At 38.8% G+C, this 144,179-nt stretch overlaps 2 protein-coding genes across 3 annotated transcripts; one reads left to right on the top strand and one right to left on the bottom strand.

Annotated features, from left to right (window-relative positions):
* Positions 1-81,195: 81,195 nt before the first annotated feature.
* Positions 81,196-108,296, top strand: Hsf2 (heat shock transcription factor 2). 2 transcript variants are annotated; one of them, XM_052164016.1, is made up of 13 exons: positions 81,196-81,406; positions 90,917-91,025; positions 91,174-91,301; positions 92,407-92,531; positions 94,317-94,392; positions 96,679-96,740; positions 98,015-98,102; positions 100,021-100,169; positions 100,593-100,826; positions 101,444-101,549; positions 104,468-104,521; positions 106,870-106,954; positions 107,336-108,296. In XM_052164016.1, the coding sequence occupies exons 1-13, from the start codon at positions 81,314-81,316 to the stop codon at positions 107,629-107,631; spliced, it is 1,605 nt and encodes a 534-aa protein (XP_052019976.1). In that variant the 5' UTR covers positions 81,196-81,313; the 3' UTR covers positions 107,632-108,296. The 2 variants fall into 2 exon arrangements, with proteins under 2 accessions (XP_052019976.1, XP_052019977.1); XM_052164017.1 differs by lacking the exon at positions 104,468-104,521.
* A 1,989-nt stretch (positions 108,297-110,285) lies between these two features.
* Serinc1 (serine incorporator 1) lies at positions 110,286-130,158 on the bottom strand. The gene is made up of 9 exons (XM_052163195.1): positions 129,999-130,158; positions 125,143-125,304; positions 122,749-122,918; positions 121,778-121,857; positions 121,409-121,546; positions 120,584-120,844; positions 115,337-115,481; positions 115,008-115,238; positions 110,286-112,897 (listed from the first exon to the last, which is right to left on the bottom strand). The coding sequence occupies exons 1-9, from the start codon at positions 130,035-130,037 to the stop codon at positions 112,762-112,764; spliced, it is 1,362 nt and encodes a 453-aa protein (XP_052019155.1). The 5' UTR covers positions 130,038-130,158; the 3' UTR covers positions 110,286-112,761.
* Between the last annotated feature and the right edge of the window lie 14,021 nt (positions 130,159-144,179).

Genomic DNA, 144,179 nt, shown 5'->3' with positions numbered 1-144,179 from the left:
TAAAATCAACTCAAGCAAATCAGTAGCCTTCCTATACTCAAAGGGTAAGCAGGCTGAGAAAGAAATTAGGGAAATGACACCCTTCATAATAGCCACAAACAATATAAAGTATCTTGGTGTGACTCTAACCAAACAAGTGAAAAATCTGAAAGACAGATCTCTGAAGAAGGAAACTGAAGAAGACCTCAGAAAATGGGAAAATCTTCCATGCTCATGGATTGGCAGGATTAATATAGTTAAAAGGGCCATCTTGCCAAAACCAATATACAGATTCAACAACGCATTCCCCATCAAAATCCCAACTCAGTTCTTCATAGAGTTAGAAAGAGCAATTCTCAAATTCATCTGGAATAACAAAAAAAAAAAAAAAAAAAAAAAAAAAAAAAAAACAGGATAGCTAAAACTCTTCTCAATACTAAAAGAACTTCTGGGGGAATCAGTATCCCAGACTTCAAGCAATACTACAGAGTAATGGTGTTAAAACTGCATGGTATTGGTACAGTGACAGGCAGGTGGATCAATGGAATAGGATTGAAAACCCAAAAATGAACCCACACACCTATGGTCACTTGATCTTCAACAAAGGAGCTGAAAATATCCAGTGGAAAAAAGATAGCCTTTTCAAAAAAATGGTGCTGGTTCAATTGGAGGTCAACATGCAGAAAAATGCAAATTTATCCATTCTTATCTCCTTGAACTAAGCTCAACTCTAAGTGGATCGAGGACCTCCACATAAAACCAGACACACTGAAACTAATAGAAAAGAAACTGGGGAAGACCCTTGAGGACATGGGCACAGGGGGAAAGTTCCTGAACAGAACAACAATAGCTTATGCTCTAAGATCAAGAATTAACAAATGGGACCTCTGTAAGGCAAAGGACAACATCAAAAGGACAAAACAGAAACCAACAAATTGGGAAAAGATCTTCACCAACCCTACATCAGACAGAGGGCTAATATCCAATATATACAAAGAACTCAAGAAGTTAGACCCCAGAAAACCAAATAACCCTATTAAAAATGGGGTACACAGCTAAACAAAGAATTTTCACCTGAAGAACTTCTGTTGACTGAGAAGCACCTTAAGAAATGTTCAGCATCATTAGTCATTAGGGAAATGCAAATCAAAACAACCCTGAGATTTCACCACAAACCAGTCAGAATGGCTAAGATTAAAAACTCAGGAGACAGCAGGTGTTGGCGAGGATGTGGAGAAAGAGGAACACTCCTCCACTGTTGGTGGGATTAAAAGTTGGTACAAGTACTCTGGAAATCAGTCTGGTGGTTCCTCAGAAAACTGAGCATGACACTTTCAGAGGACCCTGCTATACCACTCCTAGGCATATACCCAGAGGATTCCCCAGCATGTAATAAGGATACATGTTCCACTATGTTCATAGCAGCCCTATTTATAATAGCCAGAAGCTGGAAAGAACCCAGATGTCCCTCAATGGAGGAATGGATACAAAAAATGTGGTATATATACACAATGGAGTACTATTCAGCCATTAGAAATAATGAATTCATGAAATTCTTAGACAAATGGATGGAGCTGGAGAGCATCATTCTAAGTAAGGTAACCCAGTCTCAAAAGTACACTCATGCTATGCAATCACTAATAAGCGGATATTAGCCTAGAAGCTTGGAATACTCAATACACAATACACATATCAAATGATGTCCAAGAAGGAATGAGTGACCTCTGGTTCTGGAAAGGCTCAGTGCAGCAGTGTAGGGGAATACCAGAACAGAGAAGTGGGAAGGGGTGGATGGGGGATCAGGGGGAGGGAAGAGGACTTATGGGACTTTCGGGGATGGGGATCCAGGAAAGGGGAAATCATTTGAAATGTAAATAAAGAATATATCAAATAAAAATAAATTAAAAAAATTAAAAAAAAAAAAAAAGAGCACTGACTGCTCTTCCGAAGGTCCTGAGTTAAAACCCCAGCAACCACATGGTGGCTCACAACCATCTGTAATAGAATCTGATGCCCTCTACTGGTATGTCTAAAGACAGCTACAGTGTACTTCGATATAACAATAAATGAATAAATCTTTTAAAAATATAGAGAGATTTGAGCCTACAGAAGGAACAGGTTTGAACTGAGACCTAGCAGAGACAAACAACAACACCCTCCTTGGTCAGTCAATGAGTTTCCGAGCCATGAGCTCCTGACCTTGTGCTGGACCACAATTCCAAGCAGAAAGCTGCTAATACCTCTATGTTGCAATAGTAACCACATCTTCCCCAGTAGATCACTATTACAGCTCAAGGGCTACATTGGAAAAGATCCCAGCAGCCAGTACAACATCTCTGATACTATAGCTTAGCCATTACCGATGTACCTTCCAGCCCAGTTCCTGCTTGAATACCTGTGTCTTAGGGCCAGAGTATATAGTGTCTTCAGTAGTAGGGTCTGGAATTTTAACAGTAAGACCTTATTACTGAATTAAAAGTCTCATAATAGACATGAAATTTTAAAAACAAACTTATTTTCAGATCTAAGCTTATTCTTAAATCAGAGATCAAAACAGCAGAATAAAGACTTTAAAATTATTATTGCATTTATTTTGGTGTGTCTATGTGTATGGTGGGTGGGGGCACACCACTGTGCATACTTAGAGGCCAAAAGACAACTTACAGGATTAGATTCTCTACTTTCTACTAGGCAAGGTCCAGGCATGGAATTCATTTCAGGCTTGTTAACAAGTTCTGCTAAGCCATTTCACCTGCCTCTTCCCTCCAAAAAAGTCTTAAAGCTGGTTATTGTGGCAGACACCTTAGTCCCAGCACATGAGAGGCTAAAGAAGAGAATTGACTCGAGAGTAAGGCAAGATCCTATCTGGAAAAAAAGAATATTGTTCAAAGAATTGAAAACTGTGATTCGAACACTCAAATTGTTAATTATAGAAACTTGGGGGGGAATAGGGTTTTCCATTTCTATTTCAGTTCCCTTTCCAAGTGATGTGGTGCAACAGGGTGGTTTCTATAGTTACATTTGGCTTTGAAGTTGCAACACACCAGCAGATATGATATATACAAGGTCAACATGGATATTTTTCCCTCTCTGAAATCTTTATACTTGCTTTGGCATCCGAGAGGCCAGCATTATGTCAAGTTACCTTTGGTTTAAACCCTCTACATAGCAGTAGGCTCTTCCTCGAGTCATTCCTTACATAAATAAATATGAAATATTTAGGACTTCAACCATGCCTGGGAAAATAAATAAACCACCATCCTCACTGTTGGGAATCTCAATAGGAAACAGTTATGCAAATGATTGACATATGTTCAATAACTGTCTATAGCAACAGATAACAAAACCCTTATCTGGTGGTCATAGATTCTTAAATGAAGTGCTATGTAAATTAAATTTTAAAGATAGATGATATTTTGTGGGTAGATAAAACAAGAGGACATTTCTGTGGCTAATAACACAGAAGGCTATGTGTATGACTGAAAGATTTAGTAGACTCTAAACATTGTCACTAAAAGAAAAAACACTGGCTTTATCTTTTTGTGTTATAAAACAAATAAAAATGATGTATAGTTTCAAAAAAAGAAAATGTAACTATAGGAAAAGATACTTCCTATCAACTGTTTATTAATAGCATTTTCTATAGAACAGTATATTTGATGTCCTAGTGGCTCCATAAGCCAAGAATACATAAGCATATAACTAGATGATGGATAATAAAAGGTCTTCCATATGTATGGCATTGGCACATTTATTAGAAAACAAAATAGTCATTTTCTCAAGAGACCTGACATTCAAATGTACAATCAATAAAAAATGTCAATAATGTTGCTGAATGAATAACAAAAATTAACATGATTTGCATACTCAAACACCTGGGAAATGAAATTTAGTAAAGTTTCCATTTATAATAACAATGTCATCTAAGTACCTCATGCTAACCAACCAAAGAGCATGCAGGGGCTGGACCTAGTTCCTCTATACACATGTAGCAGCTTGGTCTTCCCTAACAATGGAGCAGGGGCTATCTTTGACTCTGGTGCCTCCCATTGGATCCCCTTCCCCTAGCTAGAATGCTTGGTTGGGCCTCAAAGAGAGAAGATGCACTTGGTTGTGCTGTGACTTGATGTCTTTTGGTGGGCTGGTACCTAAGAGGGGCTTTCCCTTCTCTTAGAACAGAGGATGAAGGTAATGGGGGAGGGATTTGTTAGAGTGGGACTAGGAGGATAGGAAGGAGTGGGAACTGAGTCCAGGACGAAATTTAATTAATTAATTAGTTAATTAAAATAACAACAAAATATAAGAAATAAATTTAACAAAAGATGTCAAGAAGAAATGGTAAAATATTATTGGAAAATGCAAGCAAAGACTAACTAGAAATCTAAACCCCCAACTTAATCTATTAAATTATTCAGTTACTCACAGGCTCATAGAAGGTCAGTTTATTGAAGCGAACAAATCCAATTTTCTAATGTATAAGACTGAGAAAAGACCCAACAATATTAAATGTAATAGCAAAGAAAAATAAAAAAGACTGAAGGCAAAACAAATGTAATAGTGAAGACAAGTAATAAGATATGGGGCACCATCCCACTGATCTTGGCTAACTATAAAGTAAAAGCAATTGAAACAAAATGATAGGAGCATGAGGATGGGAACGGGAGGAAGAAATCCCAGAAGCAGAGCTCCAAAGGTGTGAGGACTTGGTGTGTGTGGGAGATGAGATGTCATATTTCTATCTTCAGCATCAGAAGCACACACTATTAAACAAAAAATTATAAACTGACCGTGTAAAAATTTAACATCAAAATATACTATTAAGGAACACTGAAAGAAAGTAGGTAAGGGAAGGAAGGGGGAGGGAGAAGGTGGGACAGGATATTTGACCTGTATATAACCAGAAGAAAATTAATAGCCAAAATACGTAAATAAATATAGTCAAGGAAAACAAATCCAAGGAGAAGAAAATGGTCAAAGGATAAAAATAAGTTCTAGAAAAGGAAAACAAAATGTCAATAACCCTATGAAGACAGGCTAGGCTAGCTAACACAGTAACTGGTGAAACTCAAGGTAAATAAGAGACAATTTCACATCCCTCAAATCGCTGGCTAGAGTTTTCAAATCTGACAACTTGGAGCAAGAGGAGATTGTATATCTTCCTGAAAGAATAGAATTGTGTTGCTGCTTCCCAAAGCAACTCATTCTTATCTACTAAAATGGACCATGTCTTCCTTTTTTACCCAACAATCCCACTCCCAGGGGAGACAGAGAAACATGCAAAGCACATAATCATGAGATGTGCACATGAAAGAGAAGCCATCATGCCATTGTTAAGAACAAAAAATAGCATTCTCATGTATAATGACCAGATAACTTGTTAGAAACTAATGAATTGGACATACACATTTAAAGATCAGTATCTAAAATATACCAGGTATACCAGGTGTAGCAGTGTTAGCAGTTTTAATAAACCATTAAAATAAACCTTTAAGTCTCCATATTGATTCTCTTTAACTACTGTACTAAGTGCAAGGCTTCACAGGTTTTCTAATACCAGCTTTTATTTCTCCATATCTGCTGACCTCATTTAATGACTACTTCTCTCAGTCCACGACAAGTCAGTTTGCCATATAATACACAGACAGCCAGGCTTGCTGGGATCTGGGCGAGACTTGTACATCTTCTGAGGTCATGTTTATGTTAAACCATTTGTCCAAGGGTGATCTGGGCAATTATCCCAGCCTACATTTACCTCAGTGAGGTCTGCCAAAGTTCTTAAATTATTTTGATCTACCAAATCAAAAGATACTAAATAAGGTCAGTTGTCATTTTAATGTTGCCCCTTAACAGGACTTCTAATTGTAAAGTTCTACTGTAAATAAATATAAATGAGAAAGGATAACAAAGAAAGGAAGGGAAGAAGGCAGGGAGGGGAAAAGGAAACAGAAATGGAAAAAAAAAAAGATTCCAGACACTTCTTATGAGAAAAACTTAAGGTAGCTAACATACAGAAATGCTTCTGGCAACCTTATCCATCATTTAGCAGTACAGCTAAAACAAAACAAAACAATACAAAACAACAAGTTTCACTATCTTGCCTTGGCTGGTCTAGAAATCAAGCTAGCCTTGTACCCGCAGAAATCTGCTTGCCTCTGCCTCTCAAATTCTGAGATTAAAGGTATGCACCCCATGCCTACCAAACATGTAGATGTCTGCAAATGTCTTTTACCTTCGTCTATAACTACTTTATAACCTCTTTTTTCTGAGCTACACATATAGCCACAAACTCTTCATCCTGTAAAGAAAGTAATATTGAGGCAGAACAGGCGCTAACATAGAAATGTTACATAATTACCTGAAAACTTAGTCCCATGGTTTATTCACCAATATTTCCAAAGAGTCTGTGTTTTCTGTTGTACATTTGCCACTCTAGACATTCAGTATGGAAAAATACTGAGAGCAAACGTTTAGGTCTCTACCAAACAGCTCACTTGCCAGTACAGGAAAAGGTGGCTCTGCAAGCAATGTCCAACCCACTTTTATCGGTTTAATGTTATAAATCGTAGCGAAAACTAGTTTGATTAATTGAGCAGAAAGCTCTACAATCTTATTAGTAAGATATATTTATTACATAGATATACTTACTTTATATTTATAAAGCTTTACAATACGGCAGGTAAATAGTTACCTACTAAGTATTATTACTTAAACCATTATTTGATTTCTATTTTACTATGAAGTTAGCAATGTAGTCCCCATTCTGAAACACACATTCATGTATACACACTTGCACATGCCCACCAACCCACAGAGGATAAATATATGAATGTAGAATTCAGCTAATTAGGATCAGTATGTTTTCTAGCTTCAACTAAAACATCATCTGATTCTTATACTATGGGATCAAGCTTTAAATAAGCAATTCATAAAAATAAATGATCTTTCCAGTAAATTAATTTTTGAGGATTTTTTCATTTATCTTTATTCATTCATACACCCAATATCACAAAAGCATTCTAATAACAATCAGTTTTTTTAAGTAACTTTAATACTTTATTAGTAATTATTAAGTAAACAAAAATAGCATAATAGACAGCAGTTTGGTTTGATTATATACTTACTTCATGTGTGCACAAAAATGTGATGGAAACACAGTTCATGATTTATGATATAAATGCAAAGCCCTTGAAAGACAGCAGTGACTCCAAGACAAATCTTTATTCTACCTATCTGTGAGTTCTACCAAGTCTTTCATTTTTGTGTCTTCTTTAGAGACAGAGTTCCCTGGAAAGTATTTGCCACTGTTTTTCATATATCAACAAAGAACAGGAACTTGTTTGCTTGTTCGTTTTGTTGTAATGGCATGTCTAATTTTGACTTTTCCTGCTGTGAACAGACACCATGACCAAGGCAACTCTTATAAAGTACAACATTTAATTGGGACTGGCTTATAAATTCAGAATTTCAGTCCATTATCACCATGTCAGGAAGCACATGAGCATCCAAGCGGGCAAGGCATTGGAGTAGTAAAGAGTTCTACAGCTACATGACTGTCCTCAGGCAGCTAGGAGAAGGGTCTTTTAAAGTATCTATATTAGCTGGACGTGGTGGCACACACCTGTAATCCCAGGGAGGCAGAGGCAGGGGGATTTCTGAGTTCGAGGCCAGCCTGGTCTACAGAGTGAGTTCCAGGACAACCAGGGCTACACAGAGAAACCCTGTCTTGAAAAAACCAAATCCAGCCGGGCATGGTGGTGCACGCCTGTAATCCCAGCACTTGGGAGGCAGAGGCAGGTGGATTTCTGAGCTCGAGGCCAGCCTGGTCTACAGAGTGAGTTCCAGGACAGCCAGGTCTACACAGAGAAACCCTGTCTCGTAAAACCAAAAAAAAAAATAATAATAATAATAAAATAAAATAATAAAAGAAAAGAAAGAAAAAAGAAAGAAAAGGAAAAAAGAAAAGATAAAATATCTATATTAAAGATTTATTTATTTATCCTATGTATATAAATACATTTTTGCTATCTTCAAGCATATCAGAAGAGGGCATCAGATCTCATTACAGATGGTTGTAAGCCACCATGTGGTGGCTGGGAATTGATCTCAGGACCTCTGGAAGAGCAGTCAGTGCTCTTAACTGCTGAGCCATCTCTCCAGTCCTAGGAAAAGGGTCTGACAGCACACTCTCATAGTCACACACTTCCTCCAACAAGGCCACACCTACTCCAACAAGGCCTAACTTCCTAGTAGTGCCACTCCCTGGGCCAAGCATATTCAAACCACCACGTGACATTTTAGAAATTTTTTAGTTAATGTTTTTTCCAATATATCAGAATGACCTGCTATTCATGAGGGAAACTATAGGAATTTCCTTTTCCTTTGTGAAATGCATCAAATATTCCAGTTGTTTTATTGCTCTTTGTCAACAGGACTCTTCTATCTTTTAGCTATGTCCCTTTCATCAGCTATAAACCTTTTAACTTTACACAGCTTTTGTTATTGTTTTATTTAGTTTGTTTCTTCTAGACAGGGTTTCTCTGTGTAGCTTTGACTGTTCTAAAACTCACTCTGTAGAGCAGGCTGGCCTTGAACTCAAATATCTGCCAACCTCTGCCTCCTGAGTGCTGGGATTAAAGGCATGTACCACCACTGCCTGGCTATCTTTACACAGTTTTAAATTCTGAATTATTCTTCCCATAGTCAGTCATTTCTTTCTGGATTTTTCAGTTATCTACAGGCTTCCTACTTTGAATCCATCCCCATGGGATTGCAAAAAAACTCTAGGGAGGGGGTCCATATTGGTTTGCTCATACTAATGCAAACACTCATTTAGCTAATTTCTTTTTACTTTAATTTTTATTGAAACCATTTTGCCATTCAAAACAATTTTATCATAATCTTTTCCCCTTCAACTTCTCAGAGATCTTCCTCGCCTCTCTACCCACCCAATGTCATTCTTTTTCCTTCTCTTCTCTCTGTTCTCTTTCTCTCTCTCTCTCATTCTTCCCCTCTCCCCAAAAACAAACACAAACAAACAAGAAGTCAGTATCTTCCAAACACAGTGGGACTAATACAAATGTGAATCTACAGAGACTGAGACAGCATTCACACAACCTATACAAATAAAACCAAACAAAATCCCAGCACTGAGAAGTGCCCACGGTCACACCACTAAGCAAGAAGCTATTTGCAGTTGGTACTTGCGAGGAAAGGCAAAATCCGTTTTCCCCAATGGAATGTCATGAGGTAAATCAGCCATATTCCAGGGCAACTCCATGACCAGAATAGTTGTAGCCAAGACAGTATAGATTCCACAGGTAGTTTGTTTGGTTTTGGTTTTAGTTTGGGGTGGGGAAGTCAGTGTATCTGTGTGCCTGTTGTGCTTTTTGTTGTGTTTTGGTGTTTTTCACTTCACCGATGTCTTAATAAAGTCCTTTACTAAGGAATTTTTTTTAGACATTGTTATCCAGTACTGTGGTGGTTTGAATCGGTATAGGCCCCATAGAGTCATGTGTCTGAATGCTTGTCCACAGGAAGTGACACTATTAGGAAGTATGGCCTTGATGAAATAGATGTGGCCCTCTTAGAGAAAGTGTGTCACTGTGGAGGCAGGCTTTGATGTCTCTTATATGTTCAAGCTATGCTCAGTGTGGAACACACACCCTTTCTGCTGCCTATGGATCAAAATGAAGAACTCTCAGCTCCTTCTCCAGCTGCCTGCATGCTGACATGCTTCCCGCCACGTTGATAATGGATGACAAAACCTCTGAAATTGTAAGCCGTCCCCAACTAAATGTTGTCCTTTATAACAGATGCCTTGGTCATGGTGTCTCTTTACAGCAATAGAACCCCAAACTTCTACAAGGAAGGAAATCCACTAATAAGAAAAATGAAGATTTAGTGACTTAGGAGTTGCAAACTTACACTTGATCACATAGTTGGTAACCCAGATATCAGCACCTAGTCCATCTGATCCCACAGTTGGTCTCCTAGAAATTCTGCTTAGAATTTTCCAAGAATACTTGGTAAAAGATAGACCTGTGGTCCCTTTGAAGTCTGGCTAAATTGGTACCTATGGAAAGAAATAAATTTTCAAACAAGCCCTCAGCATTCTTCTTTGCCACATAAAAGTTCCTGAATCGCTGAATTGTTAGACTCACATTTCACAATTGTTCTGTTTTTCTATCAGCAACCACAGGATATGGCTCACTGATAACAAACATTTAATAAGCTGAAATTTAGGTCCACCGTGAGGAAAATGTATTTTGACTACCAAGAGTCAAAGGGCATTTGACTCTTCAGAGAAAGGGCCTGTACATATTGAAGTGGGATTGGTATTTTCATATAAAAGTTGGGAAGTCATCATTCCACATGATGAGAAACTCACTCATTATTCCCCACTGTAGTGAGGTACAAAAAGGACCTTTCTTACTCAGAGATCTTTTAGGAGAATGATAACAGAATGCCTCAAAACATAAATTTTTTAAATGGTATCACCTGCAGAATGAGATTTTAAGTGAAAAAGGCTCTCTTTCTTGAGACATCCTATTTTAGCCAATGAAAAGTTGACTTAAAACCAACTTCTACCATCTTGTCACAGTGCTGGCCCCTTTATCTGTAATCTCATGAGTTTTTAAAATGCTTACAATGAATCCTTTTCCAAAACAACCATGTCCTACAGGGCCATGAATTATGTGTGCAAACAAATTCATAGCAAACCAAATAGCGGAAATTGCTGGGTGACGGCAGCGCACGCCTTTAATCCCAGCACTCAGGAGGCAGAGGCAGGCTGATCTCTGAGTTTTAGGTCAACCTAGTCTACAGAGTGAGTTTCAGGACAGCCAGGGCTCCACAGAGAAACCCTGTCTTGGAAAAAAATAGTGGAAGTAGTTGCCACGAAAGGTAACATTGGCTGTTTCTTTCTTAGTGTATATGGAAGAAAACAGAAGGCAAAGGATGGTAGTGTTCATGCTAGGAAGGAGGGGCCGTACCACTCTCTTCTTGGACCTTCTTCACAGTGGACAATAGGAAGCACTAAGCCCATTTCAAGGTAATGGTAGATTTTTCTAAATTAACAATTCTAGAAAAATTAAATAAAATAAATTCAAAAAACTTCCAGCTTTATTTCTTTGTTCAGTATCTCTCTGGGTAAGTTTTGAGAAGGGCGAGACTGGGAAATGCATACACTCCATTCCAGCACCATTTTTCTGTCTTCTCCAGGACAAAGCTATAAGAGAGAAAGAAGACATAAAGCATGACTCACTTGCAGGATGATTGCCTTCAAGAATGAAGCAGCTTGTGTTCAAGTTGCCAACTCAGTAATAACATAGGTTTCCCTGGGCCACTCTTTTAGGAAAAATAACAACCTGGTCATTGGGTAGTCAGATAATAAACAAACCTCCATAAGCTCCTGCCTGGAGATGTACTTCCTGTAAGTTTCCACTTCTTGCCTGTGTGCAGGAAAATCACTCTAATAAACTCTAACATTGTCTTTCCAAACCCAATGTGTGATTACACTTGAAAGTGAGATTATTTAATTTTTTTAATTCACACCTAATAGGCTACAAGAATAATACAACTCAGTCAAGTATTCTGAGAGTTTACACCTCATTAAATACTTTGAATGCCCACGTTTATTCAAAGCCCTCCTAACAATGAATTTGAATTTTCACACCACTTTCACAGAACTCTCAAGAATTGTGTGGATACTTCCTGTGATTTTTTTTTAATCCTCCCTGGGTCATAAGCCATGCATGATTCTCTTTTCTTTAACATGTTGTTTTTCTCTTGTGATGAGCTCAGAAGCTGCACACAGGAAACTCTCAACTATTCCTCTGAGCTGGCCATAATTCCCTACTCTTGTGTTATAGTTGCTAGCAATGACTTTGTTGACTCCTAACTAAATAAAAGGCTTTAGTCTGTCATTGCTATTCCTGAAGAACAATGACTTCAGATGCTGACAGAGAAGCAATAGAGCTATCTGAGCCAAAACAATCCCAAAATTGAGGGCAGAGTTCTTTAAAGAACAAGGTTTCTGGGAACATCATGGAGACAAATCTGGATAGCACACAGATGGAATTATTGGAGTGTTGAGACAGCCATGGACCAGAAAACCCCCAAAATACTTCCCACTTACAATATAGAAAGCACCTTAAATCACAGTCTAAGAGGAGACACTTGTATTCTTGGAAATAACTAATTTAAACTCTTGGTATGTTCAAATTGCAAATAGATCAAAGAATTAAATTTAGAATATGAGCATAAATGTACATAAACTGAAAAAATGAAGGGTTTTCTGAATGAAAAACAGTGTAAATAGTGAAAAAACAAGATGGCGTGGCAATTGCACTCACGACCTTAGAATAGCCGTGGTTACCTACCAATGACCAAGCATGAATGGGGGTGGACCTCGTAAGGCCCCACTCCTAGCAGAGAAGTTATCAATAGCAGTTAATGGTGGCTGGCAGAAGGATAGTCAATTTTCTTTGAGAGAGTTTCCCAAGCTCTAGTAGGTGATCACATACCTCCACACATACAGGGAGCACTAATTAGATACAGTGAAATATTTTAAAAAGGAAAAAAGAAAATGCAGTTTGCAAGAGGAAGTTTTGGTGTATGGTTAACAAGAAGCAGCATGGGAGAAATGGTGGGGTGGATATGATAATAATACATGCTATGTGTGTTTAAAAATTCTTAAATCGTAAAATTTTATTTCAAATTTTTAAATATTAATGTTTATGATATTAAAGGTGAAAAATCTGAAGATTCTTTGCTAATTCAAGATGGCATATATATGCATATAATATATATAAAGAGAGATAGAGATAGAGATAGAGAAAGAGATAGAGATAGAGATAGGGATAAAATTTAGGAACTACTAAGGCTTCATTGACAAATGACCAAAGATAAAGAGTAGGTAATTTTTAAAGAATAGAAAATGAATAGTGAAAATTCAGGGAAGATATTTAAGCATATTAAAAAAGAAAAAATAGAAAGTAATTAAAATATAATGTTTATTTTAACTTTCAAAAGAATCAATAAAGATAATACTAATTCTTTTCAAAAGCTCAGAGTCATAGGCACTCTCTTTTAATTGCTAGCAAAAGTGACAATTGAAAAAAAATTAGTATTATATTGTATAAGTGGGAATTTCCACATTTATGAATTTTTTATAAGGAATATATGAAGTACAAGACCAATGTTTGTAAATAAAATGTTTAATACAATGTTATTTAAAATAAAAATGAGGTTATAATTGATAATATTAAGATTATTAAATTCTGATACATTTAAATAATAGAAAATTGTATAACTAATTACAGAGTTAACTCAATGGATTTAGTTCATTGACATTCTAAAGAAGAAAGTACTGATTGGTCATCTGGAAGATTATCATGAAGCCCACCAGCTACAATGCTCTGTGTGCTTGGGCTTTACCCACAACAGATATTCTATGCTGATGCTGTGATTTGGGTGAGAGCCTTTGGGTATGAGTTACTATGGATTCTTTCATGCTGGCATCATACTAGCTATGACATTATGGAATGTCTATGCCTTTGAGTCTGGATCCCAGCAGAATTACTGGTCGTCAATTATACATACACAATAGCTGTGATAATTAAGTACTGTCTACACATCTCCACAGGAAAGAGTATTCTAGAAGCTCACACTTGGCCTCACTTATACTCCAATGTCTGCACTTTCCCCAACTTTGGTGAGTTTAGTCTGTATACTGTTGCATTTTTAAACTATAACCACAACCATAATATATGCCATGTATCTAAAATAAAATGTTTATATATTACTCATAGAAAAAAAGATTACAAACTAATTATTTAATAAACTCTATATTTTATTTTTAAAGGTTTTTTATTTTATTTATTGGGGGGGGGGAGGATATGTTCTTGTGAGTGCAAGTGCCAGAAGAGGGCATCTGATGCCCCGAAGTTGGACTTACAAGCAGTTGTAAGCTGTTTAATATAGGTGCTAGGAGCAGAACTCAGGTCCTCTACAAGAGTGATATGCTCTCTTAATGGTCAAGCCATGTCCCAGACCCCTTTTAAAGACTCTTTTCCAAAATTATCTTCAATCATTTTTTACAGTGCAGTCATTATCCCCCTCCCAGTTTGCCCTCCAACAGTTCCTCATTCCATACCTCCTCGCCCATCTTCAAGATGAAGTTTCTACCCGACACCAGACCACCCCACCAGGCCTCCCCACTCCCTAGGGCCTCTAAACCAGGGTTAGGTGTGTCTTCTCTCACTGAGGCCAGACCAGGCAGTCCTCTGCTGTATATGTGTCAGGAGCCTCAGACCAGCTCATGTATGCTGCCTGGCTGGTGGCTCAGTGTCTAAGAGATATCTGGGTTCCAGGTTAGTTGAGACTGCTGAATTTTCTTTGGGGTCACCCTCCCCCCACAACTTCTTCCAGCCTTTCCCTAATTAAATCACAAGTGGGCCTGACTTCAGTCCATTGCTTGGGTGTAAGTGTCTGCATCTGTCTCCTTCAGCTGCTTCTTGGGCCTCTCAGAGGGTAGCTTAGCCATGCTAGACTCCTGTCTGTAAGCACACCATAACATCAGTAATAGTATGTCAGGCCTTGGAGCCTCCATTTAGTTGAATCCCAAGTTGGGCCAGTCACTGGACCTCCTTTCCCTCGGTCTCTTCTCTATTTTTGTCCCTGCAGTTCTTTTAGACAGGATCAATTCTGGGTCAGAGTTTTTGACCGTGGGATGGCAACCCCATCCCTCCACTTGATGCCCTGTCTCTCTTCTGGCAGTGGGCTCTGCAAGTTCCCTCTCACAGAGGCACTTTATTTAAGGTTCCTCCCTTTGAGTCCTGAAAGTCCTGAGAGAACCCCTAGGTCTCTGATACATTCTATAGCACCCCCCTCCTACATCCTACCTGCTAAGGTTGCCTGTTTCCATTCATTCTGCTGGCCCTCAGGGCTTCGCTCCTGTTCCCCACCACCACCAATACCTGATCAAGTTCCCCCTTTTCTCCTCCCTCTCTCCTTTCCCTCCCAGGCTCCTCCCTCTCTCTGACTCCTATGATTACTTTGTTCTCCCTCCCAAGTAGAATTGAAGCATCCTCATTTGGGCTCTTCAGCTTGCTAACTTTATTTCTGTGGATTACATACTGGGTATCCTGTATATTATGGCTAATATCCACTTATTAGTAAGTACACAACATGCATGTCATTTTGGGTCTGAGATGATAGAATTACATTTCCTTACATTGTCAGCACAAATGTCCCCATTGAAATAAACAAAATGTAAGTCTCTTTCCATTTTAGAATAACAGTTGTTCCTTCCTGTTATTCTTGCTTTAAAGTTTTACTCTTTTCTTACATGTAAACACCACACAAATGGGCCCAACCTACAAAAAAAAAAATTAATGATGTTCAGCTTACCAATCACTAGGCTACTAGAGATGGAAGGAAATCTAGAAAAACTTTTATCTAGTTAGCATCTTTAACATCTCTGTCGATTACCTGTGTAAGTAAAATTAAAATAAGATTGTATGGAAATGTTTAAGAGTTCTAATGTCTTGCTGAGTTCTGTTTCTTCTTGTTCCTTCTGTCCTATCTCCCTTACCTTCACATTCTTTGTCTACTTAAAATGGATATATGTAACCAAATACTAATTCCATAAGAGATGAAAGAGTAAATATTTAAACAATACTCCTATGATAATGACAACAAAAAGTCTTGTGAATGGGCATGTTTGAGAAAAGGAAAATTATACCTGGGAAGTTGCATTCCATCGCAGGTGACCCCCATTGAGAAAGTTTGAATGTTCTTTCAACTGGTCAGGCCTCTTCATTTGCTCAGTCAGCATACCAGGTCAGCAACCCTGTCCTTAGGCCACCCTAAGGATGTAAAAATGAAACCTGTTCATATAGTTACATCCTCTTAGGAGTTGGAGTGCAGATGCAGCTCAGTAGGTGAATCTACTATTCAAAAAACTATACATTCAAGTTCTGCAAAACTTCTGCAAAAATAAAAGTTTTAGAAACCTCCTAATGGGTTCTTTCTTCTTCTTAATTATTTTATTAAGAAAATTTTCCAAGATTTCCACAAAGAGTTTCTTCTTTTAATAACCTTTTGCCAGTATAAAGTATGATAGAAGTTGGCTGACCCTCTAGCCCATGGCCAGACTACTTGTCTACTTTATATAAGACTTTGAAAGACACATACTCCATTATGTTCATAGCAGCCTTATTTATAATAGCCAGAAGCTGGAAAGAACCCAGATGCCCCTCAAAGGAGGAATGGATACAGAAAATGTGGTATATTTACACAATGGAATACTACTCAGCAATTAGAAACAATGAATTCACAAAATTTTTAGGCAAATGGTTTGATCTGGAAAATATCATCCTAAGTGAGGTAACCCAATCACAAAAGAATACACAAGGAATGCAATCTCTGATAAGTGGATATTAATTAGCCCAGAAGCTCTGAATACCGAAGGCACAAATCGCATAACAAATGACTCCCATGAAGAAGTATGGAGAGGGTCCTGATCCTGGAAAGGATTGATCTAGCGTTGGAGGGGAATATAAGTACAGAGAAAAAGGAGAGAGGTGATTGGAGAATGGGTGGAGAGAAGAAGGTTTATGGGACATATGGGGGGGGTCTGGGAAAGGGGAAATCATTTGGAATGTAAACAAAGAATATAGAAAATAAAAATAAAAAAAGAAGTCAAAAAAAGACTTTGAAAATGATCCCCAGTACTACCAAAAGAATACATTAAAATATTTGAATGTGGTACTTAGAACTAGATATATTTTCGATATACATGACTATATACCCTAGACCTTATTTCCATTACTGAAACCAACCATAATTTTGGTGCTAACAAAAATTAAGAATTATTCATTCTTAGGTATGCACTGCTCTCACCCTGTCTTCCTAAAACTACATTATACCATTCATTAGTCCAGGAGAAGACTATAAGTTAAAACTGTGGATTCTGTCCATTTTTACTTCTTCAAGTGGATCACTAATTTGCCTGCTTACAGGTAGAGAAACTTACTTCAAACCCTGGTAAAGCTTAATATGACTTTAAGTCCAATATTAATTATAATTAGACCAATATTAAGTGAAAAATTTAGATGCTGCAGCCTGAAGCCATGTTGATGTCTCTGAGCCTTGGTGACACTGGAGGTTATATTGATATGAGCAACCTATTCTGATACTTGAAGCCATGTTGATGGCCAAGTCTGTGTTGACACTAAGGGCCTTGCATTGGCCTGTGGTCCTACTGTCTTCATTGTCCCTGGGTTGCTGTAGGTCTCCTGGGAAACCTATGGCCCTGGCAACAGCAGATCTGCTGGGAGGCCTTCAGACTGTGGGGTCTTCCAAGGGGCATACACAGTGATGATAAGCCTCTACAGAAGTCAACGGCCAGAAGAAAGGTGGAGATCAAGTGGAAAGGAGAGGCCCCACATCCACTGGGATCCTGCGGGGGGGGGGGGGGGGGGGGGTCCCAGCTGCTGTGGTTATTTGAGAGAGTCCAGTACTTCTTACCCTGGGTGCAGTAGATCTGCTAGGAGGCCTTCAGGCTGTAGTATCTTCAGAGGAGCAGACACGCTGATGGTACGCCCTGGTGGAAAGTTTATGGAAGGTCTTAAGTTAAGAAAGTAAGCAGCAGCTTCAGGAAGTCCCTGAAACTGACCAAATCTGCTAGGTCTTCCCTCACCATAATTGTATAAGCAGTAAGGACTAGGGAGAGACACTCTCAGACTAGCTGCAGGAAACAGATACAAGCTGAGTTTCTTGAAAGAGGCTCAGATTAACTGAGTTACCTGCAAAGGTCACAGTCTAACCTATTGAACTGCCGATACACTGTTCAGTGAGCTCCAGGTTTCCAACTTTCATGAGCTCACATCACCCATGCTGAAGTCGGCTTTTGGTGATCAACCTGACTTTGAGTCATTTCTCCTTCTATAAGTAACTCCTCACCCATATTCCTAAAACTTCCCCCAATAAAACTCATTGGTTTTAACAAGATTTATATATATATATATATAAATTAACTCTTCTTTTTCAATGTGATATATCCTACTTATCTCACTTAATTTAAGTCAAAACATTAATGCAATTTCATCTCTTAAAGCATCCCACAAAAATAAGGGAGATATACTTAGCAACAAATGTCCAAAGGTAACATTTCACATTCGTTTTTTTGTTGTTTTTTGTTTTTGTTTGATATTTCTATTACATTTATTTATTTTATTGGGGGAATACAAATACTACAGCACACATTTAGAGGTTAGAGAAGAAGGTGTGACAGTTGACATTCCCATTCTGCTATGTGGGTCCATGGATCAAACTCAGGTCTTTGGGTGTAATGAGAACTTTTTGCAGATAAGGGCTCATGAACTCATAACAGTTGAAATTGTTTATAAAAACCTGTAGAAGATCAATCTAGTCAGTATTCCACATAGATTTCAGAAGTGCTCAAGGGGCTCCATCCCTAGCTGACCATCTATTGGCAGTTGAAGACCATTAGCTGAGGGAGCATCAGTTCCTTTAGGTATATGACTGCTGATATGTTGCCCATTCTCCCTCTGATGGCCTTGTATGCCAATACAGCCATCATTAACTGGACTCAGAGGGTGATAAGTATATACATAAACAAACAAACGGATAAATAACATGAAGTTAGGAGGGAATTCAATTTCACCATTGTACTCCCAAAATTTCCAGACCAATACTTTGAATACCATGGTCATAACCAGGCGGGATTGTTCACAACTGTCATTCAACTTACATTTTGTGAATTCACTCACAAATTGTACAAAGTGCTTCACTAAGTATACCAAGTGATTTTCTCAAGTACTGTTGTGATTTGAATGTACTTGGCCCTGGGAGTGGCACTATTAGAGGGTGTGGTTTTGATGGAGGAAGAGTGTCATTGTTGGGGTGGGTAAAGAGAGCTTCCTTCCAGCTGCCTAAGGATGCCAGTCTTCTCCTGACAGACTTCAGATCAAGATGCAGAACTCCCAGCACTTTCTCCAGCACAGTGTGTGCCTGGATGCTGCCATGCTTCCTGCCATGAAGATAATGGACTGAACCTCTGAACTGTAATCCAGCCCCAATGAAATACTTTCCTTTATAAGAGTTGCTTTGCTCATTATGCCTTTTCTCAGCAATGGAAACCCTGAGTAAGACACTGTACTGCACTAGCTTTGTTGATTTACAATATTAACAACGCCACTGGGGAAAAAGATATAAAATGCATGAAGTCTAATTCTCAATGGATTTACATTGAAACCTTGTGATATCACAGTTCTTAAAATTTCCTCTCAGGACTCACCACTTATTACCCCATCCACAAGTTTCCTCAAGATTAAGCTAACATTTTTAGATCTTGTGTGTCAATGTTCCTTCTCTCTTTCTTTAAGGAGTATAACAACTGATTCTATAGATCATCACTTTTCATCTACCTTCCTTTCCCTGCTGTCAAACTAGTAAAAATTAACTTTTTCTTTGGAAACATGAACCCATTAATGACAGATGAAAACACAGACTTGTGGTAAGAGCAGAAAGGCTGCACGGAGGATACCCTCGTGGCACACAGTGCTGGGGCTTTCATCTTTCCTTAAGTTCTCAGATGGTTTCTTCAAATTTACATGTAAAACAGGTTCTAGAACTATTGCATACATGATAAACCTTTCCCTGGTTTTGGCCAAAACAGAGCATTTCTCCTTGCTTTGGGGACGCATATGAATCTCATTTTAGTAGCTGGTCAAGCTGCAGGTCCTACATCAGTGTTATTGTGTTAGGGCCCAAAAGGTCATTTCAGGCACGCTACTAGGCAATACTCATGCTCTGACTAATGGACCACGTTTTATGTGGTAGGATTTTGTAATGTCCTCCCAACAGTCACAGGACTTTCCAGAGAATCAGTTATACTCCATAAGGGTTGATTTCCAGTTGTTTTTTTGTTGATGATGATGATGGTGTTGTTTTTTACAATTTTGTCATTATCCCTATATTAATCACAAACTTGCAACTTGCACTTCTACCAAAGATGTCTACATCTTAACTCCTAGAACCTAGAGATAAGTTCTATTACATGGCAAAGGGGATTTAACCTCAAAGATAAAGGAAAAGTTAATAAAATTTGAACTACAAGAATATCCAGCTATAATTTTCCCAGATATATACACTGGCCAAAAAATCTAAGCACATCACAAAGATAAATACCCATCTACATTTCTTGTTCACTAATCATAATAACCAATATATAAAACCAACCTGAATACACCATCAATAGATAAAAGAAAATGCTGTGCTGTACACAGTGGAATTTTCTCCCAGGGAAAGAAGAGATTGCATCACATGCAGCTTGACCTGGAGACGGTCACACACACACAAAAGGCCTGACTCAGAATGACAAATATCACATGTTTTCTCACATGCAAAGAGCACAGACTTTTTGAGAATTACATACATAAGACATGAAATAGAAAGGAAAGCTATGCCAGGCAGTGATAGCGCACACCTTTAATCCCAGCACGTGGGAGGCAGAACAGGCAGATTTCTGAGTTCGAGGCAAGCCTGGTCTACAGAGTGAGTTCCAGGACAGCTACACAGAGAAACCCTGTGTCAAAAGAAAAAAAAGAGAAAGAGAAAAAAAGAGACAGACAGAGAGAGAAAGAAAGAGACAGAGACAGAGAGAGACAGAGAGAGGGGAGAGGAGAGGAGAGGAGAGGAGAGGAGAGGAGAGGAGAGGAGAGGAGAGGAGAGGAGAGGAGAGGAGAGGAGAGGAGAGGAGAGGAGAGGAGAGGAGAGGAGAGGAGAGGGGAGGGGAGGGGAGGGGAGGGGAGGGGAGAGGAGAGGGGAGGGGAGGGGAGAGGAGGGGAGGGAGGGGAGGGGAGGGGAGAGGAGAGGAGAGGGGAGGGGAGAGGAGAGGGGAGGGGAGGAGAGGAGAGGGGAGGGGAGGGGAGGGGAGCGGAGGGGAGGGGAGGGAGGGGAGAGGGGAGGGGAGAGGAGAGGAGAGGAGAGGGGAGGGGAGGAGAGGGGAGGGGAGGAGAGGGGAGCGGAGGGGAGGGGAGGGGAGAGGGGAGGGGAGAGGAGAGGAGAAGAGAGGGGAGGGGAGGAGAGGGGAGGGGAGGAGAGGGGAGCGGAGGGGAGGGGAGGGGAGAGAATAGAAAAAGAAGAGAAAAGAAGACTGGGGGAGAAAAACACTGCGTGTAATGCTCACACCCAAGATTCACAAGACTCAAAAAGAAGTTGATGAGAGGAATTGAGAAGTAAGTGAGGGACGAGGAAGGAAAATATGGAAGGATAAGCAAAGAGCAACAGTATACATATATGAAAATGCTTTAAATAATCATTTTATACACCATAAGTCAAAGAAAATAAAGGTCCTGTTAAAATGGGGAAATTAAGGTCTGAGAGGTAGTTAAGTGATTAAACACACTTGCTATGTGTGGTGGTTTGAATAGGAGTCACCCCATAGACCAATATATTTGAATTCTTGGTCTTTAGGCAATCATGTTACTTGAGAGGGATTAGGAGATGTGTCCTTCTTGATGGATGTGTGGTCTGATTGGAGGAAGTGTGTCACTGGTAGGTGGGCTCTGGGGTTTCAAATGCTCAACCCAAGCCCAGTGTCTTTTTCTCTCTGCTTGCTGCCTATAGATCCAGATGCAGACCTCTGATCTCCTTCTCCAGCGACACGTCTGCCTGCTTGTGCTTCCCACCATGATGACAATGGACTAAACCTTTGAAAATGTAAGGATACTGTACAATCATGAGGGCCTGAGATCCCTGAAACTCTCTGGATGCCATGTTCAGGAAGAGACCTTTTGAATTACAAACATACAAACACACACATACACAGAGAGATGGGGGGAGGGAAGGAGAAGGAGAGGGAGAGTTATGAAAGAACTAAAATATGGCTCAATAGATAAGGAGTTTCTCGGTCAAGAGCAAGAGTGGAGCTCAGATCTCAAACTCTCAAGTAATTTCTGGCCCCCAATGTAGCAGCCTGCCTATTATCTCGGTCTTAAGAGAAAGTCTCTGGAACGCTCTGGCTAACTTGACTAATCTAACTGGCAAATGGGGAATTTAAATGAAAGACTGACTCAACATATAAAGTGGAGAGCAATAGAAGAAACTATGTAACATCAACCTCTGGTCTCAACATGCATACATGTTCATACTCCATACACACATACAAACACACATGCACACCACACACACACACACACACACACACACACATGTAAAAAACAAAACCAAGGATATCATCTTCAAGCACCCATGTAGCTCCAATACAATCATGGGGTTCCTGAAAACTGGAGGGGGGAGTCATTATAGAAAACAGTAGCTCCCGAAGGATAATCAGAGAGGTATACTTCTACTTCCCTGAAGATGGTGAGGAATATGGAAACCCAGTGTGGAAAATGGACAGCTTCCCAAAGCTCAAAATGGCACACAAACTTAATCAGGGTCTTCCAAAAGACATACTGCCTGGCTAACATCTTGTTTTTGAACACGGTGGGGCTTACATCAAACTTCCAACCCAGAGATCTGTAGAATAGTATGTATGCTTCAAATAAATTCATGGGATCTGTCACAGCAGCAATAGAGCTAATTCATTCTCATGTTTTCACAGAATAAGAGCCAACTCCAATGTTTTTTATGATATCATGGATTTCTTTTTAGAATAATATTTGATGAAGAGCTTGCCCGTCTTTGGGTTGTTCCTTATTTTGAAACTATGAAACTCTGCTGGTAATGTAAGAGGTCTTGTTTCATATAGAGGTCAGTGAACCAAGTGTAACACTACAGAGTGTGTTTTATTGTGCTAAATCATCATCTGGATTTTTTTTTAATACTCAAAGTCATTTTGTTAGGTTTCAAACAACATTTACTACTAATTGCCTACAGTCTGATTTTAAGTGTGATGTTTTTGGTTTTAGAATACAATAATGCATTACTGTTACCAACTAGAAAATAATCAAAAATTCATAAAATGATTAGAGATTAGAATTGTTCTCCTTTTTTTACTTTTAGGGACTGTTGCCAAATTTACCACCAAATAATTTTAGATCCCAGAATATTCATAAATTTTAAATTAAATGGAATTTGGGTTGGAAGAAACCTATATACATGCCAGGTTGAAAAACATCTAGCGTACAAGAAGAAAGGAAGAGTGGCCCCTTGTTCTGGAAAGACTCAATGAAGCACTATTCAGCAAAACCAGAACGGGGAAGTGGGAAGGGGTGGGTGGGAGGACAGGGGGAGAGAAGGGGGCTTACGGGACTCTTTGGGAGTGGGGAAATCATTTGAAATGTAAATAAAAAATATATCGAATAAAAAAAAGATTCAAAAAAAAACATCTAGCATTAGGTCTCTTGCATGCACAATTTTTAACCTATTAATAATGGAGAGAGTAAATGTTAATAAAATTAAAACATTCTGGGGTTTTGTTTCTCTAAACAACTGAAGCTTCATTGTAGAAGAGTCCAACAAAGGACATAGGCTTTCCTTACAAGACTTGAGGAGAAAACATTATATCAAGTAGTAAAATTACTAAGGAAGATATTCATCTCTGTGAATGAGCTTTGGTCTATTCAGATGCAGTGGAATTTTGTTTGCTTTATGCATTATTCAACAACCTATTAAAGACGAAGTTGCTTCTAAGTTCCAGCAGGCCTAGTTCTTGATATTGCGTGTGTGAAAACTGGGACCTAAAAGTGGAGGCTTGGAGAAAGAGGACTCAGCATGCGAAAGACATCCAAGGCCTTCAAGAGAAGGAAAAGCAAGGCAAAGATGTGACAAAGAAACACAGACGTTAGAGGAGTGTGGTGACCTTATCAAGCAGGGCTTGGGGCCACAAACAATGAAAGCCGGCAATAGTTCTGTTTGGTAAGATGTTAAAGAGCTGTTCACAATTCTTTGAGCCTTAGCAGTCATGAAAATGAAAACAAGAAACCAAAGCCGTACCCCAAACCAGTTCAGACGAGTCACCAATGTGTCTTCTGCTACAAGCCCAACGTTCAGTCACTGTGCCACTGCTTCAGCAGCTCAAAACAAAAGCCACACTGTGCCATCTCCTCTTGAGAGATTTAACTCCTCCAAAGCATGACCACAATACCTACTGAGAGTAAATATTGCATTAGTAGTTGTCAGTCTGTACTGTTTTTGGAAAAAAAGACAAGGAAATGCACAGTACATGCTGGATACACGCTCAGTGCAGTATGGATACTGGTTTTTTTTTTTTCATTTTCTAGATATTTTGAATTTGCAAATGTGGGCCAGAGAAATATGGAAGTCCAATCATAAATATGCATATAATTTCAGGAATATCCTAAGGGATTTCAGATGTCAGCCATCACTTGAGACACTTATAAAAAAGGCAGCAATCCATTGCAGGCCACCTGAACTTAATAGAAGAAAGTTAGTTAAAGTTCATTTTAACTAACTTCACATCTCTTAGGGTCAGAAAAGAGGATGGATCCTACTTCTCCACTATTTTTTAAGTCACATTGAGTTCAGTGACATGAGCTAAATTGGAAATTCCAGAATCATCAATTCAATTCTGGAATTGTCACCAATGTGCCAACCATAGATTCAATGCTGAACAAAAACCTCAAGGAATCATAATGGCAATTATGAACTTCCTGACAATGAGTATGACTAAGTTTTGTCTTCAGGATACAGAAATTCAAATTTGTTAAGCACCTTTCTGTTATTAAATAACAACAACACTATTGATTAATCTTAAGAATATTTTAAACACTTAACCTTGGCGTAATGACATTCCCTATTCAATAATACCTAAGAATATCAAACCAGAACTGAACTTTTACTATATCTGTAACACTGGTGGTTGCTCCCTAAATTATCTTATTCTATTGTAGGCCGGTATACACTACAAATGGGGGAATTAATAGCACTATAGTAACAGACTTGCTGAGGATCACAGAGTTAGCAGAGTTAAGACTCCACCTCACTTACAGTTGACCTTGCAGTTCTAACCTAGTCCAGTTCCCAAGTCTGATTGAAACGTGCTGAAGAACTTTTGAAACTTCTCAATCTAGAAACTTCTCACGTTTGCTTGGTTAATTTGTTCCCCTAAAATTTAAAATTAGTTCTATCCCCTAGGTCTGGTGTCACTTGAGAGACTGATGCAGAAGGATTATGAGTTCAAGATCTGTGTGAACTACATCAAGGGTTAAAGCCAGTCTGAGTAACTTACAGAGACTTTGTCTCAAAATAAAATAGGGAAAGCATTATAACTCCAGGGTACATTGCTTGTTTACTAGAACATAAGCCTGGAAACATGATAAATAAATAGTGTTTATTTATTATAATCATTATTAATAATAAAATAAATATTAATTGGTCAGTTAATCAATCAAATATAATTATACCCATGCTGACAAAATCTATATTGCAAACTGAAAGTATGTATTTACTTGGAGATTCCTCTGAAGTAGTCAAACCCTGAGCAACAATCTTTGTAAAACCATTTTCCTTATGGCTAGTTTGACTTAAGTAAGTTTTAAAATCCATGGGCCCCTATGAAACTTTTAACAAAGACTTAGCCAAATGAGGAGAAAGGCTACATATTTATTGACTGGTCAGTTGGTCCACAGTGTCTAGATGCCACCTCTGAGTGATCAAGTGGAGGATACATCCATTTTTAATTTTATTGTGAGATGTGCTAATTATATAGCTCCTACTGTAAGGATGGGTTATTCTCACAAAGGCCTGGCTCATTAGCAACTATTTGTATTGAGACGACACGCATCTTCCCTTCTGTTGTTCTCTAATATAACTAACTCACCTAGTTGTTGGATATGTTTACTGATGATGTTGATTTACTACTCCTCATATCGCTCTCGGTTATTAGCTTACTAGCCTCCATGTTGATTAGTATTTGTCAGCATGACACAATCTACATTCACCTGGGAAAAGAAACCTCAGTTAAGGAATTTTGTCTATCATATCGGTCTATAGGCGTATTTGTGAGGCATTTTCTTGAGTGTTAATTTGCCTGTGAGGGTTCAGTCCGCTGTGAGCAATACCACCTTCTGGGAGATGGTTCTGAGCTTTAATAACAAAAGTAGCTGAGGAAGCCACCAGATGGTCTTACTCTGCGGTCTCTGCTTCACTTTCTGTTTCTAGCTTCCTGCCATAACCTCCCATGATAGCAGACTAAAAACTATAGGCTGAAAGAAATCCTTTCCTCCCCAAGTTGGATTTGATGGTGATGTTTATCACAACAGCAGAAGGCGAAGCAGAGCAACTTTTTAATCTCTCAAATTGCCAAATTTCTTTTCAACGACTAAGGATATCCACACATGCTGTTTACCTATGCTGAATGTGGGAACAATAATTAATGGTATTAAATTATTATCCAGAATCTTGTAGTACGGATGGAAATGGTGATGGAAATGTTGGAAATGATCTTGCAGTCATCATATAGCTCTACCAAGGACAAATAAGAGATTCATGAGGCAGTAATCATTATCCCACACAGCTTAAGACTAACCCAAGAGAGAATATGAAGAGCCTGTAGACACTGTACAACAAAGGTCTCAGAAATCCTTAAATACTGTTCAGCATATGAAAAGCTTAAAAAGGGCAGAAGTAGACACTCTGGTACCAGTGGTGGGTATAGAGATTGTCAGATGAGTGGTGCCTGCATGCACATTTTGCATGAACTTCAAGACATGAATATTTTGTTTGCCTTATTAACAACTTTATTATCCCTAGCAGTAAATTCTTTCAAGAAAAATTATGTATGTAAGGAGTCATGGCAGTGATAAATCTTCTGCTACTACATCTACTTTGACCCTAGTGAGTGGAAGGACATAATTTTCTTTTGTTCCCTACTTCTCTTGCTCTTGTTCTTGACATGTTACACTCAAAATTTAGTAACTGGCTACTGTCTTGACAGATGCCTGTATGATGCTATCTCAAGAATGAATTCGTGGTTGGATGGAGCTGGAGAACATCATACTAAGTGAGGTAACCCAGACTCAAAAGATGAATCATGGTATGCACTCACTAATAAGTGGATATTAACCTAGAAAACTGGAATACCCAAAACATAATCCACATATCAAATGAGGTACAAGAAGAACGAAGGAGTGGCCCCTTGTTCTGGAAAGACTCAGTGAAGCAGTATAGGGCAAAACCAGAACGGGGAAGTGGGAAGGGGTGGGTGGGAGGACAGGGGGAGAGAAGGGGGCTTATGGGACTTTCAGGGAGTGGGGGGCTAGAAAAGGGGGAATCATTTGAAATGTAAATAAAAAATATATCGAATAAAAAAAAGAAAAAAACAAATAATTGGACAGATACAGAATCTATTATTTGCTAAGTAATATTGCCTGTAGCTAGATAGATACATATACCAACATACATCTGTTTCAATCTAACATACTAGTTATAATTCAGTAATTTGACCTATTCTTGCATAGATATTAACTGTAATCAAAGCACGCTCTGGCAAATTATACAAGAATCATTGGAGAAAATGTAATATCTACTAGAGGCCTGTTAGATTAAGAGAAGAGGTGCCTATTTCAGGTGCAGAATAAGCAAAGCCAAAGGCTTTTGTTTGTTATCACTATAGAAACAATATTTTTAACATGAAACAATGAATTCTGTTACTATCATTACATGTTGTTTCTTTTCGATGAAACAATATTGTTCTTATTATCAGAAATTTATTGTTAGTCTCTTTCAAAACATGATTTAATATTTAATACTTTCTTTGCTAACAATCTTATCAAGCAAGTACCATCTCTAATTTAATAATGAACATAACAAGTAAAATATGACAGAAGTCACCTAACAAAAGGTTGGAAGAGAAATATTTTGATTCTATGAAAAGAAGGGTTAGTGAAACGCTGGGTATATTTCAATATAATATATTATATTATATATACATATATATCCTAAAGATAGATGGAGCATATCAAGGAAGAAGCAGAAGTAGTTCATGCAGGAATTTCTTTAATCTTTGGTACCCACCAAGTTTTTCATCCCTGAGAGATAGTTTGTACAGAGAAACTGTCCTAAATTCTTCCAGCAGTGCACCTCCTAGTAGTTCCAAGTAATACATCTTGTCCTCATACGTGAGAACGTGTTTAGTAAAACCAGATGGCCAACTATTTTCCTGTCCTGAGGCTCTAGAAACTTGGAAGAATAGATTCTTTGTCAAAAAAAAATTTAGATCTAATAACATGAGCAAACTCTTGAACACTCTGATTCACCTATAATTAGATTATTTCATTTATTCTCCACCCAACTCCTATTAAGACACATTTTTATCTGCAAAATATTATTCTGACACACATCATTCTCAAATATCCTCCATGCTCCCTAACCTTTGTGAAAATCTACTCAAGATCTACACTGTCGCTTGAAAAACTAAGAAACCAAGGGAGAAATAAAAGTGGATTCTCAGGTTCTTATTTAATCAGCTCACATTTATTAGCAGATATTCGAATGTCACTCCTGAATACTTAACTCAGAGAGAAAAAGAAAAGCAGGCCTTCTAGGTCTAGGCTTCACAGACACCGAGAGACCTTGACAGTGCAGAGAGGGATCTGGATCAACATCCTTATGAGTTCCCAGATAATACCAGACCTGCTACACTGTGTGCTGTTTTGAGTAACAACTTTCCAGAGCCCTGAGAAAATTCAGAATTCTATCCTTGTCATTTCGCCTAGCTTCTCTCATGATCTGTCCCAAACATACTGAACCACCTCCCCCATGTCCATGACACCTGATTTAGCCAAGGTTTCTTCTTTGTTCCCCCCCCCCATATATTCTTTATTTACATTTCAAATGATTCCCCCTTTCCTGGCTCCCCCCTCCCTGAAAGTCCCATAAGCCCTCTTCCCTCCCCCTGTTCCCCAATCAACCCCTTCCAGATTCCCTGTCCTGGTATCCCCCCACACTGCTGCACTGAACCTTTCCAGGACCAGGGGCCACTCCTTCCTTCTTCTTCAGCATCATTTGATACGTGAATTGTTTCTTGGGTATTCCAAGCTTCTGGGCTAATATCTGATTATCAGTGAGTGCATATCATATGCATTCTTTTGTGACTGGGTCACCTCACTCATGATGAGACTCTCCAATTCCACCCACTTGCCTAAGAATTTCATGAATTCATTGTTTTTAATAGCTGAGTAGTATTCCAGAGTATAAATATACCACATTTTCTGTATCCATTCCTCCATTGAGGGATATCTGGGTTCTTTCCAGCTTCTGGCAATTATAAATAGGGCTGCTATGAACATAGTGGAGCATGTATCCTTACTACATGCTGGGGAATCCTCTGGGTGTATGCCCAGGAGTGGTATAGCAGGGTCCTCTGGTAGTATCAGGACCAGTTTTCTGGAACCGCCAGACTGATTTCCAGAATGGTTGTACCAGCTTGCAACCCCACCAGCGGTGGAGGAGTGTTCCTCTTTCTCCACATCCTCGCCAACACCTGCTGTCTCCTGAGTTTTAGCCATGGAGTTTGCATTTGGAATCTCTATTCTCCATGCCTCTCCACCACCATGACCACTCCCTCTTGTATTTGCTCTGTGTGTTCCTCGTGTCTAAATAATGAGAGGATAGTGAAGGAAAACTCCACAGTACCAAGAGGAAAATAGTAGAAGATAACAATGATACCTTCAAGGATCTTTTAGAAGAGCAGATAATTAACTGAAAATGTGTGAAGAAAAAAAGATAATGTATGTGATATATGCAATATGTACATACATATAATCATAACATTAATATAAATCAAAGAAGCTTGGTCAAAAATATAAACTATAAATTCTACATTAGAAGTTGTAACAGAACTGGTTATGGTGGCACACACCATAAACCCAGCACTTGAAAGGTAGAAGCAAGCAGATCTCTGTGAGCTGGAGGTCAACCTGGTCTATAGAGTGAGTTTCAGGACTACACAGTAAAAGGAGAAAAGACAAAATGTTGTAAGGGAATTGAATAAGAGAAATATGCAGGATCACTCTGGGGAAAGGAAACAACATAAACAGAGATACAAGAATAAAAATGTCTTATTCAAAAATGTAAAGGGATACTCCTCAAAGAAAGTCCAAACATTAATATGAATTTCCTGCATGGCAAACTAAGAAAAAAAAAAAACAAAATACTACTTCTATTTTTAGATGGTAGAAGGCTCCATGGTGATACCAGGGAGTATGATAAGGAATATGATTCTACTTTCCAGCTTTGCCTGGAGCAGTTCCAATTTATACTATGTTCACCTATTAATTATAATTAATTATTAATATACTGTCACTATTCTAGATGATCTAGTTAGAGCAATAAATTGTATGGTCTCCCTGAACATAATAAAATCATACTTTACTCATATAAATAAGTAGTGGTACACAGCCCATAGTCTCAAAATATCTGGATCACAAAAGGACCAAATTTTATCATAGTTATATGTTATATTCCCTGGAATTAAACAAATAGATAAAGTTCCATTACCAGCTTATAAATGCAGTTCATCACTACAACTGTTCAAAACATTAAGTTCAATGTTAAAGAACTAAAAGAAAAGGATTTATGGAAATACTGAAAATTAATATAGAGAGGTGTTACAAATTAGAGGGAATTTTAATGACTCTAGTGGGTTGAAAATTAGTTAAGGCGGGGCAGAAAGTGTGGGGAAACTTGGGTAGCAACAGGCATGTAAAGAAAGAAGATACTAGATATACTGTCGAGAATCAACCAGGCTTAGAATCTTAATGTTCTCAAAAAGCTAGTAAAAGAAAGGCACCAAGGATGAATTTTGAATCGTAAGCCTGGATGCTTGAAAGAAATAAGAAAGGCACAAGGAATGTCAAACTAAAAGCAAGGGTTCGGCAGGTAGACTGATGGCATTTCTTCCCATGGGCATGCCCAACCTGTACCTCATTAATCATTATGTCCAATGAAAGTCCTTCTTCACTTTCAGGTTTCATTCATAAAAATTACATCCACATATTCTGATATCTCTGACCTACCCCTAGATACAGAATTCTTTCCTCCATGGTTATAGATATGTCCAATTTATAATTTAAATGCCTAGCTTCAGAGTCATGGAGTCTCAAAACACTCATGTTACTTAATACAGAGCTTTAAAATATTAGTGACCATAACCGAGACAAGTTGCCATTTAAGGGATGGTCCACTCTGTGAGACATTTCATATCTATTTCTGTTCCAATTTGGCGGCACACAAAACACGATCATCATTAAAACCCATAAATGAAAGACAATGCTGCTTTGATTTTTATAATAGAAAGATAAGTTTGCCTTCTCAGCCTCGATTCGATATACTTATTATTTCCCCCATCAGCTCCTGGCCAAATGTGACAGGGATTTATGTCTTCAACAGAAGTGTATGAGAGATTGGCAAGACCTTGTTTTCCCCAACCATTGATGATTTTGTGGGGCTCCAGATTCACGTGCTTGTCTCATGCCTTATCATTCTGGGTCTCACCAGTGCGCTAGGCAGAGACAGCACAGACTTCAGACCTTCTGACTTGCCTCATCCTGAGTCTATCCCTGTACCTCATTTCCAATTTGAAGCACACCCTGACATTTGTGTTCATTCTTGTTTCTAACATCATTTTGAACTTAAAGCTTTGTACTCATGATGTTCCTGGACTGCTTACCAGTTTGAAACTTAGTGATCATTTACCCTAAACCCTTACATGAAATACCAAGAAGAAAAAAAAACTATTAAAAATGTTGAAGTACAATAATTTTATTGATAACAAAACTGAGCCCAGATATATTCATGACTCAGAGTCATAAAGCAAATTTATAAGCATATTTAAGACCAAATAGTGTGTCTTTTAGCTCATAACTTTATTTACCATGAAAATTTCATTTTTTCTTTGCTGTGGACCCAAGAATAAATTCAGCAATAATCATAGTCTAATTGCACGTATATAGAGTGCCCCAGGCTCTTGATAGGCTACATTTACAAAATACAGATAATTGATTTTCTCCTAAAAAAAAATTGAGATATTTCTAGGGTGAAATACAATAACTATTGAAGCAAAATACTGAAAACAAATTACTTTCAACTAACAAAGAAGTATCACATCTCCAATTTGAAAGAACATTATGGGAAATCTAAATTATGCTGAGCAGTTACCCACATTCAAAAACAGATACTGCTTACATGCACTGTCACTTCAGCAGCACTCTTCAGAAAGGTTGACTATCAAGAAATTTCATGGATAGTTGTGTGGCCATGCCATAATTCCAGTGCTCGGGAGGCAGAGGCAAGCAGATCTTTATGAGTTGGAGGCCAGTCAGGTCTACATAATGAGTTCCATGACAGCCAGAGCAAATAGTGAGACCCTGTCTCAAAACACAACAACAACAAAGAGAAGTTTCATGGGCTTTCATAAGAAGTTATAGCTTAAAGACTTCCCAAAGCACAGAACTAATTAGTTTGTGTAGTGCCAACACAGTTCTATTTCAAAGGAACAATTTCATATCCTAAATTGCCAATATCTGTGGTCTAATAAACTGAAAACTCATCTGTCTACAGACTCCGCTTCTTTTTAAGATGAATTAAACAATGACACATGCACCATGTGCCAACTCTGACAGTTGCTACAAAAAAAAAAAAAAAAAAAAAAGCAAGAAGGGAAGGGAAAAAAATCACAGAATTCCAAATTCTCAAAAGCACGACTTGTTCCAAAGCAACCCACATGAACTTCACCCTTCTCCAGTGAAAACCAAAACATTAATTTAAGTGCTTGCTTTAAAGCTAGCATAGCTTTGTATGAATCATTTATCTGATGGAATAAAAAAAATGATGAAAAGGGAGAACACAGAAAAATAAAGATGCAGAGTCCAGGTCAATGTATCCCATCCCTCTGTCTCTTCTGTCTTCTGTGACAAGTCCCAAAGCAGGAGAATAGGCATAAATAATAAAGCAGTGAGAATTTAAAAAAAGAAAGAAACAGAGCTTCTGACCTCCCAAACTCTCGATGGATATATATCAATGGAAAGGAAAAATTAAAATTGAGGATGGCTTGGCTCTCAGGTTAAATGATATTTGCTTAGAAGCTTGTGTAAATACATTTTAAAATGAAATTGATAGGGACATTAATAATAGCATTTTCTATAAAATACATTTGGAAAGCTAACAGAATAAATATAGGCAGTAGACTTTAGCTTACCAGAGGCTTAAGGGTGGGGTATTTGTTTGTTTGCTTTGAGAAGAGTCAACAGAGTCCTCCTCTCAATCATTGAGGAGGCAATGTCCATTCTAAGCAACATCTTCACTACCTCTGATATACATGATCTCCATCAGTAATGTTGGAGTGGCTGCTCTTCTGTCATCAAGTTGCAAACACTCAGTATTCAAGACAATGACAACAAAAAGGTTGAACACAGATCAATCCTCTTTACAGCACTTATAAAAACCTCAAGAGGAAAAGCAACCTTATTGATTGAACAAGTCCTACGTCCCTGTTCTGATGCTAAGGCTATAAGTATAACATTGATGGTGTCATTAGAAAGCTAACATTACTGACCTTCTATTACTAAAGAAATGAGCACAGGTCAAGCAATGTAGAATAAAGGAACGAGAATCCAGATCTGAGTTTTCCTCACCAAAACCATTTCTCTCTACAATGCTGCACTGCACTGCCTTTGGAAATAACTACAATGATGCATTTAGAAAAACTACAAATGATGATCTGGGATGATCAGAGACAGCTCAGCAGTTAGAAGCACTGACTGCTCTTCCAGAACAGGATTCAAGTCTAAACACCCAAATGGTGGCTAACAACTGTAATTGCAGCTCCGGGACACCAAATGACTTCCCCTGTCTTCTACAGGTACTACACAAATTCTGTGAGATACCCATACACCAAGATTTTTTTTAATGAATATATTAAGAATGAAAAAGAATTATGTTTACATATAAAATCCATTTTATTTAATATACTATGATCTATAGATATAATACTTGTATATTAAAGGCCTCTCCTGTTGCAGGAATTTTCCTGTCCAGTTGCATCAGTACAGAGAGGGTCTGTGATTGGACGGGGAGGGAGAGAAAAAACCTAGGATGGCTTCAGACATTTTTCTATGTGATTTCATAAGGTTAGTAATATTGGGATAAAGCTTTATCGCGTTTAATAGGCTCTGGAATTACTGTATTGACATCTTGTAATTGTGTCTATAATATACTAATTGGCTAACTATTTAAGATTAAGAGTCATGCTTTGCTGGGTAATAGGGATGTGTGGGCGCTGGATGGAAGCGAGATAAACTCGCGCGACCCTCGCCAGAGAGTTGGCTGAGTGGAGACTGGAAAGTGGGCAGGCTGGCAGATCTCAGGAGTATGGGCCTAACCCATGGAGAGTTCACATGTCCTTTAGTGGGCTAGCATGAGCCCTGTGGCCTAGCAGTGTGAGGGCTACAGATTGTCATTGCCTTGCGGGCACTAGTGCGGAACATGCAGGGTTATTTTTTTAATATTTCCCGCAATGCTCTCCCATGAAGTGGCCATGTTTATTTTTATGATACTGTCATAAGTATACTCACAACTAATAACCTCTTCTAAGCAACAGAGGGGGTAAGCTGAAATTATTCAGTATACCATGCTCCTGAAATACGCATTTGATTTCCATCTCATTTTTCTCTGCATTTTCCTACTAGAGTGGATAATTAGTGGTAAGATAATTTCATAGGTGAGATACCACACAATGGACACAAGATGTAACTTTGAGTTGAGTTCTATTAATAGATGTCTGCCCCAACCTTCAATTTTGAATGAATATGCAGAGAACAGCTAAACAAAGGCTTGAGTGCAACTTGCGGCCAGGAACATTGTGTGCTTCTGCATGACAGCAATCCTAGCTCCTAAGTCACGTTATCCTCCTTGAAACGAATCCATCATCCAAGTTAACCTTTTTACAAACCTAAGTAGAGTCCTATATCTAGTTACCAAAACCCTCAGTAAACAAACACAAAAATGTTGGCAAAGACTTTCAAACGTACCTTCATCGGAATTATATTTCGACCTATAGTAGGAGAATTAAAAAAAAAAAATCATTGGCTCCTTAATCCCTAAAACAGCAGCAACTACAGGACATTAAATGATCAAAAGGCTCTTGAAATGAGGCCTTCATCTTAAGATGCTGAACTTTGCTTCAGTCCAAAAATGAGTGTCTGGAAGTACACATTACTGCTAAGAAGAATAAGAAAAAAGATGAAGTTATTTAGCATGATCACCTTCTAACCATGTTTCTCAGTGGTTATCATAGACCATGCCTTGGGTGGCTGTTGTAAGTTCCTAGGCTAAAAGAAAAATGGATTCATAAGTACAGTATAAATCAACGAGAAACCATTTTGCTTGGCTTTCATACCACTGTTATGAAATAGAAGTACTAGAGACTAATAAAGAACCATCTGCCAAGGCTGACCGCTTCCTGTGCCTTTACCACATATTCGCAGCAGACTTTGGGTTGGAAGGAGTGTGGTGTGTGATAGAAGCCATTTATCCAATTCTCTAGCTTTAAAAGAAAATTCTATACCTTGAACCTAGGTCTCTGTCACTCTATGAAGTAAATTGGCATATGAAAAGCATCAGCTGCAAAGAATTTCTATAGAAGGGGCACTGGCTGGTTTTTTGTCAACTTGACACAAGCTAGAGTCATCTGAGAAAAAGCAGCGGTTGAGGAAATGCCTCCATGAGATCCAGCTGTAAGGCATTTTCTCATTTAAGGATCCATGGGTTGGGAGCAGCCTATTGTGGGTAGTACCACACTTGGGCTGGTGGCCCTGGGTTCTATAAGATCGACTGAGCAATCCATGAGGAGACACCAGGAAGTAGCACTCTCCCACGGCCTCTCCATCAGCTCTTGCCTTTAGGTCCCTGCCACATTTGAGTTCCTGTCCTGACTTCCTTCAGTGATAACCAGCAATGTGGAAGTGTAAGCTGAATAAATCCTTTCCTCCCCAACTTGCATTTTAGTCACAGTGTTTTGACTCAGCAATAAAAACTCTAACTAAGACAGAAAGCTAATTGCCAAGTTTTAAGAGATAATTTGAGTTGCCTGCTTGGGAAGTTCCAAAGGCTATCCAGTGAGTATATCTATTGTCAAGGAGGCTTTTGTCTAACTTACCTATAGTCTAATGTATTTCAAAGAAAAAAGGAGAAGTAAGAGAGAAGAGGAGGAAGATAGGGAGGAAGGGGAGGAGAAGGAAGAAGAAAGAGAAAGAGAAAAGGAAAAATAGAGGGAGAAAGAAATGGAGAGAGAGGGAGAGAGAAAGAAAGAAAGAAAGAAAGAAAGAAAGAAAGAAAGAAAGAAAGAAAGAAAGAAAGAAAGAAAGAAAGAAAGAAAGAAAGAAAGAAAGAAAGAAAGAAAGAAAGAAAGAAAGAAGGAAGGAAGGAAGGAAGGAAGGAAGGAAGGAAGGAAGGAAGGAAGGAAGGAAGGAAGGAAGGAAGGAAGGAAGGAAAGAGAGAGACAGAGAGAACAGGTCAAGCATATGAGGTTGTATCTTGGTAAAATACTAATCCACTATGCACAAAGTCATACTTCTATCCTCAGTACCAGAGTAAACTGGGTGTGGTGGTGTAAGCCATTAATTTCATCACTCAGGAAGCAGAAGCAATGGGATCAGGAGTTTTGGATCATTCTCAGCTTCACAGTGAGTTCAAAGCTAGCTAGGCAACATCTAGGTACACACTGTATTTTAGCAATTTAACATTCATTACCTCATTAGATCTCAGTAACATTATTTTGCATGAGAAAATAGGAGTTTGAAGATCAAATGATATTTTTAATTACTGGAATGGTATCACTATGAATAAAAAATTTCATTTAATGCATTTATTAGCTCCTCAAACAGTACCAGCCACACAGTAGATGTTTAATAAATAATTGATAATGGGCCAGTTTCAAAGCTGATTCACTCTTATCTATGCTAGGATAGTTCTCCAGATTTTTGAGATAAGAGGGGAGGAGAGAGGGAGAGAAGGGGAGTTAGTGAAGGGAGGGGAAAGAAGAGGGGAGAAGATGGTACTATCTCCATAGTAGGCAAAAGAACAAAAATTATCTATGTTTTTGACCACTTGAAACATTTAGACAATTGTTTTTCTGCCCTTCCCCCTCTGGCTAACATAGAACTTAAGTGGCCTACTTCAAAATGCTTAATGATGCATCAAGGCAGAGTTGGATGATCGTCATACAAGCAGCTGGTGGTGACAATGCTGGATCTATCATCTGTACATGGCTGCAATGTGCTATATGATAACACTGTACGTATTGACAATGAAACTACAAATACAATACAATGCCTACTTCAGGTTTGTAAGTTTGTTATATAATAAAGTAAAAACAAGTATATGCATTATAACATAGAAGAACATAGTCTAAAACATAGACTATCATATAATCCTGAAATTGGAGAAAAAAATGAAGGATTTTGTACATATGATCTTGGCCAGAAGGCTGGAAAGCAATGAAATAAACTCATTATTCAAAATACATAATAATTTTTCTGCTGGAAAGAACAAATTTATATCGCTTCCAGGAAAGTGTAAACAATTGGAGATAGTTTAATTAAGTGATTTAAATCAGTATCAGAAAACATCACATGTGTTTCTCATTTATGGATCCTATGTATTATGTAAATATATAAAATCATATATGTACAGATGATGTAAACATAGAAGCAAGTATGTGGAGAGGAACAGACGGGAGAGCAAAAGGGGAAATGAGTAAGGAGGAAAAGAGAGGATTGTTAGTGTGGAGGGAGAATGTACTCAAAGCATATGCTATATGAGCATTTGTAACACAGTAGAATGAAATTGTAAGTTAAATAATAACAGTGGGTGGGGAGGGCAAGACCACCAAGCTTTCTCTCTTCACTCTACACAAGGTCAAAGACTGAAAGACGTTCACAAGTTCATTTGAAAGCCTGCATCAAGAATTCAATTAAAAACAATGAATTCATGAAATTCTTAGGCAAATGGTTGGATCTGGAAAATATCATCCTAAGTGAGGTAACCCAATCACAAAAGAATACACATGGAATGCAATCTCTGATAAGTGGATATTAATTAGCCCAGAAACTCTGAATAACCAAGGCACAATTAGCATAACAAATGACACCCATGAAAAAGTAAGGAGAGGGTCCTGATCCTGGAAAGGATTGATCTAGCATTGGAGGGGAATATAAGGACAGAGAAAAAGGAAAGAGGTGATTGGAGAATGGATGGGGAGAAGAAGGTTTATGGGACATATGGGGAGGGGGGAACTGGGAAAGGGGAAATCATTTGGAATGTAAACAAAGAATATAGAAAATAAAAAAATTGCCCAGGAGTGGTATAGCAGGATCTTCTGGAAGTGAGGTGCCCAGTTTTCGGAGGAACCGCCAGACTGATTTCCAGAGTGGTTGTACCAATTTGCAACCCCACCAGCAGTGGAGGAGTGTTCCTCTTTCTCCACACCCTCTCCAACACCTGCTGTCTCCTGAATTTTTAATCTTAGCCATTCTGACTGGTGTAAGATGAAATCTTAGGGTTGTTTTGATTTGCATTTCCCTAATGACTAATGAAGTTGAGCATTTTTTAAGATGCTTCTCTGCCATCCGAAGTTCTTCAGGTGAGAATTCTTTGTTTAACTCTGTACCCCATTTTGAATAGGGTTGTTCCGTTTTCTGGAGTCTAACTTCTTGAGTTCTTTATATATATTGGATATTAGCCCTCTATCTGATGTAGGATTGGTGAAGATCTTTTCCCAATTTGTTGGTTGCCGATCTGTCCTCTTGATGGTGTCCTTTGCCTTACAGAAACTCTGTAACCTTATGAGGTCCCATTTGTCAATTCTTGCTCTTAGAGCATACGCTATTGGTGTTCTGTTCAGAAACTTTCTCCCTGTACCGATGTCCTCAATGGTCTTCCCCAATTTCTTTTCTATTAGCTTCAGAGTGTCTGGCTTTATGTGGAGGTCCTTGATCCACTTGGATTTGAGCTTAGTACAAGGAGACAAGGATGGATCAATTCCCATTCTTCTGCATGCTGACCTCCAGTTGAACCAGCACCATTTGTTGAAAAGGCTATCTTTTTTCCATTGGATGTTTTCAGCCTCTTTGTCGAGGATCAAGTGGCCATAGGTGTGTGGGTTCATTTCTGGATCTTCAGTCCTGTTCCATTGATCCTCCTGCCTGTCACTGTACCAATACCATGCAGTTTTTAACACTATTGCTCTGTAGTATTGCTTGAGGTCAGGGATACTGATTCCCCCAGATTTTCTTTTGTTGCTGAGAATAGTTTTAGCTATCCTGGGTTTTTTGTTGTTCCAGATGAATTTGATAATTGCTCTTTCTAACTCTGTGAAGAATTGAGTTGGGATTTTGATGGGTATTGCATTGAATCTGTATAGTGCTTTAGGCAAAATGGCCATTTTAACTATATTGATTCTACTGATCCATGAGCATGGGAGGTTTTCCCATTTTTTGAGGTCTTCTTCCATTTCCTTCTTCAGAGTCTTGAAGTTCTTGTCATACAGATCTTTCACATGTTTGGTAAGAGTCACCCCAAGATACTTTATACAGTTTGTGGCTATTGTGAAGGGGGTCATTTCCCTAATTTCTTTCTCAGCCTGCTTATCCTTTGAGTATAGGAAGGCCACTGATTTGCTTGAGTTGATTTTATAACCTGCCACTTTGCTCCCCACCATGTAATAAGGATACATGCTCTACTATGTTCATAGCAGCCCTATTTATAATTGCCAGATGCTGGAAAGAACCCAGGTATCCCTCAACAGAAGAGTGGATGCAAAAAATGTGGTATATCTACACAATGGAGTACTATTCAGCCATTAGAAACAATGAATTCATGAAATTCTTAGGCAAATGGATGGAGCTAGAGAACATCATACTAAGTGAGGTAACCCATACTCAAAAGGTGAATCATGGTATGCACTCACTAATAAGTGGTTATTAACCTAGAAAACTGGAATAGCCAAAACATAATCCACACATCAAATGAGATACAAGAAGAAAGGAGGAGTGGCCCCTGGTTCTGGAAAGACTCAGTGAAACAGTATTCGGCAAAACCAGAACGGGGAAGTGGGAAGGGGTGGGAGGGAGGACAGGGGAAGAGAAGGGGGCTTACTGGACTTTCGGGGAGTGGGGGGGGGCTAGAAAAGGGGAAATCATTTGAAATGTAAATAAATTATATCGAATAAAAAAATTTAAAAAAAAAGAACTATTATCATAAGGAAAAAGATAAAAAAAGTAAATAAAAAAATTAAAAAAGAACTCATTTTAATTCATTCAATCTTGAATATTTTATTAAGTTTTTTTATTATATTGTAGAGGTGTGTGTGTGTGTGTGTGTGTGTGTGTGTGTGTGTGTGTGTGTGTGTGTGTGTGAATGTAGATACCAAGATAAGCCAGAAGTGTCAGAGTCTACGCAAACTAGAGATTCAAGGGACTGTGAAGCATCTGACATAGATACTGAGGGGCAAACTCAGGTTCCCTGTGAGAGCAGCATGTGCTACAACCACTGAGCCATCCCTCCTGCCCCCGCCTCTGAATGTTTTGAAGCTTTGGCTAAAAAAGTTGTATTGTTTTTAAAATCCCCCAAAAAAATATTTTTAAAAAAACTCTGATTTTACAGGGGGAAAAACTCAAACTATTAGTGGTGGTTAATGGACTGTAAAATATTTGTTACTCAACGAATAATAAAGAGCATACCATGGTTTCTTTCACATGTCAATTTCACCACCTAAATTTATCAGGATGTTATACTGTGGGTGAGTCTGTGACTGTGTTTCCAGAAGAGATTAGAATTTTAGAATTTGAATCATATGACTTCATAAAAAGATCCACCCCGCTTGAGTGGGTCCAGCTTTCTTAATGGCTGAATGCAACAAAGAAACAGAAGGGACTGAATCTCTTTTTCTTGAGCTGGGACATTTGCTCATCTTCTCCTGACCCTGGCACTGTTGCTCCTGTTGTCAGACCCTCAAGCTTGACCTAGAAATAACTTCCATAGGTTCCATAGTTCTTTGGTCTTCAAAAACTCAGACTTTGAAATTTTAATTTTCACCATCACTGGTTCTCCAGCTTATCGACAGAAAGTGATGAGACTTCTCCTGTTATTTATATACTTTTGGTTCTATTCTATAAAATGCCCTAATTCAGAGAACAAAAGGGATATACTCAGAGCTATAAAAAAACAGTTACAAAACATAATAAGGGGCAGTGTTCAGAATATATAAAGAGTACACAGAACTCAATAAGAAAATGACAACTGTCTCAATGGAAAATGGGTAAAGACTTTTAAAGTCACCTCACAAAGGAAGATAGCAAAAGATCAGTATACATATGAAAAGGTGCTTACTTCTATTTGTTATTTACAAATGAAACTGAACTACACTGAGCCAGAGCTTGATGAAAACTCCTAGCTTCCAGAGGCAAAGGCAGAGCTGTAAGTTCCACAGTACCCTGATCTGCATAGTGATTTCCAGCCATCAGGGGCAACATAAGGAGACAAAGAATGATTGTTACCTGCTGACTTGATTTAGAACTAGAATCACTTAAAGACAAGCTAAACAGCACATCTGCAGAAGATTATATTGACTGGGTTCATTAAGGTGGAAAGACCCACAGCAAAAATGACCAGTGCAGGGCTGGAGAGATGGCTCAGTGGTTAAGAGCACTGACTGTTCTTCTGAGGTCATGAGTTCAATTCCCAGCAACCACATGGTGCCTCACAACCATCTGTAATGGAATCCAATGCCCTCTTCTGGTGTGCCTGAACATAGCTACAGTATACCCATATACATAAAATAAACAAATATTTTTAAAAAAAAAAATAAAAAGGGCAGTGCCAATCTCTGGGTTTGAGTCCTAAAAAAGGAAAAAGTAAAGGAAAAAGTAAGCTGAGACCATCATTTCCTGATTCATGACTGAAGATGCAGTCTTCGGTGACCAGGTCCCTCGAACTTGTACCCCTGTGACTTCTGTGGCATGATCGACTACAACACGAAACTGTGAGGCACAATAAACCCTTCCTTAAGTTGCATTTGTCCAGCTATTTTATTATAGTAACAGGAAAAATTACAAAAATAAATTGTCTCAAAAAATTTATACAAAACTCAAATAAATCTAACTAAATGAAATGACACATAATAGCATAGTCAAATTTTAACAAAATTAAATATGTAACATTAAATATGTAAATGTCAAAGTAAGTATAACCAATGAAACATTCATAACATCTACTGATAATTGTTTCCTACTTTAGAGATAGTGGGACCTCGGAGAAAGAAGCAGATAAATTAGGCAGACTAACGTCTCATGCACTAGCCAACTTTATTAAATATCAGATAGTTTGTACTCTGATGATTAAGAGGAGGTCACATGAGTAAAATGTACAAACTCAGGGACAAGCTGCATGTGGTAGACAAGCCACACATATGGCAAAAATGTGCTTTCCCATAGAGGTATGTAAACAAATAACAATAGGCAATTGTAATGAATAATCTGAAGGAAACTCTCTCCTATGTGCTACACCCCAGAGGGGCACAAAAGCATCATCCAAGAACAAACCAATATCTTTGAAGAAAATGAGATCACAAGACTCTTGCCTTGGTTTCTTGGAGTTTTCTCACACATGCTCAGAATTCTCTTCATAGGACACCATTCTTGGACTGTGTTCCCACAGCTAATAAGAGTCAAGTTTAGTATAAAATCTTAGGAAACTAAATAATATCAGAACCTAATTAATCTATATGAACTTTGTGGCCATAAATTCAATTACTGTTTGGACACACCCAACAGAAACACAAATAATTATTTATCAAAAGAGATGTTTGAGGAACAGCCCAGTGGATAAAAGAAGTTGCTCTGTAATAATAAGGACTTGAGTTAAAATCTCCAGAACTTAACTCAAAAGCTAGGCATAGCTGCACACTTGCAATGCCACCATTGCAGAGCAAAAACTAGTGGATCTCGAGATCTTACTGGCCAGCCAGCCAAGAAGTGGGCTTCTAGTTCTGTGACAGCAACATAAGAGGACATCAGATCCTTCTCTGGCTTCCCTCTGAGTATCCATGAGTTCAGGCACCTACACACATGTATTTGCTAATGTCACACACACACACACACACACACACACACACACTTTACACAAAGTATACTCATAAAGCATATTTATAATATCCCCAAGCTTTAAAATAGCCTAATCATTTATCTATAGTGAAATAGACTGTGTTAATATCTACTTGTGAATTTGGGGGTAATGCAAATAAGCAAATCACAACTAGACACATAGACACAAGATTGATGTTTACAGAAAATATAACGTTGATAAGACCATAAGGCCAAAAATACTGCTTATTACATAGAAAAGGTGGGAGAGAAATAGGACAAAGGGTGGGGAGGAACAGTAGCAGGAAGAGAAATGGGGGGAGAGAAATTCATGCTAAAGCTTCCACATCCAACCAGGAGCAATAAAGTAACAAGGAAATAGCTGGATGTTCTGCATTAGCTAGAACACCAGGTAAGTCACAACAATGGTTTTGAACAGTGGTTTTGCTACATCACACACACATACACACACACATATACTCACACACACACACACTGAAAAGCATAAATTATCCATACTATTACCCAAGCTTGAAGTAGAGATCTTTTAGGCTGAAACACCAAGAAGTAGAAACACACGGTCCCAAACAATATGGTTGAATGTCCCAGGAGACAGGGTGACTAGGGTTCGTAAAAGCAGGGTCCTGGAGACAAGGGAACTCCTGGGGGCTGTGCAGAACACTAAACTGAGTACTGATAATCACCTAGTTGTGTGTGTGTGTGTGTGTGTGTGTGTGAGAGAGAGAGAGAGAGAGAGAGAGAGAGAGAGAGAGAGAGCATAAGAAAATAATACTAGGTTAACCTAGAAAACTGCAATACCCAAAACATAATCCACACATCAAATGAGGTACAAGAAATAAGGAAGAGTGGCCCCTTGTTCTGGAAAGACTCAGTGAAACAGTATTCAGCAAAACCAAAACGGAGAAGTGGGAAGGGGAGGGGTGGGTGGGAGGACAGGGGGAGAGAAGGGGGCTTATGGGACTTTTGGGGAGTGGGGGGCTAGAAAAGGGGAAATCATTTGAAATGTAAATAAAAAATATATCGAATAAAAAAAAGCTTCTAAAAAAAAACAATGAACATTGCACAGTAGCATAGAAGAATCTTTGTATGATGCAAGTTTTGGGGGGGTTCTCTCCTTCCTTGGCAATATGTTTCAATGCTCATGATAAATATCTAAACATTATAAAATTAGTATCAAAATCTATATAATAAATATATAAGGATTAAAAAAAAAAAGAAAACAATACTAGACCTTGTAAAGAGCCTTGAACAGTTGCTACATTCCCCGGCACAAGTGGAAGGGCTCATCATTGACGGGACATTGAAGAGAGTATCCGAAAAGTTTTGCCTTAGTATTTGCAGTAAATAAAGTGAATCTTAAGTTGTTCTGATCCCATGCAAAAAATTTTACAAGCAAGCTATAAAGATCTCAAAATGTATTCTGAGAGCTTAACTATGGCTCAGGAGAAGAGCTATTGGTCTGTATACAAGCATCATCTGGCCCTCTGTATAAAACTAGACCAATAATTTACATATATACGTTGCATCCTGGTATTCTTGCCGTAAAGCCCTGAGCTGGTACTGCAGTTTCCAATTTGATGCTGGCCCCCTTGAAACTATGGATCACATTTTAGCTTGAAAACAGTAAATTCCCAGTTTTTGAAAATCAGAATCATTTGAAGAGACGTCTTTCAAACACCACTGTTCAAGCTCTGTCTGTACCAATGAACTCAGAATCTCTGGCAGAAAACCCTGGCATTGGTTCTTTTAAAAGTCCTCAGGCAATCCTAGGGGGCAGCCTTGTTGCAGCATCCCACAGGGTAGGGACGGCCATATTACAGAAGCCTACAGAGAGTTTGGATCTGAAGCTCTCAACTCTGACTGAAGCTTATTTTTCAAGTTTCTTTTCTTGGAAGAAAAAATAAAAACAAGGAAAGAAATCAACTAAGAAAAAAAAGAAACATTTCCACCAAAAAACAACCTAAATGAGGGAAACAAGGTAGACAGACAAAAGGTGGGGAGAACGGTTCTCAGCCCTCCTACTGCTGCGACCCTTTAATACAGTTCCACATGAACTACAGTTGTAATGACCCCCCAACCATAAAATTTTTTGTTGCTGCTTCATAGCTGTAATTTGCTGCTGTTACAAATCATAATGTAAATATATGATATTCAGAATACATGATATGTGACCCTCAAGGGGGTCATGACCCCCAGGTTGAGAAGCAGTGATTTAATGACTAGGAGAACACATTAATAACAGAAAAAAAAATGTGACACTATCTTAGAAGACAGAAGAGAAATTTCTTCAAAGTGTCCAGGCTCCTGCAAACTGTGAAGGGTAGCTTCTCCTGCTGCAAACACAGACTTCCTTGTCAAAGTAGTTGGAGAAGAGTTGGTTACAATTCCAAGAGGAGTAGTACGCTGCTAAATAAAATTTAAACGTGCACATGGTTGGGGGCATCTGTATAGTCCAAGAACTTCAGGGTGAGTGTCAGAGTACCCAGAGCCCTGGAAACATATGCCAGTGAAGGATGGAATTGAGGACAAAAGAAGGTCAAAGCTAAGGTGGGTCATGAAAATGGATCCTGACAATGGATGAAGCAATCTTGATTACGTGTCGGTCTGTTCAGAGAATATGGAATGTGGGATCATGGAAGCGCTTGGCTTGGACAATATGGACTGGCAAGCGCATGTGTCAGTGGCTCGAGAATACATCACTATCAGCATCAATCAGTAGAATGTAAAGAAGTCTCCAGAACAAAAGAGGAATCCATTGAGCAATCAGCACTGGAGAAGGACAGATGACAGCTTATGAAGGCATTTGAAAGCCGGCATCTCAGTATAGCTCGTTACCAGAGAGCTTGCCTAGCAAGAGCGTTTCTGGTTTCAGTTCCACAGAGAAAGGACATTGCTATAGGAAAAGCACAGGATAAAACAGGATTTCCCACAGAAGCGCTTAAGAAACACAGGTTCTGAAATACTCATGGGAGCAAATATGGACACAAAGTGCAAATCAGAGACTGAAGGAAAGGCCACCCAGAGACTGTCCCACCTGGGGATTCATTCCAGATACAGTCACCAAAGTCTTAACACTATTGTGGATGCCAAGAAAGGCTTGCTGAAAGGAGCCTGATATAGCTGTCTCCTGAGGGGCCTTGCCAGAGCTTGACAAATACAATGTAGAAAGCCAACCATTGCACTGAAGGAGCTGAAGGGGTTTGCAACCCCTTAGGAAGAACAACAATATCAACCAACCAGACCACCCCTCACCCCGCCCCAGAGTTCCCAGGGACTAAGAGACCAACCAAGGAGTACACACGGCTCTGGCCGCACATGTAGCAGATGACAGCCGTGTCAGACATCAATGGGAGGAGATATCCTTGGTCCTATGAAGGTGTGATAGATGCCCTTGAGGGCAAGGAGGTAGGACTGGGTGGGTGGGTGGAAGAACACACTCATAGAAGCAGCGGGAGGGGGGATAGGAGAGGGGGAAACCAGGTAAGGGGATAACACTTGAAATGTATATAAAATAAAACAAAATAAAATAAATAATAAAATGAGAAGAAAGAAAGAAAGAAAGAAAGAAAGAAAGAAAGAAAGAAAGAAAGAAAGAAAGAAAGAAAGAAAGAAAGAAAGAAACGAACACAGGTTCCAGATCAAAAGGAATTCTGATTCTTAAATCAGAACAATTGTTACATTGGTGCAGAGGGAAATTTGCCTTTTAGCAGGTTTCGAGACTCAGGCACTTTGTATTAAAATGAAGATATGAGCATTTGGGTCACAGTACAAAGGTCAGGGATAATTGGCTCATGTTTGGATTAAAGCTTTGGGGAACAGGAGTTCCCCATAAAAAGCTGTCAGTCCTCCTCCTGCCTCCTCTTCATGATCAATCAACCTACGGCTGCACAGCCTTCTCTCTCCTACCACTGCTAATAATTTACAAGTCACACTTCTGGAAGGTGTTCTCCCATGGTCCAGACAGGCTCCTGGTTGGCCAAATCTGACTGTTTATGGAGTTTAGTATCTTTGCCCAGTCAAGTGTCCCAAGAGCCTCTGCAGGAAAAGAACTAACACTCGGGTCATCCACCAGCTAGATTGTTTTTTCATTGCAACTCAACTGGAGCCAAGAGAAAGGATTTAGAGCGATGTTATGCACTGTTCCTTCTCAATCTCTTCCATGGTGAAGCGCAGCCTCACAGCAGAAGGCCGTGTCACCAGCCTAAGCCAAGAAGACATCTAAAAGCAGCTGTTGAATGGAGGCAGTAATACTGAGGAGCGTGGTATTTCTCTGAGTAAGTGTGGATGGGATTTGGTAAGAGATTAGAATGTTCTGCAGGCCAGAATAACCTGAACAATGATAATGCCAACGTGACCCGTGTGAAAAAGGGGAACACAGAACTGGTCACAGTTATCAGGACTCCTATAGTGTTACAAACATTAGTGTGATATGAAGTACCAAACACTGTGTTGTGAGTTAATGGTGCACACATGAAAGGGGCCACTTGGCCACGTACCCAATTTTTGCCTTGCCAGTCAAGCCCAGCAGCTGGAACAGGGGTACATCACATACAGTAGAATACAAGCCTTGACTCCAAGCCCCTTGCTAAGCTTGTTGAAGACTATGAAGAAGAAACCCAGATGCATGTTCCACAATGACAGCAATGCTACCATTGTCTCTGGCATCTTTCTATCCCCCAATTTTCAGGAATGCCTAATGCACAATCTCCTGGTTTCTTTCTTTTTTTAAAGAATTGTTCATTTATTTTATGTATGTGAGTACACTGTTGCTTTCTTCAGACACAACGGAAGAGGGCATCGGATCCTGTTACAGATTGTTGTGAGCCACCATGTGGTTGCTGGGAATTGAACTCAGGACCTCTGGAAGAACAACCAATGTTCTTACCCACTGAGCCATCTCTCCAGCCCCCAATCTCCTTTCTAATCCCCCAAATCCTGGTCTCTCTCCTTTCCTCATGCTTTCTCCTCTGTCTTCATTTCCCACCACACCTGATCTTTGCTCCTCAACTGGCACATGAATTCTGACTCACGGGATGAAATCAGCCCACCATCTGTCCTTCCCCCAACTCCATTTTTCTTCCTGACCTGGCATCACAAACAATCTAAACTCATTTCTAGAAATACCAAAACCCTTCAGGAAGTGGTGGATCAAGCAAGGCAAAATGAGCAGAGAAAGAATTCTTTTCAGGGGAAACTACAAGGAATGCTAAGACTTCTTCTTATGCAGTATTTTCGATCATGAATATACTAGAAATGCTAAATATATACTTTATATGTAAGGACCTGTCTTAAATGTTTTCATACAGTCCATTCCCTTAAGTCCAAGGAAGTTTTGGGGTGTTTAGGAGTTTTGTTTTTATGAATTACTATTTTCATTCCTGTGGTTTAAAGGAAGAAACTAAGGCTTAGTGGATAAATATTACACAAAAGAAATAAAGACAGAATTAGGCCTTCCATTTCCCTGAGTTGAGAATACTAAATACTTTTATGTATTAAAGAATACATAATCTGCCTATATACAAACTCTGAAGTTCTCAATTTAAAAAATATATTTGTTTTGTTTTTAATTAGGTATGTGTGTAAGGGGTATATGCATGTGAGTGTGGATGACCTAGAGACCAATTCCACTGTCAGATACCCTGACACTGGAAGTCATGAGTAGAGTGACATTGGGTGCTGGGAACCAAAATCAGGTCTTCTACAAGAGCAGTACTGTTCTTAATCACTGAGTCATCTTTCCATCTTTATCCCTTTTCCAGTGAATATTTCCTTATGGATAATGTCAGGAGTTTTAAAATACTGTATGTGTGTATGTACACACACACACATACACACACACACATACATAAATGGCAACAACATATTGTCAGCACTCCTACAGAATTTACTTATTTAACTTACAATTTTTCCCATTTGTTTTTCTTACTTCTGTGAAGTATAGGATCCCCCTTGCTCCAGTCAAGGCCACAATATCCACGCAGAATTTGCTGTCTTTCCCATAATCTGCTAGGCCTTTGAGATATCCCTTACAAGAATGACTCTTATTCACATGTCTACTGTCACAACTCTCCTCGAGCCTCACCACTTAGAAAGCATCATCTGAGCATCTTAACACCACTCCCACTATCACAACGGCTGTCTGCTGACCTCCACACATAGACCACCGCACAGTCAACCCCACACACAGACACGCAAGAAAGTAACCACAAAAAGTGTAAAAGCTATGTTCATAGCAGCCTTATTTCTCATAGCCAAAGCTGGAAAGAACCCAGACGTCCCTCAATGGAGGAAGGGATACAGAAAATGTGGTATATTTACACAATGGAATACCACTCAGCAATTAAAAACAATGAATTCATGAAATTCTTAGGCAAATGGTTGGAACTGGAAAATATCATCCTAAGTGAGGTAACCCATTCACAAAAGAACACACATGGAATGCAGTCACTGATAAGTGGATATTAGCTGAGAAGCTCTGAATACCCAAGACACAATTAACATATCAAATGATTCCCAAGAAGAAGGAAGAAAAGGGTCCTGGTTCTGGAAAGGCTTGATGAAGCAATGTAGGGGGTTACCAGAACAGAGAAGTGGGAGGGGGTTGATCTGGGAACACGTGGAGGGAAGAGGGTTTATGGGACTTATGGGGAGGGAGGAACCGGGAAAGGGGAAATCATTTAGAATGTAACCAAAGAATATAGAATAAAAAAGTGTAAAAGTTGTATTACACACACGATTTTTAAAAATCTTATTGCAAATATGCAGTAATAAAAAATTGCCAAGTAAATATGTATTAATATATCTCATCCCTGAAAACATATATTATGAGCTAAAGCATGAAGAACAAAAACTATTAATAACCGTTGCCTTCAGGGAATGTAAGGAGGAAAACAGTTGGCCAGGATGGGAAATGTTTATGTCCTCCATTTTCTGCTACACGTTTCTTTTTCTTTTTCTTTTTGGTTTTTTGAGACAGGATTTCTCTGTATAGCCCTGGCTGTCCTGGAACTCACTCTGTAGACCAGGCTGGCCTCAAACTCAGAAATCCACCTGTCTCTGCCTCTCAAGTGCTGGGATTAAAGGTGTTTGCCACCACTGCCCAGCTTCTCTCTTATTTTTTGAGACAGAGTCTTACGTATCTCCGACTGCTCTCAAGCTTGCTATATAATCAAGGATGACCTTGAACGTTGTAATCCACCCTCTGCTGGGACGGCGGCATGTGCCCCCTGACGCAGCGCTGTGATCAAACCCAGGGCTCCCTGCCTGCTAGATGAGCACCTTACCAAGGAAGGTACATCCCCAGACCATACATGGTATATTTCTGTACCATTTGGCAGTCATTGTATTAGCATGCCATTTCTTTTAATAATTAAAATTGATAGAAGCGTGGAGCAAAATCTGAAAGGGAAGAAATGTAAGAAGAGGAAGGTGGCAAAGGGCCTTTGCCATCCCCATGGGTGAGGCCTGCTTTAGGACTTGTAGTGTTATATGTAAACTGCAGAGTGCTTGACTTCCTAACACATGTAGCTGTGGATCAGGAAGTCTCTTAGAGACGTGCATTAAACCGTAGGACACTAGGTTATTGAGATCTGTTTTGATAATGTGGTGGTGATAATGCAGGCTAGTTACTTTCAGAAAAGCCAGTTACTATGAATTATTAAAGCCTTCATATTAATTCATATTACTGAATAGATAATTGATTCTATCCCACTGCCTTATTTCTGAACCAATTACTTCACAACTGAATGGTTTCCTACACAACTACTGTGCTGCCCCCGTGTGGCGGCGTCTGTGCACGGCAGCAAGCGTCCTCCACAATAGTCAAGATAAAAGAAGGTAATCGTCAAACTTCCAGATGGTCTAAGCATTTCACTCTACTCCAAAAAATTATTGCATACATTCAAATTTCTCAAATAGTTGACATAGCGTCACCTAAATTATCAAATTATGGAAATATAGGAGTAGATTTTATTTTATTCAGTTTCAGATTGCAATTTTAAAAGGTTCTCCTTTCTCCTTCTTGTGCTTTCTGCGCCACCTACAGGAAATGTGTAGAACTTTGATGAAGCATAAACAAGTGTGTGCCTCATACAGACAAAATGAACAAACGTATCATTACTACATCTATAAAACAACTTCATCTCCTAAGAGGGTTCTCATGTAGTCCTCTGGAATATTGCTTCGACTCTTACATAAGTGAATTCAGTTGTTGTCCGAGTTAGGGACACTATTGCTGTGGTGAAACACCATGACCAAAGCAAGGTCCAGCCTTGGCTACCTCTGGGACACAGCTTCTGTGTGCCGACTCTCAGGAAACACTTCTCAGATTTCACCTCCGTGATGCGGGTCTCCTCTAAACACAGCTGATTCCTCAGCACCAGTGGACCAGCGTCCATTATCCCCGCAAAGCATAGGTTTTACTTTAGTGGGTTTTGTCTCCTGTTAGTCACAGGCAATTCTTCAGCTCCAGCTGAACAAACACCACAGCCTCTCCACATAAATGGCCGGGCAAAGTCTTTGCTTCCCTCTGAAAGGTCACAAGACAGGCCTCCATCTTCCGCCTCGCTCTCAACAATCTTATTTCCAGGCTCCCACAGAACAGCTCACTGCTCTCAACACTCAGGAGCTTTCTAGCCCAAAGTTCCAAAATCCCTCCACAGTCTTCCCCACGACGTGGCCAGGTCTGTCCATCGAAACGTAATATGCATGCTTACAGATGCAGCTACTTAATATTTTATTGTATGATCACATGCCCTACAACTAGGTTTTCTTTTAGCTTTAAAACAAAGCCTATTTTAAATTAAACAGAGCCCTTGTGTTATCAAAAACATAATTTTAAAAAGGAAAATCCATCTCTCCTTTGTTTTCCTTATAAACAACAAAGCTTGCGTTGTTGACAGAAAAAAAATCCTAAAATATTGATTACAACATTTTCTGAGCCAAAATTACCCCCAAAATAAGAAAGGATAAATTGAAATTTTCACCAGATGTTTCTGGCCTCATCACATCTATGTAGCAAGGTACATTAAATGAATAGCTAAAGTACTTTCAGAGAGTAAACATCCTTAATATAAATCTCAGATACAGATATAGTACTTAATTTCTTACAATAATTATTATATATGGAAACAACTATTTTGGTGGTGGTGGTGATGGAGGAGGAGGAGGTTGTGTGTGTGTGTGTGTGTGTGTGTGTGTGTGTGTGTGTGTGTGTGTGTTGAAACAGATTTCTCTGGAACTCATTATATAGCTCAGCTTGTCCTGAAACTCATAGCAATTCTTCTGCTTCAGTCCCCTAAGTACTGAGATCAGAAGCATCATCCACCATGCCTGGCTCTATAAACACACGATTCTAAAACTATATTTCTACTCCTTGACTTCCCAAAACACACTATTTTCCTAATAAATCTCACTCAAAATGATATCCATAGTGAATCGATGACACTATCAAATTTGAAAGTCATCGTAGAATACATTGTTGCTTCCCATGTGTCTCCCACAGTCTAGTCCACTGGTTTCATTTTTAAAGATTTATTTATTTTTTTATTTTGTCTGCACTGGTGTTTTGCTTGCGTGTAAGTCTGAAGGTGCCAGATGCCCTTGAATTGGAGCTACAGACACGTGTGAGCTGCCATGTGTGTACTGGGAATTAAACCCAGGTCCTTTGGAAGAGCAGCCGGTGCTCTAACTACTGAGCCATCCACTCACTTAATCTTTAAAGAACTCTCAGAATTGCTTTTGCTTCTCCCTTTCTTCTGCAATCCTAGCTCAGATTGCTGGTATTTTTTTGAGAGTGCACACACAAAAAATGGAACATTTGTAAAAGAAATGTTACTAAAGCTCAAAACATGCATTGAACTTCATACAATAATTGTGGGAGACTTCAACACCCGACTCTCATCAATGGACAGATAATGGAAACAGAAACTAAACAGAGACACAGTGAAACTAACAGAAGTTATGAACCAAATGGATGTAGCAGATATATACAGAACGTTTCACCATTAAACAAGAGAATATTGTTCCCAGCACCTCATGGCACCGTCTCTAAAATTGAGCATTTGATCGAACACAAAACAAGCCTCAACAGATACAAGAAGATTGACCAAGTTATCACTGAGCAGATAATTGTTCAGTTTCTATGAGTATGTGGAATACTACCTAATTCATTCTATGAAGTCACACTTATGCTGATACCTAAACCACACAAAGACTGAAATAATGCCATAAATTCTAACTGATGACCATGGACTAAGACTGGACTTCAAATTTGCTTATGAATATCTATGCAAAAATACTCAATAAAATTCTCAAAAAACAGATTCAAGAATACATGAGAACCATCATTCATCATGATCAAGTAAGCTTCATCTCCTGAATTCAGGGATGGTTCAATATAAGGAAAACCATCAATGTAATCTCCTATATAAACAAACTCAACGAGAAAAAAATGATCATTTTTTTAGATGCTGAAAAAGCCTTTGACAAAATACAACACCCCTTCATGCTAAAAGTTTTGGAAAGATCAGAAATGCAAGGCATATACCTAAACATAATAAAAGCAACATACAACAAATCAACAGCCAATATCAACCTAAATGGAGAGAAACTTGAAGCAATCCCACTAAAATCAGGGACTAAACAAGGCTGCCCTCTCTCCCTATTTATTCAATACAGTACTCAAAGTTCTGGTTAGAGCAATTAGACAGCCAAAGGAGGTCAAAGCAATACAAATTGGACAGGAAAAAGTCAAGGTATCACTATTGGCAGATGAAGTGGTACTATACATAAGCGACCCCACAAATTCTTTTTTTTCCCCAGAGGTGTATTTTATTTTAATGAAAAAGAATAATGAAAAGCCCTCTGTAGGGAAAGCAAATTTGACAAGGTTATTTAAATATATATGCAGGCCTTAATATTTCAAAAGTATTTTTCTTTTTTTTATTCTTTTTTTATTTACATTGCAAATGATTTCCCCTTTTCTGGGTCCCCACTCCCCGCAAGTCCCATAAGACCTCTTTCGTCCCCCTATTCTTCCATCCACCCCTTCCCACTTCCCTGTTCTGGAATTCCCCTATAACCCAGGATAGCTAAATCTATTCTCAACAGTAAAAGAACTTCAGGGGGGATTCAATATCCCAGACTTTAAACTCTACTACAGAGCAATAGTGATAAAAACTGCATGGTATTGGTACAATATCAGGCAAGCGGATCAATGGAATAGGATTGAAGACCCAGAAATGAACCAACACACCTATGGTCACTTGGTCTTCGACAAAGGGGCTGAAAGCATCCAGTGGAAAAAAGATAGTCTTTTCAACAAATGGTGCTGGTTCAATTGGAGGTCAGCATGCAGAAGAATATGCATCGATCCATTCTTATCTCCTTGTACCAAGTTCAACTCCAAATGGATCAAGGACCTCCACATAAAACCTGACACACTGAAACTAATTGGAAAAAAAACTGGGGAAGACCCCACAAATTCTATCAGAGAACTCCTACACCTGATAAACAACTTCAGCAAAGTGGCTCAAACAAATCAGTAGCCGTCCTCTACTCAAAGGATAAATGAGCTGAGAAAGAACTTAAGGAATGACACTCCTCAGAATAGTCACAAATAATATAAAATATCTTGGTTTAACTCTAACCAAGCAAGTGAAAGATCTGTATGACAGGAACTTCAAGTCTCTGGAGAAAGAAATCCAAGCAGACCTCAGAAGATGGAAAGATCTCCCATGCTCATGGACTGGCAGGATTAACATAGCAAAAATGGTCATCTTACCAAAAACAATCTACAGATTCAATGCAACTCCCATCAAAATTCCAACTCAATTCTTCACAAAGGTAGAAAGAGCAATTCTTAACTTCATATGAAATAACAAAAAACCCAGAATAGCAAAAACAATTCTAAGCAATAAAAGAACTTCTTGGTGAACCACCATCCCTGACCTCAAGCCATATTACAGAGCAATAGTGATTAAAAAAACGTATGGTATTGGTTTAAAAAAAAAAACAGGCAGGTAGATCAGTGGAATACAATGAAAACTCAGAAATAAACCCACACACAACTGTGATCACTTGATCTTTAACAAAGAAGTCAAAACCATACAGTGGAAAAAAGAAAACATTTATTTTAAATGGTGCTGGTCTAACTGGCAGTCTGCATGTAGAAGAATGCAAATTGGTCCATTTTTATCTCCTTGTACAAAGCTCAAGTCCAAGTGGATCAAGGACCTCCACATAAAAACCAGATATGCTGAATCTAATAGAAGAGAAAGTGAGGAAAAGTCTCAAACACGTTGGCACAGAGCAAATTTTCCCGAACAGAACACAGATGTCTCAGGCTCTAAGATCAACAATTGACAAATGGGACCTCATGAAACTGAAAAGCTTCTGTAATGCAAAGGACACTGTCAACAGGACAAAGTGGCAACCTACAGATCAGAAAAAAATCTTTATGAGCCCTACATCCAATAGAGGGCTAATATCCAAAATATACAAAGAACTTAAGTTAGACTATGGAAAACCAAATAACCCTATTAAAAATGGGATACAAAGCTAGAAATTCTCAACCAAAGAATATCAAGCTGGGCAGTGGTAGCGCAGGCCTTTAATCCCAGCACTTGGGAGGCAGAGGCAGGCAGATTTCTGAGTTCAAGGCCAGCCTGGTCTACAAAGTGAGTTCGTACAGCCAGGGCTACACAGAGAAACCCTGTCTCGAAAAAACAAAACAAAACAACAACAACAAAAAGAATCTTGAATTGCCAAGAAGCACCTAAAAAAAAAAAAAAAAAAAAAGCATTCAGCATCCTTAGAATTCAGGGAAATGTAAACCAAAGAGATTCCACCTTACACTAATCATAATGGCTAAGATTAAAAAAAAAAAAAAAAAAAAAAAACCCTCAGGTGACATCAGATGCTAGAGAGGATGTGGAGAAAGGAACGCTCCTCCATGGCCAGTGGGATTGCAAGCTGGTATAAGCACTTTCGAAATCAATCTGGTGGTTCCTCAGAAAATTGGCAATAGTTCTATCTGAAAACCAAGTTATATCACAACTAGTCATATACCCCAAAAGATGCTCCAACATATAACAAGGACATGTGTTCCACTATGTTCATAGCAGCCTTATTGATAATATCCAGAAGCTAGAAACATCCCAGATGTCCCTCAATGGAAGAAAGGGTATAGAAAATGTGGTACATTTACACAAGGGAATAGTATTCAGCTATTAAAAATGAGGACTTCACGAACTTTGTAGGCAAATGGATGGAACTAGAAAATATCATCCTGAGTGAGGTAACCCAGACCCAAAAGGACACACATGATATGTACTCACTGATAAATGGATATTAGCCCGAAAGCTCAGAATTGCCACAATACAACTCACAGACCATATGAAGCTTGACGAGAAGGAAAGCCAAAGTGTGGATCTCACTTAGAACGGGAAACAAAATAATCACAGGAGGCAGAGGGAGGGAGGAACCTGGGGAGGAGATGGGAAGGGAAGGGAAAGGGGGGGGCAGGACCAGGTCCTGGGGCGAGACAGGAGAGAAGTCCAGAGGGCTAAGAGAACAAATATAAATAATTAGCAGTGGGGGTGGGAAACAGAGGGGACCTCTAAAAAACCCCAGATGTCAGGCTAATACCCAACAGAGAGGAGATAGAACCTGAAGAGACCACCTCCAGTAGATATGCATGGCCCCCAGTGAAGGGATTGGGACATCCCAATTTTGAGATTGGGGCATGGACCCATCTCAAAATTTTAACCCAAAATTGTTCCTATCTAAAGGAAACATGGGAACAAAAATATGGATCAAATACAGAAGGCCGTCCAGAGACCTCTCACGTTGAGATCCATCATCCGGAGACTTTAAACCCCCACACTACTGCTGATGCCAAGAAGTGTTTGCAGACAGGAGATGTCTGTCCTCTGAGAGGCTCTGCCCGCACCTGACTAAGACAGATGCAGATGCTCACAGGTAACCATCGGACTGAGCCGGGGACCCCAGTGGAAGAGCTAGGGGAAGGACTGAAGGAGCTGAAGGGGACTGCAGCCCCACAGGAAGAACAATATCAATTACCCAGACCCCTCAGACTAAACTACCAACCAAAGAGTTTACATAGGTGGGTCCATGGCTTCTGCTACATATATCACAGAGGATGGCCATATCTGACATCAATGGGGGCAGGGGGGAGACCCTTGGTCCTGTGGAGGCTTGTTGCCCCAGGGAAGGGGGATGCTGGAGGGCTAAGCCAGGAGTGGGTGAGTGAATGGGTGGGTGAAGAAGCATTCTCTTAGAAGCAAAAATATAGGGGCTGGAGAGATGGCTCAGTGGTTAAGGGCACTGTCTGTTCTTCCAGAGGTCATGAGTTCAAATCCCAGCAACCACATGGTGGCTCACAACCATCTGTGATGAGATCTGATGCCCTCTTCTGGAGTGTCTGAAGACAACTACAGTGTACTCATATACATAAAATAAATAAATACATCTTTTTAAAAAAGAAGCAAAATATGGAGGCATGGAGTGGCGGGGAAGATTGTGTAGGGGGACTAGGAGTGATTTGCTAGTACACAGGTGAAAATAAATTCCTTTAAAAGGAATAAACACAAACTATCATCAGAGTCGTAAGAACTACGTGGTTGCAGAAAAAAAACAGAATAGTTTCAAAATTCTGAAGGATGATGATTTTAACCTAGGAATCTAAATTGGACAAAGCTGTCCGACAAGTAGAAAAATAGAACAGTATAAATATTTTCAAGCACATAAGCAGTGAGGAAATTCAGCCCAAAATTTTAATTGATCATAAATTTCTTTAATTACATTTAATTAAGGAGTTGCAGTTTTAAATAATATTTTTTGTTTTGGAGTAAGTTTGGATTTGCTATAGTTTTATGAAGGAATCACAGATTGTCCCATATTTTCCTCACCCACATTCCTTAAATACTATTTTGTTACATTTGTCCATTGTAAGATTTTATATTGAGATTTTTTTAAAGATTTTATATATACTTTTTAAGATTAATATATTTTATATATTTTAAAACAAACTTTATTGTAAAAATCACTTACAAAAACATTAGCCAAACCTAAAGCCTATACAATTTAATGAACTTATGTACAATTAGAATTGGCATTCGAAATGGAAACAATAAAGTTTCACATTAAATTTTACATTTTCGGTATTGAATATATTTTTATGCATTTATACACCACCAATTGTATGAATGTGGGTGGATGGCCACATATAAACATGTGCATCACATGACTGGTGCCCCATGGTAGCCAGAAGGACTTGGGTGGGCTGGAACTGGAGTCACACAGTGTTGGGAACTCACCCTGTGGTGCTTGGAGTCCAACCTGGGTGCTCTTTTAAGACCAGCAAGTGCTCTTAGAAGCTGAGCCATTCCTTCAGCCCCTGTCCGTTACTGTTACATAAAGTGCAGCTTTCAGTCATGGCTCATGCTTTCTTGTGACATTTTTTTTTTACTCTAGTATCCCTATAAATTCAATTTCTTAAATGTTATAAATATATTACAGGTTTTTCCCCCAGTATCTCAAAGATGACCACGGTTTTCAATTTAAGAAATACGTTTTGTAAAATACCTACACATTACAAGAATATTTTGAAATTCCATTGCTGAAGATGAGTCGTGAGCATGGAACATCGCTTAGGTAGCTTTTGTAAAACCATACCTTCCAAGGGAAATGCAGGATGTGTGTTTGTATTTATCATTACGCACAGGGAAACTGACATAAGGGCAGAAATTTTGATCTCAGAAAGCACAAATCCCTAAATTACCTTCTAAATATAACTTTCATGATAACACGAAGTTCTAGAAGAGTTGAAAATAAGGGATTAATCAGATTGAGCGCCGTATTAGCTCATCTGATATTGAAACTTGAATTTGTCAGCACAAGTGCTTTTTCTGTACACATGGATGGGTTACAGCAGTAACATAATATGGACAGCAGGGGGAGCAAGAGGCAAAGCCATCCAGTGACTGTTCCCAAGCCTTCGCAGTGACTGCCAGAACCCAGTCACACCCAGATTTAACCTCGCGAAGATAACCAGGAGAAAGTAGATACCATACTGTGGGAAATAGCAGATTTCTACATTCTCCGTAGTCTGAAGATGTCACTTTGTCTATGGGAGCCCATTCTTGGCAAATATTATATTAAGGCAAATGTGCTTAGGAGAAGGTATATACGTTTATTTTAAACACATTTGGAAAACACTATTTTTTTCAGCATCTCTATAGTTCCACCAGCGAACGCAAAGAGGAAAGAGCATGAGGCTCCTTAGCGTTCCCGCGGACTTGTAAGGAGCAACTGTTACAGACTGTTCACCTCAGATGAGGCAATGCTTGCTTCCACTTGCCTTTCGTGCACATATTCTCAAATCTTCATGTATCACACTTGTTCACCGCTTTTCCTTAAAATATATTTTCACCAACAAACCCTCCGCCAAATTAACTAAAAGGCAGAGAGAGATTATCTTAGGGTTCTCCTGCCGTGAACAGACACCATGACCGAGGCAATGCTTATAAAGGACAACATTTAATTGGGTCTGGCTTACAGGTTCAGAGGTTCAGTCCATTATCATCAAGGCAGGAACATGGCAGCATCCAGGCAGACATGTTGCAGGAGGAGCTAGAGTTCTACATCTTCATCTGAAGGCTGCTAGCAGAAGACTGATTCTAGGCAGCTAGGATGAGGGTCTTAAAGCCCACATCCACAGTGACACACCTACTCCAACAGGGCCACACTTTCTAATAGTGCCAAGCATATACAAACCATCACAGAGATGACCCAAATTAAATATATTAGAGTTGAAAGAGGGAACAGACACCAGGGAAATCCTGAGATTCGTAAGGATATACTTTAAAAATCTGTAAGCCACCAAATTGGAAAAATCCAAAGAAATGAGTAATTTTCTTGATACAGACTGCCTAATAAAGTTAAATCAAGATCATATAAGCAATTTAAACAGACCTGTAACCCCTAATGAAATAAAGGCAGTTAATAAAAGTTTCTCAAGCTAAAAAAAAAAAAAAAAAAGTGCAGGGCCAGATGGTTTGAGCACCATCTGAATTCTATTGGACCTTCAAAGAAGAGGTAATTCCGATACTCCTTAAATTATTCCAAAAAATAAGAAAAGGAAGAACATGGTCAGATTCATTTAAGAAGCAGAAAAATCTAATGAAGAGAATTGTGGGAAATTTTCCCAAATATATATATTCTTAATAAAATACTTGCAAATTGAATCCAAGAACATATCAAAATAATCATCCACCATGATAATGCAGGTTTTACCCCAGAGATACAGGAATGGTGCAACACACATAAGTTGATAAATGTAACCCACCACATAAATAAAGTGAAAAGCAAAAAACACAATCACTGGATGCAGAAAAGGCCTTTGAGAAACCCAGCACCTCTTCATAATAAAAGTCCTGGAGAAATTAGGGATACGAGGGACATTCTCAACATAAGACCGGCAGTTTATTGAAATAGTCCACATCAACTTAAAGAGAGAGAATTTTAAAGCAATTCTACTAAAATTAGGAAAGTTGTCCACGCTATATCTATTCAGTATAGGACTTGAAGTCTTAACTAGGGAGCTAACACAACTAAAGGCAATCAAGGGGTTACGAATAGGAAAGGGAAAAAAATCACAGACTCTTTACTTGCAGATGAGTTCCTAATATACAGACGTGGCCCTAAAAATTCCACAAGGAAACTCCTCCAGATGATAAACACTTTCAGCGAAGTAGCTAATGTGTGTGTGTGTGTGTGTGTGGTGTGTATGTGTGTGTGTGTGTGTGTGTGTGTGTGTGTGTGTGTGTGTGTGAGTGTGTGTGTGTAATATCTTGGGGTAACTCTAACCAATCAACAGAAAGGCTTTGATGATAAAAAAAAAAAAAAAACTTTAAGAGACTGAAGAAAGAGATTAAAGACAATATCTGTGGTGGTTTTGATATATTTAAATGCTTAACCACCAGGGAATGGAACTCTGATAGAAGAAGAATTAAGAGGTGTGGCCTTGTTGGAGGAAGTGTGTCACTTGGGGTGGGCTTTGAGGTTTTCAAAAGTGCACACACAGTCCACTGGGATTTTTGTTTGCTTGTTTTTGTTTTTGTTTTCAAGACAGGGTTTCTCTGTATAGCCCTGACTGTCCTGAAACTCACTCTGTAGACCAGGCTGGCCTTGAACTCAGAAATCTGCTTGCCTATGCCTCCCAAGTGCTGGGATTAAAGGTGTGTGCTACCACCGCCCAGCTCACTGTTTTGTTTTGTTTTTTTTTTTTTAAGATGTATTTATTTTATGTATACAAGTACACTGTCGCTGTCTGCAGACACCCAGAAGAGGGCATCAGATCCCATTATAGATGGTTGTGAGCCACCATGTGGTTGCTGGGAATTGAACTCAGGACCTCTGGAAGAGCAGTCAGTGCTCTTACCCGCTGGGCCATCTCTCCAGCTCCCACTGTTTTTCTTTATCCCAGCCTACAGATAGCTACTTCACCACCATGCCTGCCCAGCTGCTGCTGTGCTCCCTGCCGTAATAATGATGAGCTAAGTCTCTGAAACTGTAAGCATGCCTCCAACTAAACCCTTTCCTTTGATAGAGCTGTCATAATTGTGATAATAAAACTAAGATGATATCAGAAGACAGAAAGATTCCCCATGCTCTTGGATTAGTAGGATTAATATGGTAAAAAAAAAAGGGGGGGGGTAATTTACAAAAACCAATATACAAATTCAACGCAATCTCCATCAAATTTCCAATTAGAATCACTCTACCTCAAGATGCAACTATACGACTTATATCCAAAGGACACTCAATCCTACCACGAAAACACCTGCTCAAATTATATCCATTGCTGTTCTATTCATAATATTCAGAAACTGGAAACAACCTAGATGTCCATCAACTGATAATAAAGAAAATGTGGTACAATAGACTATCAGCCATCAAAAAAATGAAATCAAGAAATTTGCAGATAAATGGATCTCACCTTTACTATGGCCATGGAGTCTACCCTTAAGAATGGTTTGTACCGAGGCTGGAGAGATGGCTCAGAGGTTAAGAGCACTGACTGTTCTTCCGAAGGTCCTGTGTTCAAATCCCAGCAACCATGTAGTGGCTCACAACCATCTGTAGTGAGATCTGACTCCCTCTTCTGGTGTGTCTGAAGACAGCTACAGTGTACTTACATTTAATAAATAAATCTAAAAAAGAAAAAAAGAAAAAGAATGGTCTGTACCCCCATTGAGACTGTTGGAGAGGACTGATATTTTATTTGTGAGTGATTATCAACTGGAAATAGCTTGTGGGCTAAGGATATGCTTGTACCGATTTTTCCTCATTCTAGGACTCCATGTGGCCCAAGCCATTGTAGGCTCTGTGCATGCTCTATTGGTCTCTATGAGATCACATGTGTATTTGTCCTAATATGCTTAGAGCGCCTTGTTTCCTGGATCTCCTCCACCTCCTTTGGCTTTTACACTCTTCACCTCCTTCAGGGTTCCTTGTTCTGTAAGGGGAGGAATTTGAAGGAGACAGCCCGGTTAGGACTGAATGGTCAAAGGTCTATTGTCAGATATTAAGATAGCTATTCCACCTTGCTTCGTGGGAAAATCATCTTCCAGACCTTTACCCTGAGGTAATATCTATCCCTTTTGTTAAGATCATTTTTTTGGATGTAGCAAAAAAGATGGCTCCTAATTTAAATTCCAATCTGTAGTCTAGGTCTTTTCACTGACCTAGAGAGACCATTGATGTTATGTCATCAACCAATGAACGATGATTTTTGACTCCTGTTATCTTGTTATGGTGGTTTAGGTTTTTCCTCCTCCCTTTTTTGATTTTCTGGTTTGGGATGATTTATTCTTTGTGGGGTTTTGGGGGTGTGGTTAACCTGTTCAGGTTGAAATTTTCATTTAAGAACCTTCTATGTAAGTGGATTTATAGTTGGATACTGCTTAAATTTGACTTTATTATGGAATGTCTCCGTCTACTGTGATTGAAATATTTGCTCTGTATAGTAGTCTGAGCTGGCATCTGTGGTCTTTTAGAGTTTGGGGAACACAAATCAGGCCCTTTTTGCTTTTAGAGTCTCCACTGAAAAATCAAGTATTATTCTAATAACTCTGCCTTTATAAGTTACTTGCCTTTTTTCTTTACAGCTTTTAACTTTCTTTGTTCCTTACATTTAGTGTTTTGATTATTGTCATTTGTAATTTCTCTTCTGGGTACCAGTCCCTTTGGTGTTCTGTGTGTTTCTTGTACCTCCTAATAGGTTTTTTTAGGTTTTTTTTTTTTTTAGCTTTGTCAACTTCTATGATTTTGTGGAAACTATTTCTGTGTCTTTGACCAAGGTGTCTTCTCCTTCTTCTACTCCTATTCATAGATTTGTTATTGTCATAGTGTCTCAGATTTCCTGGATGTTTTGTTCCTGATTTTTTGTTGTTGTTGTTGATTAAGCATATTGACTGGGGAACCCACTTCTATTTTTAGTCAATGGCTGAAATTCTCTCCTACACCTATTGTATTCTGTTGCTAAGGCTGGCTTTTTGAGGTTTCTGTCCTGAGTTCCTAAATGTTTCATCTCCAGTTCTGCCTCTGTTTGGGTTTTTAATTCCACTTTAATTGTAATTCAATGCCATTTTAACTCTCATGTCTTAAACCGTCTTCTTTGTCACCTTTTATTGCTGCTTCTGTGTTTTCATAGATTTCAATGAATGGATTTACTCAGATCCTCTTTAAGGTCCTTGAACCTAATCGTAATAGCCTTTTAAAGTCCTTGTCTTGTGCTTCAGCCATATTGCATTTCCAGGGCCTGCTGTAGTTGTTGCTGCGCTCTAGTGGCAATGCATTGCACTGCATGTTTTGTTCATGTTTTTACTCTGGCATCAGGGTTTAGAATGATTGTAATTTTAGAGTATTAAGATCTGATCTGATCTTTGTTGGATGGGCATTCTGTTCCTCGGTTTCTGTTTTCATCTCTGGTTCTTAGGAAAGTGTGGTGGTTGCTGTAGGTTATGTGGTAGGGAATGCTTCTGAGATCCTGCCGTGCATGGCCCCTGGGAGTCAGCATAGAATGTGTTTCTAGGCATTGGGAGCTGACACTAAGGAATCAGAATGGGATCTGTGTGCACCCAGAGGATCTATGGTAATGGGGGAAGAGAGGAAGGAGAGGCTACAGCTGCTACAAAGCTGGGGATAACGCCCAGGGAACAGAATAGAGGCCAGGAAGGAGTACGAAGGTAGCTATGACTCCTTGGTGGGAGTGGACGGAAGGGCCTCCTGGAGGCGGAGGCTCAGACAACAGAGACAACAGGTACAATCCACACTCTTGAGTGGTGACTTTTATCATTCGCCATCCTACCCATACATTTCCCTTCTCCTGTGCTGAACGTATCAAATCTAAAATTACATTTCCTTCATGTTTATCTAGAAAGAAACTGTCCTTTTGTAAAATCATATCTACTTCTCTCCATTCATTGATTTACTCTGTAAATGTTTACCCAAGGCCATGTGTTATATAGCATACATACAAAGCATGCTAGGACCTGTACCAGGCACTGTGGTTTGTAAAGATACAAAATAAATAATGCAGATAAAAAAAAAATGAAAAGAGGGCTGGAGAGATGGCTCAGTGGTTAAGGGCTCTGACTGCTCTTCCAAAGGTCCTGAGTTCAATTCACAACTAATACTTTCCTGCTTCCTTTGAAAAGATCAAAATTAGTACTTTCTTCTGAGGAACTTGGTGAGAATGTTCAAAGTTAGTGAGCATAAATTACTCATAACTGTTCTTACAGCATACTGAATGTCATAACAGTGTTTCTGACTGCTGATGTTGGTCTCATACTAAAGGTTATTTGCCAGGGACTCTTAGAATCTCTCCAACTCACACAGCTCTTTTCTTTCACTGTATTCCTAGCCAGTGTTGCCTGGATAACATTTTATTATTCTCTTAATTATTTTGTGTGTTTTTATTTTGTGTCTTCACTGGATGTTGAGCTCCTCTTGGACGGTAACCCACTGTGGTGCTTGTTTAGCTTTCTGTAGAACTCATACAACTTGGGATACACTGTTGCTAATGCACTCACCCAGCATTAGTGTTTGAAGAGAAGTGTTTGAAGAGCTGCAGGGCTGTGTATTGGTTAGTGGAAGTGAAAATAATGCAAAAGCTTGGAAGAGGACGGAGAAAAACTACCCTTTCCGACAGATTTTCCTGTTCCATGGTTGCTCCATTCTTATGTAAACATTTGCTCGACACATAGCATTAAATATTTATCTACACAGAACTTATCATTTTAATTTGTGTGACAGGCTTGCAGGTTTTGTGAGAGAATGAGATTCACAGAGGTTCTCAATCACAACTTTATCAATGTTGGAGAGGCTAAGACCCATATCTATATCTATAAACTAAGTGTGTGCTCTTTCCTGTAAGCGTCTTCCACTGATACGAGCAAACCGGAAGGAATAATTCTCATTTTTAGACTAAGCCGATGCGTAAGGCAGAACAATTATTAAATGAACAGATAACAGAAAAAAAATGAAGAAAAGAGCGTACTTACAGAGTTAATCAAGGAAATACTTGGGGAGCTATGAACACAAATAAAATGATTAATGAGAAGGTTGGAAATTCTTACGATTTGTCCAAAGTTCCAAAACATATCAGCACTGACACTTATCAATAGTCCAACCCACTTTCTCACATGTGATATCAACATTCATTTTTGAGAGAATCATAGCTCTGAGAACAAAGCATTTGATTACTTATGTCACGTTTCAAGAATCAACATCCATCTTTTCGACCCCTGTGAGAGAACCATTTCTTGGCTCTTCTGTAGTAAAAACACTAAAACCACCGCCCTGTGACGCTCTTCACCAGCCCCTGTCACTAACTAGATCGGATGCTCCGTAAAAGTTTGCTTTTATTTGCACCTCTGTTTTTCCACAGGTTATCTGTTGAGAACCTGTAAGGTTTTGACACTTCCAGAATTTTGGAACACAGTAATGAAAAAAAGCAAACATTCCCCTTTTCTTCTGAGACAGGTTTTTATAATAAAGCGCTGGCTGACTAGGATCTTACTAAGTAGACCCTCCTGGCCTCAAATTCACAGCAATCCTCCTGCCTCTGTTTCTCTGGTGGTAGAATTACAAGCACACTGAGTTCAGCAGCATTCCTGCACCTGAGGAATGAATGAAGGCACTGACAGGAGGACAAGAGGACGGAAGATCGAGTTGCAATTCAGGACAGGGCTCAGGGAGAAGAGGAGCTACTGGAACAGAAACTTGGATGGAAAGCGCTATGAGAAAATCTAGGAAAATGGCATTCTAGGCACAGGAAGCCACCAGGGAGAATGCCCTAAGGCACAGTTTTTCTGCCGTGTTCGAAAAACAACGAAGAAGTGTCCAGCACTTCTGAACAGAAACCGATAAGACCGGGAAGAGAGCAGGTCTGGGAGGCAAAAGGGGCGGGAGAAAACAAAGCAGGTGGGCGTGCACAGACCTTGAAAGGATCTGGTTTTACTCGGAGGGAGATAAACGACCGGTTTTACTTGGAGGGAGATAAACGACCAGAGTGACAAGCCCTGACATTATCTATTCTTCCAAGGGAACAGCACCAAGCCTTGCAAGCTTTTTGTTGTTGGTTTGGTTTGGTTTGGTTTGGTTTGGTTTGGTTTGGTTTTTTGGTTTTTTTTGGATTTGTTTTTTTCGAGACAGGGTTACTCTGTATAGCCCTGGCTGTCCTGGAACTCACTCTGTAGACCAGGCTGGCCTCGAACTCAGAAATCCGCCTGCCTCTGCCTCCCAGAGTGCTGGGATTACAGGCGTGCGCCACCACCGCCTGGCACAACCATTTTTAAATAATAAATCAAAAGCAGATTAGGCTGAAAGGGACTGGCGAGCACCTGTAATCCCAGCTATTCACCGTGCTCGGCCGGAAGAGATGACACGTTCAAGACTATCCCAGACAGTTTAGCAAGACCTTATTTCAAAATAAAAAATGAAAAAAGGGCTGGGGCTGTACCTCAGGAGTTAGGTGTTTGTATAGTATCTGTGAGAGTGTGGGCTCAGCCCTAGAAGAACAGTAACGACAACAAAAACAAACAAACAAAAAAAAAAACAAGCAAAACTGAAAACATAGAAGAAACTGGCCCATCATCCAAAACACCCAAGTTATTCCCGATATGAATATGTGTTGAAGTGTTTATAGTACTTAATATTGAATTAACCTTAATTTTAACGTAATTGAAAATGTTTTGCTTGCACAGACTTAGAATAGTGCTGTCTCATTAACTTTCAATTATTAAGATGAAAATGTTAAAGATCTTCGAGTGTATTCAGGCACTAGAAACCAAGTATCTTAGTAAAATGTGTTGTTAGGGTTGCTTTCACACGCAGAGCATTTCACACGCAGAGCATTTCTGGTCAGGGTGACCAGAAGTTTTGATTTAACTGTAGGAAGTGAACCTCTCCTGGACCACTTGTTAGCAGTTTCAAGGGCAGGAGATCGGATCTCGGAAGAGTAAACTTACATAACCAGTGTCAGAGAAGGCGTTGCTTCTTCAGAGTAGCTGAGACTAGACGGGCAGAAAATCCAGCTACCATATCCAGAGGGCATCGTGAACTCTGAGACTAATCCCTGCGACCGGGAGGTTGAAGGTAGCTGAAGTGCTCCACTGCTCGCCTGATATATATGCATTTGAACTGCTACTATGATTACCACTATATATCTTAAACATTTTTTTCTACATATCTGGTTTCTTTGGAGATATCTTATAGTGGCTTTGGAAATTGTTGCTGTTTCTATGGCCACAAATAGTTCCTTTCAGTCTATACTACAATGATTTCCTAAGGTCTTTTTGAGAAGATAACAATTGTATTGGATTGGGAGCTCCCAAATTACCTCAGTTGCTTTAATTTCATATTCTAAAGTCCTTATCTGCTCTACAGTCACATTCTGAGTTACCAAGGAAGATTTCTTCTTGAAGGGTGCAAACAAAAGAGTCTATAAAGCCTACTTTCAGTATCTGAGAGATCTATCTGGTAAAAGGAGACTCGGGGTTGGGATACTCAGTTTATTTACATTCAAGATAGACAAGGGAATCAGAATTGTTTTTGTTTGGGTAAGGGGTGGATTTGTTTGTTGTATATTTTGAGATTTTATAAAGGATTACACTGGCGGGGCAGTGGTGGTGCATGCCTTTAATCCCAGCACTTGGGAGGCAGAGGCAGGCAGATTTTTTTTGAGCTCAAGGCCAGCCTGGTCTACCGAGTGAGTTCCAGGACAGTCAGGGCCATACAGAGAAATCCTGTCTTTTAAAAAAAACCAAATAATAAAATAAAAAAATCATTAAACTGGAACCATGGAGGGGAAAGTAGAATCTTACTATAGTTTCTTTTAATTTTTGAGTGGCCTTTCAAATCTTTGAGTACATTCATTTAGCAGCCCATGATTAAGAGCCAAGAAAGTTGCCCAGCCAAGTGGGTAGGTTTGGATGCCTGGCTGGCGCAGTGCATGGAAAATGGAGTACAAATTAGAAAACTATACATCAGTTTATAAGTTTCAAAGGAGGCGAAAAGAGAGGCTTCCATTTTGGATGGAGAAGGGCATAGTAGGCCTCACTTAATTTGTACTGGCGACAACAGACCTGGAATATGAAGTACATTTGAATTCCTTTAGAGCTAGAGGTAATAAATCATAAAGTAGTAGGAAGACAAGCTCCGACACGGCACACACAAACACACACACAATGATGGTGAACCAGAGAGTGTGAGCAAACGTCTCTGGATCTCAATTCTGTAAACATCTTTATGGATACTTGCTTATTTCCTTTTGATCTCATAGCTGAGTGGAACCAAAAGAGATAGCTGTGGAAGATTCCAAATTAATCTAAGGAAAACTGTAGCAGAAAGAAATTGCTCCCACCAGCAATGCAAAATTACATCCTCAGTAACCAATGCCCAAAATGTTACAAGTTATAAAATTTAGTTATTGGCAATGCAATAATATCTTATTAAAATAACAAATAATTAAAGTACTCTTTTCATTTCTAGCCTGTGATGAAATCTCCCCTGAACTCTCATTATTAGATTCTTTCTGTGAAGCTTAAACATTTGTTATTGCCATAAAAACATGCTTTTGACATTTCTGGTTGCTAGGCACATCATATCCTTGGAAGCATATATAATAATAGCATTCTGTTGGCTCAAATGGGAGACTTTTTAATCAGCAAGATTCTGTTTTTGCCTGCTCTACAATATTAGATTTAACATTCAAATTATACACGGAAACCTAAATCCACTAATGCAGAGAAACATAAATATGTAAGGACTTATATTCAAGAATGTTTTTATATTCAGTGTCATTAAAGAACAAAATAAATCTAAGCCTTGAGATAAAGATGGCCATTGGTAGCAAAACATGTGACTATGGTGTGCTAGTCACATCACAGAACGCCATGAAATCATTAAAAGGAGTGATATAAGTATATTAATATTTTAAGTAATATAAGTATAGCTGTGTCAGCTTGAAAGAATTTCTACCATGTGCAGTCAAGAAAGAACAAACTATAGCAAGCTGTGCATATTCGCCAGTGTTCATCTCCTGTTATTTACAATAGTAAAAAATGGGGAGCAGCTAATGCCTAGCATAGACCAGCTGAATACATGCCCCGAAGTAATATCACCCTACTTTAAACAGAATGGAAATTCTGACCGACGCTACAAGTTGACTAAATCCTGAGAACATCATGCTAAAGGAAATAAGCAACTCAGAAAAAAAAAAGAAAGAAGTGTATGATTATAGTGCAACTATCTAGGACCACCAGCAATATAAATAATGACACAAAGTCTTATTGATATTTTCAAGCTTAGGCCTTATGCTGGGCAGTCCCATGCCTGACTAACACAGGCACTATGTCCCACTAAATGGCCAGGTCTACCTCTCTGCTCAGCTCTAGTCTGTCACCTCCCTGTCCACTGACCGAATCTTCCACTTCCCAATCCTCTCTCTCTCCCCCACTCTCCCTCTATCCCCCCTCTCCTCTTCCCTCCTTTTCCCCTCTCCCCCTCCTCCTCTTCCCTCCTCTTCCCCTCCCCCACACCTCTCCTTTCCTCCTCATCGGTGCCCAGAAGTTCCGCCCTCCCCCCACTTCCTGCTCAGCTATTGGTCATCAGATCTTTATTACAGCCAATCAGTAATGAGAATCTCTGATGCATTCTAGATTGCCTTAGGCAGGTAAAGAAGAACGAATATTTATGAAGTACAAAACCTGGTAATGGGGCATAGAAATGACAATACCATACTCCAGCATTGAACTTGCTCTCTGCCCAAACAGAGTTGACATCTGAATGCACAGAGACACACCTTCACAGAACGTACCCCAGCCATATGGCTCCATGTAGAAGACGTAGAATACCCAAATTTGTAAAGACAGAAAGTAAAACGTTCTTTGTCAGGAATTGGTAGGAAGAGAAAAGTGGTTGTTTCCTGAGTATGGATTTTCACAGCTTTGGGTTTTCAAAATAAAAGGATCTCTACAGCTTTGCTGCACAATTTGAATATTTAATACTATTGTTAAATCCTTGCACTTAAAACAGTTAACATAAACTGGGTGTGGTGGTACACCAGTGACCTAGACCTCGGAAGCAGAGGCAGGAAAATCAGTGATGACAGGGCATCTCCAACTAAATAGGGAGCTCATCAAGATCAGCCTGAGACCTGGAGACCCTGTCTCAAACCAAAACAAAAATACCACCAGAGAAGAACACAGAATATTTCACTATACTAAAATTAAGTTAAAGGTGATATAGTGAGAGATATAGCGGTTGCATGCATTGTAGGCCCAATTGCTCTGCCTGGCTCAACTGAGGCCAAGAATTAAGACAAGCCTATATAACCCTAGCCACCCTTTATGTCAATCTATAAACATAAAGAAACACACATGTTTATAAGCATACATAACCTTATGTAAACATATATATGGTTTGATGCAGAATTGTCATTTACACAGAAAAGCTGGAAAGCAGATACCACGTTGTCAAGTGAGTTTCCTTGTGTAAATGCTTGATAATGTGCAGGAGCTGTTCTAATACATCAAGGAAAAGTGCGGTACACAATCTATGTGTAAACAAGGGAAATTCATCACACAGTGAAGCTGCCTTAAGTGCTGGCTGGTAGGATCATGGAATATACTTCTAGCCACTAAGAGGTACTGCAAAATCACATGTAATGAACTTTACAAGCCAGCGCAGAAAGCCAGCTTCCTCAATGAACTCATAGTTGAAAGAAGACTCTTTTCTGTTCCACAGATTTAGAAAACTTTGTCATGTTTCCACTCAGAAAAATGAAACTCAACTAATTTCATAGTAACAATGACTGGATATTTTTGGTCGCTCCCAAAGAATTACTGTTAGGGAAAAGGTCCGGTTTTTCTTCCACAGTCTTACAATAATGTGGAATGTTACCAGGCACATAAATCTCAGTTGGGATTCTTCCATGCATACAGACATGAGTCAGCCAGAGGGCACAAAAAGTCCTTTACTATGTTTATGACCCGGATGAAGTGTGTTGCCTAGAAGATGTTACAGTAATACTGGGGTTCTTCCAAGACAAAAGACAGCAGTCAACAGCTCCTATGGTGGTATGACCTCCATGGTCTCCAGTATTTGAATATTCAGTCCCCATCTGGTGGCATTGTCTGGGTAAGTTTAGAGGGTGTGGCCTTGCTAGAGAACACATGTCACCAAGAATGAACTTCAAGGTTTTAAAGTGTTGCACTGTTCACAGTGTGTTCTCTGTCTACGCAGAGCAAGATGTAATAAGCCCTCGACTTATAACTAGCTGCCATCTGCCCTGTCATGGTGAAGTCCTATTTCTCTAGAACAGTAAACTCAAGTATATTCTTCATTCTGTACATATTCTTTGTTTGTGGTGTTTTACTAGAGCAATAGAAATATGATTATATCTTCATATTCTGGAAAGCTGGGTCTCTGCCAGGATTTAGAAAATATCAAAACCACATGTGAGCAATTAACAAATCACTTAATAAAACTTTAAAATGTATTAAGAAACAAATGGAAACCTTTTATTCCTTGAGATCCAACATTCAGTATTAATAACCTGAAACACTGTGTACCACTCCAGTAATGGAGGACTCCAGGAAAATTCTTGAGTCTCAAATGCCTCGGATACAAAGGTTACAGACTGTGCAATCTGCAGGTGTCAGAGTGGTTTTGGCATAAGGAAAGAGTTCGCTTCTTTAATTATTTAATAGAATTTGATCATATTCTCAAAACATTAACTTTAAAATATCAATTTTATGTAGGCAATTTTGTTTTAAATTTTGAAGTTATTAATTTTATTTATATTTAGTTTGAATTTTTAACTCTGGATTTTTATTCACAGGAACATAACTTTGTAATTTTCAATGTTCAATATTTACTTTTATATTTTAGGAAGATGTATTTACTTTTTTGTGCTTTGAAAATATTGAGTTTTTAATAATTTGATCAAGATAGCCAACAAAACACCAGTTTTGTGTTAACTTTAATAAGGGCAAAGCAACAAGTGGCTGTACTGAAATAAAGATTTATAGCAATAATTGTAATCCTATGAACATAGAATAACAATTATATAACTATAAGCTATAGTTATATCATTTAAATTATATGGTTGGTAATATATAAATCACAGAAAGGTATGGTGGAGAATACCCATAATCCCAGCACCTAGGAAACTCAAGTAAAAATCACAAGTTCCAGGCCAGCTTGTTCTACATAAGGTCCAGACCAACCAAAGCTACATAGAAAGATCCTGTCTCAAATAAATAGAAAGAAAGAAAGAAGGAAAATATATATATATAATTGCATATATATGTATAATTATTTATCTTTATGTGAGAAATCATTTTTAAAAACTATCTTAAAATATCAGGCAATAATACCTGGGGTTGGAAATTAGGCAGGGGCCCTATCACTGAACCATGTGTTCACCTTATAAACTAATCTTAGAAAAACTCTATACATCTTTTAATCTGTCTTTATGAATATTCATTCAACAAGGTATTTAACTGGAAATTGGTTAATTTGATTCATGTGCTTTTAGTACTCTAAGAATGGTGTGTAGCCCTCACCCTCTATATTTTGCATAGACCACTCAATTCTTTCAGCAGAATTTAAGAGAACCCAAAGGTGTAGTTATCTTCACAAGGTCATAAGTTGTCACTCAAAGACATTAGACTCCCTACTGGGTCAATAATTCAAAAGAAAACACTGCTTTTAGCTGATATAAATACTTTGAACTTTAGACTACCAAAAAGTAAAAAATTCATTTCCACATCCATCCTCAGAAGTAACAAAACTTGTGATGTTCTTTAAAAACAAAGAAAAAGTAAGATAAGCTTTCATACAGTAGGCATTTGACCTATATTGCTAATGCTAGTTAACTGACAGAAAAGTATGCATTCATTATTACAACATTTCAAGTCTTAAACTAGGATACAGATTACAAAGAGCTGTTATATTACACAATATTATTTAAATGGTATTTTACAGCAAATTTGAGTAACTGTAACAGCCTCACAGAGGTATGAACCTTATGATTTCTGCTATTAATTAGCAATTATTTCTGATGCCCTAGAAGGTCATGATTAAGACAATATCAAACTCTGATTTAATGGTTGTCATTATGGCTAGACAGCAAAGTCTTCCCATCAATGTTACCCTCCCGTAAACACCTCTCAGATCATGACATACCCACAAGAATAGCTGCATCTTCCAGAAGCCATTATTTACATTTTAATCTAGTATTCAAATTCCAAGTATACTTCTGAGCTCAATCCATACACAAATCATTTAATGTTTTGAGGTGGTTCAAATGGCTCTGTTTTCAGAGATATCTGTGATAAGATTATTTGGGGGAAAAAAAAGATCACTTAAGTCCTATGTAGGAAGATGAACTACAAATTCCTTTATCTTCACCTGCACCTTCAATTGGAAAGATGAAGAATGGAAATTGTAGCTTTAGTCTGATTCTATTCTGGTGAAAATAGCAGAAGACTTAGATTTCAAGTCACTTACCATGTAGCTACCTTTCCCTGAGGTTTCCAGACCTTTCTGGGTCTGGGCCTGTTCTCTTTCTAATCAGCAAACCTCTATCAGTCCTTTAAGTAGGACACAGAGATGTCATCTATTTATCTGCAGCCCACAGAAGTATCTGTCAAAGAGCACCACCACCCCTCTGTTTCAAAAAAAAGGCTAAAGCCTGTGTTCTACTTAGGTTTCTTTTCCTGCCATTAAATACTATCACCTACAGCAACTCAGGGTTGGAGAGGGTTTATCTGGATTACAGGTTACTGTGGGTCGTTAAAAGAAGCCAAGGTAGGAACTGAAGCAGTAACCATAGAGGAATGCAGCTTACTGCCTCGCTTCCTTTAGCTTTCTCAGCTAACTTACAGAACCCAGGACTGCCTGCCCAGGGCTGGCCCTGTTTACAGTGGGCTGGGCCATCCTAAATTAAGCAGTAATGAAGAAAATGCCTGACAGACATGCCCACAGGCCAATGTAATGGAGGCATTTCTCAGTTGAAGTTCTCTCTTCCCAGGTGACTCCGGCAGTCCATATTAAAGCGTTTATATCATCTATCCACACTAGACGCTTAACTCGCCAAATTTTGCTTTCTGTCCAGCATCAATAACTGGGAGAGCTTAGAGCCGAGGTGTCTAACCGTCCTTGTTGGTTTGGGGCTTAGGACTTTCAATACTAAGATATGCCCTGCGCAAGCTGAGAACACATTACTCCAGAACTGGAGAGTTGGCTGGATTCTAAAAAATTCAACACAATATGGCATTTTAAACCCACTTCTGCTGCAAACCACACAAATTTGTATCCGTCACAGACACGTTGTGGCCTTTCAAGAAAGGATGTTCTAAAGCAGTGCTAGTTAGTGCTTTGGTTACCTCGAATCTAAGAAGAGCCTCAGATTAATGCCTCCCTCACATTGCCTGTAGGGTCTTTAACTGACCAACAATTATGTTAATATGATTATGGGGAAGGGTCCAGCTTACTATGAGCAGCACCACTCCTGGGCTAGGCCGTATAAGAAAACTAGCTGGGCATGCCACAGGAGCAAACAAGTAAGCAAGACTTCTCCATGTTTCCAGGTTCTTGCTTTGAAACTCCTGCCCTCACTTCTTTTTAGGATGGATTACAACCAGAAGTTGAAGTAAAACCCTGTCCTCCTGAGGCTCCTTTGGTCAAGATGTTTAATCATAGCAGTAGAAAGCAAACTAAGACAAAACTTGGTACCAAGAGACAGATCTGGCTGTGTTATTTAGGGGAGGATTGTGGAAGGAGTTTGAACCCTCAGGCTTGCAAAAAACAATGAGTGAGTGAGTGTGTAGGGATTAATGAGCTGTTGTGGAGACTTGGAAGATAACTGTGAGAACAGGGCATTGTCTTGGAGACAATGGAGGTATGGCTTGGGACACTTCAGAGGGAAGTTTGAGGGTCCCTCAAAGTTTCTATAGGAGCCATTCTTGTGATGGTTTGTATTAAGAATCTGATGTCATCTGGAGCTAAAAAAAAATCACCTGAGATTGAGAAGAGACTGATACCACTGAAATGAAACTTTACTGGAACAAATGACGGACCAGCAGAGGTTAAGTCAGCTGTGTGATTAAAAAGATACCAGCCAGCATCACTGAAGCTGAGTTTTCTGGAAGTATTTTCTCCTGGTCAGCACAGAGACGCTGTGGCCCAGACAGGGCTAAGGCTGCAACTCATGCTGTCGGGTGGTTTTGGTAGTGTGTAAAAATCTCCCAGGTGACACTGCTTTTGAAAGCATGAGGGGATCCTAGAGAGTAGGTAAAACTTGGCATTGTGGGGCGCCAGGGGGAGGGCATCGGTGAAGGTGCAGCCTCAGTTACAGTGGCAACCCCAGGATTTAGGGGGTCAGAGAGAGGAGTTGAGGCTTGGCAGGGCCCAGGAGAGGCTATTAATGAAGGTTCAGCTCAGGAGCAGTACAGACCCAAACATACTGGAGATGGCAGGGCCCTGGGTGATTGCCAAGAAAAGCGGCAAGCGTCGAATGCTGTTAGCTTTAAGTTACAAGAGAAGCCGCGGGCTCTGTGAATGACAGAACCGGAGAGGTAGAACTACCCAAGCTCTTTGGAGCCCAGAACATCATAAGAAATCCCCAGGTGAAAGACATTGAGCTATAGGATTTGATTTACACCACTGAAACTTGCTTGGTTTTACTTTAATTTGATTGTGACTGGGATTCGTCCCTCTTGAAATAACATATTTAACTTCTGTGTTCTATGGGTGTGTGGGGGAAGGGGGTGCCTCAGGGGGCCCACGCGGAGGCATCCCTTCCCCTGAGGAAGCAGACACAGGATGGTATAGTATAGAATAGAGTTTATTTAGGGTTTGGGGACAGGAGTTACAGGAGTAGTAGAGGCAGAGAACGGCAAAGAGAGGGAGAGAATAGAGAGAAGTGGAGGTTGGCCATGACCACGTGGAGAGAGGAGGGAGGGGGAACAAGGGGGCAAGAGAGAGAGAGAGAGAGAGAGAGAGAGAGAGAGAGAGAGAGAGAGAGAGAGAGAGAGAGAGAGAGAATAATAGAGGAGGGGCAGCCGGGCAGTGGTGGTGCACGCCTTTAATCCCAGCACTTGGGAGGCAGAGGCAGGAGGATTTCTGAATTCTAGGCCAGCCTGGTCTCCAGAGTGAATTACAGGACAGCCAGGGCCACACAGAGAAACCCTGTCTCGAAAAACCAAAAATAAATAAATAAATAAAATTAAAAAGTAAATAAAAAAGTTGAAATGTTTATATTATTATACTGATATTAATATAGGATCTTAGGGATAAACAAAAAAGGAGACATTACTATTTAATTAAGTTGTGCTGATGTGCCAAATTGACAAGGGGCCAATCATCCTGGTTAGTTTTATTTGACAACTTGACACAAGTTAGAATTAACAGGGAAGAGGAAATATCAGCTGAAAAAAAATGCCTCCACTGGACTGCCTGCAGGCATGTCTGTAGGGTATTTCCTTGATTAATGATGAATGTGGGAGGGCCCAGCTCACTGGGTAAAGCGCCACCTCTGAAGAGGTGGTCCTGGGCCTTGCAGGTCACCTGCCTCGCAGGTCGCAAAGGCGCAGTGGAGATGCTGGCCTCAATGAGGGACCATACAGACCAGTTCCACGTGAGGCTTTATTTAAGATGGGGCAAAGGGACAGCGGGCGGGAAGAAGAGGAGAAAGGAAAAGGAGGGGGAGAGAGAGAGAGACGCTACCCAGTTATATAAGGATGATATAAATTGCAGGTAAACATAGGCCCATTGAATTCTGGGTATATGGCGGCTGTTGCCTTGGCAATAGGCCTATAGGTCGCACTGTGCTTATTGCCGCCTATATGATGTCACAGATCTCGGTACTAACAGCGGGTTCTCTGAGAAAGCAGGTTGAAGAGGCGGTGAGGAGCGAGCCAGTGAGCTGCACTCCTCCATGGCCTGTGCGTCCTTCAGGTTCCAGACTCCAGGCTCCTGCCCTGAGCTCCTGCCCTGACTGCACTTCGCCGTGGACTACGACTGTAAGCTGAAATAAACGATTTCCTCCCAACGCTGCTTTTGGTCCTGCTTTTTTATCACAGCTATAGAAAGCAAAGTGAGGCATCAGCCTTCTTGAAAATCTTTAGTGAACTTTTCTAGTCTTCTTTTGAGTTCTCCACTGGCAGAAATGCCTCCCCAGGGGTGCTCAAGCATTTTGCTACTGGTATTTGTTTTGACGTCACAGATGACCTCAAACCTAGGTTTCAATGACATTCCATTATTATTTAGCCTTTTCAAGAATCTGGTGGTTTTTTTTTTTTTTCCCTCATTGCTAACAGCTCCTTAGCCATATAACTCCAATTTGAACTAATCTTACCTCTGCCCCTCCCCCCCCAGTTTCTTCTTTAATCAACTAAAAGATTTGTACTGACTGACAGTAAATTAAAACGGCTTTCCTGATGACTAGGTAAACTACATCTTATCCAAATGACTTTTTAAAGCTGAAATTATCCGTGCGTTAAATATTTATCGAGCAGTTCCTATGTTATTAGCACTGTGTTTAGTGCTAAATCTGCAGGCTGCATAAAGTAAGCAGTCTACCAGGCTAATGAAGGTGCAGGGGAGTAAATGGGCGACTGCGGTCCGATGACCTTTATGAAGCCGGAGTCCCACAAGCTATGGGAGCCCACGGGGGGGGGGGGGGGGGGAGAGGGACGGTGGGGGGGGGAGAGGGATAGGGGGATGGGGGGTGGGGTGGGTACAACGAATCCAGAGTTGGGGGTCATGGGAACTAAGCAGATAGTTAGCACTTGTCTGCTGATGCATCCATTGATTTATTTAACAAACACTAGAGGTGCACGTACACAAGGCACTAAGGACACTACATTTCTATGAAATATTTTCATAATCTAGTAAGAACAATAAGTTCTTACAAGCTAGCATAAAACATATATGAACAAAAATGGGCCGTTACATTAAATGGGAGAATACACCATATTAAGGAAGGTTTTACAAAAAACATGTATTCTGTATTAGTCAGGGTTCTCTAGAGAAATAGAATTGGTAGAATGAATATATATATATATATATATTCATTTTATATATTTTATATACATTACCATATACATGCATTATATATTATGTATGATTTATGTACATACTATACACATGAGCGTGCATTTGGGGTTAAGTAGAGCTGCTTACAGGCTGTGTACAACAATGGTTGTCTGCCTCTGTGAAGGCCAAGAGTTCGTTAGTTGTTCAGTCCTTGAAGCTGGATGTCTTAGCCATTCTTCAGTTTGCTTTGGGATCCAAGGTATGACGTTGCCCGCAAAAGCAAGAGCAAGCATGGAAGACAGCAAGTGCTTCCCTTTTTTCATAGTCTATCCAGGCTGCCAGCAAAAGGTTTAACTCAGATTTAAGGTGGATCTTCCTGCTTCAAGAGATCTGGATTTAGGATGCATCCTTCCATCAGATTATTCAATGAAGAAAATCCACTCATTGGTGTACCTAGCCACTTGGGTTTTTATTAAATTCCAGTTGTAGTCGAATTGACAACCAAGAAGAGTTGTCATAAATGTTGTGTGGAGTTCTGCTTGATCCTGCAGGCTAAGGAGTAACACGACAAAGCTAACAGCATGTCAGAATTAGGTAGAAACATGAAAGAAAATGAATAAATACCTGCGGTACAGCTATCATGTGTGACCAAGGCATGGACAGCGATTGGCAATGAATGCACTGAAAGATGATAATGGGATCTCAAAAGATTTTCTGTGCCATCTTACCAGGACAGGGCTTATTCTGGAAGGCATGGAAGGTCACTGGGTGGTCTCCAGTCTGGAAGTAGCCGTTCAGATTTGTGTTTCAAAAACACGTTTGTAAGCATGCAGTGATGGGCCAGAAAAGGAAACACTTTCTTAGGGTTTTACCTTGTCATATAACTATAGCAGGATCTTCACTGCCATTTTATCTATGAGCCTCTAGGACTGAAAATATTCCCAAACTGAGGTAAAGCAACACATCATCGCAGTGAAATGGTTGGAAACTTCTATCCAACCCGCTCTGGGAATCTGGTTACAGAGTTGGTTCTCATTAACTTTGTGTAATTGGTTGAATAGAATTTGTACCAACCTGAATCCGACCCTTTGAAGCTTCCTCTTTGGGTTGCTGTGATAATGGATTAAATATGGTAAGACATGTAAAGCCCTAGTCGAATAAGATCTCATCAAATATTAGTCTTTTTATCACAATTACCCCATGATATAAATGATTTTTATGTAGCAAACAGTGTTGGATATGACTATTCAGTATATACTTACTGAAAAAGTTATACATATATTCCACTGTTCCACAATTCTACCTCAGCCTCCAGAGTGCTCAACTTACAGATTCCGAACAGTATGATCAGGTATAAATTAACAAACAAAACAAAATCCTTTAAAAATCTTTTTTCAGAGATCCACATTATTACAGCTACTCTTAATAGGCAGAAAGTCAGGGGCTGGAGAGATGGCTCAGTGGTCCAGAGATCCTGAGTTCAAATACCAGCAACCACACGGTGGCTCACAACCATTTTTAATAAAATCTGATGCCCTTTTCCGGTGTGTCTGAAGACAGCTACAGTGTACTTACATATAGTAATTAAGTGAATCTTTAAAAAAAAATGTAGAAAGTCCTATTATAAATGAAGAAATGGAAAATTGTGCTAAAGAAACAGTTCCAAATCACATTTTGCCAGAGAAAACTTGTGTGAGGTACTTGCAGAACAATTATTTTTGACTCAAGACACTCCAAATCTAGACTAGTTGGTTTTGAACTGGGTTTACTGAATTGAGAACACCGGGTAAGATGCTCTTAACAGATGCTGGCTTCTAATCGTATATATATAATAGCAAGTACTTCGCAAATAGGGAGCTATTATTGATGCTTCAGGTTTTGATAACAGGTTCTTTAAATGAGCCATTTTCTTCCAATGAAAAATGTATATTAAAAAAGCTCATTATCTTTTAGATAGTTTCAACCAGGGGCCTAGCACATCTTGCTCACAAATAGCTCCCTGCCCCATGTGATGTATTCCTTCCTTTAGACTGGAGCAAATTACTCTTCGCCGGCCAAACTTATGAATCAACTGCCCTTGAGCATTTCTGCACTCTGCCAGCGCCAGCCGGTGCACCCAAACTCTTTCCGTGTGAATCCACTAAATAAGATTTCGCTGGATCCAATATCATTCCCTTAACCAAGGATCCTGCCGAAAAGGTAGCAGAGAAGGCTGAACCACTCCTGAACCCACCCCCTCCCGCGGCAGATCCAATCGCTTTGCTCCGTGGTGCACCCGACGGCTCGGATTGGACTCGCCGAGGCCGGGCGCGGGAGCAGAGCGCAGGGGAGGAGCCCGAAGCCTTGTCCATCACGTGCGGCCGCGGGGTCTCCCCGCCTTCACTGCGCGCCCCGCGGCGCCGAGGGGGCGGAGCCCGGGACCCGCCGCGCCTGCGTGCTGTGCATTCCCGGGAGCAGCAGCTGCTGCCACCGCCGCTGCCGCCGCCGCCGTCGCCGCGACCTCCGCGTTCGGTAGTAGAATTCGGAATCCCTGCGCCCAGCTAACAATGAAGCAGAATTCTAACGTGCCGGCTTTCCTCAGCAAGCTGTGGACGCTTGTGGAGGAAACCCACACCAACGAGTTCATCACCTGGAGCCAGGTACGGGCGGGGACGCGGTGGCCTCGGGTCCCCCTTGTCGAACCGACTCGGCTCGGCTCGGCTCGGCTCGGGTGGGCAATGCTGGACTGGGCTGGGCTCGGCTCGGCTCGGCGGCTCCCGCGGCCTGCGGCGGCGCGCGGCCTCCCCACCTCGCGCGGACCCCCGGCTTTGTGTGCACCGCGAGCCGGGCCCCGCAGGCTCCGTTCGCCTCCAGCCGCGCGCCGTGGGGGAGGGGCGCCCTGGTAACGGTCCCGCCGCTCCCCCCGGGAGCTCGGAACCGGCTCCGGCCGCGCGTTCTGCACACTCATCCTCCGTCGTCTGCTCGCCGCGGGGCGCGGAGGTTGCGGAGCCCCGGGCGGGTGAGCGAGCGGGCTAGCGGGTTAGCGGGCGAGCATGGGGTGTTATCTAAAGAAATCACCTCCGCAGGGATTGCTTGCCCCCGCGTCTGGGATCTTTTATGATGGTAATGGGAAAATGTGCAGACTCAGACCGCTCTGACCGCCGTGAGCTTTTTAATTTTATTTATATATTTTATTTATGTAGTTTTAACATAGAAATTTCCCAGTTATTGTTTGGATTCTGGATCCTCCAAACAATTGTTTAATCGTTTCTTTAAAATAATGATTCTAGTAAAAGTGCCTGTAGACCAAGCTTAGCTTGGAGTTTAAAAAACGAGTCGTTAAATTTCACAGAATAGTTGGTGGCAGAGTAGTATGTGGTTGCCTTGATCAGTTTGATCCAGATTCTCCTTATAAATAAAGATGACCTTAATCAAGCCGGGTATCTTGCCTGGTCTAAGTTATGCGTTACGTTAGATGGATGCGTTGCCTAGGTGACCCAAGACCCCCTCCCTCCCAGTTCCACACAAAGATTCTTTGCAGAGCGATTATTTACATCACTTGTGCCTTTGCTTTACTAGACGCGCAATTCTTGGATTGTTCGAAATCACTTCATGAAAGGAATTGGCTCCTCCTTACTGGAGTTGATGACTTATTCGGGGTATTTTCAGGTTCACAGTTTTTGAGATGAGTAAGTGGGAAATACGTAGCTACCTGTCAAATAAATGTTATCTCCTCCGTTTCTTTGTGGTCTTTTCTGTTGTTAAAACTAGTTTTTACCCTTGCGTGCTTTTAATAGGTAACAGCAATAGAATATACCTGGTATTTGGACAACAATATCATTCAATTTTGCTGAATATTAGTGCCAATTTTTTAAAAAATTTCTAGGATTTAATTTTCCTGTGTATTGTCACACAGGTGCCCCACCCCCACCCCAACCCCTGCTGGTTGCTTAGACTAAGCAATTGATTAATTTGATACATTGGTACAAAGGAGTGAAAATAAGAAAGGCGGCTACCAGCAGGAACTTAAAATAAACAGACTGCTCATGCTTTTCATCAGTCAGAAGGATTAAAGGTTGACGAGGCTGGATCAGTCCAGACTGCTTCTCAGCTGTCTTTTAACATTAGAAACTGGACTGAAATATATTCTTTCCCCCAACCAAGCCGAGTTGATTGAACTTGAGCTTAGGCCGTTTATTTGGACTGTCTAAAAGGTCTACACAAATGTATTGGCAGTTGGTTCTAATTAAACAGTATTGTATAAGTGGCCTGATAACTTCAAATTGGCCAAAACATTTTAATAACTTTTTTGCTTTTGATTGGTACGGACTGTGGAGAATTTAAACTAGTGCATAAGTGTGAAATCTTATTAATTGGAAATGAAACAAGGGACTTAATTGCTTTTATTTATTGTATTAAATCTCAGTTTATATTTTTAACTGCCCATTTCTAATACCCCAATAGGACAGTCAAAGTGTAAAGTCATGGGGTATTGGTTCTAGAGACCCAATTGGTGGTGCCTTCATGTTTGAGTCACTGAAACTGCTACAAAATGTAATAGGTTTGACTGGAATGGAGTAACAGGCCTTCTGAGATAGCTGTCACTGTGGCCCAAAACATTTGTAGATGACAAAGTCATATTGTATTGTCAAAGGTTGGACACCCAAGATGGAATACTATTTGGGATGCCAATACTCAAAGGTACAATTTTAAGCTGATGTTGATGGAAAATCAAAATAAGTCTTTTTTTTTTCTCTCTTTTTTAAAAGATTTTATTTTTAATCGTGTCCTTGTCTGTGTGTGCATATGCATATTTAAATGAGAGCAGAAGAGGGAGGCAGACTTCCAAGCCTTGGACTTTGGACTGTTAGGAGCCTACCCACCTGAGTGGTAGGCACCATACTGGGGTTCTCTCTCAGCAGTAACTCTTAACTGCTGAGCTTTCTTACAGCCTGCTGTGGTCTTCTAAAAGCTTCTATTTGTGTGCCTAACTTCCTTTAAATTTGTATTGAATTATAGAGGTGATTTTTAGCATTTACACTGACTCAGTTGCTATCACTCTAAGGGCTTTCAAAAGCAGAAGCTCTGGGGACTAAGCAAACATTGATGCAACCGCTATCCTCTTCTACACTCCTTTAGCTTGAGTGTAAAACAAGGGAAGAAACCTTTTTACCTGTATCCTGGAAAGCTTGACTCAATCATCCTACAGGCCTGTATAAGTTCACTTTTCCTAGAAATTTGTTTGTGACAAAATAAAAAAAAGAATATTCTGATTATCCTTTAATACAAAAATATAATAGTCTGTGCTATAAAAATTACATTGAATGAGTTATCAAGTCGGAATAGTAGGTATATCCAGACTATATATTTTTTTTTTATGCTTTTATTTCAGTCCTCCCCAACAAAGATTCTTTTATGGTTTTGTTGTTTTAAATAGCTGTTCGTTTGTTTTGTTTTGTTTTCGGTTTTTTGCTTTGGTAAAATAGAATCTAGGACAGAGGTAATACTTTTCGACCCCCTGAGGATGTTTTAATGTAACACCGTCCCAAAGAGAGAACATGTTTATCATGGAAACAACTTGAGAAACTTGATACAGAAAAGAGGTTATGAAAGTTAGATAGAAATTCTTATGGACAAAAAAAAGAGCTTTTATTTTTATAAACATTTTCTAAGTGAAGCTCTATGAAAAAAAATAATGAAATCTTGGGTGGTAATAAGTACACAAAAAGAAAATAAATCAGACTGGAGAAATGGCTCAGTGGTTAAGAGCACTGACTGTTCTTCCGAAGATCCTGAGTTCAAATCCCAGCAACCACATGGTGGCTCACAACCATCTGTAATGAGATCTGATGCCCTCTTCTGGTGTCTGAAGACAGCTGCAGTGTACTTGCATATACCAATAAATAAATCTTTGGGCTGGAGCAAGCGTGGCCTGAGCAGAGGTCATAGGTCATGAATTCAATTCCCAGCAGCCACATTCCCAGCTCACAACCATCTGTACAGCCACAGCGTACTCATATACATAAAATAAATATTTAAAAAGAAAGAAAAGAAAGCAGGGTAAACACAGTATTTGCAATGAAGATGTAGCCACATATAAGTGATCTACTTTCAACAGCAGAAGTTTAATAGAATTACCTACTACATTAAGCGTATGGAAATAGCAAACTCAAATGAGTATAAGACTAGTTAGGAAGAGCAGCCACTGTTGAGAGATAAGATCCTTTCTCATAAGACTAAGATGCAAACCTTGGGGGAAAGTATGTTCATGTGTTACTGAGTGACAAAAACAGTCACTTAGGTGATGCAGTTGGAATGTAACTGGAAATCTACAAAACAGAGGGGTTGATTGACCAGCTTACAGGCTTGTTTCTTTAGTTGGTGTCTATTGCTGTGATGATCAAAGGTAACTTAGGGAGAGGATTTGTTTGGCTTCTGTATCCCAGGTGCTGGGCCATTGTGGGATGTGCACAGGAACACAGGCAGGCACCTGGGGTAGGAACTGAGGCTGAAGCCCTACAGAAACATGGCTTACTGGCCTGCTCCACACCCTGTGGCTTCCTTATCCTGCTGTCTGCCGAGGAAAGGCATTGTCCTCAGTAAACTGGACCCTTCTATTTCAAAGGTCAACCAAGAAAATGCAGAACAAACTTGCCTAGAGGTCATTCGAGGGCATTTTCTCAATTGAGGCTCCCCTGTCAAAATAAATAAAAAATCCCAAAACCTAGCCAACACTGTCAGCTGTCTGAGGAATATAGTTTAATTGGGACACGCCCATGCCCATTTGTTTGTACTACTATGTTTGTGGTGCTGGGAATGATAAGCAGCCACTTTGCCTTTAAGCCACATCGTTAGCCTTAGGCCCAAATATGTTTACTTACTGTCCTAGCTGATTTTTGGATAGAAGTAGGTTTATCGGTTTTGGGGATTAGCAAGTCAGAAATACTGATTTGATTTTGAGAAAAGTTTGCCATTCTCTATGTTAGAGCATCACAGAAAACAATGAGAAGTGCCTTCTTAGAAACATGGCTTTGAAACCTCCCAAGCGACAGGGGGTGCCAGAAAAGATGCTGTTTTAGCTCCTCTTAACTATACATGAGCCTGTTTGCATTACAGAAGACTCTTCCAAACACACTGGAACCAAGAAGAACCCATCTGAATTTATTACTAGTGTCCCCTACTGACGCAAGGGTTAGATTATGACCAGAAAAGATATGTAAGAGACTCTGGTTTGCAGATTAAACAGTATGGCTGAATTTACAACAAGTTGACAGCTTGGCACATAAGCTGAGTGGGAACTCTGGAGAGTTTAGGAAAGGTAAGGGAAAGACCAGTCTAAAGGAGCATTTAAGTAGAGACCAGGGTGGTTAGAAAGGATGGGCGAGGCAAGAGTGTTGAAAAGACTTGCACTGTGCCCTTCTGGGGGAAGCAGACAGATTTGTGGTTGTCCTGTCTTTAGAAAGATGAGGTTGTGGTAGGCAAATGCAGACCTTTAAGGACCTTTCTGTGTCAGAAAGTGAGAGATGATCACAGTTTTTCAGACTAGTTGCAGTAGTGGTGAGAGAAGTTCTTTGATTGGATACCTATTGTAGGCAAAGCTTCAGAGATTGGTGGGGAATTCACTGGGGTAGAGACTGAATAGAATTAGCAGTGGCTCATGGGGAGGGGCATATAGCTCAGTACCAAAGGAGCTTGTATGGCATGCTTAGACTGGATTCATTCTCATCAGTACCATCTTTCACTTCCACACCTCTAGAAGGAAGAGGGGGGAGAAAGTCAGAAGGAGGGTCTCACTCAGATTTGGCTTGTGGGACATAGTGGAGGATTAGGAGGCATGTTAGGTGCAGATTCTCTGTATGGTCACATTTTTGGTTTGAAATTAAAAGAGATCACTGTAGTGTGGAACAAGGATGCCTTCTCTGGAACCTGAACTGATCCATATATAATAAACTAATTAGGTATTTTTGGAATATGGCAGTTGAACTGAAAAGGTTTTACAAATGATTGAAACTCTTCTGATCTCAAACATTTTGGAGAAGGTATACCAACCCATATTTGAGAATTGTTTTATTTTGCTTACATTTAGTTAGCCACCTTTAGTTTTGTGCATATACCTAGTATCCTAAGGGGAGATATGCACTACTAGGAACAGAAATATTTCTGAACTGCATGGCTTCTGTACTCCCAAGACATCCCAATGGAAGCAGTCAGTAGGTCATTAAGTCCAACTTTGGCATTGGGGGTCCTGTAGAGCCTTTGAGGATAAAGTCATGTGGTTAAAAGAAAGTACTTGGGAAGACAAAGACAAAAAGGTGTTTTGTTCACACTGATTTGAATTCCTGCTGAGTCGAATGCACCTGCCCAGGGGCTACCTCAGATCCGAGGATTAAAAAAAACACACACTCCTTACTCATTTTTAACCTGCCTTATGGGCCAGTGGCTGGGCTCTTCTAAGTCTCCCCAGCTAGTGTGCCCTTTCCTTTGCTCCTTGCTCAACACTCTGAATCTGCCCTTAGCTTATATTGCCTGCCTACATCTGCCCTCTGCTTAGTTACGCCACCGTGGGGAAGCAGCCAATGGCCACTCAACCCAAGAACTCACATAGCTGGTGACTCCCTCTGAAGCTCTGCAAATTCTCCTCTTCCTGAGTCTACTAGCCTGCCTGAGGGAACCTGGAAGTTCCACCTTTTCCACCCAACCTTTGGCTGCTGGCAGCTTTATTGATTGATAAAGAACCTGTTGGGGAACTGTACCTTCAGCCTTCATATGCAGATTTATTGTCAAAGCCTCAGAACCACCCCCTACAAAAAGGAACTAAATGATTTGGTATTTAAATAGAGATAAGGAAAGGCCAATTACTTAGACTTGAAGGAACTGGGAAAATGAGTAATCGCGAGAATGAGATCATAGAAGTAAGTTCTCGCACTGCTATCAATGTTTAAAATTTCTGGTGTATATAAATAATTTATGAGTTATAAGAAAACAAGATGTTGGTAATTTAACCAAAGATTGTATACATTGCTTCCCAAAGACATAAAATCAACTTTTTTTCTTGATACTTGTGCATGAGACATTCAGTTACTTCACTTTTTAAAGAGACTATTACCATTCTTAGAGGTTATCAGTGGAGTAAATAGAAAGTATTATCTCAAAAAGGCTTGCTTTAATTTCTATTTCTGCATAGTAATTAGTGAATTCTAAAGCCTCTTCTGTTATTAGGTACATAACTTAGTGTTCTGTGGAAAATTTGTATTGTTATTATAGCAATTTCATATAGTATTTAATTACCTACCATTTGTTGTAATTGCATTTCATCATCTTTAAAACTCTTGAAAATTAAAATAATTTAAAGTTAAGACAGCTTAATGCGTTGGTTAAGGGAAAGAAGAATGAGCGCCTTTACAGTGCTAAATTTGTTTTCCTTAGATCCTTTTATCTTGATAGTTAAAGGTCCTTTGTGTTTTGATAATTTATTATTGGGCCATTTTACTCTATTGCAATTTCAAATTGTCTTTCATGTTTTATGAAGATAAATGTGCTTTTTCTTTTCTCTGTCATAAGTCTATGTGAAATAAACTTTTTTTTAATTTGGTGGTTTGATGGATCTGTCTGGCTTTTTTATTTATTGTTCAGCATCTTTCTTAAGTAGTCCTCCTTTTCTGGATGATTAATGGTGCCACCTTTGTGGAGATTTTGTTTGTTTTTGTTTTGCTTTGTTGTAAAATAACACATTTTACCAATGACATCAAATTAATCATTTTAGCTATTTTTAAGTGTACACTTCAGTTACACTATAGTTAATCTTTTCAAACTGAAATTGTGCCTTAACTTCTATTGCTGTTATGCAGTGAGTCTTTTTGAGGCTTACAGTTAAGGTGAGTACATGACCTTGAGGATGGGGATCCTGGCAAGCAGACAGGTGTGGCATCGGAGTAGTGGGCCGGAGTTTACATCTAATCTATAAGCCAGAGGCAGGGCGAGCTAAGTGGCATAGATTTTGAAACCTGAAAACTGGTCTCTAGTGATAAACCCCTCTAACAGGGCCACACATTCTAATCCTTCCCAAACAGTTCCATCAACTGGGGGCCCGATCACTCAAGTCTATGAGCCACGTACATTCAAACAGCTACAGAATGTAGCAGCAGCAGTCACCTCTTCAACCTAGGAAATGGGCTTTTGAAAATTATTTATGTAAATGGAATCATATAGTATATATATTGCTTTTGGACTGGCTTTTTTTCACATAGCATAATGTCCATAACGTTCATACATTTTGTAAAATGTGTCAAAGGAATCTGATTATTTCATTGTATGGGTATACCACATTTTGTTTATCCATTGATCCAGTGATGGACACTTAAGTTGCTTTTACTTTTTGGCTTTGTGACTTATATTACAGGGATCATATGGTACCCATATCTCTTCAGGGTTCTTTTTCTGTCTTACAGTGTTTATACAGAATAGGAATTATTGACTGATTTAGTAATTACTTCATTTTTGTGTTTGTTTTTAGCAACCTTTGTACTATTGTTCCACAAGAGCTGTACTCTATTCCGCTAGCAATTCATAATGGTTCAGATTCCATCACACCTTCACCATGTTTTTGATAAAAGCCTTCGTGAGTTGCCGGGAAGTTACCTTCCTGTTTCAGTCCCAGTGCCCTCACGACGGGTCCACGATGGGTCCATGTGGGGCATCTTTCACGTGTTTGTTAGCAGTTTATGAATCTGTGGGAAATGCTGCTTAAAGTCCTGGCTTATCAATGAGCTTCTTTATCGTTTGGATTGTAGAAGGTGTATATCCATTGTGAATGTGCGGCACACGTATGTCACGTATATGATTTACAGTCAGCTTTCCCAGCCTTGTGTGTGTCTTTTCATTCTTGCTGATGTCCTACATACAATACTTTTTAAACTCGATATTTCTGATTTCGCTATGTTATCAAGAGATCATGAATTTTTTTTGTCATAAGACTTAGGACTTTGATATGAATGGGTTTAGGTTTTTGATTTATTTTGCGTTAAATTTTGTAAATGATGAAAGGTAAGACTTTAGCTGTATTTTTTTATGTATGTGTTTCTTGTTTTTTCAATATCATTTTCCAAAGACTTGCCATTTTCCCATTGAGTTGCCATGAAACTAGAAAATTCTTTGACAGACTTTATTACTGGGCTGTTTTGTTTGTTTTTTCTGTTGTTCTGGCTTCCTCCAGTTCAAATAATCAAAACAGTCATGGTGTTTTGATTATTGTAGCTTTGTTACTAAGCCTCTAATTGTTTTAATGTTTTTGGATGAAAAACACTTAGTGACTTTTAACGCTAATCTGGAAACCAGCCGGGCCTGATGGTGGTGGTGCTGCATCCTGTTGAAGCTCCTCTCCTCGTAGGCTGAGTCATGAATGTTACCAAATTGAAGCCAGTCACAAAAACTAAGGGCTGGAGAGATGACATAGTGGTTAAGAGCACTTTGGATCCTAACATTCACAGGCTGGCATACATGTATGTAACTTCAGTTCTAGGTTATCTGAAACATTCTTTTCACCTCCAAGGATGGCAGGACATATACGTGGTCTACATACATACATACATACATACATACATACATACATACAGGCAGGCAAAATACTTAACCTATAATTAAAATATCTTTTTATAGAAATTAAAAAGTAGGCTAGATATATTTTTTAGTAGATAAGTGCTTGCATAGCTCTAAATTCAGGTCCCTGTACCACACTCTACTGAATTAATCTTGTAACCAGAAAACTGTCTGAATTCTTTTATAGTTTTTCAGTTCTGTGTACTAAAATGTAGTTACATATGTTATAGGTAGTGGTAAAATAGTGATTTACCAATTTACTTTTGTCTATTTTAGCTTTAAAATAATTTAATAGGTACTGGCTAACATATTAGGCCTTTTGCTTTCCTAATAGAAATTCTTTGACTATTTCATCATAGCATATGATGAAGCTTTTGGGTTGAAGCTGAAGTTGAAAAACATTCTTGTAATTTGGCTTGTAATTGTAGAGTCTTTTATAGTTAATTTGTTCTGTTTTTCCATTATCAGGAAGAGTGTTGGTCTGGAGGTATCTACGAACACTTACCAGAGCTGACTTAGATTTTTGTCAGAGGACCTTAACTAATTCACATTTTTGGGTTTTGTTTGATTTTTAGAATGGACAAAGTTTTCTGGTCTTGGATGAGCAAAGATTTGCAAAGGAAATTCTTCCCAAGTACTTCAAACACAATAACATGGCGAGCTTTGTGAGACAACTAAATATGTGTGAGTATGACCAGTGGTTTGCCTGGAGAGCTGCTAGCGGCCACCGATAAGCCAGCTCTTCTCATTAAAATAATAGTGTATTTCTGTATAAACTTCATTGATTTTTGACTTGTCTAATGTTAGTCATGTAAATTTGAATCTTGGTCAGATGGCTTCCGAAAAGTAGTACATATCGAATCTGGAATTGTCAAACAAGAAAGAGATGGCCCTGTTGAATTTCAACATCCTTATTTCAAACAAGGCCAGGATGACTTGTTGGAGAACATTAAAAGGAAGGTGAGTTTCCATTGCTGACATGAACTATGTCATGGATGTGAGGCATGACTTTTTTTTAAGCCACTGAATTTAAATTAAGTGTACAGAAAAAGCCTCGTGTGGTGATACACACCTGTAATCCCAGCACTTGGGACACAGAAGCAGGAGGATTGCGGAGAGTTTGAGTCCATCTTGGACTAAATAGTGAGTTCCAGCCGAGCCTTGATTATGTATTGAGACCTCGTCTCAGTAACCCCCAATAATAACAAATACATAAATAATGAGAAGGAACATACTGAAATACAGCACTGTTCCTTATTGAGACAAACTAGGCTAACAAAGCACTGATGAGTCATCTGACTCTTCCCATCACGTATTTTCTAAGCTCAGTGGTGCTGAGAGTGGAAAGGGAACCATTTACCGGGTTGAGCCAGAGGGGGCTATGCATAGGGGTGCGTACTCCTGAGCTGCCTGAGGGGAAAAATCAAAACCACGTATCTTCTGCTGAAATGAAATCTTTACAAAGCCATAAAAGGTGGGTAGATATACCAGGGATCTAGTCCATTAGAAGGACACTTGGCTAGCACCCTGAAAACCCTGGCTTCAATCCCATCACCAGCAAGTGGGAGGTGGTGGTGAAAGGGGGAAAGGAATGCATATATATCTCAGTGGCTGAAAGATGTAAGTCTCGTCTAACACGCACTTCAGTCCTAAGTTCTGCAAAATAATAACAAAAGATGAAGAGTCCATGGAAGAAAGTTACCTGCCGTGTAACTGTGTCACTGCGTACTTTCAATATGAATATGGATGTGGAATATGAATAATAAAGAGGCTTGGAAATGATAAGGAATTTGGCAAAGGGAATAAACAAAGACTTTCATATTTCTGCTTATCCCATAATAATGAGATGGCTTACTCCTAAGTAAGCTAGGGAAAATATAGTGATCATTCCTTGCTTTCTTTTGTATTGAACTGTGAAGTGTATTCTTGTTTTAGAATTTAACTAGAAATTTGTAATCATCTCACTTCTCTAATAAGCTACAGAGACTTTTTACAACAGGAAGTTTTTATTTACAATCATGAGGGCTTAGTATATATTTAATTTTCTAAATATGTATTTTGAAAGGTTTCATCTTCAAAACCAGAGGAAAATAAAATTCGTCAGGAAGATTTAACAAAAATTATTAGTAGTGCTCAGAAGGTTCAAATAAAACAAGAAACTATTGAGTCCAGGCTTTCAGAATTAAAAAGGTAAGAATACTGTTTGCAAATATAATCCTAATATTATGGAGGGTGGGACATATGTGTTGGGGTTTGGAGATTCTCTGGAGTTTTAAGCAGTAGTCTTCAGCAGCCAAGATCAATATGGTTGCTTGTTTGTTTGTTTGTTTTGCCTGTAAATGTTAGTTCGCTTTACTTTTAGTTTTAGCTGTAGACTTTGTCCTAATAAGTTTTAATTAAGCTTGTCAAAAGAATATATAAATCTAGCATGAAGCTGGTCTTGTTTATGATCTTTAAGATAGTGTAGTAAATTATAGAGTAGTTTTCATATGGTCTTCTTACATAAATGACTTTGTTAAAATGTATGTCTTGCTGTGGCTTAAGAAAAAGTAGGGCATGGGAAATAAGAATAAAGCAGTACGCACAAGAGTTGCCTTACTTGGTACTACCCAGAGAGGCAGGAGAGGGCTCTACAAACTTATCTTCAAAAGCATGTTTTACTTGTTTTCACTGCATTATTTGTAATATTTTTGTAACTGCCATACTAATAATGTATATAGATCAGGTGTGTTTTATTCTTACATATCTGGCATTTTCCCTTGATTACAAGAGCCTGAGAATAGTTATTTTACACATTCTGTCTTACATTTTTGCCGTTAGTTTTTAGTTCAAATATATTCATGATGAGTGATTTTGGACTTTGATTCCTTGTTTGAAAAGGCCTTAAACTTTGCAATTTTATCTAACTCGCTGTGTTATTTGCTCTATTTGTCTTCTGTCAGCAGTGTCCTTTAACCTAATTCAAGAATTGGATCATTTGATCATTCTTTAACTCATCTTAGTAATAACCATCTTTTGTCAGTAGGCAGCTAGCAGCAGTCTTAACTGTGATTTTTGAAAACAGTGATTATAAAGTACTTAAAACAATTTCCATTTCTAATACCTATGGATGTGAACTTGCCATCTATTTTTAAATAATAGTACAGATTAAGGAAGATAACTTTTTTCATATAAGTATTTGATAGTTGGATTATCCTTCTGTATTAACTCTGCTAATGTTTACGTATTATAACTTAAGTTTTACAAGGCAAGAAAGAAGTGGAAAAAAAGACTGTTGGCTAACTTACTGAATCTCCACTAACGCACTTGGAGGTACTCCTTTGCCTCCTCAGAGGGTCTGAGACAGGCCTTCAGGTAACTGCAGGCTCATCAGACTTCCGTGGTACTCTAGTAGTTGTGGATTGAACTCGGTGATATAGGGGCACGGCTCTTCCGTTTCTGTGCTTCAGTGTCCCCATCTATGCAATGGAGAACATGGTTCTTTTCTTGCTGTGTTTATGGATGTTTAGTGAATCATACATGTAAGATAATATCACAGTGCCTGGAGAACATCAAATGCTGGTCTGTGTTACTTGCCTTTGTTTCCTGAAGCAGTTTACAAAGTCTGAAGATAATCCTATTGAAACTTAGCATATGTTTAAGCAAATAGTAACATACCTAGTTATCAAAAGGAGTAAGCTACCTACTACTATATACATGTAAATATGTGTCTTCTCCCCTTGCGTTGTTGTGACTAGTAGATAATATAGTTAAAAAGAAATGATGCAGGAGACATACTGTAGTTATCAGTATTGTTTCTTTGAACAAGGTCTCACTGTTTAGCCTAAGTTTGTCTTGAACCTGTAGTTCTCCTACCTCTGCCTGCCTCCTCTCCCCTCTGAGTTCAAGTTCTCTGACTTTGTTGATTAAAGACTATTAAGGCTTGATCTTCTGACCCAGTCTTTCTTGTTTGGCTTTTAATAAATGTTAATACAGTGAGAACGAATCCCTTTGGAAGGAGGTGTCAGAACTAAGAGCGAAGCACGCACAGCAGCAGCAGGTTATCCGAAAGGTGAGGCGTGTCCAGCTTGTCCCGTGCTCTGCGTTGGCTTGTTTGTGTGCGACTGTTCTGTGGACTTTTTCTTGTTGCTTTTTACTGTGTGAGGTAGAGTTAATTTTTAAGTCATTTGACCCAACTAGAAGTTCAGCAGCGCTTTTTTCAGTGTATGCTATAATGGACTTAGTATATAAGTAGTTAAAGTAATAAAATAAGGTCAGCATACTGAGCTGAATCAAAGGAGGACTTGGAATCTTCCACGGCATTGTGTCCTTGTCATTTCATCTTTACATTCCAGCTTCCATTTGTTATTAAGAAACATGAGAGCCATAAAGGGATCTATTTTTTGCTTATGAGTAAACTAGGCTCATAGCAACAGGTTCTTTTGAAGGCAGGCAGGGAGTGATGAATCTTGTTCTTGCCTGAAAAGGCACTTGAGCTAAAAATAAGTTGATGACTGACAGGGCTTGGGTGTAGTGAGCCAGCCTTGGGGCAGAGATGAAGAACAGTTTTGTCACATGTGGCCTATGATCAAAACAGTACACTCATATTCTCATGTTATAAAGTAAAATAACATTAAGGCTAAATATACTTTAATTCAATCCTCAGTGTTTCATTCAAGTATGGTTTGTTTTTGTTTTTTTTTAAACTTCTGTACACAGTTCTAATGCATGGCCTTAATTGTTAAGGAGAGTTAAAATAACAGGTGATCTTCTTAATTTTGTACTTGATGAAAAGACTGTTGCTATTTTTCATAAGACAGCATTTTGGTTAAATATTAACTACTTAAACTGTACTTTCTTTTTTCAAAAACAAAGAAATTAGTGAAGTTACAACAGGACTTCAGTTTTTGACCAGCACGTTTCCTGTTCAACTTTGATGCTTGAGTATGATGTATGATATAATAGACTTAGTTGATATATTCTATTTTAATCGTGTAATTACATTTCATAAAGCATATAAAACCCTACAGAGTCTGAACAGTCCTCCAGCTGCTTTGGCCTTTTTCAGACCCAGAACACTTTGGTCATTCTTACGCATGGCCTTCACTTCTACTTGGCACCTATGGTAGGAAGCTGGCAATAAAATTTCAAGTCATACCGTAAGCCACAGTGGCTGTCATAAAGGTCACCTAGAAGGTTCCTAAACACCTAGTTAACACATACCATGCTGACCTCTGTTGTGGGAAATATTAGAAAATCCACCCGCCAACTCTCCAGCCCTGCTGGGCCAGGGTCCCGCTCTAGTACTGACACTGGTGGGCCACAGCACTATGTCCTTCTGGGGCCCTGCTTGGCATGATCCTTGCTCTCCGACGGTCCTGCCAGCCTGTCAACTCTCCAGCTGAACCGTCTCTCCAGCGGCAGTGGTCCCGAGTACCTCTCGCTTCCATGCAATGCTGCGCACACCCCACAATCTGCCACCTCAACACCTAATTACCTGGTAAAATCATGACTCATAAAGCTTAATTATCCAACCAGATTTATGTTACAATAAAATCACAATTTACAAGATACCAATACAGTCATTTCAGAGCCAAATGATAATAATAAAAGCTTTATCCCAATATTTCTAACCTTGTGAAAATCTTAGCTTCTTGTGGCTAAATGCTACACAGGTACACATCTGAAGCCATCTTGGTTCCTCCTCCTTACCTTCTGGCATGCTCCCTCTCTCTGCCACTCTTAGCTCTGCCCACTTTTCCTTGTCCAATCACAGACCTCCTCTGCACTAATGTAATTGGAAACAGAAAATCCTGCGACAGTCTTCCATCAGAATTCAGATGGGAGCAGTTTTGTAGTGAGGTTGAAGATTAAATGTCTAAAAAGATACATGATCAGCGCAGCTAGCCATGTGGCTTACATAAAGAAACAAGCCCATAAAATAAGAATGGTCTATTTGTTTATTAAAGTTTCCTCTAAATTTAGCAGGTATTTAAGATTTACTATGTCTATTGCTTGGGTACACTTCCATGGATGATAAACTGGCCAGTACACTCTTTCAATCCTGAACTTTATGATCTGTTCTGGTTAGTAACTCCTGTGCTTCTAATTATATTACCTTGTTAGAAAATGTTTGTCAAACACCATCACAGTGCTGTCTTCCTGAAAGAGTAAATCTCATATGTTAAGATTGTGGAAAATGTAATGGCTTAGCATTATTTGTGTGTGTTTTAGAATCATTTATTGAGCACACTGCTTGAAGACAGCTGGGTAGTAACTAATGTGATTTAATATAATTTGCAAAGTTTTTTTTTTTGCAGTCTTTGATGAAAGAATTTTATTTACATTTTCCTCTCAGATTGTCCAGTTTATTGTTACATTGGTTCAGAATAATCAACTTGTGAGTTTAAAACGTAAAAGGTAAGTTTTTTGAGTTTTGGCTTATAAACATTTTAGTGTTAAATCATGAATACCTATTTGCTGAGTGTATGCCTAGTGCCAAAGAAACACTATCTGAACAGGGTGAGTCACCTTGTTAAATTATGTTAGCGTTTCAAGAGTGATCTGAACAGGGTGAGTCCCCTTCCACAATATGTAGGACAGTAGAAATAGTTGAGATAATTATGTTAGTGTTTCAAGAGTAATCTGAACAGAGCGCGCACCCTTCCACAATACTTAGGAGAGTAGAAATAGTTGAGTTCTTTTTTTTTCAAATTGGGATATTTACTAACCTATGAATTACCTGTGATAAAATTTATGTCTGAGTTCAAATTTTTGTGTTTTGTGTGCATGCAGTCTGAACGTAATTATATATAATATCCTTAATAATTTTGTATATGCGGTAGTTTAATCATAAAGCTAAAAGGGCTCAGAGAGTTTCAGCTCCTAGGCCCTTAGTTACCAGGGCCCATCACATAAGTATAAGTGGATTTTCCATTTATGCAGTATCACCATAATTAGATTATATGTTTTGGATGTCTATCCTCTCATTGTCATCCTTGTGATGGTCTATTGTCCCTCCTCCAACTTTCCTTCCTTCAGAGAGGGTCTTACTGGGCATGGCCTCCAACTCACCATCTTCCTAGTCTGCTTCCTGAATACTGGGGTTGCAGACAGGCACCAGCATGCTCAGCTCCTGCTTATGTGTGGAAGAAGGAAGGATAGGGCAGTCTACAAAGATGCTACTGCTTTTTCATTCATGTTAACAGTTTAAAGTAGCATTAGGAGGTCCCAGTGAGGGGAACTCTTCAAAAATAATGTTGTGAGGGAGGGAGAGAATCAAATTATTATTTGGTTTATTTTAAGTTTAGTAGACTTGGTAATTTAAAACCTTAATGATAGGTTGTAATGCATGTAAATATTAGCTATTGATGCCAATGTCACATCTGAACTAGAAGGATAGCTGACCAAAGGCATAGATGGAAGGGGAAAGGATGAGCTAGAAGGCTAAGGTTTGACAGTTTACAAATAAAAGTCTGTGGCTTTAGTTCTATTGCCTTTTATTCTGTGATACTACTTTATTAAAAACTAGGAATACTTTTTATGGAGTTGAATAGTTATAAAGAATTTCTAATGTATCCTTACTGAAAACTTTCATTCACTCTTGAAGTAAGTATATAAGTAAATTATTAGAAACCTTTTATTCTTTCATTTTTGGAGTGGAATTAAAACAATATTACACTTATTATTTACAGGCCTCTACTTCTAAACACAAATGGAGCCCCAAAGAAGAATCTATTTCAGCACATAGTCAAAGAACCAACTGATAATCACCATCATAAAGTAAATTTTAATGTATTTTATATTTATAGTCTCAAACTAAATTTTATTGTGGCAGTGTTTCATGCAGTCAAAGACGTTTAATGAATAATAATGTAAGTGCTCATTCCCAGCTGCTACATCATGATATTTTCATTATTTGCTTTGGAGTATTCTAAGAACCATCATTACAGTTGCTTAGTTCCAAGCTCCCTGGTTGTCACTGCCATGGTGGTTTATGTGGTGAATTCAGAAATATTACTGTTATTTTGCATATATCTAAACACGATAGAGATGATGTTTCAGTACTGTGGACTGTGTACTGCTTGATGTTTGCCGGGGAGCTCTACCTCAGCAGTGTGGCCTTTTTTGTTTTTGGAATTGAGAAATGTAGTTTTTGTGATGCTGTGTAAGGTGAAGAGTGATGTCATCATAGTGTACCATGATTATGGAATATTCTGCTACTTTTTTTTCATCTTCTATGATAACTACGTGCCCACTAGAGTGCTTTTCTCTAGCAATTTCAAAATATTTGTGCATGATTTTGTTTTTGCTATAGATTTGTCAGTCTTAATCTAATTGTACATTAGTCTACCGTCAAACTACTTGAGCCTTTTTTTTTTATAATACTGCTCTCTCTTTCATTGGTAATCTTTTTTCTTTTTCTTTTTTGATGTACTAGAGATCAGAACTGAGTTTTTGAACAGCAAGGCAAATGCTGTCCTACTAAATTACTGTTGTTATTTTGAACTGTTAGAATTTTCAGATACTATGTCAGATTAACTGTTGAACTGTTAAAGTTCCATGTGTTTATTTTACCCCCGGGACAGTGTTAACTTTATCATATCTCAGTGTTTGGCCCGTTTCTCTTTCTAAACCAAGTAAATATATATATATATATATTGTAAACCTGTGTAGTGTGAGTGTTGGATTGAAAGCTTATATAAAGTAGATGAAAGTTTGTTTTAGTTTAACTGAAATTTATATATTTTTAAAGTTTCATATGTTTTAGAATTTTGTTTAACTAGAATTTATATATTTAAAACATTTTACTTCTCTTACCTGCATCAGCTATTGTTGAAACTTAAATTTTTTTTTTGCATTATAATATTGACTTGGTTGATTTAGAGAATTGGACTTCTTAATGTAACTGTCCTGAATGTATCCATACATTTTATTTTATTTCTTTGGTATTACTGGGTATCAATCCTAGACACCATTGCTTGCTAGACAAGCATTGAACACTGAATTCTGTCCCCGGCTACCTGTTTTCGTTTTGTAATGGAGTCCATCAAGCTGTCTAGGCTGCTGTTGAGCACACGCTAGCCCAGGCAGGCATATGGACGGGACATTGTCCTGTGTCAGCCTCTTGAGTACTTGGATTGCAGGCCTGCACCATCAGACCTGTGTGTCTACATCGTAGTAGCATTAAAACAAACCAGCTGCTGGTGAGATAGCAGTGGCCTCTCACTATGGAATTGTTGAAGTGCTGTATTTCTCTCAGTGAATGTCTTTAATGAGTACACAGCAGGTTCAGGTAGAACAGTCACTACCAGTGCAGTGGCTGTGTGATTGTGATTGAAATTTCTGAAGACCTAGACTTGTTCATTGTTTATCTATTAAAATATACTTTAGAATTTGAACATCTTTATGGAAAAACACACGTTGGACATGTCATTCATTTTTAGGGTTTCTTACAGTAAAGTAATTTGTTAAGTAGAATATGGGAATATACTTAATAGCTCTGTGATATTATAAGTCATTAATAAATGATATTATAAGTCATTAGAATGTAAGTCCCAGAAGGATTGAGGACAATGCTGTTTTGTTTACTATTGAATCCTCAACATTTAGTAAATAGGATGAGTCTTTTTTTTTTTTTTTTTTTTACTGATATATTTTGTGGTAGTCCATATGTTTTTGTTTTCTCCTGATTCTTTAGGTTCCACACAGCAGAACTGAAGGTTTAAAGTCAAGAGAACGGATTTCAGATGACATAATTATTTATGATGTTACTGATGATAATGTGGATGAAGAAAATATTCCAGTTATTCCAGAAACAAATGAGGATGTTGTAGTTGATCCCTCCAAGTAAGGAATCATGTGATAAAATTTGGGAAAATATAGGCCAGTTTTCTTATGAAATAATAGAAAAGCCCTTTGTTTGTTTGTTTGTTTTTTGTTTTTTTAAACTAATCCTTTTCTCATGTTTGGTTTGAAGTACTAATCTTTTTCATATTTGGAATTATTAAACCAGATAAATCTCACTTAAAAAAAAAAAAGAATGAAACTTGATGACTTTTATTTGGAGTTAAACCTTTTTTCTTAGTTTTCTGTGGTTTTCTATCTTACTAATTGTCAAGGTTTGTGCTTAAGCTACTTAGTCCAGAAAAGGAAACCTTTGAATAGATTTGGTGATTCTCTGGAGAATGAAAATCAGTTTACCATGTCTAAAGCTATAATGATTTTGTTTTGTCTTTTTTTTTTTTTCTCATCTTGCTGATCTGGCTGTAGCCAGTATCCTGACATTGTCATTGTTGAAGATGACAACGAGGATGAGTATGCCCCTGTCATTCAGAGTACAGAGCAGAGCCCACCCGCCAGAGAGTCCTTACGCCTGGGGAGTGCCGGCAGCAGCCCACTGATGTCCACTGCCGTCCAGCTAAACGGCTCCTCCAGTGTGACCTCAGAAGACCCTGTGACAATGATGGACTCTGTTCTCAATGACAACATTAACCTGTTAGGAAAGTGAGTGTTCACAGATGTGTCACTTGACTTCCTAACACTCGGTTCAATAAACCTAAAGTAATATTTACATTTCTATAAATTTCAAGTAACAGTAGTGGCTTAGGTGGCACAGTAAACTTCCTTTTAGATGTAGACCCTTTTTGTTGATCAAAGGTGAACTCTCTAGTGAATGAGACTTAATTATTCAATGAGTATTGGATCTTTGGTGAGCAATTCTTTAGATTTTTAAAATGAAACTTTTGTTTTAACTATAAGATATTCTTGATTTTTACTACCAGTTGTATATAGTGGTATAGTTTCTATTAAGGGACACATTTTATTAAAATGCAGTAATTTATAGTGTAGAAGTAATTTGATTATTTGGAGTATTAGTGAGGTAGTATGGAAGAAAAGGTAAAGTACACTATCGTTGCAGCACATCTTTTCTGAAAGTAATAAATTGTGTAAAGGTTATGAGTTTGTCAACGTTCAGAAATTCCAGATCTTAAATGGGATGTCTTAAGAACTGTTAAGGACTACCAAAGATTATTTTGTAGCTCTAGTTAGGTTACCAACAGTGGTTTTAAATATAAGAATGAGAATATCTAATGAATATGAAACTTACTTTTTTTCTTTAGGGTTGAGCTGTTGGATTACCTTGACAGTATTGATTGCAGTTTAGAGGACTTCCAAGCTATGCTCTCAGGAAGACAGTTCAGCATAGACCCAGATCTTCTGGTTGATGTAGGTATTTTGGATACTGTTTACTGGTGGTTTGTGTACTTAACGTGTGTCATATAAAATCAATACCCTTTGTATTCAACACTTCCTGTAGTTTACTTGATGATTTAATAGGAAGAATAGGCAGACGGGTACAGGACACTGATGTGTGGTCGCTGTCTGCCTCTGAGGAGCAGTTGCTCCTATAACAACATGCCACAGAGTGTGGGTTTAGTCTGTACTTGCTGTTGTGTTACTGTGTGTACATTTTTCTCTAGGATAAATCGAATAAAGATCTTTGGAAACTAGTAATAGAAGTGGTAATAGAATAAAGACATTTCTTCCTTCCTTCCTTCCTTCCTTCCTTCCTTCCTTCCTTCCTTCCTTCCTTCCTTCCTTCCTTCCTTCCTTCCTTCGATTTAAAGATTCGTTTATTGTTATATGTAAGTAAACTATAGCTATCTTCAGACTCACCAGAAGAGGGTATCAGGTCTCATTATGAATGGTTGTGAGCCACCATGTGGTTGCTGGGATTTGAACTCAAAACCTTCAGAAGAGTTGTCAGTGCTCTTAACTGCTGAGCCATCTCTCCAGCCCCCCATAAAGACATTTCTTAATATTTAGGAAATTAATGTTTTTCTAGCAAATACATTTCATTTTATTTGGTATATTTTTAATGTCCAGTCTGATTCTCTGTCTTAGTCTTTGTCCCCAGCTGTGTGAACTGAACTCCAGTGTTGTCTGTGCAGTGTGGTTTTTGGGTCATTTCAGTTCCACTTTGAACATTTACTAAATTGTTATTCAAACCTCCATACTTGCTGAGAGTACCTCAGGATGTTCCAGGGCTGCCAAACTGGGCATCCTGTTTGTGTGTGTGTGTGTGTGTCTGTGTGTGTGTGCCTGTGTCTGTGTGTGTGTCTGTGTTTGTCTATTCTAACTCTGCATTTAGCATATCCTGCTTTATCTACAAGTCCTTATATTATTTAAATTCAGCGCCCAAATGTTGTTTATCCTTGAAACTATGTACCCATTAATAGCATTTTCCTCTTCTGCTTCCAGTCTCTTTAGACATGGACTCCTTTCTTTAAAGACCACAGCTGTCATAGAAGTATCTTTAGCTCTCTTTCCATTTCATGTCCTTCTTTTTTATGTCACCCACTGGCCTCTGAAGAGGAGCAGAGCTCATGTATATAGCACTCACTTTGCTTTTCTTATCAGGTACTGTTTTTCAAAATAACATTGAAAAACGACCCTAATTTTGTATTTTCACTTCTCTCCTCTAAGACTTCTATCACCCATGATTAGATTGAAGTATCATAAAGATTACAGTCTAGCCCTGGCTTACCTATTCTCTGAAATACTGAAGATGCTCTAGATACAAACCCTGAGAATTCTGGCTGCACTTTATAATGGTCAGGTCTGTATCAGGGTGGAATCAGCAGCAGGGCATCAGGCCATAGAACTTAAGTTGCATCCGTTCCTTATATGTGCATTGGTTGTGTATATTTTGCCCCATCTACTTTCCATGTCTGAAAAGGATGCTGAAGCAAAAAAAAAAAAAAAAGAAGGAAGCTTGCTTGCATTGCTGGCCTCAGTCAGGTATCACCTGTCTCTAAGTATGGGATTGTGTCGGAGTTCTCTGAAGTAGTAACAGGCTGAATCAGCATACACATGGTAGTCAGCTGCCACCAAGGATTTGAGCTCTGTTCTCTCCAGTGCCCAGTGGGTGACAAGAAAAGCAGGGAACAGAATGAGAGCCAAGGATGCTTCTGTGTCAGCTGTTTGGTCTTTAAAGGAAGGAGCCCGTGTCCAAAGAGACCGGAAGCAGAAGGAACTAACCTCTGCATTTTGTTGTTTTCTTGCTTTGCTCATTGTCTTCCAGTGCAAACCTGCGGTCTGGTTCAGTGCTCAGATTGTTCTCAGGGGTCTGCACTAAGCCTCATTGGATGGGGCCTGGTCATGGCTTTATCGGCTTTGGTTTTGCTTTTAACTATTGTATATAACTGTGTAAGTTAGTGGTTTGGTCTTAACCATCTCTAGACCGTGCTCTACCTTCTTGGTGTTGTTATTCCTAAGCACTGGCCTGTCTTCCCAATTCCTAGTGTTCTCTCGGGTTGGTGATGCGTAGCACCAAGCTTTCTTGTTTCATCCTGTGCCTGCCTGTGTTTGTGCCTTCTCTTCTGGGTCTCCAAACTCCTTAGTTCTTCTAAGCTCTAGAATTATAAAACTGGAGTGCATATGGGTGTAAGTTGGGTATTTAATGTCCATCTCATCTTTTAGATTGTAAGCTCCTAGAGAGCAGAAATAAATGCTGTGATTTCTTACAAGCTTTACCCCATGGGAGGGATTTGCTAGGAGTTTGAAGCTTATGACTTGAAACTTGCATTTATAAATTAGCTAGACTGTGAGTACAGCTCATTGGCATCATCTTAGCATTTATTAACTTCCTTTGCTATGTAAGAAATAAAGTAGGTCTGCCTTATTGTCAGAGACCCTACTTGATATGAATGCTAGGTTCCACTGTCAGTAGACTTGATGAATTTGTCATGTAATCAGGAAGTAGGTATTCAATAAATGCTTAGCCGTCAGGACATGGGACTTTGTTGCTATGTTTGGCTAAGAACAAACAAACATTTAGAGAGAGAAAAAAAAAGATATTAAATTGAGTGGAGATTAATGAATGGATAAGAATTATGGGTAACTATCCCACTGTGGAGAAACTTACAAGATGAAATTGCATCTAGCTCATAGCTCATGGGCCAGCTTGCTCTGCCTTTGTTTTTCTTTCTGCTTTCTTGCTTTTCCAAACTTGATTGAATCTGGAAACTTCCTCATGTAGGAGTGACATCTCTTCATTCATCATGATTGTATAACAATTTTTAACACACAAATCTTTTACAATATTTTTTAAACTTATCATCTTTCTTGTTTGATCTTTTCAGCTTTTCACTAGTTCTGTGCAGATGAATCCCACAGATTACATCAATAATACAAAAGTAAGTTTTAATCCATGTTGCCCAGGACCCATAGCTATACAAATATGAAAGTCCTGTTAAACATACATAGAAAGCAGTATCACTCTCAATTACAGAAAACATTTCATATTCTTACCTAATGTGTGATTGAGATAGTACAATACTAGATGGAAAATTAGCAGTTGGTTATGGGGTTAGTCTTTCTTTGTCCAGTTCTCCTGGCACATGTGGGATTCATTCTCAGTATGAAACCAGCCTCTGAGTTCTGGCAAATCACCAAGCCTCGGCTTTCGGCTGGTTCAGATATTTCTTTAAAATAGAATTTTTGCATTGTGTATTTTTTCTTTCTACAGTTTCTCAATTTAAGTTGAAAATCACTGGTCCCTATTACCTCTGTAAGTTCCTTCACTTTGTTAGCATTTAAAGCAGTAAGTAAAGCCAAGGTCAATTTTTCTAGGTAGGGGCATCTTTATTTTCCCTGTTTTAAGCTGTATGAATTTTTTTCAACAATTAGGATCCAGTTGAACTTAGCAAGTGGACAGGAGATTCTTAAGGGCAGTCTGTAATGGCAGATGCTTATAAAATACTTGTTACTTTTGTATAGCTTAATTGTCCTCATTTACTCCTGTATCTAATATGTATACCAGATAGTTTAATCCTTATTTTGTATTAGTTACAAAATAAATTAAGGTCAATTTCTGGATTAGTGAAGTCACTTACATGCTTGTCCTTTGTAATCTAAAAATAAATCTCAAGTAAATGTGAAGGATTATATGGTTGAAGAGAAGTAAATGTGAAGGATTATATGGTTGAAGAGTCAGAATTTCCTGTCATGTTTGAAGAGATGGTCTGGCCAGTGAAAGTTCGCCTTGGCTGATGCAAAACTTTATGGCCAAACAAATATTTTTGGTTTTATAAGCTGTATGTCCCAACAGTGAATGCTATAATTATAGATTAAGCAAATACGGATAATGCTTAAAAGAATGTATGGCTGTGTTTTGATAGACTATTGAAATAAATAAGCAGTATGCTGAATTTCACTATCATTTAACTGCGTTCATAGTGTAAGATTTTGTCATTATATTGAGTCACATCACACTTTAATTTCGTGAATATGCTTGCTGTTTATTACGAAAACTGACTCATTGTTCTTTGATGATGCTCTTTGTTCTAGAAACCAATAACTTAAGAATTTTCTAAAATACCAGTAAACACAAAAAATTACATATTGCTTTCTGATCTTATAAAAATATATTTAAGGGTGATGCTTTATTACATTTCTGAGACTTGAAATTATTGGTATTTTTATCTCTTTTGATCATGACAAGCATATATAATATGTATCAATATTTTCTTAGTCCAGGTACCTTATAGTGCAGCAGAGTGGCCACTAGTAATGAACAAGAATATACATGGGAAAAATGCATTCATAGTCTTGGTTCTCATGTTTAGAATATCGACTGTGTCATTCTTGGGAAATCCCTATTTTAAGATTTATAAAACTGTATTAACACTTATATATTATAACTTCTAAATGATGAATTTTTTTTTCTTAATTTGGAATGATTACTTTTCATCTTGGGGTCATCATCTTTCTGGGATCTTGAAACTTTTAGTGCTTCACTTTCTGACAGCTGTCAGAGGACTATAGGATTTACAGACGTTCAGTATTCTATACATACGACAGCAACACGTAGGGATGCGAGAGTTGGTGGTACCTGAGACAGTGGAGCCTGGTCGCCTGCCCCGCAGAGTTCGGGCACTGTCCAGCTCACTGCATGTCAGCAGCATCGTGGAGTCCATGCCACACGGCAGGCATCTGAGGGAAGGAAGACGGCAGCTGAGGAACCGACCGACCAAGATGAAGGACAAGATCTAAGGAGGGGCAGAAAGGACAAAAAGAGACACCATCACAGTCGAGGCTTCCAAGAACAGGGACACTTCTGAGAGGCGTCCCACGTCATTCCTGGCAACCTGGGCACGTTCATCTCTGTAGGCTGCCCTGTTCATGAGAAGAGCAGCGGGTGATGCATTTCTAATCAAAACTGTTTAAAATGTGGATTATATCTTCACTAGCATGTGAAAGCACCTGTCTGATTTACTCCTGTCTGACAGCTGTCTGTCATTAGGGAATGACCTGTTAGTGAAATGCCCTTCCCTTGTCCTACTTTGGGAACTTTATTCTGGCCCTTGAGGACAAGTTTCTTAGCTGGTCTGCCTGATTCCAGTGAGATTTCTCTTCTGGTTCATCTTTTCTGATGTTTCCCTTTCAAATATATTTCAGATGTGTTGAAGTTATTTTATCAGTTTTTAATTATTTGATACTTTTAAGGAATGTAAAATAGAAATTTTACATATTTCTTTTTTAGTCTGAGAATAAGGGATTAGAAGCTACCAAGAGCAGCGTTGTTCAACAAGTTTCAGAAGAGGGAAGAAAATCTAAATCCAAACCAGGTAGGAATGGAAGTAGTCTTAATTTCTTTAGGTTTTTTCTTTTAAGAATTTCAGTATAGAATTTAATGCGAACCATGGAAAAAACTGTCATATTCAGCAGCTGGATGGACCAGCCTCTGGAATAGTGTGTGTGTAGAGAGCTCTGGGCCCAGTCCCAGTGCTACACAAATCCGTAGAACAAGTGAGGGAGCTGACTAGGCTCTGTGGGTGGTATCTCAAGCTCCTAGTACTTAAAACTTACAGTAAAGTAAGGGTCCTTAGAGTTTGAAACATTTCCCCTTAATTTAACATTGAAAGTAGAATCTCAGTTAAATTGTTGACATAAAATATGTAATTTCTTATTTGGGTTTATAAATGTATTTTTTTTTCTGATCTTTATAGATAAACAACTTATCCAGTATACTGCCTTTCCACTTCTCGCATTCCTTGATGGGAACTCTGCATCTGCTCTTGAACAGGGGAGTACAACTGCATCATCAGAAGCTGTACCTTCCGCAGATAAACCCATAGAAGTTGATGAGCTCCTGGATAGCAGCCTGGATCCAGAGCCAACCCAGAGTAAGCTTGTCCGCCTGGAGCCTCTCACGGAAGCGGAAGCCAGTGAAGCCACACTCTTCTACTTGTGTGAACTGGCTCCCGCGCCTCTGGATAGTGACATGCCACTTCTAGACAGTTAAGCTCCGGGTGGACACTGTATATATTCATCAAAATGATGAAGTATTTATTTTAAAGTATCATTTGGTACTTTGTTTTGTAATTACTTTTTGTTTAATCAGATACTGTGGAATAAAAGCACCTCCTGCTTTTCTCACTAAGCATACTCTCAAAGCTTCCGGATGGTCCTCGGCTGCCCAGGCGTACACATTTTAATGCACATTGCTGGCATAGCTTAAGTTGAATTCAAATGGCCATTTTCTCTGGTTGTAATTGGATTTTTTTTCTACAAATATGACCATTAATCCCAGCTAAACTTTATTTTCAATTGAGTTTAAGTGTTTAGAACTAAAGTAGAAAACTCTGGCCCAGTTGCTTTTTATTAAATATTTTTCACTTGGCTTATTTCTAAAACTGGGAACATAAAGTGCCTGTATCTTGTAATATTTCATGTCTTTGTTGGTTCAGAGAAATTTTTTTATGTTCAGAGAAATTTATTCATGTTAACAGAAAAGGCAAAGTGTACTCAAGTAATCACTCTGTGGTACTAGTCCCATACACATAGACTGTGGAGACTGGGTGTGGCTAGCCCCACCTATTTAGAGTAGTTTATGTATGTTTTCTGGTTTGTGTTCTTTTGAACCATGGTATTTAGTAAAATAAATATGATGAGTGTCGAGGACTATTATTTGTTGAGTCGTCTTTGGAAGTGATTTTTTTTCTTCTCATAGGAAGAAGGTGGCTTTAAATTGTGTGTTGTCCATTATCACACCGAGTCACATCAGGGTCTTTCTGCTTTACCTGGGGGCGGGGGTGGGGTGGGGTGGGGTGGGGGGCCTGTGTATTGCAGTATGGGAGGAATATGCTTCTGACCTTGATGTGTTTTGATGTTCTTTGTTTAAAAAGTATACTGGCTTGCTTTCTATGTTTCTAATAAAGAACCAAGAGAAAAATTCTTTGTTGCAAATGAGAACATTACCACTGGATGCCACCATTTTTTGCTACAATATAGGACAAGAGAATCAAATCAAGATGTCCCTTTCAAGAACTAGAGAGGCCTTAAGGCCAGGGTACTTTAAAACTTGGAGAAGTCTCCATTCTGGCAGAGGGCTAGAAGCAGTATGGTTAATACCTAAATTACAGTTATGCAATAAAGCATTTCAAGAATGTTTCTTTGGGCCATATTATGCTCCAGGTATTAGAAATTTTCTTCTCAGTGGTAAATTAGAGTTCTAATAAGTTTGCAGGAGAAATGAAGACTAGCATTCCTGATTTTTCTGACCTTCCTCACACAATCCTCCAGTCTGTATACCTTCACTGGCTGGCTTTCTTCGTGCCTTGACTGGAGAAGTACACACGTTCTAAATATACATTCACAAAAGGAACTTGGCTTTCGAAATCAGCTTATAGGAGACCACTATCCCTCCTGCATACTTTAGACTAATCATCTTGATTATTAGCATTCTAGGTTGGTCTGTTAAAACTTTTAGTGCTAACTGGTACAGAATAATCAGAATTATGTGAGTTGTTAAAGGTTTTTTTCCCCCCACAAATATATCTTTTACTGGGATAAACAAGATTCAAAGTTTAATAATGACTCTTGAGCAGTTTTGATTTTGCAATCACAAACATTAATAGAAAATAAATTGTTATAGTAAATATTAAGTATTTTGCTTTTCATAATTCTGTATTAGAATTCAGCTATTTATCAGGTCATGCTTAATTTTTCTGAAAGTAAAATATCAGAAAGATACAGACATGTGAAAAGTAACAGTCAAGAAATGAAACTAGGCCAGGCGCTGGTGGGGCACACCTTTAATCCCAGCACTTGGGAGGCAGAGGCAGACTGATTGCTGAGTTCTAGGCCAGCCAGGGTTACACAGAGAAACCCTGTCTCAAAACAAACAAACAAACAAACAAAAGAACCTAATCCTTGGTGCCACCGTCTGGGCCTAATGTATTCAGAAGAATTCAGATCTCCTCCTGTATAAAGATAATCACTGTTGAACAGTCCAGAAGGTACAGAATGTAAGTGAGGTAAAGTCGGAGAGTGAGTGTTCTTTCCAAGTTGATCTAAATAAACCTAAATAAATCTAAATAAAGTTTCTACTACTTCCAGGCAGCTGGGGCTTATCTGATAGGGTTTATTTAATTTTTTTACTATTTATTATTACATCTAAGTACACTGTAGCTGTCTTCAGACACAGCAGGAGGGTGTCAGATCTCTTTATGGATAGTTGTGCACCACCATGTGATTGCTGGGATCTCAACTCAGGACCTTCAGAAGAGGAAGAGCAGTCAGTGCTCTTTAACTGCTGAGTCATCTCTCCAGCCCCTTGACTCCCTTTTAATTGGATGCTCTGGCAGGAACAGGCCTAGTGAATCTGGTCAATTTCAGGAACTTCCTGTGAGTTTTCCTTCCTAAGAACTTTCTACTATAGGATGCAAAATTTTGATCTTTGAGGAAACTTTTTATCCCATAAAATATGTACTTGTAAAAAATAAAACTCACATAATGAAGAGTGTTGCTTCCATCTCTACTTGCTTCCAGCAAGCAGTCTTTGATCTAGCTACCATATCTTACATACATGTATGATATTCTGTTCAAGGGATGAATGGGCCACAATGGAAAATTTGGGAATGTGGTACATACATATCAATGAGTACCAAAGCATACTAAGATTGATTACATTGTCTTTAATAAAAGTTAATCTTACACTGGCTTGGTAAACATGTCAGATCAGAATGAGTACATGGTTCTAAATGTTCTCAAAGTTGTCTTACTAAGTCGGTCACAGGTTAAAGTTCAGTTTGTAAGGCAAGCTACAAGTAGTATTTCTAGACAAGGCATTTCCACGTTTCATGACTTTTTTTTCACTAACCCAGAATTTGAGTTAGCTATTTGCTTACTACTTAGCTTATACCCCATGTTTAATCATTCATCCTCCAAAAGGCATCCATTGTCTAGGTTTGGCTGTTACAGTTGTAATAGCTAGAAACCAGAGTTCAGTTCTGTCAGGCAGTTCACTAGCTCCAGGTACTCCAGTGTCCTCCTCTGGCCTCATGTCTCTCACACACCCACACACAAATTGTTTGCCTAAATACTCTTGAAACTCTATAAAGAATTTACAAATAAAATATACCAAAGTTTGGCAACTGCTAGAACTGCATGCCAAATGTTCCCATGTTGAAGTGTGTTCCCAGGAAACTTCAGAAGGTGAGATCTTGTGGGCAGACCCTTGAAGATTATATAATCCTAGTCCATTTTGAGGGCCAAAGAGTCCAGAATCTTGCTCTGCTATATATTCTCACTGGTATGATACCTTGACACTCCAAAGAAATAGGACACTTAATTATGTACTGGAATCTGCAGACTTATAAGCCAAAATAAACTTATTAAGTCTTCTCATGTGTTCCATTATAAAGACCAAAGTTATCTCTCCTTTCCTTGTTTCCCCTCTGAAAACCCCCTATCCGGGATACAGATATTTTATCAAATAGGCATTTGGGAATAGAAGGTTTCAATTGAGAAAACATCCCAATTATATTGGCTAGTAGGCAAGTCTGAAATCACCTTGATGGAGAGCCCAGCCAACTGAGGTGGTGTCATCCCTCTACTCCCCAGGCCTGTGGTTCTGGAATGCTATATAAAATAAGCAGACAGAGTCACAGGCAGCAAGCCAACACGCAGCACTCCGAGGCCCTGCATTCGTTCCTGCCCTGACTTCCCTGGATGGTGGACTTCAAACTGTAAGATGAAATAAACCTTTCTTACCCAATTACTTATGGTCACTGTCTTATCACAGCAATAGAAATTCTGAGACAAAATTGTCCGCCAGAGAAAAACACTGACCACAACCTTTAAAAAAAAAAAGCTGGTGGAAGGAAGAATCTTGAGTTAAATCCACCTAAATTTGTAATGCTAAAGAGCTAACACCACACATTTTCTTTGAATTCATTTATTCAAGAGATAGCACACAGCCATTCAAAATCGTGAAAGTAGTAACAGAATAAGGTTGGAAAATTAAGATGAATTGCTATATTCCATTTGCACAATAAATATTTTTAAAGAAGCATGTAGATCTTTAAAAGCTTTAGCTAGATACTAACATAAATAAGCATTTTTATCTAAATTAAGTGGCATACTGATTTTCAAGTTGAACTATATCAATTGCATGGCAGTAAATACAGACATTTTAAGCATGGTTAAATGTGTAGTGTAATGTAAGTTGTCTGTTCCTCAGGTCTATTCCTGGTCTTGTGTTTGGATAAAAAAACAAAACAATAACAAAAAAAAAAACATGCTGGACAGCAGGAACATTTTACACAAATGTATCTACCATTAATAATTTATAAAGTGAATTGTACATTTTGAACACAAAATTCTTATGTCATAGTGTTGGCTATTTTTGGTATCCAACTTTGTCACTGGCTTTTGAGCTAGTTGAAACTTTGAGTTTCAAATTTTTCCAACAGAATATCCTTTTTAAAACCTTGTCTAAATGCAAAATTAACATCTCCATAAAATCCCTAATTGTGTGTTCACAAAGAACAAGCCATGTTTGTGAAGGCATACTTTATACAGAGAAAAGCCATGATCTGTGCTTGCTCACCCATTAGCAGTGACTCCTGTGAAGGCTCTTGTCTTAGCTTAGCTTCCCTCTACTTCTACACTGTTTTCCACTAAACATGGAGCATCCTGGGCCTAGTAAGAGAAAATTCTGGCAAAATTAAAGTAGTTTGTGACTTATTTACATAATTTTAAAACAGCTATTTGCTTTGTATTTGTAGTCCTCTGTAAGGCAACAACACAAGTATTTCAAAAGGCAGCCAGCCATACACTTAAAGTTCTAACACAACTTTGAAACCCAATTGTCAAGAATATTTGTTTTCAGTTTTAATCCCATATGTACAGAGTAGATGATATGCTTATCAGTGTCTATCTTTCCTAATTTCCCACCATATTCAAAATTCTCCCTTTGCAATTCATATCATCAATACACTTAGCAAGAACATGGATAAAATGGCAGAGTAAACCTATTTCATGCAAGAAACAGTGTTACACAAGAGCACATACAACTTTACAAAAATTGGGAATACTGTTACAGTCAAATAAACAATGGCCAAAGTGGGACTCATGCCAGATGTCCCATTCAGTCAAAATCCCGATTTGTAAGAACAAGAGGTGCCACCAATGTCCAGACATACAGCACAATGCCAATCCAACTGGAAGAGATTTTCACCCAGACTGCTGTCCACTGACTCTTCATCTCACGAGAAGGCTCATACCTACAATTTGAGAAAAAGTCAAAGTGACTGGAGGTCAAGGGCTTGTGTTACTAAGCCATCAAACGACTAGGCCCCTTAATTTAAGCTTCCTTTGTGCGGAGTTTGTGATAGCAATGTGCAGTAGCTCATGGAATCATGATGGTGCAGCCAAACCCTTCATACTGCTGCAGCAGACCACACACAGTTTGAGGCACAGTGTGCAATTTGTACATGTTATTAAGTAGGAATAGGTGAGAACGCAGTAAAGTCTCATCTGACCATTCTGTACACGGCTGCAATGCTTATCGCCCCTCCCCCTTCTCTACCTCACCTCCCTTCCCTTCTCAGATTTGATGGAGAAGGAAATAGATCCAGAAGTTAGCTGATTTTTTAATGTATGCACACCTTCATTTTTATTTGTATTTTTTCAACACATGGCTTTCTGTGTAGTCCTGGCTTTCCTGGAACTCACTCTATAGATCAGACCGCCTCCACCACTACATAGATCTAAGCCAGGCCTCCACCACTGCCTGGCTTAGATCTAAAGTTTCAATATTTGCTATACAGTAAATAAGCCATAAATTACTGACAAAAATACTGATAACTTACTCTTTCATAATAAAAATGAGTAAAGACTAGCATCAAATACAACCTCTGAAAAGAATGGTATTTTTCTCCATCTTTTGCTGGTTCTATAACTAATATAACTCACTCTGTAGACCAGGCTGGCCTCGAACTCAGAAATCTGCCTGCCTCTGCCTACCAGAGTGCTGGGATTATAGACGTGTGCCACCACCGCCCGGCTAGTCAAAGTCATTTTAAAAGCAAATTATGAAGTTATTTTTATTTTATCAGGAAAATATTAATTTTGAAGGGATTAACAAAAACTATAGTTAATAGCTTGGTCTTCTTGTAGGACTCATAAAAGTGGGAGCAGGGCTGTTGGGGACTCTTTTCTTTGGCTTGGTCCCCCTAAAGGGACCTTTCCTTCATACTGGGTTATCCAGCCTCACTATGAGGGGAGCTGCCTAGTCTTACTATAACTTGACATGCCATGGTTGGTTGATACCCATTTTCTGAAGAGAAAAAGAGGAGTGGGCTGGAGAGGTAGGGGGTAGGAACTAGGGTAAGAGAAGGAGGGGAAACTGGTTGGGATGTTAAGAAAAAAAAAGAAGTATTTTTATATAAAAAAGTTCTAAAAAAAAAAAAATCAACTCACATTAACACATCTGCATCAAAAATTTTCAGATACTTTTTAATTTTTATTTTATGTATTGTATGGTTATTTTGCTTCTATATATGTCTATGCTTATGTTGCCATTGTCTAGACAAGGTATCAGATGCTCTGGAAATGGAGTTACAAAATTGTGAGGTACCATATGGGTGCTGAAAATTGAACCTGGGTCCTTTAGAAAAGCAGCCAGACTCTTAACCAGAGTCATCCACCTCTCCAGCCCAGTTTTTCAGATCTTTCAATGACATCGTTAAAAAAGAATCCTCTTTTAAACAATCGTATGAAACAACTATATGTTGTTATTATAGTATGTTAGGGATAAATTTACAGTATTAAAACTTAAAAAAATAAATGGTATGTTAAATCAAGTTATAGTTAACATGCATTTCTGTTAAATGTGCTTAGTGACATTTTCCATTTAAGCTTCCTCAAGATTTGTACAACTATTTTTGTGTAATTGTCAGAAGTCTGTACTTCTCAGAATTCATTTTAACTACTAAAATACATTAGAGGACTAAGAAGTACTTTGAAGTCAAGAAATGGCTCAGGAGGTGAAGTACTTGCCTTGCAAACATTAGGGCTGAAGTCTGAATCCTAGAACCCACATTTTAAGAGCCAGGGATGGTGGCATGGGAGAGGTGGGCACAGAAGAGTCACTGGAGTTTGCGAGCTAGCTAGTCCATTTAGTGCTCCAGAGCAAGGTGGAGAAATGGTCACAGTGCCTAAAAAATGCATACTGAGTTTCCTCTCTGGCGCTCACACACCAGGTACACATATACCTATATACACACAAATGTGTATACACACACACACACACACACACACACACACGCACACTTAAGTAGTGCCATATATCATGAAAACTCCACGAGAATTATCTGAAGTCATCATCCATACCTGTACCAGTTGGTGAGAGTCATCATGATGTAAAGTGAAGCCAAGAAGAGCATGAAATGAAAGAAGGAGTAACTGTAGGTGACGCCATCCCTTTCGTTATCCACAGCTCGGTGGACGCCATCGCCATCATCTAGTGACCCGTCACTCCGGCCGTTCCCGTCTTCTATCAGTGCTGACTCATCACTTGTTAGAGTCAGCTTATTCACCTGACTGTTGTTGGAGGTACGGATGCTGCGTGAACAAGTTCATAGAGAAAGAAACTGTTTTAAATGATTCCTTAGTCTATATGAATACACTTCCTGAAAAAGTGGATTTATAGCCTGTCTTACCTTGAGTAAAACACACACAGCAGGAAGAGAATGAGTCCTATAATCCCTTGAGGATGCCACCACTGAACAGATTGCCCGTCCTTGGGGATTGGCCTTGTGGTATTGAAGCCAATAATGCTTAGTAGACTTGGATTGCAATTTGTTTCTAAAAAATACATTAAAGTCATTAAATGTTACAGTAATATAAAAAAATTAGGATATATTTAACTCTTGGAACCTCCAAACAAGTATTAAAAGGCCCACATTAACAAAATATTTAAACATAATTTGTGTATATTAATAATGAGACTTTAGCCGGGTGGTGGTGGCGGCGCACGCCTGTAATCCCAGCACTCTGGGAGGCAGAGGCAGGCGGATTTCTGAGTTCGAGGCCAGCCTGGTCTGCAGAGTGAGTTCCAGGACAGCCAGGGCTATACAGAGTAACCCTGTCTCGAAAAAAACCAAATCAAAAAAAATTTTTTTTTTTTAAAAATGATGAGACTTTAGAAAAGTGTTTGGAAAACTAAAATCACTTTCTTTCCAATCTTATCTCAGAGCCAAGGTATTTTGGTCAGCAAATGAATACAATTTAGATATCTTATCCAAAGTTAGTACATTTAGAAATACAAGTTGTTTAGCCATTTTAGAATCTAACAAAATAGGCTCTAAACCAAAATTAATCAAGAGATACTTAAAAGGAAAAATCCACTAAGGTCCTTAACAGCTATGCCCCAAATACAAGGGCATCCTAGTTTGTAAAAGAAATATAGCTAAAGCTTAAATCTCATATTGCCCTCACATACTAATGGGAGACTTCAATACTCCACTGTAACCAATGGACAGGTCATTCAGCTAAAAACTAAACAGAAGTACTATAGCTAACATATGTTACAAACCAAATGGACCTAACAGACTGGTATAGAACACTGCACATAAACAGACAAGAACATACCCTTCTGTACCTTATGGAACATTCTTCCAAATTGACCACATATTTGAAGACAAAGCAAATTGCAACAAATACAAGAAAATTGAAATCCCTACATCCTATCAAGCCATCACAGATTAAGCTAGGTATCAACAACAAGAATATAGCATACTCAAACTTCTGGGACACAAAGGGGAACTAAGAGGAATTCCTACATGAGAGAGAGAGAGAGAGAGAGAGAGAGAGAGAGAGAGAGAGAGAGAGAGAGAGAGAGCTCTCATACTAGCAACTGAAGAACACACCTGAAAGTTCTAAACAAAAAGAAGTAAGCACATGATGCAAGAGTAATAGACTGCAAGAAATAACCAAACCAAGGGCAGAAATAAAACAGAAGCAGGATACAAAAAGTCAATGAAACAGAGTTGGTTCTTTGAGAAAAATCAACAAGATAGGCAAACCCTTACCCAAACTAACCAAAATGTGGAGGCTATCCAAATTAACAAAATGAGAAATGAAAGGGTACATGAAAGACACCAAGGAAATATAGAAAAATCATAAAAATATACTAAAAACCCATATTCTACCAAATTGGATAACCTAAAAGAAATGGATAATTTTGATAGGTAACATTTACCAAAGTTACCAAAAATCAGATTTTAAAAGACCTATAATCCCTAGTGAAATAGAAGCAGTCATTAAAAGTGTTCCAACTGAAAAAATCCCCAGGACCAAATGGATTTAGCACAGACTTCTACCAGACTTTCAAAGGAGAATTAGCATCAGCACTCTTCAAATCCCAGCAACTACATGGTGGCTTACAACCATCTATAATGAGATCTGATGCCCTCTTCTGTCTGGAGTGTCTGAAGACAGCTACAGTGTACTCATATTTAATAAATATTTAAAAAAAACAAAAAACAAAAACGTAATACTTGCAAACTGAATCCAAGAACACATCAAAAAGACCTTATCCAAGAAATCTCAGAGATGGTTAATATACAAAAATCAGTAAATGTAATCCACCAAATAAAACTCTCATAATTATCTCATTACAGAAAAAAACTTTGACAAAAATCCAACACCCCTAAAAGTTTAAAGAGATTAGGGATACAAGGGTTATACCTCAATATAATAAAGGCATTTATAGTAAGCCTTTATTATGGCCAACATTAAATTAAATGGAGAGACACTCAAAGCAATTCCACTAAAATTAGAAACAAGACAAGGTTGTCTATAAATATCTACTCAATATAGTACTTGAAGTTTTATCCAGAACAATAAGATAAGTGAAGGAGATGAAGGGAAAAAAATGGGAAGGAAGAAGTTAAAGCACTGTTATTTGCAGATGGTGTGATAGGATACAAAAGTGACCCCAAAAATTCTACCAGTGAACACCTACAGCCAAAAAAACCAAAGTAGTAACTGATCAAAAAAAAAAAAAAATCAGTAGCCTTCCTATACACAAATGACAAACAGAATGAAATCAGACTGGAAAAGAAACACCCTTCACAATAGCCACAAATACTATAAAATATCTTAGGAGTAACTCTAACCAAGCAAGTGAAATATCTGTATGCTAAAAACTTGGCATCAGATAGTAAGATCTTCTGTGCTCATGAACTGATAGAAGTAACATAGTAATAAACCTGGCCATCTTACCAAAATGCAATCTCCATCAAAATTCCTACACAATTCTTTATAGACCTAGCTAGACAGGACAATTCTCAACTTTGTATGTAAAAACAAAAGCACCCAGGATAGCTAAAACAATGCTATATAATAAAAACAACTTACAGAGGTAGCACCATCCCAGATTTCAAGCTATAGTAATACAAATCACCTGGTATTTGCAAAAAACAGACAAGCAGATCAATGGAATGGAATGGAATCAAATCAAAGACCCAGCCATATCTACACACCTATGGACATCTGATTTTTGATAGACATCAGAAATAAGAATGGGGGAGAAAGAACATCATCAACAAATGGTGGTGGTCTAACTGGATGTCTGCATGTAGAAGAATGCAAAAAGATCCATATCTATCACCCAGCACCAAACTCAAAGTGCATCAAAAACCTCAATATAAAACCAGATACGATGAGCCTGATAGAAGAAAAGAAGTGGGATACTCTTGAATCCATTGGCACAGAAGACAAATTCTGAACAGAACTCCATCCAATAGCACAGGCACTAAGATCAATAATAAATTGAACTCAAGAAACTTAACAGCTTGTATAAGACAAAGGATATGCCAATCAGACAAAGTGGCAGCCTACAGAATGGGAAAAGATTTTTACCCATTCCATATTTAACAGAGAACTAATATCTAAAATTTACAAAAGTAGATCTCAAAAATCCCAAATAATCCAATTAAAAAATGGGGTACAGATATAAACAGAATTCTCAATAGAAGAAACTCAAATGACTGAGAAACACATAAATATTCAACATCCTTAACCATTCAAGGAAATGCAAATCAAAACTTCTTTGAGAGTCCATCTTACACTTGTCAAAATAGCTAAAATCAATAACACAACTGGCAGTATATGCTGACAAGGGTAGGAACTGGAATACTCCTCCACTTCTGGTGGGAGTAAAAACTTGTACAGCCACATTGGAAATCAATACAGTGGCTGTTTTCCTCAGAAACTAGGAATCAATCGACCTCAAAACCCATATACCCAAAAGATGCTTCATCCTACCCCAAGGATTCTTACTCAACAATGTTCATTGTGGCTTTATTCATAATAGCCAGAAATTGGAAACAACCTAGATGACCCTCAACAGAAGAATGGAAAAAGAGAATGTAGTACATTTACACAATGGAGTATTACTCAGCTATTTTAAAGTCATCACAAAATTTGCAGGCAAATGAGTAGAACTAGAAAAAAAGATCCTTAGTGAGGAGGTAACTCAGACCCTGAAAGATAGATATGGTATTTGCTCATAAGTGGCTATCAGCCATTATATGTAAATGATATATCTAAGCTACAATTGTAGATCCAGAGAGGTTAGGTAAAGAGGACACCAGATCTGGGGGGATACCAGAATCTCTCTGGGAGGGGGAAAGAGGTTTTACAGGTGTACTGGGTGTGGGTCAGGATGGGAGTGGGGAATCAAGGGGGCAGTGGAGATGGAGTGGATGGTCAGAGTTCAGGAAAAGACACCTGGAATTGGGGAACATTTGGATTAGTGAGGAGTGGAACCATCTTAGAATATATGAAGGTGATCCTAATGGGGACTCCTTAAGTAGTGGGGCATATGGAGTCTCAACTGGACATCTCTTGTTACTAGGTAAGGCTTCTAGTGGTGGGACTTGGTTATGTTCAATGAAGTTGTTGGCTAAGGTGGTCCCATGGAAATTCTCAAACAGCCCATTCTTTTTATTAAAACAAAGTGTTGCTCTCTGCAAACTGACAGCAGGGCCCAACTGCTGAGGACAACACACACACAACTCACTGAACATAGACACTTGCATTCTATTGGTACAGGAAGGTACTCTGCAGGCTACTTAGAGAAATGTATACACAAACCCAGTCACAGAACCTTCAACTTATAATCCAATCCTGCCTACAAAATATGCTAGGGCAATGGTGGCACAGAACTTGTGGAAGTAATTAACCAATGTCTGATTTTACCTAAGCCTACTCTACCAGAAGAAACTTCTATACTTGACACTGCTTGAGTATCCAGAGACTAGGTATCCCAGATGCCTATAGTAAAACCAAACAAGATTCTGCTATACTTGTGCTATACTCAGTGTCTTGTCTAGTCATCATCTGAGTCTTTTTCTAACAGCAGATGGGAACAGATGCAGAGACCCACATGCAGACACTATGTGGAGAGAGTCTAAATGGAAGGACTCCATCACATCCCTCAGAGCTCAGGGAATCCTTAAGGCACCAGGCTTATCTACTACTTTAGAGCATGTTTATAACATATTACCCTCATAAAACTCAAGAAAATAAAATCCATCATATCTTGTTTAAAAGAAGAAAAGAAATGCAAAGCAAGCGTTTTAAGCTTTTTCTACCACTTTCTTTACCATTTTGAAAAGATAAGCATCCACCAAAGCAGCATTTCTCTATTTTATTTCTCCCCATATTCAACTATCTTAGATAACTGTAAAAATGAAATATATATGAATTTTTAGAGCCATATCATTTTGTTAGTAGAGGAAGAAACTAAGTGAAAAGAAAAGATAGCAGCACCTCCGAGATGAACTGGTACTGCCTATCTACTTTACCTCTCTACTAGTAATTAAGTAGCTTCATCTCTTAAAGTGACAAGTTTTGAAAATATAACCAACACTTGATGACGCATTATAAATAAAACATACCTGGTTCATTAGTCATAGCAGACCATGTCAAATACATTGTGTAGACTGTAATTACTGAGGACTGTAGCAAGCCAGATCTTGGTTGTGATTCTTGGATCCTGGGCAGAATAGACATTACAGATGCGCCAATGCAGAGGAGCATGTTCACACTGATGAACGCCTTGTTTTCCGCACAGCTGGCTGGGTGAGTATAGTAGACAAAGAACAGGACGACGGCAACCAAGGACAGCAGATAATTCAGAGCTGTAGCTGACAGCAAGGCTGTGAAAGAAATACAATTGAATTATTAGATTTTATAAAAATATTAGGAATTTACATAGCATCTGGTTCTAAATAAATCTTACATTTTATGTAATTAATCAGTTCAAACTTGTTATTATAATTATACAACCAAAGAAATCCCCTTAGCTGTTAGGCATCCTTTGTACTTTTATATAGTGTTCCAAAGTTCTTGTTTGTGCTGTGTATTGCTGCTGACCAATTACACAACTCTATGTTTATTTCTAGTAGCCTTCTCTTTAAACTTTTAGTGTACTGGAACATTTAGGTGCAAAAATAAAGCTTTAAGAAATTGATTCTGAGTGTTGTTCTGGCTATTCAAGGGTCTTTGGTTTCTTTACTGTTCCCTAGATAAATTTCTAGTTACTAAGAACAAAATTTTCAACAAGTTACTGATATAGTCACTTATAACTTCAACTGAAAAGCTCTTCGGAGAACATCAGAACACAAAAATCCTAAGTCATTTACCGGCAGCCTGTTCATTTGCCATCTGTCTGTTAATCGCCAACATTCAGTATTCTGAAAAGAGAAGAAATAAAAGCTTACCTGCATACCAGCATCTTGAGTTCCCTTCTTCCATTTTTTCAACCCACGATTCATTCCAAGAATGGGCAAAATCAATAAGTAAAACTAGTTGTATAAGGATGAAACAGAAGGCACCCGCCATGCCTACATAAAACCACACTGAAAGAAAAAACAGTGCCATTTTAAATAAATGAATGAATGCTTTCATTTTTATTATTTTTCTTAGGAATCCTAATACAAAAAGAGAAAACAAAATTATACGTAAATTGATTTTGCAACTGGGGCAAAAAAAGAAAATCTAAGCAAGAAAAAGTAGAACGCCAGGTAGCAGTTACTATGGTTTCCTTTACAAAACAAAAGATTATCACAGATTTTTAAAAAGCTCCTCACCAGTTGTGAAAGTGCCTTCAGGGATGAAGAACGCGCCAATGATAATTGCAATTGCTGAAGCAAATTTAAAGAACCAGAATCTAAGACAGAAACAAACATAGTAAGAACCCAAAAACCAACTCACATAGCAAAGCTTCTGAGACCCACTTCAAGAACAGTTACACTTTATATAGTTCTAAGCATATACTGAACATTTAAAAAATCATTATGTAAGCTATTGTAAAGATGGTCGTAAGAAAGACGTGCCATCAATTCATTTAAGAATACTGGCTTCATTTCAAAGCACTGAGCTGCATAATATGTTTATATATAAAGTACAATTTCATTTCATTAATGAATAGCTTTAGTAAATTATGACAAATGCCTATATCCAAAATAGTAATTTAAGACAGCTAATGACTAAAACAGTAAAAACCTGTTATAGAATATTGCATTTTTACTTCCTGCCTTTGGCATAGCATGTCAGTAAATAAATAATAGAACATATTTAGAAAAACTATAAGAAGAAACAGATAAAATTCAAATCATTCAAATAAAATACCAAATGACCTACTCAATATTAAAGGAGACTGATTAGCACTTTTGTTTTCTTTCAAGGTTGTGGAAAACAATCACCTAAAAAAGCAGTACTTGCTCAGTAATAATGTTTCTAGTTAGCTGCCTTGTAGATCTAGGAATTCAGAGTTCTATATAATAGAATTGGTTCACCAAAAGCTAAAAGGGGCACCGAAACTCTTACTTTAATCACACATAGAGCCTCCTTATTAAAATACATAATCAGACGTGATGCCAATAAATGACCTACCACTATTATTTAATATCCAAAACAAGACTTTTTCCAGTAAAAATCAACAGTTTTTTAAACTTTAACGAAAAAGAGAAATCTGTTTTGAAATTTATTTAGATAAAATCAGAATTCCTGGGAGGAAAAGGTGGTATAGCTGTTCTTTCTCTCCGTAATCAAAGCTTACCCATTGTGGACTGCTGCTCTAGGGTCACTGCTGCTTTTCACTTTAATCATGAGTAAAGAGAGCAGAAGATAGAACATGGCCAGGCCAAAGCACAGGCGATACACAGCTTTGTAGCCAACCAGAATATTACAAGGAACAACACCTTTCTCATTCTCACAGAACCCAGGAATCTAGAAAAACAAAATGGGTTTATGATCAATACTTTTCATGAACTAAAAGTTCCATGTTAACTCTAATCTGCTTTAACATAGACTCAGACTCAGACACAGACAGACAGACAGACAGACACACACACACACACACACACACACACAGTCAATATAAACATTTTAATCTGGTAAAATGGGGGTGGGGGATAAGCATTTATTTAATCCTAGCGTTGTGGAGGTAGAAGTAGGCAGAGCTCTATAATTTCAAAGTCAACCTGGTCTACACATTGATCCAAGCCAACTGGGGCTACATAATGAGACCTTTTCACAGACACACAGACACACAGACACAGACAGACAGACAGACAGACACACACACACACACACACACACACACTAAAATTTCTAGGCAAGCAAACAATAAACTAACAATGGCCAAGCTAAGATGGATGATTACTTTGAGCTCAAGATTTATTTTTATTCTTTAAATATGTATTTTAAGTTACATAAAAGCAAAATTGTTCCTATTTATACTGTTATCATAATTCTAAATTTCCTAAGAAAATTAGCATTCTACTGTGGTATGTTGAATTATATATGCAAGATAGGTAGGAAGAAGTAATCAAAAGCTTAAATTACATAAGACAGTCACATCTAAGACAGAGACTGAAAAGTGGCTTTTTAAAGCTAAGGTTATTTATATCGATTTTGAGTATAAGACCTTTAAATGTTATTTGTGACCATAAGGAGTTTGTCTTTTTTTGTTTGTTTGTTTTTGTTTTTTGGATTTGGTTTTTTCGAGACAGGGTTTCTCTGTGTTGCCGTGGCTGTCCTGGAACTCACCCTGTAGACCAGGCTGGCCTCGAACTCAGGAATCCGCCTGCCTCTGCCTCCCAGAGTGCTGGGATTACAAGCGTGTGCCACCACTGCCCGGCGAGTTTATCGTCTTAACTAGAGCTGACATATTTTCATATTGTAATTGAGAATGTTGAGAAGCAGCAGGGACCACTTCAGAAGGTATAATCAACTGGGGTAGAGATTGGGGCACAGGAACAGCACCATTGCCAGGCAACATGGATGCCAGCCCAGTCTAGGGCTTGATCTCCACCCACACACTCACAGACAGAATGTTACATTGAACTTAGAATATCAAGAAGAAACGTTTGTGAGGTAAGTGACAGTATTATTTAGAACTACACATACTGTTCATATGTATAAGAATAAACTATTTCTCCCATGCCTAATAGCAGTACTCCAAGTACTGCAGTTTAGATACCAGTTTTATAGCGGTTATATCCAGGAACTACCTAACTGCACATGAACTCTAAGAGGTAGAAGAACCCTGTGAGCTCCTCCCTTCTCCATCACTGATGTCAGTGGTCCAATCACATGAACATCACAGAGGCTGTGAGCTTGCAAGTACAATGTTATGCCTAGTCAGGATTTGATACCATTCTTCACTTTGCTCTGGCTCTGACATTCTGTTCCTACATAAACAGTGTTCCCTGAGCTTTGGGTGCAGTTGACACAGATAACCCATTTATGGCTGAGCATTTAACCATCAAGTTATTTTTTCAACACTAGTATCTAAGCCTCTGTCGGAACTGGTGTCTATTGTAAAACACAAGCTTCTCTGACCATGGCTAAATACCACTGAGCTGTATATCTGAAGAACAGTTACTTAGAAGGAAATCTGATGGTAGTCCATTTAGTAAAACAGCAGTAGTATCCCAAGTAGGCCTAATACTCTATTCAGGCTTTTGGTGAGGCTTACAGTAAAAGGGTTTACAATAAGAGATGTAATTTCCTTCTAGTGTAGGGGCCTCTCTGACAGGCTTGCCACTACTGTACCCTTGGGTACATCTTGCCTGGCTAGTTGGTACTGTCAACAACTGATTAAGGCTGCAAATGACAATTCTTCCCCAACAACCTGAACAGCAACTACTGATAATGAGGGCGGGCTGTAGGAAGGAAGCATCCAGACCACTTCCCGCCTCATTTCTTTGTGGCCTGAGACTAAAGCATGTTGTGTCTTCAGTAATGGAATCTACCATCTGTTCTGGTGGAAACTAACAATCCTAGAAACTGTGAAAGAACATTTTCTGTGCTGCCATCATAGACTATAATCTACGAAAACTGGGAGTACATATTACTGTACTTTTATATTACTTTATTTTTAATATCCCAAGTCATTTTATGCATACTCTACAATTTTAGTTCATCAACATTAAAACAGAAGCCTGACCTTATTCAGTTGTTCTTCCATTCCTGGTATTAACATTACACAAGCTACACATACTCCAACAAGCAAGAAAAGTGCGTAGATCAATCTAGTCACAGTGGAGTTGTTCCCACTGGGGCAGCATCGGCACAGCAAACACGGGGCACTGCCACACAAACACGGAATCTAGAAAAAGTATTAAACATCAGCACAGTTTAAAATAGTCCAATAAAATGCACATTTTATTTGCTGAAGGGATAAACAGTGACATTAATTCAAAAAGCTTTAAAGTATTTGGCTCGCATGCATTAATCTGCATGCTCTAAAAACCTACGGCAAAGATGGAACAAGGTCAAATAATAAATGGCCTTTGTCCTCTACATCAAATAAGATTATTTAAAAACATGGGAAATGACCATCAGAAACCAAGACTTATCTCAGAAACAGAAGATTCATAAATAGCACAGCTACTAAGCTCACCTCCAAGCCCCACCTACCGGGTAAGAATACAGCCATAGAATCCTAGGAATTCTCAACTTTAGCAGGCAATAGGGGGAGGGGGGATAAAGGGTGATCCACCACAACCCTGAAGTGAATTGGTATTCTTACTTTTTCCTCTTCCATCTTTCTGTTAATAGCAATAAAACTATCACTAAAACAATGTTGGGCTTTTTTTAAAAGGGTACGTTAACAACTGGATAGCAACTAGCTAGCTTTCTCTAATGAACTCCTTGCTGAACTAAGAAACGAGTAGGCTTTTGACCAGGAAAGCTTAACAAGTACAGGCATTAATAAGGAATATCTTAAAAAGGCAAAATTTAAGTATTCTCACAAGGGTTATCCATAACCTAGACTGAACTCTATCAGTCAGACTCTATCAGGTTGGAGGTACCAGGGTATTCCAGCTCTGGGGAAAAGAACCACAGACACTCCAGGGAAATAGTGTTGTGCTAAACAGATTTCTATAGCAAATATAACTGCTAAGATGTACACAAAGCAGCTGTACATTATGTTTCAGGAACAGAAATTGATGGCATAGCAACTATGCAAACATATACAGAAGAATTCTATGACTACAAAATAAAAAAAATAAGGCATTTACATAAAAATAACACAGTGAGAAAAGGACAAATCCTGCCAATGCACTTCATTTGAGCTAGAGAAACAAAAGACAGAGGAAAGGAAGGGTGAGTGGGAGAGGGAGGGAGGGGCTAGAGGAGGGTCGCCTGATGAGGGAAAGAGACTGAGACCTTAGCCTTAGAAATGAAATGAGAAAAGAGCAGATCAGGACGAGAAAGCAATCGCAGGGATAATGAAAGAAAAAACAAGAGAACAAGCATGCTACCCAGGAACAAAAAGACACTGCTGAATTAAAGAAAGAATTACTTGGGATAATTACCTAAATGCAGGCCAAGAAGAAGTAACAGTGATCACTTACCTTTTGCCTTAACAATGGAAAAAATAATCAAGCAATTATTTCAGATACAGTATGAACTAATAAAACCGGAAAGAAATGCAAGGTGGTGATTCTGGAAAGCAGATGGTGTAGACCCTAGTCTCCTTTCTAACTAGGAGACTAGGTCAGGACAGCAGTTTACCTGAGGAGACAGAGCTGGGAATGCACAGAAGTGAAAGCAGCTAGCATTCCTAGGGCAGAATCCCAGCTGTCTAAAACAGACTAGATTCATTTTACTTATAAGCAAGCATCAAAGGCATAAACATCTCTAAGTAATTCACTTATATCCAAGAACATAGCCCAAGAATAATCTTTAAAAATGAAAGGATCCCCAGCCTTCATCAAGGTAAAACCTCTGACATCTAACAGAGACTCAGAAGACATGCAGAACAGGAAAATACAGCCCATGACGCGGAGGGCTAGTAGTCAAAACCAATCTGGAAGGTTACATGTACAAATGTCCTTTGATATTGTTAACAACACTTTGCACAGTCAAGACAGTAGAGGGAGACTAGAGCATGAAAAGGAGACATGGAAGATAATTTAAAAGAACCCATTAATATTTGGAGATAAAAGCAAGATATGTCAACTCAATACCATAAAAAAAAAATGACATGGGTTTTCACATTTATGCTTAGCCAACGCAGGAGACAGGAATAAAAGACAAAAAACTCAGAGCAGAAGGCAAAACTGAAGAGAATAAAACAAGGCTCTTGACAGCTGACCAGCAAGTGGAGTTGACAACACATTGACCACATAAAAGCAGACATATGCAGGTGACATTTCACCACACTAGGCTCCCCAAATATCCTACCCAGACAGGAACCTACAAGTTTTCTCTGGGTGCACCAACAACCTCAGATGAGCTTTCTGCTGCAAATCGCAAAACTAGATCAGTTCATTATAGAGTCAAAGCTGACAAATTCCACCATACTGTTCTGTATCTCATAGCAATCAGGAATAATTTCTTTAAGAAAAGAAAAAAAAAGAAAAGAAAAAGAAAAACCATTGTGTTACAAAACAAAACCCGAGTGGAGCTTAGCAATGAAATGGGTATTTGGTGACTCCTACTTCTTTTCTCTTAATTACTTAAACACATTAACTATTTTGGGTAAAGAAATGGTTGTGATTGTTTACAAGATCTAGTTATTAAAAAAAATCTATTTAGAACATCAAGGCTGACCTTATATTGGGGAAAGGTATGTTAGTGGCCAAATGTATTACAGTTGGATAAAAGGTCCAGAAATGCTCACATGTAATTGTTCTTTCATACATTTTCGTAGTTCAGGAGTAATGTTCTGTAGTTATTTTATGAACAAGAAGCAAAGTGTTACTAAATTCGACTGAGTCTTCAAAAATCTGTTAAAAAATGCAAGCCTTTAAATTATGGATTACTTGACATAATTTAACAATTTCAACCATAGGAACTGTTGAATAAAATTTCACCTCATCAAAGTTCCCAAACAAGTAAGCATATTAATTTAGGAGTTGGAAAAGATGGATTTGTACATCATAGTACAAATTCTACTTACAGATATGTACTGAAATTTAATAGTTAACAGGGGCAGACTAAGCCAAGCCCGCACTGTGAACCTCCAGATGAGTCCTAGGAAAGGTTCATCAGTGACCAACCTGCCCCCTAGCTTCAGTCATACCTGACCCTGCCGCTGGTGCAACCTCTTCAGTGTTCCTAGGTATAACTGATGCTGGCCAGGCAGCACCAGTTTCATCAAAGACATTAGTGAATGAAAGTGTTGACCTAGCCGGGTGGTGGTGGTGCACGCTGGGAGGCAGAGGCAGGCGGATTTCTGAGTTCAAGGCCAGCCTGGTCTACAGAGTGAGTTCCAGGATAGCAAGGGCTATACAAAGAAACCCTGTCTCGAAAAAAACAAATCCAAAAAACCAAAAATAAAAAAAGAAAGTGTCGACCTAAATTGTAGATATAGTAATGCAACTTAACCAATGGTGTTCTCCAAAGCTATTTTGACTTAAAATACATATATACAAAAATTCCCTAAAACTTAAAAAAGAAAAAAAAAATTGAAATACCGACCCTGAGACCAAAAAACGGTACTCATAACTAAACTGGAAAATAATAAAATGGGGACTTCATATGCTTTTAACTGCTGTGTGCCCACACTACTACCAAGCTAACTCTAGTATTACAAATTAAATAATGCAATAACCTAACAAACAGTCACCAAGGAAATGTTTTATAATAACTACTTACAACTGTTATGTGTATGCATGTGTGTCTATGTATGGGAGTATGTGTCCATAGGAGTCAACTGTCAGTGGGGAGCAGAAGGAGGTGTGATATTCCCTGGAGCTGGAGTCACAAGCAGTTGTGAACTGCCGAATGTGTAGGTGCTGGGAACTAAACTCCATAATCTAGCAAGAGCAACATGCTGAATCATCTCCCCAGCTCCTATTTAAAAGTTTTATTACACTAAATTTTGCCTTCTGTATAAAGGGTCAACAGACTCAATTAGGCTCTCTTACTTAATCTCTTAGGTCAAGTTTCCATAAGCAACTGCAATTAGAAAAATATAAGCGAATAGCTTGTTGGACTTCCAAAACAGTATTGGTTAAAAACTAATAATGATTCAAGTCATACCAAAGCATTTTTCAAAAGATGAGGCCAGTACATTGGTTAACATACAAGGGGATGATTTGGTTAGTCAAAAATTGGTTACGAGTTACACTTAGAAATCATAGGCCAAAAGAATAAGATCTGAATCCAAATACCTCGCCCAAAGCAATGAAGGTTTTTATTACAAACTGCACTGCCAATGTTTTGTCTATTGGATTACGGGGTCGTCTGTGCCATCTGGATAACGAAATCTTGCACTGTTCTAAAGAGGATTGTACTGTCTCACGAAAATGCAACATACCCATCCCATAGCATCAATTTTTCAGATTGCACGCTCATGTTTTGCGTCAAAAAGAAAACAATAATAATAATCAGTACCACAGACCTGAACACCTTTTCTAGAAAACATAAATTTGGAAATAATAAGAATCAAGGCAACCGAAACCGAAGAAAGCAGGTAGCAAGAGAATTTAGAAAAACAAACAAAACAAAACAAAAAACCCGAGAAGACTACACCGACACTTGTCAAGATGTTCCAAATAACGGGCCCGACTCCCCGGCGGCTGCGTGTCAGAACAAAGAGGCCTCTGGGAACGACAGTGCCGCAGTGCGAGGTCGCCGGATTTGGGGTGACAAGGAGAGACGCGGTGTCCGCGGGAGGAAGGAGCTGCAACAGCGACCGCCGAGGCTCACACCACAGGGAAAGCCATAGCGCGGGAGACGCCCCGCTCCGCCCGGCCTCGCCCTTAAGAGGCTTCAGCCGAGCCGAGCTGACCCGAGCAAGGCGGATAAACCCAGCTCGCACGGGCCGCGAGCCCCAGGCCGCCTTACCCAGCTCGCCACGGAGCACAGCCCCAGAACGCTCCCCATCGCCGCTGCGTCACCAGCCCAGCGCGAGCCGACAAGATGGAGACAGCTTCTTTTCTCCTTTTTCTGGGCTTATTTACTGTCTGGCAGGCACTTCCGGCGCAGACGCACCCGCCCCTCAGCTTCGCGCGTGCGTCACTTCCGCTCAGACCTGGACCTGGAGACTGCGGCGGGGCATGCGCAGTGCGCTTACGGGAGGAGAAAGGGCGTGGTCTTCAGCAAAGCCACTCTTCGAAGTACCACTCCTAGAAAATAGATCTGTGGGTTCGTGGGGCGGCCCTGTTTCGCCAAGTAAAGAAGACCCGTTCATTATCTTGAATTTGGACGTTAGAAGAGCTCTGAACTGTTACTGTTTTTTGAGACATTGGTTCCTCTTGTGATTTAGCTATCTAATTTTCACAATTGTTATTGTTGATGTTGTTGTTCTACTCACGTACACTTTTTTTATGCCTGCAGCCACTACTTTCACTGGTATATACATATGCCTATTATTTTCTCCAAGTATTGTCCTTTCAGTTCTTTTGTTTACTATTAATGCACATTTTAACTTCTTTTTTTCTAGTAAGATTTTCCAAGTACATGGTTTGTACTTGAAAAATGCTTCACTTAGTTAAGACATTTATATAATATAGGGGTTTATTGACAGCTATTCGGATATACAATTAACATCCTTGTTTTGATGTGTATGTTTGGGATGTGTCCATAGGAAAGTGTTGATTCTTATTTTTCTGTAATTTGCCCTTGAAAATATTCTATGAGAAGAGTTTAGTACACAGACACCACTTTGAAATACCCATTACTATAAATATTTTAAAATAAAGATGTCTCATAAAATTGACAAAAATAGCACACAGAGGGGTGGAATAACCCTTATCAGTCTGGCAGAACTACAAGTGTCTTGTTGCAAACAAGAGATAACCAGCATGTTTTGAGCACGCCAATCTGTAAAGTCTCTGGAATGAGCTCCCTAGTATTTGGTAACTGAAGCTTGGAAAAAAAAATGAGCTACAAAATGTTCAGTGATTCCATTTGTAGTTGAAGATACATGTGGATGATCACTACTGGGGAAGGTAGAAGAGTCCAGAAAATAGAACCCAACATTTCAAGACGTAGCTATCACATGGAGACTATCTGTAGGTCCTTTGATTGATAATGTCACCTCTATACTCTCTTTTACCCAAGTGTTAAACTCTGTGTTTTTGTCTACGTTGTGAAGACACTAGCTGTTACGGTTAGTATTGTGAACCCGACAGAATGTAGATTCATCTCTGGTGATGCCTATGCAGGGTCATCCTGATTACTCTAATTGATATGGGCCTTAATTGTGAACAGAACCGTGGTGGGCTATAACCTGGAGATATGAGCTAAAATAAGCCCTTGCTCTCTAAGCTTCTTTGGTGAGAATATTTTATCACTGCAACAGCAACAGAAAGAAGGGAGGGAGGGAAGGAGGAAGGGAGGGAGGGAGGGAGGGAGGGAGGGAGGAAGGAAGGGACGGAGGGAGGGAAGAAAACCAAGACTATTAGTAAGATACTTGATTTCTCAAAAGCTTAGTGTCTTTATTAATACTATACAGGCATAAAAATCAACTATAGAATTGTAAGGGTTAAATGATATGACACATGTTTTTACAAATGCAAATGCTAGCACCATATACAAAAATCCATAGATAATCAACACAGGTTATTGTCCCTACTTTCTTCCCTACCAAAACGATTAATGTCTGTGGTTTGCCAACCTAGGTTGGATACAGCCTCCACTCAAGGGGCTGTGTCAGTTTCTCAGGTGATGTCTCCATGTTCCTTTACATTTTCTTGTCTATATCTTTGGGATGGATATAATCAGCTAACTTTTAAAATGGAGTTTTCTTCCTAGGCATTAGATGCTCTTATGAAGGAGATCCGGGTATCATTTAATATTTGTTGCTCATGTAGAGATCTCCTATTCAGTTGCAATTTCTGGTCTCCATCATGTCTTTTCCTCAGACGTATAATAATTTATGTGTGAACATTGTTTGTTATATCTGGTAATAGAATGATATGTGAATTATAAAAAGCATGACTTCTATGAACAAGTTTTGGAGAATCTGCAATTATGTAATATCAGGAGAGAGGTATCAGGGGAGAAACTGGTAGCATGAGAAAATTTTTTTTCAAGAAAGAACTTTATACACACACACACACACATGATTCATATGGATGCCTACTAGATACTTAAATGTGCTATACCAAAAAGAGGACATTATGTGTTACTAAAAAAACTAAACATTTTCAAAATATTTTAGAAGCATAGCAAGATGAGAAATGTCATGACTCCTTCTGTCCTCAGGAAATAAAACATTACCCATAAAATTGTTTCTGGTTGTGTTTATGCTGTTATAGCTTCGGTTTGCTGCCATCACATTGCAAATTGTGCTTAAAATTAGCTTTCTCAAAGCACTATTTCTCCACTTGTGTTTGTGTGGCCCTGCTGTTGGAGGACATGAATTTGTCACATTTACTATGGAAAAGATGAAACCCTTCATGCTGTCCATCGACACTCTTGATCTCTGATAGTGTAGACTGAGAGACCCCCAACTCAATGTTTTTAGACCTCTAAGCAACTAGACCATCACAGAGTAACTTGTTTTTCTGCTTTCAGCTTGAGAAAGATAGCCCACCCTGTTCTAGTTCCAAGGTTTAATTATACAATGCCCCAAGGACGTTTGCTCCAGATAATCTCTAACCTTCCTTACTTCCTCATTCTGTACTTCCCCATTCCTTGCATGTTTTGTCCTCTACCCCTTGCCTTGTGAATTGTGGCCCCCAACCCTTGTCTTGTGATTTTTCCCCTTTAAATGCCCCTAACTTCAGTTGCACGGGGTCCTCAGTCCTCTACCCCTGCGTGGGGTATGGCTGTGGAACCCAGAATTCTGGAAATAAAGAAATCCTCATGCTATTGTATCGAGACCGTTTCTCTCAAGTGATTTGGGTGTCGCCTTCCGGGGTGTGGGGTGCTGGGGCACCCTCGTTTTTTGGGGTCTTACATTGACAACTTTTCTTTGCTTATTGAACAAATCTTATTGAGATATACTCTTCTAAAGTTCTTTTTCAAGCCTTTAAAAAAGTTACAGTTGAACTATCTACCTATTTTTATTGATTTGTGGATGGCCTTGTATAAATTTTAAATACAAATCTTTTAGAAAAAATATAGTGAGTCATTCCTTGGTCTGAGCTTATTTTTTTTTCACATTGTAAAATACCATTCTTAGGTCATTTCCGTAACAAAAATTTTAAAGTCCTTTTAAGTATCCTAATTAGCACATTTGTCCTTTGAGTTACATGACTTTATTTATTGTTAAAAACTTATTTCCAATCCCAAGATTTAGAAGACATTTTCCTCTGTAATATTTGCTTCTAAGTCTTGAATTTTAGTTTTCACAAAACTAAAATGTTTAAACTCTCCGTGTATGATGTAAGCTAGAAATTCCACCAGTGTCAAGCTGATAACCCCACCCACTCCAGAAGGTGGGGATGCCTTGGCGTCCAACAGTCAGTCTATGGTTCTCCAGGAAGAGAGGGAGGGAGGGAGGAATCAAAAGAAAAGGGGCAATTAGACAACACTGTAGCATGACCCCAGCCCATGCTGAGGCTGAAGCGGGTTTATTTTTTTCCAGTCTACTTTTATATCATTCTAAGTACATGCAAAGAATAAGGTCAGTCATGAAAAATTCATTTTCATCCTTATTATCTTGAGCCAACTACCAAGCCCTAGGCCAAAGTCAAATTCCTGCCTGAGTCTACTTCTGCACCCTAGCCCAAAGTCAAATTCCTGCCAAATTCCTAGAAGGCAGCCTCAAAGCTCTCCACACCTTGGTATGTAGTGTTTACTGTTTTCCATTGTATAAAGCCTGTTACAGGATGATTTCAAGGTGTCTGTGGTTTATCAATATACTTTTGAAATTCTTCAATATTTAGCATATAGTGAGCTGGAGACAACTTCTGGTACATGCCTAAGTAAAATTGTATTTTAGTTTTTTATATAGATAATAAATTTTCCTACTAAAATTTATAGAGTATATAGCTTCATCTCACACCTGCAATGCCTCTACTATGATATGTAATTTTTCCACATAAATTGGTGTTTGTTTCTAGACTTTGCATTCTGTATATGAATTGATCTACACTTGTGTCTCTTGTATGTACTTTTAATTGTAGCATTTGGGAATGAGTTGTGATATTTGTAAAGGGACATTTATTCTTTTCTTCAAACATATTTTTGCTGATCTTAGTTCTTTATTTTTCTATGAATATTTTAGGATCATTATCAAGTTTGAATGATAAATTACATAGCCACACTAATCATGAGGCTTTGCTTATATTTTAAGACTTTGTCATAAGTATCTGTATGAGCTTCTTCATGGTTAATAACTTTTTCCATGAAAATATGTAATTTTTGGCTGTATAGTATTTTATTAAGTGAGACTGTATTTCTGTTGTACAATTTAATAAGCAACCTTGAGTCTCATACTATTATTAGTCACTCTTAAGTTATTATTACTAGTCACTCCTAATTATGATAAAAATCAACTGGACAGTCTTGCTTCTGTTTATTAGTAGTTTAGAATCAGTTGAAGGAAAACTACCCTTAATGTTCTTATTGCAGGAGAATATTATTTCCAGTATGAAAAATGTTCTTGGGTGGGCTGGAGAGATGGCTCAGCGGTTAAGAGCACTGACTGTTCTTCCGGATGTCATGAGTTCAAATCCCAGGAATGACACAGTGGCTCACAATCATCTGAAATGGGATCCAATGCCCCCTTCTGGTGTGCCTGAAAACAGTGGCAGTATACTCATATAAAATAAATAAATAAATCCTTAAAAATACATGTTAGTAATTTATGGTCTCAATTAGTAGTAATTTAAAAAAATATATACTAGTAATTTATGGTCTCAAAGAATACTTGATTAGGCTAATGGAGAAAGATAGGTCTTTGTAAATTTAAGACTTATATCTTTTGTTCTGTGCAAGTGAGAGACCCCCAACTCAATGTTTTTAGACCTCTAAACTAGCCCATCACAGAGTAACTTGTTTTTCTGTTTTCAGCTTGAGAAAGATAGCCCACCCTGTTCTAGTTTCAATGTTTAACTATACAGTGCCCCAAGGATGTTTGCTCCAGATAATCTCTAACCTTCCTTACTTCCTCATTCTGTACTTCCCCATTCTGTGCACCGTTTTCTTCTCCACCCCTTGCCTTGTGAATTGTGGCCTCCATCCCTTGTCTTGTGATTTTTTCCCCTTTAAATACCCCTGACTTCAGTTGCACGGGGTCCTCAGTCCTCTACCCCTGCGCGGTGTACAGCTGTGGAACCCAGAATTCTGGAATAAAGAAATCCTCATGCTATTGCATCAAGGCCGTTTCTCAAGAGTGATTTGAGTGCCACCTTCTGAGGTGTGGGGTGCTTGGACACCCTCGGTTTTTGGGGGTTTTACACAAGAAGATCCCTGATTAATTCATAAGTTTTTTTTTAAGCTTTTTATTTTTTTTTACACTACTCACCAGATATGTTTCTTTCTGAGATACTTGTCAGTGCTAAAGTTTTAATTTTAATTCACCAGGGATACACAAAATACTTTAGTTCATTTATTTTATCAGCTGGGATATAGAATGGAATTTTCTCTATTCAAATAGTTGCACACTGAATAATTGAACACAATACATAAATTTGAAAGATTGTTAGGATAGTTGTTTACAGCAGTCTTTTTGCTTCTTGCCTGCTGTTCAAGAAAAATAAAATGAATATGTATTCAAATTTGAACTGAAACATATAAAAAACAACACAAAACATACTTTTCTAATATATATAAGCTCATATATAGGAGAAAGGTTTCTTTAGGTTTTTATTTCCTTATTTCTGAATTTATATTTCAGTGTCCCATACTTTAGGAAATTCATTTTCTTCTTTGTAAAATGTGTGTTATATAAGAACTTAATGTTCTGTGAAAGATAATTTAAGTTTTATTTTTGAACCCTGGACCATTTATTATGCAGTCATTAGGCAATTCTCCTGGGCCATTCTTTTATCTTTTATGACTTTTGATCATAGTGTGGCACCAGAGAATCCAAGGTTATGTTCTTTATAAATATAAATATTTTATGTTACCAGTTATGATAAAACATTATGCTTTAACATTAACATATATTAATAATCTTTTAAGAGAAATCCAGCAGTAATCCCAAACTGAATGGTATAATAGCAATACGCAGAAGTGGGCCGAGTCATAGGGCACAAGAGATGAACTTTTCCTCAGAAGATATTCTAGGGCCCCCTCCCACAACTATAAGAAATGAATCTAGCCACCGTGTAGAATGTGGGTACAATGATTTGAACCCGAGAACAACAGGAAATAGAAATAAGCTGATTTGATAAGTATTGTACACATGCATTGGAATTCCATACTGTCCCACAAAATGCAAACAGCTATTAAGGTTTAATAAGGTGTTGACAGATACATGATTATTATGTTTTATGGTAATACGAAAGGTTTCAATAATAGATTGTAAAGAACAATCTATTATTGAAACCTTTTCCCAGTATGAGTGAAGTTACCATATTTAATTTCTGTAGCTAATAATTTTCTCTGAAATATGAACTTCTTGTATGCCCAATGTTTAAATGTTGGAGGAATATTCACACAAGATAATTTCATGTCCATCCCCACAAAAATACATTAAAAAATCATAGTACATGAATTAGATTCTTAAAACACTTAATACAAAATGTATTCTTTTAAATAATTTCACCCATTTTATGTGAATCTCTCATCAGCTTTAAAAGAAAGTTTTAAATGGACTGTCTTACTCAAAATTCTATTGCTGTGAAAAGCTACCAGGGCATAATAAAAGATATCATGACTCTTATAAAAGAAACATTTAATTGGGGGTGGCTTACAGTTCATAGGTTAGTTCATTGCCAGAGAGAGAGAGAGAGAGAGAGAGAGAGAGAGAGAGAGAGAGAGAGAGAGAGAGATGAGGACTGTCTTGAATATTTGAGACCTCAAAGCCCACTCCCAGCAACACATACTTCTCCACATCTATTTCAACAAGACACACAAGGAATAGTGCTATTCCCTGTGCCTATGACTATGCCTATGGGGCTGTTCCTATTTAGACCACCATAAACTTAAGAAACAGTGTGGAAATGGAAGATTTTTAGGAAAACTAAGATCCATTTATTTTTGGTTTTGAGCCTAGCCTTTAATAGCTGAGCCATCTCTCCAGGCCAAGTTCCATTTTATATGGAAATTATAAATTATACTGCATAATCCCATAATTCTAAAAAAAAGTTAAAGACACCTTGGCTTCTAAAAATAAAATGTCTCAATTTGAATAAAATCTGAAAATAGTCTCTGCTGAGATGGCTCAGTGGTTAAGAGCACTTTGTGCTCCTGCAGAGGACGCAGGTTCAATTCCCAGCACCCACACAGCGGTTTATAGCCATCTGTAACTAACTTCAGATCCAGAAATCGAATGTCCACATCTGACCTGCACAGGCATCAAGCACACACATGATTCACAAATATACACATAGAATAAACACTCATACACAAAAATATATACTTTTAAAAAATAATCTAAAGATAGTTTTGGGTTGTATGACCTAAGGAGAGAAAGGGCATATGACTACTTTATGGCATTCTTCCTAAAGTAATTCAATCCCAAATTTAAATGTTTAAATATTTAATTAAGTATTTGAGTAGTTAGTCAAAATTTCTGTAAGAATAATCCAGAGATTAGAACATGATCACCCATAGGGGTCACTATTAACTTAGAATTTGAAGATACCACATTGTGATATGCTTTTTTTTTATCATTTGTATAATAAAAAGCTTCAAAAATGAATATAATTTCAAAGGTACAAAATTCTCCTTTTCACCTTCGTTTTATCTTAGTGTTAAAGTAGCAAAGCAACAATACTCCTTTCACACAGGTTTTCTTTTGCCAAAGACTAAGCCATTGTTTTCCACAACAACTAGACGCAGTTTACACCAGTGAAGTCAATGTTACAAGAATGCATTACGTCAGGAAAGTCTTCCAGAAATTCAGGAGCAGAGGGCATAATCACAACGTAAGTAATGACACAGGCTTAGACACGAAGCAAGGGAGTGACAACTTCAAAAATACTAAGGAAATTTCCAAAGCAGTTTACATCCTAATGGCAGTTAGATAAAGTGTCTATGATTTCACGCCAGCAAGACGGTTCAGCAGATCAAACCTCTTGTCACCATGACAACCTAAAATACATGATGGAGGAGAGAATCAGCTAAGCAAGTTGCCTCCTGACTTCTATGTGTGCTAATGGTAATATACCCAGACACATGCAGAAATGCACTCAAGAAAATGGATACATGTCATTTAAAAAGCTTAAAACGATTTATTGACTTAGCATAGAGTTCTACGAAATATATAAGATAATCATGCCAAAAACTTATACTGAAATAAAGCATTCATTAAACAAAAAATTATATTATAGGAAGAAACTACTCCTTTGCTAGTCATCAAATTTCTGAATTGCTATGAAACATGTTATAAGAAGGTCCAAGTTACCACTTGCCCATATAAATATGAACCACTTTTGTAATTTGAAATTTCTAATATCTACATTAAAAAGAATAAAAGGAACAGGTGAAATTATTTTTCATAGCATATTAAGTAAACATACTGCTGATTCTCATGCAGTTTCCCACACCTCATTTCATTGCCTGCAAATTCTGCTTCCTCATATAGCACATCTGTGAATCACGCATAAAGCTGATGTGAGTCTTCAAGAACTGTGGGAACCGTTTCTCCCAGTTTGATCCTCCAAGCTCTCCATGCAGAAACAGATGAACTAAACTTATTAGATGGGAATGTTTCACGCACAGAGGTAAATCTGGAATGAGACCACCTTTGCTTAAATGTTAGTCCACTCCAGATTATCTTTTCACCAGGGTTTCCCCTTTCTTTAGTCCACCCCCCTTTTTTTTTATTAAATCCCATCTCATTTTCTTAATCTTCTGAACTATATATCCAGTGGTTAGCCAACTACTTCCATATAGTTTTTTTTTTTTTCTTCAGGATAAACTGGTGTGGGATAGGATAGCAATTTCAGGTGATTCTAATTGACAATGCTACAAGAGTATCACATTTCTGCTTTACATTAATTTAAGAAAGTACAATCTATTGTTAAAAGATTCAAACTCAGCCGGACAGTGGTGGCGCACGCCTGTAATCCCAGCACTTGGGAGGCAGAGGCAGGCGGATTTCTGAGTTCGAGGCCAGCCTGGTCTACAGAGTGAGTTCCAGGACAGCCAGGGCTGCACAGAGAAACCCTGTCTCGAAAAAACAAACAAACAAACAAAAAAAACAAAGCAAAAAAACAAAAACAAAAAACCAAAAACAAACAAACAAAAAAAAGATTCAAACTCCTCCCTTGCTATATTTCTTACTCTTTTGCCTGGCTGCCTTTTCCTCTTTCCTTCCTTCCTTCCTTCCTTCCTTCCTTCCTTCCTTCCTTCCTTCCTTCCTTCCTTCCTTCCTTCCTTCCTTCCTTTTTTCCTTCCTTCCTTCCTTCCATCTCTCCCTGTGTCTCTGATTTTCTATTTCTTTTTCTTATTTCATCTCATCATATCTTACCTTACTTAATCTTATTAAGACCCCATACTCAAAAAAGAAAAGGAGACTGAAGCATGTATAGCTGATCTTATGCAATGAGAGTATAGTTGGAGGATAACTAACTAAAACATTATCATTTTGAAAGACACCAAATGGACCACTTCCTCATAAACAGCTTTCTTCTCCAATGAGAAAAGCCTTGCCCAGGTGCAGCGTCACCCTCCTGTCCCTTGCTTGCCTCATTCTTCTGTAGGCCCAGCGCCCAAATCATGCTACATGTTCCTTCTAAATTCTCCAGCCCGATGTGGGAAGCTCTGGTAGCTTTCTTATGTGCACTCTCACACAGGCACAGCCTTGGAACGTACTGGGACACAGTCCGGGTCTCTTTGAGACCTGCTTCTCTAATCTTGACACTACGCCTTCCTTAAACAAATTTTACAAGTATATTGTCTTCTCAACAATAAAACGTACAATAAAATACTATTCTACACAAATTATACATATTAAGTATGCTAAAATCGGAAAGTTAGAATTTATCATCATAAGAATCATAAGAATATATAATATTGTTATAAACCAGGAAATCTCCTTTTTTCTAGGAAATAAATTCTTTGGATTGTATCAAGGCTAACTTTCACTAATTTTTCATTTATTTTACAGTAAAGATTGTTTAAGCTTGAGGATAAATTGTTAGCTATCGTGACACTATACATCTTAATTACTTAATAATTTTTAATTTTGAGAAGTTAATTTCTTTTTTTAAAACCAATTTTATCAACAATCAACAATTTCATTTTATCAGTGAGCCACTCCCAGATCTAAATACCCAAGCAGGTGCCTCAGAAACACTAATAGATCAAAAATACAGACAGACAGACAGATACACACACACACACAAACCAATAAAATACTCACTGGTACAAAACGAATCATCAAGGTCCCAGAGGGAAAAAAATCCTATCATTGTGAACCAGTTAACCTCTTGGAAAATGGTTGTTCTGGCAATATATGTTAGTCTGTAATCATGACTTGGGTAAAGGAGGCAAGAAGTCAGTCTCATACTGTGCTACATATTGAGTTGATAGCTAGCCTGCAGTATAGGCCACCTTTGAGGGGAGCCTGTTGAAAGAATTGGATCCACACCTGTGGGGTGTGGCCCAGCAAGTTACAGTGGAGGCCCTAGCTGGAGACTCAGCATCTGCTACACCATTTCTGTCCAACGTCATCTGTCATGGCACCCAGGTATTCAAACATTGACCCTGAGGTTTCTGGAATGCATCCATAGGGAGGGCGAGTTGGAGGAAGCAGTTTTTATGCTACATGTCGGAGGGGCCCCATGGGGAAAGGGATCAGCACCTGTGCTTACAGCTGCTTGATGATTCAGGGGGATTGATGGGAACAAGCCTGTACTTTCAGCTTGGTGGCTGGCAGCAGAGGACTTTGTGTGAAGGAGAAGAGGTATCATCCCAGGCAGACTGCTGAAGCCTGGACAAGGAGGGGGCGGGGGGGTCATGTCTCCTGCTCCATGGATCCCTGAATGAACCAAGCCCCAACTTGTTCCTCCTTCAGTTTGAGTCTGGTGGCCATGATCTTTTGAGCCTGGGGGTCTGGGTATGGTTCTATCTTGCAGTGTTGTTCCAGCTTCCAAAGCTCCTCCCAGCTGTACTTCTGGTCAAAGGGACCCTGCATATAGGAGGTCAGGGAACTTAGAGATGCTTCCATTTCGTCTGTAGCTTTGTCAAGTTTTTCAAGACAGGGATTCTCTGTGTAGCACTGGCTGTCCTAGAACTAGCTCTATAGACCAGGCTGGTCTTGAACTCAGAAATCTGCCTGCCTCTACCTCTGCCTCTGCCTCTGCCTCTGCCTCTGCCTCTGCCTCTGCCTCTCAAGACAGTGGCAAATAATTCTACCAAAGGCCCCTCTTGGACCTAGGGCAGCATTGCAAGAAGAGTCATCAAACATGCTCAGCTATTAGAAACATGTCTACTGCACAAGTTAAAATGCTATGGTATCTACTAGTTCTATTTTCAAAAGACAATTCCTCCCCAAAAAAATTTTGATTCAATGTTAGGAAAAATAAGTAAGCAAACAGTTCACTACTAGAGTTGGTGACATATATATCATATTTAAAAATTTGCATTAATGAAATGTCAATAGTATGTGTCCAGTGTTTTCTTATTAGGAGTCACACTGTGCAGTACCTTTCTTGAGCTATTATAGTTGGCAGCCCAGTTCGTCATCAGGAATGATCAAGACTCGATATTTCCCCTACTCTTTAGTGTTGTAGGGTACTCATCAGAAGAGAATGCTCGTACATGGTTTAAGTCCATAGAAAGTATTAGTTGGGGAGCAGCTGGGACAGGATCCTTCAGACTGACATCTGCACCCAGGAGCCTGGCTGTTCCACAGCCCTCTGTGCATGACCCACCAGGAGAGGGCTGGTCTCCCAGAAGTACTTTCATTTTTGGGCTCAGCAGTGAGAGCTCCACTTTCTCTCCAATAACTGTCCAGAGGAGAACTGCTAGGAGCACATAAGGCATATATGATCAGTGTATCAGCTGGGACAGGATCCTTCCAGTCACCATCTGTACCCAGGAGCTGGGGTAGTTCAACAGCCATCTGCACACAGGTCTTGCCAGAAGAAAGCTGGTCTCCCAGGAGTACGGACACAGGCTTACAAGCCCACAGGAGGGAGGAGCTCCAGCCAGAGACAGCAAGACCAACTAACACCACATATAGCCAGATGGCAAAAGGCAAGCACAAGAACCTTACCAACAGAAACAAAGGCTACTTGACAACATGAGAACCCAGTTCTCCCATTACAGTAAGACCTGGACACCCCAACACACCAGAAAAACAGGAGGTGGATTTAAAATCGCATCTCATGATGCTGATAGAGGACTTTAAGAAGGGCATAAAGAACTCCCTTAAAGAAATACAGAAGACAGGTAAACAGGTAGAAACCCTTAAAGAGGAAACACAAAAATCCCTTAAAGAAATTACAGGAAAACACAACCAAACAGGTAAAGGAACTGAACAAAACCATCCAGGATCTAAAAATGGAAGTTGAAACAATAAAGAAATCACAAAGGGAGACAACTCTGGAGATAGAAAATGTAGGAAAGAGATCAGGAGTCATAGATGCAAGCATCACCAACAGAACACAAGATATAGAAGAGAGCTACTCAAATGCAGAAGATACCGTAGAAAACATTGACACGACAGTCAGTGAAAATGCAAAATGCAAAAAACTTCTGACCCAAACCATCTAGGAAGTCCAGGACACAATGAGAAGACCAAACGTAAGGATAATAGGTATAGAAGAAGAGCAAAGACTCCCAAATTAAAGGATCAGTAAATATCTTCAACAAAATTATAGAAGAAAACTTCCTTAACCTAAAGAAAGACATAGCAATGAACATACAAGAAGCCTACAGAACTCCAAATAGATTGGCCCTCCCATCACATAATAATCAAAACACCAAATGCATAAAACAAAGAAAGAATACTAAAAGCAGTTGGGGGAAAATGCCAAGTAACATATAAAGACAGACCTACCAGAATTACATCAGACTTCTCACCAAAGACTATGAAAGGTAGAAGATCCTGGGCAGATATCATACAGATCCTAAGAGAACACAAATGCCAGCCCAGGCTACCATACCCAGAAAACTTCCCAATTACTATAGATGGAGAAACCAAGATATTCCATGACAAAAACAAATTTACACAATACCTTTCCACAAATCCAGCCCTTCAAAGGGTAATAAATGAAAAACTCCAACACAAGGAGGGAAACTACACCCTTGAAAAAGCAAAAAAGCAATCTCCCATTAACAAACCAGTAAGAAGATAGCCACATAAACATAACTCCACATTTAACAACAATAATACCAGGAAGAAATAATCACTTTTTCTTCATATCTCTTAATAACAATGGACTCAATTCTCCAACAAAAAGACATAGACTAACACACTAGATATGTAAACAAGACCCAACATTTTACTGCATACAAGAAGCCCAACTTAGAGACAAAGACAGACACTACCTCAAAGTAAAAGGCTGGAAAACAATTATCCAAGCAAATAGTCCCAAGAAACAAGCTGCAGTAGCCATTCTTATATCAAATAAAATCTACTTCCAACCTAAATTTATCAAAAAGATAAGGAAGGACACTTCTTATTCCTCAAAGAAAAAAATATACCAAGAAGAACTCCTAATCCTGAACATCGATGCTCCAAATGCAAGGGCACCCACATTCGTAAAAAGAAAACTTTACTAAACCTCAAAGCACACATTACATCTCACACAATAATAGTGGGAGATTTCAACACACCCCACTCTCATCAAAAGACAGATCATAGAAACACAAACTAAACCGAGACACAGAGAAATTAACAGAAGTTGTGGACCAACTGGATTTAACAATATATATAGAACATTTCATCCTAAAACAAAAGAATATACTGCCAGGCGGTGGTAGCACATGCCTATAATCCCAGCACTCTGG

Source organism: Apodemus sylvaticus, chromosome 19 (genome assembly GCF_947179515.1).
Source record: "Apodemus sylvaticus chromosome 19, mApoSyl1.1, whole genome shotgun sequence".
Classification (NCBI taxonomy): Eukaryota; Metazoa; Chordata; class Mammalia; order Rodentia; family Muridae; genus Apodemus; species Apodemus sylvaticus.
The sequence above is the reverse complement of the archived record's forward strand: the minus strand, read 5'-3'. Positions and strand labels throughout refer to the sequence as shown.

Coding starts and splice junctions, on each gene's coding strand:
- Hsf2 (XM_052164016.1), top strand. CDS start 81,314: ATGAAGCAGAATTCTAACGTGCCGGCTTTCCTCAGCAAGCTGTGGACG. Junction 81,407..90,916: donor AGTTCATCACCTGGAGCCAG/GTACGGGCGGGG, acceptor TTTGATTTTTAG/AATGGACAAAGTTTTCTGGT. Junction 104,522..106,869: donor ATTACATCAATAATACAAAA/GTAAGTTTTAAT, acceptor TTTCTTTTTTAG/TCTGAGAATAAGGGATTAGA.
- Serinc1 (XM_052163195.1), bottom strand. CDS start 130,037: ATGGGGAGCGTTCTGGGGCTGTGCTCCGTGGCGAGCTGG. Junction 121,858..122,748: donor AGAGCAGCAGTCCACAATGG/GTAAGCTTTGAT, acceptor TTTCTGTCTTAG/ATTCTGGTTCTTTAAATTTG. Junction 115,482..120,583: donor TGCTATGACTAATGAACCAG/GTATGTTTTATT, acceptor TGTATTTTTTAG/AAACAAATTGCAATCCAAGT.